General features: G+C 40.5%; 9 protein-coding genes and 1 pseudogene across 12 annotated transcripts; 8 read left to right on the top strand and 2 right to left on the bottom strand.

Moving 5' to 3' along the window:
• Nucleotides 1-1,484: 1,484 nt before the first annotated feature.
• LOC133010690 (mitofusin-1-like) lies at nucleotides 1,485-12,939 on the bottom strand. Its single transcript, XM_061078300.1, has 18 exons — nucleotides 12,798-12,939; nucleotides 12,187-12,345; nucleotides 11,959-12,094; nucleotides 11,310-11,472; nucleotides 9,445-9,569; nucleotides 9,233-9,341; nucleotides 8,430-8,537; nucleotides 8,024-8,177; nucleotides 7,631-7,698; nucleotides 6,312-6,433; nucleotides 5,779-5,905; nucleotides 5,385-5,489; nucleotides 5,178-5,280; nucleotides 3,960-4,186; nucleotides 3,655-3,834; nucleotides 3,329-3,525; nucleotides 2,882-3,016; nucleotides 1,485-2,541 (listed from the first exon to the last, which is right to left on the bottom strand). Exons 2-18 carry the CDS (start codon nucleotides 12,332-12,334, stop codon nucleotides 2,472-2,474), a joined length of 2,277 nt encoding a protein of 758 aa, XP_060934283.1. The 5' UTR covers nucleotides 12,335-12,345; nucleotides 12,798-12,939; the 3' UTR covers nucleotides 1,485-2,471.
• Nucleotides 12,940-15,519: 2,580 nt separating this feature from the next.
• plaat1 (phospholipase A and acyltransferase 1) lies at nucleotides 15,520-18,002 on the top strand. Its single transcript, XM_061078301.1, has 4 exons — nucleotides 15,520-15,546; nucleotides 15,976-16,114; nucleotides 16,708-16,976; nucleotides 17,901-18,002. Exons 1-4 carry the CDS (start codon nucleotides 15,520-15,522, stop codon nucleotides 18,000-18,002), a joined length of 537 nt encoding a protein of 178 aa, XP_060934284.1.
• A 2,567-nt stretch (nucleotides 18,003-20,569) lies between these two features.
• Nucleotides 20,570-31,896, top strand: ftsj3 (FtsJ RNA 2'-O-methyltransferase 3). Its single transcript, XM_061077639.1, has 21 exons — nucleotides 20,570-20,723; nucleotides 20,831-20,936; nucleotides 21,792-21,838; nucleotides 22,217-22,296; nucleotides 22,510-22,609; nucleotides 23,135-23,329; nucleotides 23,419-23,534; nucleotides 23,645-23,749; nucleotides 24,237-24,337; nucleotides 24,546-24,629; nucleotides 24,735-24,881; nucleotides 25,157-25,292; nucleotides 26,117-26,310; nucleotides 26,891-27,002; nucleotides 28,321-28,402; nucleotides 28,491-28,671; nucleotides 28,809-28,900; nucleotides 29,887-29,989; nucleotides 30,716-30,899; nucleotides 31,049-31,143; nucleotides 31,259-31,896. The coding sequence occupies exons 1-21, from the start codon at nucleotides 20,657-20,659 to the stop codon at nucleotides 31,506-31,508; spliced, it is 2,577 nt and encodes an 858-aa protein (XP_060933622.1). The 5' UTR covers nucleotides 20,570-20,656; the 3' UTR covers nucleotides 31,509-31,896.
• Nucleotides 31,897-33,187: 1,291 nt separating this feature from the next.
• On the top strand, nucleotides 33,188-36,305 carry LOC133011172 (chloride channel CLIC-like protein 1; annotated as a pseudogene).
• Nucleotides 36,306-37,267: 962 nt separating this feature from the next.
• On the top strand, nucleotides 37,268-45,413 carry clcc1 (chloride channel CLIC-like 1). 2 transcript variants are annotated; one of them, XR_009680713.1, is made up of 11 exons: nucleotides 37,268-37,431; nucleotides 37,667-37,802; nucleotides 37,909-38,016; nucleotides 39,106-39,216; nucleotides 39,361-39,582; nucleotides 41,257-41,397; nucleotides 41,503-41,602; nucleotides 41,845-41,942; nucleotides 42,512-42,658; nucleotides 42,763-43,713; nucleotides 43,977-45,413. XR_009680713.1 is itself a non-coding variant. In XM_061078717.1 (10 exons), exons 2-10 carry the CDS (start codon nucleotides 37,668-37,670, stop codon nucleotides 43,408-43,410), a joined length of 1,710 nt encoding a protein of 569 aa, XP_060934700.1. In that variant the 5' UTR covers nucleotides 37,268-37,431; nucleotide 37,667; the 3' UTR covers nucleotides 43,411-45,413. The 2 variants fall into 2 exon arrangements, 1 of the variants encoding a protein (XP_060934700.1); XM_061078717.1 differs by having other exon boundaries at nucleotides 42,763-45,413.
• A 704-nt stretch (nucleotides 45,414-46,117) lies between these two features.
• mcoln2 (mucolipin TRP cation channel 2) lies at nucleotides 46,118-63,684 on the top strand. The gene is made up of 14 exons (XM_061078718.1): nucleotides 46,118-46,224; nucleotides 46,957-47,110; nucleotides 47,745-47,918; nucleotides 49,155-49,311; nucleotides 49,523-49,601; nucleotides 49,688-49,784; nucleotides 49,976-50,075; nucleotides 50,736-50,848; nucleotides 51,098-51,247; nucleotides 51,944-52,045; nucleotides 52,548-52,670; nucleotides 56,149-56,355; nucleotides 56,874-57,007; nucleotides 61,210-63,684. Exons 1-14 carry the CDS (start codon nucleotides 46,181-46,183, stop codon nucleotides 61,244-61,246), a joined length of 1,671 nt encoding a protein of 556 aa, XP_060934701.1. The 5' UTR covers nucleotides 46,118-46,180; the 3' UTR covers nucleotides 61,247-63,684.
• A 1,197-nt stretch (nucleotides 63,685-64,881) lies between these two features.
• Nucleotides 64,882-75,950, top strand: lpar3 (lysophosphatidic acid receptor 3). Of its 2 annotated transcripts, none has more exons than XM_061078804.1 (3): nucleotides 64,882-65,013; nucleotides 65,738-66,488; nucleotides 71,565-75,950. In XM_061078804.1, exons 2-3 carry the CDS (start codon nucleotides 65,741-65,743, stop codon nucleotides 71,891-71,893), a joined length of 1,077 nt encoding a protein of 358 aa, XP_060934787.1. In that variant the 5' UTR covers nucleotides 64,882-65,013; nucleotides 65,738-65,740; the 3' UTR covers nucleotides 71,894-75,950. The 2 variants fall into 2 exon arrangements, with proteins under 2 accessions (XP_060934787.1, XP_060934788.1); XM_061078805.1 differs by lacking the exon at nucleotides 64,882-65,013 and having other exon boundaries at nucleotides 65,751-65,997; nucleotides 66,071-66,488.
• A 1,952-nt stretch (nucleotides 75,951-77,902) lies between these two features.
• Nucleotides 77,903-90,234, top strand: LOC133010278 (atrial natriuretic peptide receptor 2-like). Of its 2 annotated transcripts, XM_061077799.1 has the most exons (23): nucleotides 77,903-77,980; nucleotides 78,562-78,652; nucleotides 78,887-79,019; nucleotides 79,460-79,583; nucleotides 80,054-80,158; nucleotides 80,625-80,727; nucleotides 81,563-81,708; nucleotides 81,802-81,874; nucleotides 82,352-82,496; nucleotides 83,243-83,329; nucleotides 83,416-83,559; nucleotides 84,033-84,154; nucleotides 84,507-84,651; nucleotides 84,770-84,818; nucleotides 84,902-85,009; nucleotides 85,132-85,251; nucleotides 85,392-85,485; nucleotides 85,818-85,905; nucleotides 86,051-86,190; nucleotides 86,423-86,575; nucleotides 87,301-87,399; nucleotides 88,018-88,109; nucleotides 88,873-90,234. In XM_061077799.1, the coding sequence occupies exons 1-23, from the start codon at nucleotides 77,936-77,938 to the stop codon at nucleotides 88,981-88,983; spliced, it is 2,517 nt and encodes an 838-aa protein (XP_060933782.1). In that variant the 5' UTR covers nucleotides 77,903-77,935; the 3' UTR covers nucleotides 88,984-90,234. The 2 variants fall into 2 exon arrangements, with proteins under 2 accessions (XP_060933782.1, XP_060933783.1); XM_061077800.1 differs by lacking the exons at nucleotides 87,301-87,399; nucleotides 88,018-88,109; nucleotides 88,873-90,234 and having other exon boundaries at nucleotides 86,365-86,430.
• Nucleotides 90,235-92,147: 1,913 nt separating this feature from the next.
• On the top strand, nucleotides 92,148-99,960 carry LOC133010540 (afadin- and alpha-actinin-binding protein-like). Its single transcript, XM_061078128.1, has 14 exons — nucleotides 92,148-92,216; nucleotides 94,090-94,197; nucleotides 94,522-94,670; nucleotides 94,998-95,201; nucleotides 95,466-95,576; nucleotides 95,696-95,831; nucleotides 95,968-96,043; nucleotides 96,249-96,429; nucleotides 96,887-97,034; nucleotides 97,167-97,303; nucleotides 97,462-97,635; nucleotides 97,752-97,869; nucleotides 98,455-98,605; nucleotides 98,710-99,960. The coding sequence occupies exons 2-14, from the start codon at nucleotides 94,179-94,181 to the stop codon at nucleotides 98,894-98,896; spliced, it is 1,791 nt and encodes a 596-aa protein (XP_060934111.1). The 5' UTR covers nucleotides 92,148-92,216; nucleotides 94,090-94,178; the 3' UTR covers nucleotides 98,897-99,960.
• A 539-nt stretch (nucleotides 99,961-100,499) lies between these two features.
• LOC133010021 (vitellogenin-1-like) lies at nucleotides 100,500-110,216 on the bottom strand. Its single transcript, XM_061077425.1, has 34 exons — nucleotides 110,133-110,216; nucleotides 109,485-109,505; nucleotides 109,096-109,247; nucleotides 108,758-109,009; nucleotides 108,512-108,673; nucleotides 108,276-108,415; nucleotides 107,772-107,922; nucleotides 107,537-107,694; nucleotides 107,294-107,459; nucleotides 107,087-107,212; nucleotides 106,781-106,999; nucleotides 106,481-106,698; nucleotides 106,295-106,392; nucleotides 105,873-105,997; nucleotides 105,687-105,788; nucleotides 105,481-105,600; nucleotides 105,200-105,386; nucleotides 104,957-105,050; nucleotides 104,686-104,871; nucleotides 104,449-104,581; nucleotides 104,149-104,365; nucleotides 103,742-104,067; nucleotides 103,577-103,621; nucleotides 103,387-103,461; nucleotides 103,081-103,287; nucleotides 102,827-102,969; nucleotides 102,603-102,738; nucleotides 102,337-102,457; nucleotides 102,071-102,251; nucleotides 101,606-101,700; nucleotides 101,314-101,408; nucleotides 101,047-101,212; nucleotides 100,761-100,922; nucleotides 100,500-100,666 (listed from the first exon to the last, which is right to left on the bottom strand). Exons 1-34 carry the CDS (start codon nucleotides 110,170-110,172, stop codon nucleotides 100,569-100,571), a joined length of 4,917 nt encoding a protein of 1,638 aa, XP_060933408.1. The 5' UTR covers nucleotides 110,173-110,216; the 3' UTR covers nucleotides 100,500-100,568.
• Between the last annotated feature and the right edge of the window lie 5,414 nt (nucleotides 110,217-115,630).

Raw genomic sequence — 115,630 nt, 5'->3', positions numbered from 1 at the left:
CATAAATTGTCAATATTGTAGGGAAAAAAAATCTTTGGACACCTCACCACTTGAATCGGTTGCACCACATAACCACAGCACCATCACCAAAATAATGCACTGCCCTTTGACTCTACAACCCACTGTTCTGACTTTTTCTTTTTTTGATTTTCTTTTAATTTATTGTTTCATGTTTTAAGCCAGTAAAGACCAGGGACTTGGTGCCATGATACTTCTCTTACAGTGCTATTGTGTGAAATTATAATCACTTGTTATGGAATAATTTTTATAGTCTTTTTCACACCAGACCTTTTTTTTGTATTTGTACAGTGGCTTGGTTATACTGATATGTTGCCATGAGTTATTGTAACCAATAAAAAAAAGCTTTTAACCAAGAGTACAAATGTTGGCTGCCTCTCTATCTAAATGTAGGTAGTAGTGAAAAATGTACATCGGAGACATTTCATTTAAGAAGCTTTTGAGGATGGAATTGACAATATACACACACAGTCCACTTATTTACATATCTGTTGCTTCTTAGAATAGTTCTGGACCAGCAGCTACTTTTATTGTGAACATGTCATTTTGACACTGACGATTCTGTCATTTAAGTCCAAAATTTTTTTTTAAAATAACTCACGTTTTGGGTTTTTAAACCAAAAGCTGATCTGTATTTTATATCCAACAATGGAGCATTTTATGAACCACATTAGAACAAGTGTAAAATGTAATTAATATATGAAAAAGGAAGTGATCTGATAATCTAAATTTGTCATAAAACTAAGTCCTATACAGCCAAATAAGTCCTATACATCATTCTGTGAAAACATTTTCAATTTGTTTTGCAATGTTAAATAAAGTGGGGAAACAAATCCTGGATCCGCCCCTTAATCAGCATCCGCACCAGTATTAAATGGGTAATTCTCAGGCCCGGGCCCCTTTGGTGGAAATCAGTTCAGTAGTTTTTGCGTAATCCTTCTTACAACTGGAAACGGAACTCCTTGGTGGCGGCAATTAAAGCTTTTTGAAAAGTGGAAAAATGTTGCCTACAGATAACACACGTTTTGAAGTTGAAGCAGTCATTACTCTCTTTACCTGTAGGTGGCAACATTGACATGATTACATCCTACCTTCCAGTAGGTGGAGCCGGTTGGCAGGTGAAATAATGTCAGACAACCACAGCGCAGATCCCCCGTTTCAGCCAATCTGCAGCATATCATATTTTTTTCTTCTATTTTAAACAATGCATTGTTTGGATCCATGTTTAATCGCCCTCAGTCCTCTTCCTTCTCTGTGTTCTTGAATCGTTCCTGCCACCAACTCATCAGCGGAACAGTGAAACCCATTGAGAAATATGTTTTTGGGCGGCTGTAGCTTTGTCTGTTCATGCTCCAAACAAACAAAACAGGGACTCATTGTAAAAAAGAAATGCTCCAATCGTGGTAAAAAAAACTCTTGGTTTGTTTAACACAGCTTTGAAAGTTGTTCAATAAACACAAAACATCTTTTCTTTTACATTTTGGCAGATTTAATACAGTCTGGTAAATGTGGAGATATTTCAACACATTCAAGAAAAAAAGAGAACAATTTTTACAAACTGTTGACTTGTGTTATTGTCACTACAAGCCTGATGGATATAAATAAAATAGGATCTTATAAAATGACTTTTTCAAAAGCTTTTTTTTTTTACTGTACATTTTAGTTTGATAGAAAACAGAACATGAACCAACAGCATTTTAGAGACATGCTTTGAATTTACTTGACCAGGATTTATACTTCCCTTCTGATTCAGAAAAATCTGTTCTCTTTCTTTATTAAATATATTTATTTTTCTTGCTACGATACAGTAGATCATGTGCCAGAACAGAAACAATGTACAATTTGACACAGGCTTCATTTGCCCCACTAAGGTAAAAAAAAGGCATATTCACAGTTAGAAGCACGTTAGTGTCAAAATATAGCACCCGATCTGTATTTTCAAGCAGACAGAGATTCTATGACGTCTTTGTGGAGCGTCAACGTGCACATCAGGTTTGTTTTACATTTCTCCAGCACCTGAAGCACCTGCCAGTCAGAGAATGAGGGGAAATACTGTCGTGACTGCGCCCTCACCCTTCTCTCTCCCCAAAGAGGAACCACAGATCATTTTTGTTGTCTATAAATCAGTGTTTTCATTAATCGATTAATCCTTAAAAAACTCTGATCTGAATTAAAATAATATTTTACTAATTAAACAAAAAAAAGGGCCATGTCTTGACTTTTGAAAAACCGGCTCCCGATGAATGATTTATATTTCACTGATTGTGAAAATAGCCACTGGATTAATTTGCTCTTGACTAAACGATTAAATCAAACTTGTCAGCACCACGGCCCAGAGGATAACTTGTGTAGGGGGGCTGATGGGGGACGACCAGGGGCGATGAGGTGGCGCCTGAATGAGGAATGACTGGCTCTTCTCGAAACCAAGTGTGGAGCGATGAAGAGGAGCATCTTCACTGCGGAAGCTGCAGGTACGTGCTCGTGAACACCTCCAGCTGCCTCTCCAGGTCTGTGGCTTTGTGTCTGCAGAGGAAACAAACACGTCAAGTAAATCATGCAGTTTGTTTTATTTATTTTCAGAACTGCTCTTTCTTTGACAGCTGTCGGTCATCCAGTCAGGAGGAAGTCGGGTGGAGTTCTGCTGGACTCCACGTACTATAGAATAATAAATAAGCTTTGGAAGAAACTCCAACTACTGAGGCAGATCCTGTTAGTCTGACCCGAGTGTGGATGGAGAATTTGTTGATTGTTAAATGGAATCATATCTAGTACACACATTTTTCCTGTTTACCAGACAGTCATCCACTCTGTCTCCACTACTCCCCCCCCCCCCCGCCCCAACCAGAGAAGGAGCTGCACAAACCGCAGGCTCTTCGAGTGGCTCTGGACAGTCTCCAGCTGATCTATCTTGACTGTCAGTTGGCGGATTTCTGCCTCCAGCTCTTTTTGCGTTTGCTCCACCTGCTGACAGAGCCGAGCAAAGGTCGAAGTCATCTCCCTGGCAACAAAGAGGGCACAGTGTCGCACTGGTTATTTATTTAGCCCCACAACAGAGGGGAAGGCTGGGTGGAGACATGGCTGTGCAGAGTTAGGCTTTGTCAGTAGCTTATCAACCAGGAAATTGAGGAAGGGTTCAGAAAAAATTTGTATTTGTAATGTAACCTAAAACATTTTTGTGATGCTGTATGCAAAAGGAATAATAGACTGAAAGAATTGTCCAAAAATAATCTTAAATTGGATCAGTGGGATAATTTTACTTATTAAATACAGGACTACCTAAATGAACTGCAGATGCAGCATCAGGACTTACTTTTGGACCTGGTGGCTGCAGCTGCTACTAGTGAAGCTGACAATAAGCTGCAGCTTCTCTGTAGCGTAGTCCACAAACTGGCGCTTCAGCGTGCGCTCCTTTGCCTTTGTCGTCCAGGTGAGTCTCTCGTACAGGTACAACAAGCCGTACAGCGAGGACGAGATGGCAATCAGCCTCCAGCCGACTGTTCTCCATACCTTAGGGAAAACCGACAGACAGAGGCTGAGTTCGCACTCACAGGTTAAAACACGTGGATTAACATGGATGGTTTTCAATGTCAAGTGTTTGCGTCCACCAAGTACAAAACAACTAAAGAAACCACATACCACTCCTCCAACAATGAGAACGCTCATCGAAGTGCGGGAGGTGAGGGAGGCCACATTTGTTGCCACGGCTACCATCAGGTCCTCCTGGGTCATCAGGGCTGTCTCCTGGTTTGCTTGCGATGCTATGGAGGGCGGTCCTGAGGAAGGAGTCAGGGCCACGGGCAGTACTGGTCGAGAGCCCTGGGGGATAAGATGCTGAGTTTAGAAATCTGACACATCTTTTGTGTAGTGTCACCAGGAAGTTTAATTCTTCCTCACCCTCGAAGCCCAAGTAACCAACTCTATTCTGAAGTCACGCTCCGTACCTGTAGGTTCTGATCCACCAGTCTGAGGGCTTTCTGTGCATTGACAGATCCCAGGAAGCGGTGGACCAACGCTGTCCAGCCCAACGTAAACTGAAACTCAATGTTCTCCTGGAAGTCGCTGCAGAGTGTGGCGCAGTTAAGGTCGTAACATAGGTCAAACTTCCTGCTGGGAACCAGCATGTTGATTTGGCTCTGGGCCGTCGAGGGGAGCAGAGGGATCATGCTCTCTGGAGAGAGGAGAAAGAGATTTACACAAACAGGAATCACTGGAACTTCTGTAGCTTAGTTTGTATTTTAAACGTGTAATGATACACAGGTAACAACACACAGAGAAACAATATCACAACATTATCATTGTGGTATCTGCTGTTCCTCATCTCTCCTGAGGGATCAAACAACAACAAAATATCACACCACAATTCACAACAGCAGCTGAAGCCTTTTCATCAGAGGGCACATTAACACCTTTTCAACATCAGTGTCACAGTGACGCATTTGTAGCAGGATGGGGTCTGTGATGATGGCATTCAGTGAGGAGGGTAAATATAACAGTGAGCAGGGTGTTACAGATCATAGCCCGAGAGACCAAAGGGTTCAGGCTAAGTTTTATACAAGAGTCTGAACAAGCGACTGCAATCATTTTCTATGAAAATATAATATATGTCTTAGCTGGGTGCGAAACAAGGGGGATCTGGGGGGGTCAGAGACCCCTTGATTGACACTTGACACCCCATGTCTCAAGACATACTAAGTCTAGTCTTAGACATAAGTCTGCAAGGTTTTGAGTAAAGATACAGTTGTGATAACAAACCACTCAGTTTGTTGATCAGATATTTGCCTTCTGCAGTTTATTTTTGAACCAGTACTTTTAAGCAGGAGGAAGCTCAATTCCTCTACTAGTGGTTTCTGTTCTTTACACTTGGATCATGAAGAGGTGAATGACTATTTTTCCCACACCACTGCAAACCCTCCACTGGAAGCTTAAGCCATTTTCAGATATGCAATCCAGAAAAGGCCTGGAGATTTTCCAGAGTTTGCCTTTCACATATGAGGAACACAGCTGGATTTAACCCATCTGTCAATTCAGCAAAGATAGTTCCCCTCTACTGGCACAGAAGCACTGAGACTAAAGGCTTACCTCAGTAATATGAGCGTGAATTGAACTATCTGACAAAATGACCCAAAGGTGGACTCTTGATTTTGTCGCAGTTAAATTACCCATCATGTATCTCTGAGAAAACTGGACAGATGCATCCACGGCGTCGGAGCAGCGGTAGGCCAGGTTCTTGCCCATCCCCTCCTCCACATGAGCCAGCAGCTCCTGTCAACAGCAACAGGGATCAGAGGTCACATGGAACACAGTCAATGAAAGAGAGCAGAGGATGAACCAGGAAAGGTGACAATTTAACCAGGGCGGCTACTTACAGACTTGTAGATTTTGAGGATTTGAGGTGAGGGGTGGAAGTCGGAGTGGAACTCATCTATGATCACATGGAGACGGCAGATTTCCTCCCCCATTGCGCCAGACACCTGGATAAACCACAGTCAGAGTCATGAGTCTCCCACAGCACAGGAGCAGCCTTCTGAGTATCGCTAGCAGCACTTAGTAGCTCAAACAAGCTGAAGATACACCACAGACTGGTTGTTTCTGATAGAACATCTACTGTGTGTGTAACAACATTGATCACACTCTAGTTGGGATTTGGAAAAAAGGCTTTATAAAAGGCTGCACAACTCTAGAGCCACAAGTTCAAACACAGTAGTGACATGTGCATGTCAGAAGGTTAGAGACTCTCAAACCACTTGTCACCTACGTTACCTTGGTTTCCACTTCTTCACTTATGGCTTTAATCTTTGTCTTGATGTCAGAAATCAGCAGGTTGAGTTGATTCTTGACAAACTCCAGTCGGTCAATCTGATACTCTCGGTCCTCCAGTGCCGCCACCCTGAAGCCCCGCCCCACCAACAGGAAGAAATGTCACAAATACAAACCAGCAGCTGAACAATTAAGAAAAAAATAATAAACACAGTAAGGTAAAGATACACATGGACCACCGTAAGAAAAAGCATTTGAGAGAAATCCACTGACAGTTATAAAATGTAGTATCTGAAATTTATCCTATAGAATCTTATTTTACCACAAAAAGTAAAACTTCATAGTATTGACCAAATTTTTGTTGAATCCATAATTGTACCCCAAATTCATAGTTTACCTCAACAAGCCCTTCATGGCGTTGACAAGAGAAGACAATATCAGTGTGACATTATCATTGAAATCAGATTAGCATTAGCAATTCATCTCTAACAACGCGCTCCCGACAACAACAAAAAAAAATCCAAATGAGTACTCACCTTTTCTCCGCTGCCTCGATGTTGATGTCGTCCATGATGCTCTGGACCTTTTCTGTGATCTGCTTGGCCCTGATAGTGTGCTGCTCAAACTTTGTTTTCACTGCTGACTGCGAGATACACTCCTGCGAGGCCATAACACACAAGTTACTGTGACAGTTACAGGGGCTGCGGCTGGGCCGGGTGCGTGCATCACACGCCACCGGGGACAAACAGGACAAGACAGACACCTGCTACTTTTAACTCAGGAGAAGAAAAGAAAAGGAAACTCAGGAGGGAAAATGAGAGCAGCAGGGTGTGCGTCTTGAGTCCCACAGCCCACAATCTGTTTTTAAGGTCACAGTAATGTGTTGGTGGCGCCACAGTAAAAATCAAAAACATATAAAAAGAATACAACCAAGAAAGTAAATGACAGAAAAAACTTAATGAATAGAAATATTGTATCGCTTTGGGATGAATTTTATCATGCTTTAGGGATCTTGAAGGTTGTTGTTTTATGAAAATTTGAGATTAAATGGCCTTTAAAAAAACATAAATAAACTAACAACTACAAGGTTATAATAATTTCCTTTTCCCAACTCATGGGCTGTCATGACTGTCTGTCATGGTTATGATCCACTTTTTTTTCCTTTAAAAACAGAAGCAACTAAAGTCAATGATCATTTAGGGTCTTAACTCAAATGTCGTAGGGACAAATTCAGTTTCTCCAAGTTAAAAGCAAACAAACACACAAACACAAAGAAGACTCAACAGGTGGTACAGTTCAGACAGAACAAAATCAAAATGGAACAAAAGCAAACGGACGTCTCGCCGAAGTGAATCTAGACTTCAGCAATGAAGACGCAGGTTGATGGAAAAGGCACAGTGACTGGTCTACATGGCCTGTGGGGCGGCCGGCCGGAAACTGTGCGGTTAATGGTGAAACCTCACGAGGAGTTAATGTGCCAGCGGTTGACTGGTCAGGTAAGTGGTCACTGTTAGGAGACTAACTCCTGCAGCTAATGTCTTTGAATGCACAATAACCTCAAACAGAACAGAGCCTGAACTGAATGAATTAAAAATACCATCCTCTACTCTGTCCTGTAGTAACTCACACCAACCAGCATTGACCAGGCATCAACCTGAGTGAACTTCTTTCAGCTGAGCCTGGTCAATTGTGCAACCTGCTGTTTTTGACTCGACTTCACACCTCAGGCTTGAACCCCTGAGACGTCTTTCTGGTACTTTATTAACAGTATCAGTGTTTTTATCAAATCTAATCCATTTACATTGAACAAATTATTGTGTAGTTTTCCTCGAGCTCTGTCTCCTTTCAAACACACCTCAAACCTCCTCTCAAAGCACTGGAACTCCTTCAGTCTCTCCTGGAAGCCCTCAGCCAGAGCGCCACCTGTGGAATGAAGTACTTGCCGTCACTGCAAGCTACAAAATATACATATAATACACATTTCTAATGACTTTTGGCTCAATTTCTATTACTGTAATGACTGTTTTATTATCATTATCTGTTGCAATACAAAAGCATGTGCCACTTTCCATCCATTACACTAATTAAAAATTAAAAAGATTTTTTGGACATAATTTGACAGAATGTGAACGATAGCAGAAAAAACCTGCATCTGAATTTCATATAAACTACATATCCGGTTTATAAATTATATATAAACAAAGATTGAAGCCCTACACATACAGCATCACCTTTCTGTTTCCCTCACCTGATTCAGGCATGCCCTGTGCTCGTTGCATGCGGGAGTTTAGCACCTCTTTTGCGGAGACAAAGAAAATGCGGTCGGGTGCCTGCTCCCGGTCCACAACCTTCAACTCCTCCACAAGGAAGTTGACACACCGGTCTGTGTGCTGCTTCCTCACCTGGAGCAAGAGACTCACTTTCTTAGAGAGGCATTGGTGTTTGTAATTTAACCTCATGGAAATAAAATAATAAAGATAAATATTCATTAATATATATATTAAAATTGAATGTGTTCAGTTCAAACAAAGTATAAAAACAACACATTCCTTTTAAAACCCAAGAAATCTTAAAAATGATGACATGTAAAACACATTCAGTAAAAAATAAAAGGTTTGTTTCTGAAATGAGGTGGACACAAAGGGTTGACTCACATCCTCCATGTACTCCGGTTCATTTGCTGAGGCGTCCCAACGGTTGTTTAGAATGAAGATGTTCGGCTTTGACAAACGTTCATTAACTTTGTGGAAAAAGTGCTTTTCCTAGACGGGGGAAGAGCAAAAATAGACGGAAACAAGATGTCAGGGATGTTACTGATAGCGATAAATTCATTATTTTATACCAACATTTTACCTTTGACAAGTTGAAATATTTGAATTCAATCGAAATATGTTAATTTTACATAATTTATTGTTGCTGTTCATTACCCACACTTAATTAACAGTGTGCAATCACACTCCAGACAGCACTATATATATCTTTGAATCAACCATAAATTGGGTGTTCATCCAGGGATGGTATTATCCAGGAACATTAAATTAATTTGGTGAAGTTGGCATCACAACATGGATACAAATATTAATTGTTTCCACAACCAGACAGAATTCAGGCTATCTTACATTATGCCTGGAGTTTTATTTCTATTAAATCACCCAGAGGGGAAATGTGTGTTTGCCTTTAAGAGAAGCCACCAGGTTAAAGAGCTCTGTGATTGACTTTGCATGAATGCCTCAACAGACAGGAACAAGAGTGGAGCCTGTGAGAGACAGACACAGGCTCCACATTCCCTGCTCTGTAATCAGCTCAGCAGAGAACACGTCCACAATGGTCACATGTAAACGGTTACTTTAGTTCATATAAGTCACAAAACTGAAAACTTACTTCGCTTGCCATGATTAAATAGTATAATTAGTTACAGTATATGAGTGGTCATATTTCAGTACTTCAATCCCATTACCGTGTTCATGAGAGTGGATTCAGAGTTGGCCACCAGCACGAACACATCAGCATCAAGACAGAACTTGTCAATCCAGCTGTCCAGTTGTGTTGTGACATCTGTCCCAGGGCTAAAAAGTGTAAAAGAAGTTCAATAGAGAGTTGGAATGCATGACAGCTTCATATTATATGAGGTAAAATGCAAATCTGGCCACTAACGATGCATTCTGTTACCTGTCTACAAGCACCAGGTCATCTCGAAGCAGAGCACACTTGGTTTTTGGCCAGAAGACGCGTACGAGACATCCTGCGTCCAGACTCTCGTCCATGTGGAGAGCGTGAGCCAGCTGGTTTACTGTCTGCAGAGGGGGTGGACACGGAACGCCGTCACAGAGGTTAATGTAATGACTAACATTATAAACTAGTAGCTTTAGATTACTCTTGAAGTCATGAATTACCAATTGTTACAGCAATAACATGTTTGCCACCATTCAATATTGATTAATCTGTTTCTTTTTGGCACAACATTGATTTTGTTTGTTTTCACAGTAAAATAACAGTTTTGATAGTAAAGATATTTATAGCATTATCCACTAAACTATTTCCTTTTAAACACTAAAAGGAGAATTTGTAAAATAATAAATCAATAATAACAATCATTTTTACAAACATATTACACTACCAGTATCCACTCAGATTTTACAGAAAATGTAATGACGACTTTAGGAGTAGTTGATTTCACAATAAAACAAACATTAATTTCTAACTGTATTGACAGTGAAGCACTGACTGAAAGAAGAAACGCTTGACATCAAAAGCACGATTCAACAGCTTCTACTGAACCCATGTCAACCTCATTCAGTTCAGTGTGCGAGAGAGAGAAGTGAAGAGAGAGCAGCGTCTCCCACATCGGGCTCTCATGTCAGATACCTGACACCGCGGTAAACATCATGCACAGCCGTCACGCATCATATATGACAGCAGGTTCAAGTAGAAGTGGCTAGAGTCATACGTGTTTACTATGTTCTCTCAAAAACAAATAAATACCATTACTAAAGCTTTTAATTCAACATTTTGAGGAATCAGAATTAAGATACGAGCCTGGTGAGTAATAAATAGGGGTGGGAATTGGCAAAAATGTGACGATTCAATAGTATTGCAATATTTGGGCCACGATTCAATAGTATTGCGATTCTGCGATATATATTGCGATTCATGTCACCCATATTATTCAAAGGCATTACAAAAAATGAGGAAAATAAGACTGCTCAACTCACTTCAAATGTCACATTTAATTCTGTGAACAACATTGTCTTCTACACATTAACTGAAGTGCAAAAACTTTGTCCTTGAACATTCAGGACACAGGACCTTTGTAATTATTTTCTGAATAGGAAACCTCTCACATGAACACTGAGCTCCCAGCACATAACTTACAATTATTTAAATACAATACAGTAACATAAAGCAGACATAATAGAGTAACATAAACCTGAGAATAATCATATAAATAAGAGTAACCTAGTGCTTCAATCAAATTGAGAAAAATAAACAAATGTGTACTACTAGAGTCCAGTCCAGTTGGCTGCAAGGTCATGACCCAAAATGTTAAATTCATTTGGGAATATTGGCATTTTTGTTCAGAAAAAGAAGTTGGTCAACATGCTCAGATGTTAAAGTGCTCCTCTGGGCCATTACTATATCTCCTGCAGTGGAGAACATACTTTCCACATACACACTAGGTATCTTTTAAAGTCTGAAACTCTCCTCGTCATGCTTTGCCAGCCAGGGGCTGTTACATATATAATTATATAATTGTAAATAAAGTATTAAAAAAAATATATTATTTTTTAAAATATTGCAATACTTTGTGATACAGTATTGATATAGTCGCGGGTGCAAAATATCGCGATACTGAACAGAATCGATTTTTTCCCCCACCACTAGTGATAAACCTTGTCAGTCTGTATCCTCAGACTTGTGACTATAAGTACAACAACAAGTCCTCAACAAGCCTAAATAAGGGGTCCTGTAGTTTTCAGTGGCTGAGAACATGTTGTACCAGGTATTTACATTTTTAAAATCTAAATAATAGTCACCTTGATGCTCTTCTCCTCATCAGAGCCCTCTGTCTTGAGGTAAGCCTTGTCTTCATCTGTGCCCTCCACACTCAGGAAGCAGTTAGTGGTGTGGCCAATACCGCTGGGCAGCACGCGGTCCCTCAGCATGGCGTTGACCACTGTGCTTTTACCATTACTTGTCCTATGAGCAGACAAAACAGTCAGAGATTATCTTTACTTATAATAATAATCATGAACCATTGATCAGGACTTAGGTATAATGTTCTTGTTTGATAGTAAAAAGAAAACAGACAGTAAAATACCAGTAATATGTTCTTAATGCATTTTACTGCCTGCATAGTCGGCTGTTTCCCTGTGTTAGTTTGTACCTTTCTAGTTATATGTATGAAATCTCTCAGTCTCACCCTCTGACTTTTAGATTTACAACACGGCTCGGTTAACATCAGATTAAACTATGCAGCAGAACGAGTGTTAACAATAGAAAGTGATTAAGTGGAAGAAACCGTCTCACCTCCATTACACTAGTAAAATAATGGAAAATAAAAGTGAAAGCAAAACAGCTACGTTGACGGTTGGAGGGACTGGTTTAACTAACACAAGTGGAGTGTATATTAATGGAATTCCTATTAAAAAGACAGTTTTAGAATTGTATCCGAAAAGCATTTACCTGCCAAAGAAGGCCACTTTCATGTGTCTGCGGGCCAACACCTCCTTAATGATGGCAAGTTTGTCAGCATACGCCTGGATCTCCAACTTCTGATCCTCACTGGCGATGTCCTCCAAAGCTTTGTTCCCACAAGTTTCTGTTGAACAAACACAACAACCTCCACCATCATCATCCAGACAGATGCTGACGGGCCTGGCAAACAAACACCACACAGATCAAACCACTCACCTTCTACAAAGTCTGAGGTCTCTTTCACATAATCGAGTAGCAGTTGAAACACGTCGACGATCTTCTTCTTGGCCACGACAAAGTGCTTGAGGGGAGAAAACTCCCCCCGAGCGGAGTCTGTCCTTCTGAGTGGGGGGGCTGCAGCCATGGTTCCTCAGTCTGGAGACAGGCAGAGAGGCGAGAGGAGTCAAAGAGGTCAAACACGGCTGTGACCCTGCAGGTAAACACTTCAGTCAAAAATGGCGGTCATAACACTGCACTTGTGGGTCGGTTGTGTTGATCTCATGAATGCAGGTGCACAACTTTAAGGGCAACTGGTATATTTAGGGAAAGCGGTGTCCCGTTAGCCGAGTAATCTAACTGTGAGCACAAACACGTGATGCCAACACACAATACACAACCCACACACACAAATAAAGACACACATTTGCATTTCAATGGTTCATATTCATGACTTATATGTGAAATTCCAGGGTTAATGGAGCGGACACAGGCTCCCTACACAAGCTAGCTTTCACATTAAGCTAGCTGACTTGACCCGCGGCGTCGCGGCAGCAAGCTAGCATTAGCAGCCGGATACTGTAATACAGACAAGAACACAGTGTCCTCACCGCGGTCCTCAGACAGCCAGTGCCCTCTTCTCATTACACAGACAGCTAGTGATGAAGCGTGTGTCGAGTATGTGTGTTAATCCAGGTCCTGGAGGATGTTTGTGAAGCGCGTATCCAGGCTTGTGTTGATGACGTATGTGATTACGTTCATAGCCTTGCGAGCCGGCCGAACCACGTGACTGATTCAGAAAGTGGTCCACGGGTTTGGTGTGCGATTCAAAATAAAAGGGGCCGCGAAACGCAACGGATCACCCCCCCACACACACACACACACACACACACACACACACACACACACGTACTTGCCTTGGGAATTTATTGTGCTTTAACTCAACCGATTCCCCATGGCCACCATAATAATTGTATAATTTTACACTTTCTTTACTGCTGAAACCTTCATTTTCCTTTGATTTTATTTTGAAAGTCTCTACCTGCTATTTCCTGGTTGACCACGGTTAGCATGATGCAGTGACAGCATCCGATCAGGACAGAGGGGCGGAGACGAGTAACGACATGATTGGCGGGGAGCAGCCAATCATTGAGCAGAGAATCCATCCAACCCCTGTCATGTCCTTTAATGTCCCTGAGAACTCAACATAGATAGATAGATAGATAGATAGATAGATAGATAGATAGATAGATAGATAGATAGATAGATAGATAGATAGATAGATAGATAGATAGATAGATAGATAGATAGATAGATAGATAGATAGATAGATAGATAGATAGATAGATAGATAGATAGATAGATAGATAGATAGATATAGATAGATAGATAGATAGATAGATAGATAGATAGATAGATAGATAGATAGATAGATAGATAGATAGATAGATAGATAGATAGATAGATAGATAGATAGATAGATAGATAGATAGATAGATAGATATTTAAAGATATAGATAGATAGATAGATAGATAGATAGATAGATAGATAGATAGATAGATAGATAGATAGATAGATAGATAGATAGATAGATAGATAGATAGATAGATAGATAGATAGATAGATAGATAGATAGAAAGATATTTAAAGATATAGATAGATAGATAGATAGATAGATAGATAGATAGATAGATAGATAGATAGATAGATAGATAGATAGATAGATAGATAGATAGATAGATAGATAGATAGATATATAGATAGATAGATAGATAGATAGATAGATAGATAGAAAGATATTTAAAGATATAGATAGATAGATAGATAGATAGATAGATAGATAGATAGATAGATAGATAGATAGATAGATAGATAGATAGATAGATAGATAGATAGATAGATAGATAGATAGATAGATAGATAGATAGATAGATAGATAGATAGATAGATAGAAAAAATATGGTACAGCAGGTAATGATGCGTTTCCTCATTTCCTTTTTTTTAAAGCATGCAGTGATGCTTTACAATTCATGAATAAAGAATTCCGTAATAATATTCGTAATATATTTCTGAACGTCCATCCAAGACTCACTGGTATACATACAGTGATAAACTGCATGACATATTGGTCCAAACAACTACAGCTCAGGGTTTAGGGGTCACTCAGTCTGTATTTCATTTTCTTTTCTCTTGGAAAAGGTCAAGCACTGGTCCAAACCATACTGCAGTAACTAACCATCCATTACCTATAGCCATGCTTACAATGCTCACATGAGCAGTCTGTGAATGGGACAATGCCCGAGAGGTAACGCCTCTGTTTGTGTACACGTGTGTGTGTGTGTGTGTGAGAGAACTCAGCTTCTGTGGCAAACCAGTCAGAGCCGCGGACACTGAAACACCTCCAGCTCCAGCCTATGTTTGGCTTTGAGATATTTGAAAACCACGCATCACCTCAGAAACTCGGAATTTAACTTATCAACTTTCTTTTTTCTCGTTGGATTTTTCTCTTATGGTTTTTTTAAAGACTGTGTGTGGATTTATGATGGAGCATTAAAATGGTGAGGAAGAAAAAGCTGCTAGTGTTTGGGTGAGTATTGCTCCTGCATTCGGAGCGTCAGAGGTTATTTCAATTCTTTGCCTCTTTAAAAATCACCATGATGCTATAACATAATTTTAAAAGTGTCTCTGATGCTTTATTTTTATATGTCATATTGTATTTCTATGTTATAGGTGTCTTTCTTTTTCAGCAGCACGGCCTCAGCATGTTAAATTAGTGATGAGATGGATTTACTAACTGCCCCCCTGGGCAGATATAGATTTCATCTCATTCAAATGTCATTTTCATCCCAATTGAACTCTTGCACTTGAAATTTCAACAGTTTAAATTGTTATTTTGGGTGATTTGGGGCAATACTTTACAGACAATTGTGAACAAAAACCATGGATAGAAAATTTACAATTTCACTAGTGAGTTTTCCTCATGTGAAGTAACCTGGGCTCAAACTATGTTTCTGTCAGCTTCCCCATTGTGTTGATGCCATTGTTGCAGCATAGGTGACACAACAGCTCATGTGTGTATTGTCTAGGTGTGTATGTATGGGTGACCTTTACATTGTGAAAAATCCCATCCAGCATTCTCTTTCTCTGGGAATTTAGTTATTTTGCCACAAACAGGGTACAAAAAATAAAACTTCAAACCAAACGTATGATTTATCTGTCCTCAGATTCCCATGTACTGGTCTGCCAGGGGGTAAAAGACAGTTGTTTGACTGGAAAACATCCTGTGACTTCTTTCTTTCCTTTTTTTAGAATTTGTGGAAGCATGATGTGGGATGGATAAACAACAACAAAACTATACTGTAAGTCTACTTTCTGAATTGTTTTAATGATGAATGAATGTAAATTTGGAACGATGGAGTATGAATGACCCTGGTGACCTTCAAATAGGGACACGTATGAGTCAGTGGTCATTTAAAAAACTGTGTTTACAGTCATAGTTTCCGTAATTTATAACATTTCCTTTGACATTTAATGCTGCAGGTATAGAATTTTGTTTTCATTATTTATTATTTATTATTTTAAAAGTTTTCAAGGCCTCCATCAGATGTTTCTTTGAAAGAGTGTAACTTATAATATCTCCTATATTAACATTTTAATATAATTATTTCACAGCCAAATATCTTGTTTCTAATGACGCATGCCGACCACTTTGCTCTATTAAGCTTTCGTGAAAAGAATGAATCTGTGATATCAAATACATAACTACGTCTCCATGGCTTTCGTCGTAGATGGCTTCCAATGACCCTGACCTTCCTGACCTCTGTGGTGACCCCCAGCCTGGTGACCTCATTGAGATCTTCCGACCAGCCTATCAGCACTGGGCTCTCTACCTGGGAGACGGTTACATCATCAACCTGACTCCTGTTGGTTAGTGGGCACCCCTTATTCAGACTGAATTAAAAAGAAAAACATTTTTAAATGTAACTTGAAATCATGCCACCTTCATCCAGCCATTGTGACAAATTTCACCAGTCAGAGTAAAGCTTGTTAGATAAAATGATATGTTATCTACTCACCCCACTCTTTGGTTATACTTCCCTTCCACAATCTGTAAGGTTTCAACCAAAGGTTTCACTATGCATATTTCACTATGCATATTTACCATATAAAGTGCAGATTCAAACTCAAGATCATCACCAGAATCAATCAATGACACGACTAAATACCCATATACATGTTTTCTTTCTTTCAGCTGTAAAAGTGGTTTAGTTGCACTTTAAGGTGAATTGTAAATGATAAGGTTGATGTTATTTTTCATTCAACAGCTATATTTTGGATTATGGTTACAGTTGTGGCTGAACCCAGCTGTACTTGTTGCAGGCCGCAGGCCGAAAAAACAATTTGTCTTCTTCCAAACTTTGACAACCTCTTTAATTAGATCAACCTATACATCATTTGCTGTTACACCTTGGAGAAAAGAACTGGGTTAAATCCTCTAAGGCCCTTCTCTCCCTGTACAGATGAGAGCCAGGCAGCCCCCATGTCCAGTGTGAAGTCCGTCTTCAGCAGGAAGGCAGTGGTGCGCATGCAGCTGCTGAAGGAGGTGGTGGGAAGCGACTCGTACCGGGTCAACAACAAGTACGACCACAACCACACACCCCTGCCCATCTCCGAAATCATCCAGCGAGCGCAAGTCCTCATTGGCCAGGAAGTGTCCTACGACCTGCTGGGGAGCAACTGCGAGCACTTTGTGACCCTCCTGCGTTACGGGGAGGGGGTGTCCGAGCAGGTCTCTCACTGTCTCTTTACTTTCTGTCTCATGTGTAATTAGGGAAAAAACACTTTTGCTCAGAAGGCCACAGTGTCCAATGAATCCTTAATGTCACCAAGGTCATAATTTCACTTGAAAAATTCATTTTAGAACAAGCAGGACATTTAAAACTGAATTTCTTTCTAAATAAATAAGGTCAAATTTATTTTTAGTGTTAATCTGTTTTTATGAAGACGTGAATTGTATCATTGGGCCGTTGCTTTGGTTTCCTGAATATTTGATTGTGGAACTAAAGGTCAAATATCACCATTTGTCCAAAAACTGCAGTGAGACGCAAAGGTGACCATAAAAAAAACCTTAACTAAAAACATGAATGTGGTTCCAGCTTCCCAAACTACATTTGGTTCTGGTGACAGGAAGTGATGTATTAAAACGTAATGGGACACTTCACCCAAAAACCCAAAGAAGTTTATTCTGCATTGAGATCTATTAACTTGCAATCATTTACACACAGTACTGCAGAGGTTAAAGTTATGCTCTGGGTCGACAATTAAGGGTTGATCTAACCAAAAATCTATGATCTGACCATCAACCCTGCATGACCAAAACTGGGTTTAATGTTTTTGTACTTTCCATCTTCAGAGAACATATCAGCTGTGTTCAGGTGGAATAAATCAGGGTTACCATGGTTTACAACACTGACCAGTTTAACATTGAAATATCCATATAAACTCCTCAGTGGGCAACATATTGAGCAGAAGTGCACTCTTTGTTCTTTGATAGATGCATGTGTTATTATATTTAATATATGTACATCTGTTTAGGAATTGATTCTATTCTGAATTATGCTGTACCATTAAGATTTCTTTGTTCTGATCCCTGCTATCCCTTCGATGTAATACTAAATAACTTCCAAAACTCTGTTCCACTTTGTCTCCGCAGGCTACCCGGGCCATTGGGGCCATCAGTTTGGTGACGGCAGCAGCCAGTGCCTTCTCTGTCCTGGGACTGATCAACACACGATCCAGAAACAGACCCTTCTGACAGAGGTGTCCTCCACAGAAGGGTCTTGTCCCCCAACATTCATGCGGCTGTGAAAAATTGAAATAAAGCATTATTATTAATTCAAAACAGTGTGTTAGTTGTCTAGTGATTTCTTGGGTTAATTAAGCAATCAATTGTTTTTGACAAAAAGTCGACCTTATTGCCCTTTGTGGCATATTTACAGGACACAGACAGAGAGAGAAGGAAATTGCATTTTGGACTTGTTTCTGAAACTGTGAAATTGACCTGCAGTAAATGAGCCTCAGCAAATCACAACCAATTGTGGGAATAATACAATTTTTTTTTTTGACAGTGGTTTTCAAAAACTTGCATCAGCCCAAGGGCAATATTCTTTCTTCTGTTGTCAACCTTTTCAAAATTGGGTAACTTTGTACATTTTGGGAGAGGTATAGTGCGTACGAGTAGACAATAATCGCAGATCAATAGAGAAAAACAAATAAATGAATAAAAACAAGCCGAATGAAAAACAACAACATGTTAGAGGGTGAGAATGGGATAGAGGTCGGTGAGGCTGGCTAAATCAAGGCAACATTACAGGGTCATTCATTCAATACTTCCACAAAGTCTGGCCTTAGGGCAGGGGTGGACTGGCCATCTTGCATACCGGGCAAAGTCCCGGTGGGCCGTTGACCCAATGTGGGGCGGTCTGGTCCTATGTTGTTGGTTTTTTTTTCTCTCTCTTCTTCCTCTCTAAATTCCCTCCAATTGGGCCGGCCAATTGGCTACAGAGGGCTAGCAGTGTGTTGCCAGCATCGACACATATTATTAGTCTATTTTTTGTCATTGTCAATCAATCATGGGCTGACAGGCTCAGAGAGCCCTGACAGTGCTGTCAATCACAACACAAACCAGGGTGGGGCGGGACCTCATGGCATTGGCGGGGGGAGTCGCGGGACGGGCTGCTGCTGAGACAGAAACTTAAAATGGATAATAAGAGTCAAAAACGCATCGGGAGTCTCTGGAGGTGGAGGCTGCTAAATGTGCCAAACTGACGGACCTATGTGGTGCCGGGTTCACCAGCCCAGCAGCAGCAGGTGCGCCGGGAGACGAGCGAGGAGGACTCGACAATGATGAGCGAGTGGAGGCAGACATGTGAGCGCGCATTTTCAATTTTCAATACATTCTCCAAACTGGCTCGTTACTTGAGCAGCGGAGGTTGGCGTCGCACGCCTCTACCCACGGCGCACCTCTCTCTCTCTCTCTCACTCGCTGCCCCCTCCCTCCTGAGATGTGCAGGTCCCGGTGGCGTGTTTGCCGTCGGGGGGGCAGCGCGAGAGGTTGGTCTATCCCTCCGCAGGTTCACCTTCAGAAATCTTGTTACGACTTTTACTTCCTCTAGAATAGGATAAGAGATAGTGTCTTATTTTGTGTGCCTAGATCTGGTTTCCCTTTGCTGAGTTATCATAAGGGGCATTGTGTATCACTCTTGCTACTGATGAGAGGTCCATGTTTAGTGATATTTACAGAATGTTTTAGTGGTTATACTGTGGTTTATTAATGTTCTTGGGCAGACACAAGAGGCACTTGTTTATAGTTAATTAGAAGTTCAGATGCACTGGTCCATTACTATTTGAACCTCAGCATCTAGGGTTCAAAATTGGTAAAATTATACATTATATGCATATTGTTGTTGTCATTTTTCAGTCAGTTGAGATAAATCTTGAGGAGAAACATTTTGGGTTGTTTTGTGTCTGTATAGGCCTACTATAAAAAGCACTTTGCATTTTTAATTTTAGTACTTGTACTTTTACTTTTGATACTTAAGTACATTTCAACACCAGATACTTTTGATACTTAAAAGTAATACTAACTTTTAATATGAGCTACTTTAAGACTTTTACTCAAGTCACCCTGGGCCTGCCCTTTTGGGCTGGGCTTCAGCTGCAGATCTAAAGGCTGCTTCCAGGGGCATGGGGCCCTCAGCCTTTGTTTTCCTTTGCTTCTGCACCTTACAACATACATCACACCTTATTTTCACACATCCAAACACTGTTAACACCACTGACGCGTAACATATTTTACACATCCCACTACGTAGTTAGAGCTATCTTGATTTGGAGTTAAATCAATTTACTTTTGGCTTGAGAGGTTTGTGTGTGGCCTCCCTTCTTGTTGCCATCTTTGAGCTAGGTGGTAATAGTAGTATGCATGAGAGAAGACGCCGCGAGATTTGTGGACTTCTATGTGGTGTCCGCTGATAATGTAGTGGGCTGGTCTTGACAGACAATGCCAGGGCTGAATTTTTGTCCCAGTCCACCCCTGCCTTAGGGGTTTTACATATCTCACCCATTTGTTCCATAATTGGATGAACACAGTTTTCTGAAGACGAAGGTTGAAATTAATCCTTTCCATAACATAATGTAATTTACTATATCTATCCACTCCTCTATCGTGGGGGGCTCAGGAAAGAGTATCTTATTTTATCTTAATTTAAATGCAGTTGGACTTGCAGGCAGCAGGTGGCAGCAGCGTCCTGTGAACAACGGGAACAACTGAGAAGAAGAAGAAAGAGTTCCGGTGGCTCGGTGAACTTCCGCACTGAGGCAGGAACACGTGTTTTGTTTTCGTGCTGCCGCTGTGAGTCCTGACAACGTGTGAGATTCTGTGTTAGCGCGGATCGTCAAACAACAACCATGGGGAAGAAGCTGAAAGTCGGAAAGACTCGAAAAGATAAATTCTACCACTTGGCCAAAGAAACAGGTACAGTGTCACTCAGGAAACACAACCCACGTCTTCAGCTTGATGTTAGCTTTAGCATACTTGCTAGTTAAGTCGAATAACCCGGTGTTGTGTTTTTTTTCCTACAGGTTATCGTTCGCGTTCCTCCTTCAAACTCATCCAGCTCAACCGTAAGTTTCAGTTCCTGCAGAAAGCCCGAGCCCTGGTGGACCTGTGTGCTGCTCCGGGAGGATGGTGAGCAACATCTCTGACAGGAATGCATCCTCACTGGGAACCATGCATGTGTGTGCAAGTCAAACATGTGGGAACTGTTCCATCAGCCCTCCTCTAAGATATCACTCTTTAACCAGATGGAGTTACAGAAGATATGTGACAAGCAGGAAAACATCTTGTGTGATGCTGACATGATGTCAAAACAGATCTTTACTCAGATTCTTTTGATCTAAACCCTGCATATAAAGTCAATGCACTCTCAGTTGGCAGATTGTTAGGTACACAATGGGGAAATGGGTTGTAATAAGTAAACATAGGGAAATATAAAAATAGTGATATTTACAATGTTAATAGGATACATACAATGTAAGAAGAATAAAAGGTAATAGAATTAATAAAATAAAAAGCTGAACATAAAGTGCACCTTTCACTGTAGTGGCACAGGATGATCGCACGAGCAAGTAGAAAAACCCTTTGTACATAAATACAAGGACATAGTGAAGGCCAAAACGTTGTGTTCCATTAGAAATATTGCAAATAGTATGAGTAGAAATGAGATTACACCTGAGTTAATGGAGCAGTTAAGTCAGATTTCTGGAACCCTGCCTTCATGATGTTATTTATATCACTGAGGAACATCTCACTGTACAATGCAACACGGATCAGAAGCTCCACTAACCACAGTAAACTTGTCACATGGTTAAATCAACACATCTGAACTTAATGACCTTCATGAATACAGGATTTATTGCGGTTTTTGCCAGATGCATCTAATTAACTGCCAAGTGCATGTGTAATCTTTGCCTAGAGAGACAAAAGAGCGATGTGTGTTGTGAACCTGACTAAAGACACTGATGATTACCTTTCTCCTTGTAGGTTGCAGGTAGCATCAAACTTCATGCCTGTGTCAAGTCTCATTATTGGTGAGTCTCATATGGTCTTTAAGATCACATTTGCTTTCATCTTCCTTTTTAAAGTGTCAGAAAGTATCGTTGTTTAAGTCGTCAAAGTCAAATGTCTTGCTTTGTTTGACCCATTATCCAGCACCCAAAGATCTTTAGTTTGATATCAAAGAAAATGTAGAAAATCAACAATAGATTACATTTGAGAGGCTGGAAGGGAACATATTCTTTGTAATTGGCAGATCAATGCACTCAATTGAATTTGGAAATAGTTGACGATTTACTCTATGGATTAATTGGTTAATTAAAAAATAGTTTTTGCTGTAGTCTGATTTATTTGTTCAGGAAAACTCTGAAGATGATGCAAGTGAATGTTTTAAAATGGTCTCCTCCTGTCAGGTGTTGACCTGGTGCCCATCAAGCCCATTCCTAATGTGGTGATGCTGCAAGAAGACATCACCACAGAGAAATGCAGACAGGTGAGTTGGTGAAATTCAAACAGTGATCAGTTTAATACAAGAAATTTAAAAAAAAGATATTGGATTTTTCGGTTCTTCACACCACACTACTCCTTAATGCAATGTACGTGTACAGTTTTACAAAATATTATACATTTTTAAAATCACATACTGTATTCTAGTTCTTCTTAAAATAGATTTTTTTAAGTGATATACCATGTGTCTTATACGCAGGCTATAAAAAAGCAGCTGCAGACTTGGAAGGTGGATGTGGTGTTAAACGATGGAGCTCCGAATGTGGGAGCCAACTGGTCACATGACGCCTTCACTCAAGGTACGTACAGCCAAAGAATCAGGACATAAGACGGAAACAAAAAAAACTATAACAGACTCAAACACATATTCTTGATGTCATTGTTAAGTTATTTATTATTATTTATTATTAATATTACTTTAAGTCCCAACAGCCCATGAAATAACGAATTGTTATAAAACATTTAATCCTTTATCAACATTAAGTATTATTAGTTATTCTCAGACATGATCACAGGTTTCATCTAAAGCAGGGACACTGGGACAGTGTCATGTGACCACGTGTCTGGATTACAAGTTCCGACAACGCTAGGAATATTTGGAAAAAGTACAAAATTTCGAATGAAGACCCCAAAAACTTAAGTATCAGTAAAGACACAGCAAACTGGTTTATTACTAATCTGTAAGAAACTACCCTAAGAATTACAGCACCTCTGCAGTTTGCCTGTTTTCGATCCAGGAGTATTTTTATAAAAGTCTCAATAAATTGTCATAATCCAAGGTATTTGAACCTAACACGTCTACATGTTTTTCTCTTCATCTCCAGCTCACCTGACGCTCATGGCTCTGAAACTGGCTTGTGACTATCTGGTCAAAGGTGGCACTTTCGTCACAAAGGTCTTCCGCTCCAAGGATTACCAGCCGCTCCTCTGGATCTTCCAGCAGTTCTTCAAGAAGGTGCAGGCAACCAAGCCGCAGGCATCCAGGAATGAGTCTGCTGAGATCTTTGTCGTCTGTCAGGGTCAGGGACGGTTTATGATGACTGGATTTTAATGTACTCTCTAAAGAGAGAGCCTATGTATTAAAAAAAACTTTTGGTCCCCCTTCCAGGTTACCTTGCCCCGGATAAAATCGACAGCAAGTTCTTTGACGCCAAATATGCGTTTAAGGAGGTGGAGGTGCTGGCCAAAACTGTGAAGGATCTGATGCCTGTCAAGAAGCCAAAGGCAAGTTCACTGCAGGGATGAAGGCGAATTAAATGAGGACCTTTGAACTGCCTAGTTTTGGTTCATTAATTGTCTCCATTACTGACCAAGCAATTCTTCTTCTATTCCAGGCGGAGGGATACACGGACGGAGATCTGACGCTTTACCACAGTTTCACAGTGACCTCTTTTCTCAGAGCTGAGAACCCTATCGACTTCCTGAGCAAAGCCAGTGAGGTGAGATATCTGCATGTTAGAGATTCGCAGTTCAGCTCTGACGACATCCGAATCCACACGGATGCTTGACTCACCTGCCCGTCACCAACCCAAAGGAATTATTCTTGGAAGGCTGATTTTAATTTAATTCACATTTATTTAACTCGTAGCCACATTGGAATTTGGGAGGTGATAAATAAGTTGTGGCCACGAGATATGAATCTGTTCTACTGAGTGCTGTTCAACTGGAGTGAAGAAGTCTTTTGGTTTCACTTAATCACATGATGTAGCCTCAATAATGAGCTTTAGTTGGACATTCGCATAATCCCCAGTTTCTCTGCTCTCATAGGGTTTGAGTAATTTGAGGGAAACAAGATGGGGTTAAGTATCAGGGGAACATAAGCTCAGTCTAACTTGAGTTGAGAATAAATTGTCAATCTATGCATTGAAGAGACAAAAAAGTCAGTCTTATTAATAACTCTCCCATCTTGCTGTCCTCGTCTTTCAGATCAGCTTCGATAACCAAGACCTGGAGTCTCACACAGCCACCAGCATTGAGATAAAGGAGTGTTGTAGTGACATCAAAGTCTTGGGCCGTAAAGAGCTCCGGTAAGCCCCGATCTGTCACCGCTCAGGTTTTTGTTTTTAGAAAACAACAGTTTCTTACACATCAAAAACTTGACGTGCAGTAGGAAGAAATCTCAAATTAAAACACTGTTTAGCATTTGTTCAATGCTGTTACTTCATCCTTATTATTATTATAGAAATAAAGCAGATAAAAATTATTGACTCAAGTATTTCTGTGTGTATTCTGCAGCCTGCTGCTGAGCTGGAGGTCCAAGCTGCGGAAATTCCTGTCCAAGAAACTGAAGGCGGCCAAAGAGCAAGACCCGGAGCTCAAGTAAACAAGTCTTTATAGCATCTTCACAGATATCTACAAAAAATAGTTCTGTCCTTGCAAGGATTTGTCTCAGCTGATCAAACATCCTCTCTGCTTTGTTTTTAGCTTAAGCTCTGATGAAGAGAAGTGTAAGTCCGACGACGACGAGCCCGAACAGAAGAAAGAGGTGCAGGACGAGGATGAAAAAGAGGAGGAGGAATTGGAGAAGAAACTGGCCGAGCTGAAAGCGGAGGAAGTGTCTGACCTCAGACGGTATGAGAAGCGCTTTTTTTAGTCTTTCCTGAACTCTCATCTTGTGGAAAAGTTTAATCGATTGATAAGTTATAGTGTCTATCTAACACCAGAGATCTGTCTCGATTGTCATTTCGAAAAGTGTCTTAACAACAGAACCCTCAAACCAAGAGTAATATTATTGCAGGTGGATTTAGTGAAAATGTCTGAAATCCTCCTCATCACTCTCTAAATTGATATTTCTCAAGAAAACAGATTTGTATAACTGTCTCATCTTTTCCTATCTGCTCCATCAGGAAGAAGAAGAAGCTGCTGAAAGAGCGGAGGAAGGTGAGGGAGAGGGTGGAGCTGAAGATGGACCTGCCGGGCGTATCCATCGCCGACACAGATGACACATGCCTGTTCTCTCTCAGCACCATCAAGAAGCAAAAGGTAACAAACTTCCCACGTTAACTGATGTGATCTCTGAACTAAAGTCACTCGTTTTCTACGTAGACTTTAATCCACCAGGTTTGCGAAGGTGCCGCGTGGATTTTTTCTTTTTTTTATCCCGACGCAGGATTTGTTGTCAGTGTGCTAACATCAGTTTTAACTGTGGGGTTAAACCTGGATAAATCCCCATGGTAGTTTACGCTGATCACCTAACTTGCTTTGCTGCGACATAAATGAGACCCACTTGTGCTGTAATGATGGAGCAGTGGTATAAGCTTGTTGTGGTTCACACCGTAAGAGCGTCACTTATTTTTCAAAGTTCATACTCATACAATAAAGACCTGCTAGAATTCAGATTATACAGAAAGGAGGCGCATCAGACTCTGAGGTAGTTTGCCCTGTGAGCAAGCAGAGGGCGCTCACTATCACTATTTAATACGTTTGAATATATTGAAAACATTAACGTGTCACATCAAAATAGTTTGAACTGCATTTTGCAGCGGTTGCTTTTGGCCTGAAACGTGTGTTAACTTCTTTGTATTTGTCTGATGTAATAGTTTGCTCTTTGTTTGTAGAATATGCTGCTATGACAATGCAGGCTTAATGAAGCCAGATAACTAAATACTCCTTTACGGTAACTTAATCGACTTATTGACATATTGTTTTGAAGAACTTCCTCCCGCCCCCCCCTTTTCCCTGCCGAACCCAAGTCAAACTAACACTGAGAAGACGGAAACGCCACTAAACTTGACTTGCTCCAGTTTTCTCTGTGAAGCAGCAGAACTCCTCCCTGGTACCAACTTATTTTAACTCCTCTCCATCAGGTGTTGACTGATATATCCAAGGGGGACATGCAGCTGGCGGATAATCTACCGGATGAAGATGATGACATGTACCTGTCTGAGGATGAAGAAGACGATGCAGATCAAATGTCCCTGGCCTCTGATTTAGATGACGATGACATGGAGGAGGTGGAGCAGCGACAGAAAGAGCTGGAGATGAAGGCACCAAAGAAGAAGTAAGTAGCTGTTCAGACCAGGAATTTTCCAACTGCTTATAAACACGAGCTGCTGCTGTGGTTTGGATTTGACATCTCAGACACATGGGAGACGATTACTGCATCTTCATTGAGTCTCAAACTGAAAGTTAGTCCCACTCTTGTACATTAAGTCGACCCCTCTGTCAATAGTTTTAGTAATAGCACGGCAACACTGGCCTCAGTGTGAAGCTTCAGTCTGAAACCTAAAATATGCATTTGTAAATATAAGTATTTGTGTAGAAAAATATCCTCAATATTAAAAAGCAATACAAAGTCTATTATATCTAAATATATTCACTCAATAGCCTTTAACTTGTAAATGACCCTAACCCTCAATGTTTTAAAAGGACATGTTAATGATATAAATGACCCAATTCCCAGACTTGTTTCTATTTGTTTTCATCTGTAAACTGTATTAAATTCAACAAACGTTAAAGCAAAGAGGGAATATTTGGCCCATGTTGCCACCATGTTCTGAAGAATATGTCTTAATTTCACATAGTTCATACCCACAACAATTCCTTAACTTAGTTTTTGATTTGTGTATTTGTTTTTGCAGAGTACAGTTTGCTGAGGAAAAGGAGGATGAAGGGAAGGACAGTGGTCTGCTAGTGGAGCTGGAGGGAAAGGATGAGAAGAAAGAGCGAGAGACCAGCCTCTGGTTCAGCAAGGTTTGTTTCCCATAATGCAACACAACATGCACAGCCCTGGGGCCTCATTTATAACTGTTGCGTACGCACAAAACGGGCCTGAAACGTGCGTACGCCACTTCTCACGCCAACGTTGGGATTTATAAAAACAAACTTGACGGGAAAATGTGCGTATTTCTACGCAAACTTAGACCCACCCTTACGAGCGTTTTGGGGAGACGGGAAAACGGCGACACAGACGTGAGGTGGTGAACTGCAGCAGATTATTGATCCAATTCATCATTTACATTAAAACCAACAGTTTTTCTCGCGCGACGTATCTGCTCCACACAAGCCTTTTAATTAAAAAAATATAAAACAACTTTAAGCAATAAGGTTCAGATTCGATTTAACGGCAGAGTTACGGTGCCGAGTCATTAATAGGTTTTAATAATATCTTCTAACACTGTGCGTGTATCATCAGATCGCTGCAGTGAACGGGACTGAGCCACCAGGCGCACAGAGCACAGAGCGCACTGGAGATTACTTATAAGAAATGAGGAAACTTTCCAAATAATATCCCAGAGGGGATGAGGATCCACTGATGTGAGGGAATCGGTCCGATGCTCTAAATAAATAAATACTGCCGTGACACCGGTGCGGGGAATTGCTCGATGTGTGCATGTGACTGGAAAGACGAGGAGGAAGCGAGGGTTCAACGATCTCTGATCTCACTCATTGTGTTATCTGCAGCAGCAGCAGAGTATCAGTGTATTTTCTTTATTAGTGACATCGCTGCTGTCCCATAACGTCGCTCTTTATCTCCACCTCACTAACAGACACCTCGATGTCAGTGTCAGAAAGTTTCACTTCCTCTTCACATCGCTTGATGCGGTGACTCCGTCAGGACTCACGGTGGAAACCCATTGGTCAGCAGCATTATTTAATATTCACGCCGTGCTTTGCATTGACCATTTATGGTGGAACGTGGGCGTGTGGAGGGCGGATTTGGAGGAAGATCCACGTACGAACGTTTCCAAGTGGAATGTGATTTATAAAGGGACATTGCGTTCAGGTGTGCGTGCGAACGGTTTTATAAATCGGAATTATCTTTGGCGTACGCCATTTCCGGATTTTGTACGTACGTACACTTTTAGTATGAATCATACGCACTCTTTTATAAATGAGGCCCCTGGTGTTCTATTGCTGTCGTCAGGGGGATGTTGACAGATCTGCAGATTGATGTTATATTGCGACTGTTCCTCTGCTTCTTCTTGCACATCTTTACTGATCCTTCTCATGGTTTACAACTGCACATTTCTGTGTGATGTCTGACCTTTGACCCCCTCTTTCTCTGCAGGGCATCTTCTCTGAGATTGATCTGGAAGGAGACGCACAGAGTGAGCTCCAACACACTGAGCTGCTCCAGAACAAACAGACAGGTAACTGACACAAGAATGAGGAGAATATTGGTTATCTTACATCTAGGAATCGTTGAAAATTATTTTATTATTATTATTACTTTCTCAGTAAAAGGCCAAAAGAGGAAAGCTGAGGAGGAGGAGGAGGCGGGGGAGGAGGAGGCAGAGGAGGCGGTGTCAGCTGCTGCTCCTGCTGCTCCTGCTGCTCCTCAGCCAGAGGAGGAAAAGGCGGGACCTTCAAAGGAAGCTGAGAAGGAGAGCGACTCAGACGACAGCAGCGATGATGAGAAGTAAAACCTCCTGTCCAACTGTTTTTTTTTTTTCAATGCTATTATTCGATGAGGAGAACTTGAATAGAATGAACAAGCTTAAATTCTATGTTGTCACAAATAACCAATGTACAAACAATTTACCTGCTTTTTCCCAGGGAGATTACCAGGATGAAGCAGGCGAAGGGTGATGCTGGGAAGTCAGGAGAGGCCGATGACGACCTCAAGGTTGTTCCTGTAGAGAGCACCAGTGAGTTAATTCCTATTTGAATAGGGTATATTTCCGATGAAATGTTCTGGAGAAACTACAGTTTAAACTAGGCATGTCAGCATTAGGGATGGGAATCGTTTGGTTTTTATCCGATACCGGTTCCTAACCGATACTTTTAAAACGATACCGGTGCCTAAACGGTGCCTGAACCGATACTTTTTTCAAAAAAGTGCACAAAACGATGCTTGACTAAGAAAGGCTTTTTTTATTGCCAAATATATTAACTGTTTAAAGTAGATTATAAATAAATACAAAACCCTTTTTAACTCAAAACTATGAATAACATACGAACTGTTAACAAAAGTTTACACTATACTTAAATAAATAAAAATAAATACAAAACACACACACTCTGACTCGTGACTCTGCCTTCGGTGCCTGAGCCAAATGAAGACTGAGGGTCGCTTTTCCATCACTCAGAGACCCCCCCCGTGTCTCCGCGGGTGGGGCTGTCGCAGGCAGGCTTCGGCCCGCCTTCGTCCCCCTAAAATGCGGTCGCTTTTATGAAACATTTCTCGGCGTGGTCTTCGTTCCTCCCGGTCCCGGAGCCCGGTCGCGGCGCACCGCCACGGAGGAAATGCGCGGGGGAGAGGTCTCACGAGGAGATCCCCCCCCCCCCACACACCTGCACGGGAGCCCTGACGTAGCGCGGGGACAAGAGTCTGTCCACCGGCAGCCGCGGGGCCCGGCGGGAGCCGCCGCTTCCCGTGAAGGAAGGAGCGGAAGTGTGAGGAGGCGGGACGAGCGGAGACCTCAGTCTTCCATTGGCTCAGGCACCGAAATGAGGCACCGAAATCTCCGTTGCGTTTCGGTCCGGGTAGGTACCGGTTGTATTGGAACCGGTTCCATATTGGAACCGGTTCTCGGTACCCAACCCTAGTCAGCATAAGAAGCTTTTTAACCAAATGAATACATTTCAGTGAGAGTTAAATATCATGGATGTGTGAATGTTTTGTGCCCCTCAGGTAAGAAAGCCAGGATCCTGAATGCTGAAGGCCTGGCCCTCGGCTGTAAGATCGCTACGTCGAAGAAAACCGCCAGAGACCTGATGGACGGCTCCTTTCATAGGTGGGTGGTGCTTCATAGTGTGCGTAGCTTCTGTCTGAGTCAAACTCTCTCACAAAGCAGATTTCTGTATTTTTAACAGTGTCGATAAACCCACAATAAGACTGTGATCAGCAATCAATAATTCCTCTGACAAGTATATAAACTCTTTTTATTGTAGTATTCTGTATCATCAGTCTCTATTGCTGATAAACGTGTAAATAAATTATAGATATGAGTCTCAGGGTTGCTGTGGGTGACATTTTCCTTCATTATGGTGAAAATGGGACCTGTAGTTAATTATGAGTCAATCCTGCATAAACATCCTGCTACAGTAAATACTCACCAGTGTACAAAATGTGTGCAAATACAAGGATCGTGTATGATTGTGTGCCAGTTTTAGATGTCTCAATGTTCAATGTGAGGAATTTGACATTGGGATGAAAGATAATGTGCTTTTCCTAATTACAGATATCTGTGACCAGGTGCTGCACGTATAACATACAACATAATTTTTGAAAGATATTCTTGTGGTTTTTCTTGGTTCATATTTAAAACTTGCCACACAGTCAGTTTCTACAAAATCCTATTAACACTGGTCAATATCTATTGCACATGTTGTCGTCAACACAGCTTGTTTTGTGAGTCAGTGAAAATACTGGATTTAGTTATTGTGTTCTAAGCAGTAAAATAAACACATCAATGCCTACACACTATTGTTTTCACTTATACAACTGTCTGCTTCTCCAGGTTTGCTAGCTCTGACGAGCCATGGGAAGTACCCGAGTGGTTTCTGGACGATGAACGTAAACACCGGAAGAAGCCAATACCCGTCACTAAAGAGATGGTGGACGAATTCAAACAGAAATGGAAGGAGATCGATGCCCGGCCCATCAAACGAGTGGCTGAAGCCAAGGCCAGGAAGAAGAGGAGGGTAAGTTGAGGATGAACCCACAATGATGTGATTTAAAGGTTACAGTTTATTTAAGTCTTTATAGCAGCTAGATCTCTATTAAGATGTACAAAAACACTCAAAGTATTTTTGTGTATCTTAATGTGTTAGTTTCTCTGTGACTTTTCCAGATGCTGAAAAAGATGGAGACTGCAAAGAAGAAGGCGGAGGCAGTTGTCAACACAGTGGACATCACTGAGAGGGAGAAGATGGCTCAGCTAAAGAGGTATGATCTTACACCTGTACACCAAGTCAACTTAAACTCCTTTTAAACTGTTAATTTTAGGAATAATAAAATCTCAATTTTCTTTGCTTTTCTTGTTTTTTCCGCATACTATCAGTATCTACAAGAAAGCAGGCATCGGGAAGGAAAAGAGAGAAGTCACATACGTCGTGACCAAAAAGGGAACCGGCAAAAAGGTGAGCCGGCCCCCCGGCGTCAAGGGAGTCTTCAAAGTAGTAGACGGACGAATGAAGAAAGACCTGCGGGCGACGCAGAGGAAAGCCAAACGCGATAAAGGGAGCAAAGGAAAAGGGGCAAAACCCAAAGGAAGAATACCAAAAGGTGGCAGAAAGAAGGGTGGAAAATAAATTACATCGTCCTTGCAGAACTGCCTTTCTATCTAAGTAGAAGACATCCCCTAGGCTTGTGTTGCTGGTGAGCATTTCTGGAGCTTTGTGTTCCACAGTTCACCTCCTGTATCATGAATAGAGGCCAATTGATCTTTGGCATTTGACGTGATTGCCTTCTTTTCAGGAAATCTTTGTTGAGGTTCCTTAAAAACCCTGCACACTTGATCTATGATGCGAAGTTGTCCCAGTGCTGATGTTTTTAGTGATGTCTTTCTGAAGATGTAAATTATTCGTCCTCAGCTCCTCAAACAGAGCTGAACTGAAGTTTAACTCTACAATAAAAATGCGTTCATTTAATTATGTAAATATTACAGACACATCTTTGCAATAAATGCTTTTCAGTATTTTCATGTGTCATTTGATTATTTTGCCTTTCACCGGTGTGACTCAAATGAAACTGCCAGTGCAAATAGACAAGTTGTATTGGTGACTTCATATTAGATAGAGAAAATAGAATCAGGAATGTTATCCAGTATACAAAGTGTGATTAATACCTCGCTCCCAATGCAGCAGATAGTTTTTGTTTACAGGAAAATAAATGTTCGATTTAAAAATAATTCAATGTCGGTAGGATTAAATGTTCCACCTACTAAATAGTTCATTCAATACAATGAAACTGCAGACAATAAGGAGCAGGACAGCTTTTCCGTCATGTTGCAAAATATATGAATATACAAAGGCATACAGTTTTAAAAACCACTTAATTGCTGAAGCTGTATTTTTAAATGTTTCATTCTAATGCATAGAGATTATGGTTGTTTCTCGTTATTTTAATAAAGTGTTAAACCTGGTCAATATGCCAAAAACGTGATTAGAAACTTGCCATTCAGGCAAAAGTTCTAACAAAAAATATCTCTGGCGCAAACCATGCAGACATTAGAAATGAGGACCAAGATGTCTCAGACCGTCTTTTCTTCAAGAGCAGTCCGACTGGGGCATTATAGTTGTAAAACAATGTCCTGTGGCCAGTAGGTTGCGCCATCAGTATTATTACATACAGACTAATAGATCTGTTCAAGTAGAGGCTCTGATGTAGCTCGAGCTATTTTTTGTCAATTGGACAATGTTATAACAACTTCATTTTCACACTCATCAGTAGGTGGCACTATGACCCTGAGGAAATATTGACACATAGAGCTGTTCAGGCTTGGACTCTGATCATGAGACAGAAGTTTAGGGGTTATAGGACAATGCAAAGTGGAGTTATGACAACATCGTCTCCTTTTGCGAAGGATGATCCTTCGTCGCACCTCAATGTTTACACGGTTTGAGAAAATGTCCCAATTCTGAGAGAGACAAAGAGGGAGAGAAAGAGACGTCACTTTTGCAAGATATAAAGATTCCTTTGACGGTTCAGCATCAAAGGATTCGTGGTCCATGTGTGTCCAAGATACAGAACATCGTTAAAGTGGGGATTAGTTAGATGAGTAATTATGTATAGGGGTACTGGATTAAAGGAGTGTTTAGTTAAAGGGGCAGTGGGTTAAAGGAGTGATTAGTTTAAGGAGGGGTTGGTTAAAGAAATGGTCTGTTAAATAAGCTGTTGGTTAAATGAATGTTTGCTTAAATGAGTGGTTAGTTAAATGAGTGGTTAGTTTAAGCAGACTGTTGGTTAGAGTCCTCTTCTCTCCGTCAGGATGCTGCTCGCTCTCATGGTGGTTAGCCTGGTTCTGGTCTCTGTCGTGTGGCAGCAGGCAAACGATGACTGGGTCAACCCTCATGATATGGTCCACTACGACTCAGCCTCCAAGACCATGAGGAAGCCCACTGAGGTGAGCTGTTGTTTATCTGGCTGCACATTTCTATTGTCCTGAATACCATGACTCAAATACTGTTGCCCAAAATGCAAAAAAATGTAGGTTACTTATTCCCATGTTACCCGCATTGTCTATAAAGATGGATGACATCAGAGCCCCCAAAGTGAAGCTGCCTAAAGTATAACTCATTAATGACACCATAACATTTTGGATGAACCAAACTAACAAGTACACCTCACAGACGATGTTCAGTCATTTCACTGATGTTTGTTCAAGTGCTATTGTGTGTATCGGTGAGACCTTGCTAACACAACTAAGTTACCTCAAAAATAATCACCTGCCCTTCTGACCGTCCTGTAGCAAGAAACTTAATCCCTATGGCAAATGGAAAATCTGTTTTCATTAAATTAGACGGGAATCACAGATATTCTGCTTCGGTTTTATTCAGATTGAAGAACAAAAGAAGAAGATCTCACTCCTCTCAGGTCAGCCAACATGCAACTCAGTCTTCAAGAGATTCCTAACCAGGCTCCTGAAGGAAATGCGTGTTTCTTTTAATGCTCTTTTTTAAGATTAAACAAACCACATTCTGCTTCAGTGATTAGATAGAAAGAAGGAGTAGTTTGCATAAAGTAAACAAACCAGGAAATTGTCATTTTAACTCACCCGTCTCTTTTCTCCCCAGCCCACTGACTCCTCAGAGGCTTTCTATGATGCCAAAGTTGGAGTTTCTAAAGAAGCCTCACAGAGAAGCTGGACACACTATTAAAGGTGAGCTCATTCACTCATCTTTGACATGACAGCTCCCCACAGCTTTGAAAGGCTTCACTTATGTGCTATCTATGGAAAAACCCTGAGCGTCACTACAGCTGTGACAGTTACCGCCTTACCACAATGCCTACTATTGAGCTCATTACCATCATCACCGCAATTCTTTCTCATTTTCTGCTGGTGAAAGTTACAGGAATGCATATGAAGGAAATGTACAACCTTAACTTCTGGTGCACACTAGATAACGTTTAGAAAAACCACCTGAAGCTGAAATACAGATTTTACTTGTAATGTTACATTAAAGCAGATTTCACAGAGTTATCACAGTGATCAAACAAGGTAAATTGACCGCAGTTCTTTCGGCTTTTCTTCCAGATCGAGCTGTTATTTCTGGTCGTGGCCATAGGCAGCAGGCTGCTGTGGGCGATCGTGTGCTGGTCAATGCAGCCATCTCGACTCTTTGCTGTCAGTATTGTCTGGAACTGGTTTTACCTGTATAAGGTGAGGAGCTCCTTTAGTTCCATTGCTGTGGTTGTAGCTGTTACTCATTCGTTTGTTTTTTAAGACTATTGAGGTCTTTTAATGCCGTAACATTGTTTTTGTCCAGATCGCCTTTGCTGAGCACCAAAACAACCTGGCGAAGATGGACAGTCTACATGAAAAGTGCACCGGCCTGAAGAAAATGGACTGGAGCGACAGTTTAAAAGGTAGGTTGATAACAAGAGGAAATTGTTGTGTCATAGATGTTCGTAAAAAACATATTCCCCAAAAATGTTCAGCTTTCTGTGAATGCAAATATTTCTTGTATGTCTTAAAACGTATGTTTAAAATTATAATATCCAAAATCTTCGAGTTTTGGCTGAGCTTTAATGCAGACTGACCTCACTCTCACCTGCTGTAACACACTGACTCACTGGATGGTTTTTCTCGCAGAGTGGTACAGAAGCACCTGGAGTCTTCAGGACGACCCCTGTAAGAAGTACCATGAACACCTCATTGTCGACCCTTTTCTGCTGGTACCTCCAATCAATGTAGGTCAAGATGCTGTGTCAGCTCAGACTTCATTGACTTGACAAAGTTGAGACAATTCCTATTAATTATTATTTTCAAGACATCAATACATAGAAGAACCAAAGTGTTGCATTTCTGCATTAAAAGTCTTATTTTTCAGCTGTAAGGCCTCTAGTGAAGTATGTTGTATACATTTCGTCCCATTTAACACTCCTGCCCTCCCGACATAACTATTTTAAATCTATATTTGTTTTCAATGTTTATATTTGTGTGCAAATGAAACATCCCTTACACTTTCAATCTTCCTCTCTGTGTAGGCGATTATGATGACCATCACAACTTTCATCACAGAGCCAATGAAGCACATTGGCCAGGGGATCAATGAGTTTCTTCGGGCCCTCCTCAAAGATCTACCGTTTACCCTGCAGATCCCTGTTCTTCTCATCATTGTGGTAAAGACTATCTAATAAATTCTCTCTGACACATGAGTAACACAATAAATAAAATCAGATTATATTTCTCTATATATTGGTGTATTCATTTTAATCCTCTGCAGGTATTCGTGTATGTCAGTGTGCCGGCAGCCTTCCTGCATGGCATCAATGCACTCCTATGCCGACGGGGTCCACCTCCTCCTGGGCTCCAACAACCACAACAGCAGCCTCAGGCTCATATCCAGGGGGTCGCAAACCTTGACCCCTTAGCAGGCAGGGATGCACACCAGCAAGGTCCAAGGCAGCAAGCAGGCCATGGCAGGGCACACAGGAATCCGGCTCGTCAGCGGCATTTCAACAGATCCAGGTAGAAGAAGGCCCGGGTGGTTGTGGAGACACTGCAATATGCAGCCCGCAGTGAGGATGAGACAGACAATGAGCAACAGGAGGGAAGACCTGAGGTGGAGCAGAATCTGACCGAGGAGTCAGATGCAGAAAACCAAGTGGAGAACAAAGAGGAGCTCGAAGAAGCAGGTGCCAACAGTGATGCTGCTCACACAGCCCAAGCACAATCCAAAACCACGCTCAAGGCCAAACCTATGACAGTGAGTGAGAATCGTTTCCAGGACCAACACAGTGGAGACGATGTGGCACCCAGATCTCAGCCGGCAGGAAATCCGCCTTCACATACTGATGTCAAGGGGAGTTCTTCCAAAAAAAAAACCAACCCTCTAAATATCACACTTGAAACATATGATAGTGTTTTTCGTGACTGTGATTAAACAACATATTTGTTGTTTTTAATGCATCAGCATCACACATTCACTAAAGGGATGGAGAATATTACATGCTTCATACATCGGTAAAGGAGTATTTATTGACTAGGTCAAGGATTTTTGTCCGGTGGTTTTACTTATTGGTTTGGTGATAGCTGTTCTAGCTTGTGTTGTTCTGTTAGTAAACTGTGAACACTGTGTATAAACTATGGGGTCTGTTACCAGAAATGTTTTTCCTTTCCCTTTTCCTCATCAGTATAGTCGTAACACGTGACAGAATTTGAATTCCAGTGCCTGTGAGTAAATTGAAGTAATCATTTAGTTGTCTGGCCTCTGTATGTGGCTGCACCTTCACAGCAAGTGGAAGTTGTCTATTTGATCTGTTAACTCAGGGGTGTCCAAACATTTTATCCCGAGGGCCACATACAGAAAAAAATACGAAAAAATATGAAATTCCATTCCATTACATTTAGCTGACGCTTTTATCCTAAGCGACTTACATAAGTGCAACAACCCCGAGGGTACAAACCCAGAACAAGAATCAAGAAAGCACAATTTCTCCAAAAATAAAGCAAAACTACAAAGTGCTATAATTAAGTGCCATTTAAATGCTACTAAATATTTTGTTAAACATTTTTTTTTCACTATTTTTTATTTACATTGTTTTTTATGCGGGCCAATTAAAAATGGATAGCAGGCCTCAGATGGCCCGAGGGCCGTAGTTTGGTCACCCCTGTATCTTTGGTTACATTTTGCTTGTAATTTTGTACTTTGTATCTTTTTTTTTCCATTTTTATATAGAATACATGTATATTTCCAACTCATGTATTTTGTTAAGTTTTTGTCTCCGACAAAATAGTTGCTGACCCAGAAAAATAAATCTATAAAGGTAAAAAAGTGTCTCCCTTGACTCACTGCATTTCCCATGAGCCTCTGCGCTGTGCGTTCATTTCCGGCTCAAAGGTTGTCCCTGACGTGTGGCGCTCACTTGTAGTTGTAACGATGAACAGTTGTTGTGAACAGCAGGTGGACAGTTACTTTACAATAACGTGCGTTTGTGAGTCAGTGTTTCATTTTTAGCTTAATTTAATCTTTCTCTCGGAATCTTTCACGCGGATGTAGCGGGAGTCAGGTGAGTGTTTGACTGGTTTCACTTCAGTTCAGCTGAACGTCCGCGTTGGCTAGCTAACTAAAAAACACTGGTTTAGGTGAAGGAGTGTTTAGTTTAAGGAGTGATTATGTATAGGGGTTCCTGGGTTAAACGAGTGGTTAGTTAAAGGAGTGGTTCGTTAAAGAAATGGTGCGGTTGGTTAAATGAGTGTTTAGTTAAAGCAGACTGTTGGTTAGAGTCCTCTTCTCTCGGTCAGGATGCTGCTCCCTCTGCTGGTGGTTAGCCTGGTTCTGGTCTCTGTCGTGGGGCAGCAGGCAAACAATGACTGGGTCGACCCGTATGATATGCTCCACTACGACTCAACCACCAAGACCATGAGGAAGCCCACTGAGGTGAGCTGCTGTTTATCTGGCTGCACCTTTCTATTGTCCATGATACCCTGAAGCTGTACTGATGTTTGACACCAGTAACATGTTGTTGTGTGTCTGTACCCTGCAGCCAGCTCACTATGATAACGTGGCAACCAAGAGAAGAGAGTACACAGAGGACCCCAGCCAGGCCGAGCTGGAGACGTTCACAAGTCAAGTAGTGGATCTACAGAAGAAGGTGGCTGTTTTTTGTCATCTTAACAACATGAATCTAATGCTGTTGCCCAAAATGCCAAAAAATTCTTAAAATTGAGGTTACTTATTCCCATGTTACCCGCATTCTCTATAAAGATGAATGACATCAAAGCCCCCCAAAGTGAAGCTGCCTGCAGTATAGCTCATTAATGACAGCTGAGAAGGACTCACAATTGGACTAGACAAGACACAACACAAACAGCATACAAATTAAAAGTGTTGCTTTAAATCGATCTTTAAAATCACTGAAAATTAAAGTAACTTATTCAGCATATTGCCCCTTTTCGAGCTATTTACTGTTTTCTATATTGTTTAATAGTTAATCATTTGTTTTGTTTCTTCTTTTTGTTTAAAGAGTACAAAAAGCCAGAGTATTGCTTTTAGAATGAGTACTTTAATTATATTTAATTAAATTTGTTAGTTAATGCTTTTGTTTTGAAGGTACTAGGCTCCATGTGATTTTATATGCATGGGTTTGTTGGCATAGGCAGCCGGGCACCAGGATGGGTTTATGGTTTTTCACCAGGACAAGAGAGACAGCAGATGCCTTCTGTTTGCTTGTTTGTTTGCAAAATGGAGAAATGAACCACCCAAACTGTGACGTGTGCCTGAACAATGGACTTATTCAATAAGATAAACTCCTCAGTTGCCTAAGTTTTGCCTTTTTATTCTTTTGCTTTTTCAAATTAAGTTAACAATATAATTCACCACTAGAGGCCCCAAAGAAAGAAAGATGGACGACAAGACAGCTCCCCAAAAGTGAAGCTAAAACATTTTGGTGGCTGTTGGCTGCAGAGTAGTTCATAAATCCCTTGCACCAGATGAACTAAACTAACAAGTACACCTCACAGATAATGTTCAGTCATTTAAGGGCTTATCACACTGATGTTTTTTCAAGTGCTATTGTGTGTATCGGTGAGACCTCGCTAACACAACTGTTAGTTACCTCAAAAATAATCACCTGCCCTTCTGACTGTCCTGTAGCAAGACACTGAATCACTTTGGCAAATTGAAAAGCTGCCTTCATTAAATTAGACGGGAATCACAGATATTCTGCTTCGGTTTTATTCAGATTGAAGAACAAAAGAAGAAGATCGCACTCCTCTCAGGTCAGCCAACATGCAACCCAGTCTTCAAGAGATTCCTAACCAGGCTCCTGAAGGAAATGCAAAAAGTTGGTTTGGTAGGTGTTTCTTCTAATGCTCTTTTTTAACATTAAACAAACCACATTTTGCTTCAGTGATTAAATAGAAAATAGGTGTAGTTTGCATAAAGTAAACAAACCAGGACATTGTCATTTTAACTCACCTGTCCCTTTTCTCCCCAGCCCACTGACTCCTCAGAGGCTTTCTATGATGCGAAAGTTGGAGTTTCTCATCAAGCCATCACAGAAATTCAGAAACTTCTGGATGGTGACGGGAGCTTCACAACTGGTACTCTTGACTCTGCTGTCAGTCAGATACTAGTGGATCTTAGACGACACGACTATGAGGCCTGGAAGTGGCGTTTTGAGGACAGTTTTGGCGTGGAGCTGGAGACACTATTGAAGGTGAGCTCATTCATTCATCTTTGACATTACAGCTCCCCACAGCTTTGAAAGGCTTCACTCATGTGCTATCTATGGAAAAACCCTGAGTGTCACTACAGCTGTGACGGTTACCGCCTTACCACAATCCAACGGTCATGTGATGCCTACGATTAAGCTCATCATCACCGCAATTTTTTCCCATTTTCTGCTGGTGAAAGTTACAGGAATGATTATGCAGAGTTTTTCCTCAACGAAAATTACTCAGGGCTGACACCAGTGTTAATTTCGTTGACGATAACGATAACGAAAAATATTCGTTAACGCCCCTTTTCCCATGACTAAGACGAGACGAAGACGTAACGAAATGGATCTTTGAAAACAAAAACTATGACGAAATCTATTTTAATTTTCGTTAACGAGACGAGACGAAACGAAAATGTTGGCGGTTGACTAAGTCACAACAATTTTTAAAAACATAATCGTATCAGGCCGTCATGAAGTACCCGGAGCGGCGAGTGTGTGTGTCTGTGTGTGTTTGCGTGTGTGTGTGTGTGCTCCGGTCCCGCGGCTCCGCGCACTCGCTCAGAGACACAGTGAGATAAAAGCTCGTTCAGGTGAAGCAGGCCGCTCACTGACTCACCGGTTGCTTCTTAACTATGGAAACAGTGAAAACACAGAGTTCCTCTGGTCTCAGCTGCTCTGAGATCAGCAGCGCAGCTTCTGGATCAGAGCAGAGGCTGCAGCTGGTTTCTACCGAGCTTCAATTTCCTCCTCCGGTCTGATCTGCTTTCACTTTTTGTTTTCACATTTCGCCAACGCCAACTAAAATATATAGGCTGCAGCTATATGTTTTTATTTATTTCAAAATAGGGTACTTCTTATTTCATACATTTCCCACAAATATGGGGATGACTCAAATAAACCTACATAGTTCTGCGTTTAATTTATTTCAAAGTAGGCCTACACTTGCCTGTGTATTTTCTTCTCCTCTTCATAAGCATTTGGTGTTTCCCTTTGTTGTAACAGGTAAAAATAAATAAAATGTCAACAGTTTTCTTTATTGTTGCTCTATAATTTCATAAATGCAATAATCTACAGATTAGTATAGTATAAATTTATATAAAATTTTATCAGCTTTGTTATCAAATATGTTTTGCGGCTCCAGACAAATTTTATTTGGGGGAAGAGGGGGCAAAATGGCTCTTTTGATAGTAAAGGTTGCCGACCCCTGCTATAGACCTATAGGAGGGACATCTAATGGACAACCTAAGTACTGCAAGCTAGACTAGTACGCAGTTGTAGACACAACACAGGGGGTCCCTGGACCTGAGAAGGGAAGATAAGGAGTTTAATGTGGCTATTAAATGTGACTAAAACTAGACAAAAATGTAATTTGTTTTCGTCGACTAAAACTAGACTAAAATGTAATTTGTTTTCGTCGACTAAAACTAGACTAAAATGTAATTTGTTTTCGTCGACTAAAACTAGACTAAAACTAAGAAGGATAAAAATGACTAAAACTAGACAAAAACTAATATGCATTTTCGTCAAAAGACTTAGACTAAGACTAAATCAAAAATAGCTGCCAAAATTAACACTGGCTGACACTGAGCTGTCTGCCGGCCATTTCACAGATGGTTATCACAGTGATCATACAAGATAAATTAACCTCAGTTCCTTCTGCTTTTCTTCCAGATCGGGCTGTGTGTTCTGGTCATGATGGCCATCATCTGCACGCAGCTGTGGTCGACCGTGTCCTGGTTTGTGCAGTTCACTCGACTCTTTGCTGTCTGCTTTGCTGTCAGTATTGTCTGGAACTGGTTTTACCTGTATAAGGTGAGGAGCTCCTTCAGTTCCATTGCTGTGGTTGTAGCTGTTACTCATTGTTTGTTTTTTAAGACTACTGAGGTATTTTAATGCCGTTACATTGTTTTTGTACAGATCGCCTTTGCTGAGCGCCAAAACAACCTGGCGAAGATGGACAGTGTAAATGATAAGTGCACCGGCATGAAGAAAATTTACTGGAGCGATAGTTTGAAAGGTAGGTTGATAACAAGAGGAACATGTTGTGTCATAGGTGTTCGTAAAAACATATTCCCAAAAATGTTCAGCTTTGTGTAAATGCAAACATTTCTTGTATGTTTTACAACATAGGTTGTAAAACATATGTTGAGTAACAAAAGAAATATCAAAAATCTTCGAGTTCTGGCTGAGATATAATGCAGACTGACCTCACTCTCAGCTTCTGTAACACACTGACTCACTGGATGTTTTTTCTGGCAGAGTGGTACAGAAGCACCTGGACTCTTCAGGACGACCCCTGTAAGAGTTACTATGAACACCTCATTGTCGACCCCATTCTGCTGGTACCTCCAACCAAGGTAGGTCAAGATGCTGTGTCAGATCAGACTTCATTGACTTGACGATGCTATTTTTCTGCTTTAAGGCCTCTAGTGAAGTATGTTGTATACATTTCGTCCCATTTAGAGGGGACATATTAGGCCCATTTTACCACAAGTTGATATGGTTCCTTGGATTCTTAATGAAATGTCTGTAACATATTTTGGTCAAGATACCACAAGGATCATTTAAAACGGCACCCTTTTTACCCTGTCTAAAACAGCCCTCGTCATATTTACCTGTTTTGAGTAAACAAAATGTTCCTTTAATAGCTAATGAGCAGCCAGCTCCCCCCCCCCCCCCCCCCCCACCTCCCTCCTCTAAGAGATCATGTGCCCGGATTTTTGGCTATCCATTACCTTTGTAGAAATATGGCTGTAGAAGACATGAAAACATGTGGAAGCACTACAAAGTGGAATTTTCATGATATGTCCCATTTAACATTCCTGTCCTCCTGACTTAACTATTTTAAATGTTTATCTGTTTTCAATGTTTTTATTTGTGTGCAAATGAAACATCCCTTACACTTTCCACCTCCCTCTCTGTGTAGGCGATCTCCATTACCATCACAACTTTCATCACAGAGCCAATGAAGCACATTGGCCAGGGGATCAGTGAGTTTCTTCGGGCCCTCCTCAAAGATCTACCGGTTACCCTGCAGATCCCTGTTCTCCTCACAATTGTTCTAATCATTGTGGTAAAGACAATCTAATAAATTATCTCTGACACATGAGTAACACAATAGATAAAATCAGATTATATTTCTCTATAAATTGGTGTATTCATTTTAATCGTCTGCAGGTATTCGTGTATGTCAGTGTGCAGGCAGCCTTCCTGCATGGCATCACTGCACCTCTACGCAGACGGGGTCCACCTCCTCCTGGGCTCCAACAACCACAACAGCAGCCTCAGGTTCAAATCCAGGGGGTCGCGGACCTTGACCCCTTAGCAGGCAGGGATACACACCAGCAAGGTCCAAGGCAGCAAGCCGATGATGACAGGGCACACAGGAATCCGGTTCGTCAGCGGCATTCCAACAGCACCAGGGAGAAGAAGGCCCGGGTGGTTGTGGAGACACTGCAATATGCTGCCCGCAGTGAGGATGAGACAGACAATGAGCAACAGGAGGGAAGACCTGAGGCGGAGCAGAATCTGACCGAGGAGTCAGATGCAGAAAACCAAGTGGAGAACAAAGAGGAGCTCGAAGAAGCAGGTGCAAACAGTGTTGCTGCTCACACAGCCCAAGCAAAATCCAAAACCACGCCCAAGGCCAAACCTAGGACTGTGAGTGAGAATCGTTCCCAGGACCAACACAGTGGAGACGATGCGGCACCCAGATCTTCGCCGGCAGGAAATCCGCCTTCACATACTGATGTCAAGGGGAGTTCTTCCAAAAAAAACAAAAAACCTCTTAATATCACACTGGAGACATATGATAGTGTTTCTTAACTGTGACTAACGCCATATTTGTTTTTTTTTAATGCTTCAGCATCCCATATTCACTAAAGGGATGGAGTATATTTACATGCTTCATACATTGGTAAATGAGTATTTATTTACTAGATCAAGGATTTTTGTCCGGTGGTTTTACTTGTTGGTTTGGTGATAGCTGTTCTAGCTTGTGTTGTTCTGTTAGTAAACTGTGAACACTGTGTATAAACTATGGGCTCTGTAACCAGAGATGTTTCTCCTTTCCTTTTTCCTCATCAGTATAGTTGTAACAAGTAACAGAGAATTTGAATTCCAGTGCCTGTGAGTAAATTGAAGTTATCATTTAGTTTTTAGAATTCTATCACCATTTATGGACCTGTGGTTGAAGCAAATGATACATAATACGATACTACAATAAAGTTATGTCAGACAGTGTCATACATGTTGGAAATCAAACCAGTAAGATGCTTCATTGCTAAAAACCAATCATTATATTTACTCAGTAAAATGTAAATAACCTAATGTATCTCACTCATACTTCCTGGTCGATAAAAACTTTAACGTTATTTATTTCTCCACTGCAGGACCTTGAGGCCTCAGCAGAAAACGTGACCTCCTCTGTGACACACGTTGAAACTCTGGGAGTTCCAGTTCAGGAGTCGTGCCCAGTGCCTGAGGAGTAGACATTCACATTAGCGGAAGTAGCAAGATGTGTATCATCTGTGTTTAGTGACAGACAGTATTGAAATGTGCAGCAGCAACATTTTGAAGACTAGCCAATGTGGAACCACACCAGTAGTAATCACCTAACTTTACCTTGCTGATGTACAGTCAACGAAATGGGCCTTTCCTTGAGATGGAGCACCAACACGGTTTTGGTGAATCTTCTTTTTATTTAATGATGATTTTGACAAAGTTCCTCAGTCAGGGTGGCGGGCAGATTAGTGTGTGTCTCATCTGTCTCACTGCTAGTTTTTTCTAATTTGAATTTAAAGATAACAAAGGGTCACATGAAACCTGGCGGTGCAATCAGCGCATAATGAGTTTAATCTGAGATATTTTTGTTGTCATTCATTGTTTTGCTGAATTAAGTTTTGCTGAGCAGCCCTGATACCTTTTGTAGTTTTCTGTGACAAACTGCGTGTGCAAAGCTTAGACTGTAGATAAAGATGGAAGACATGATGTCCTTCCACTGAAGAAAAATTAAGCTAAAATACCCTGGATACAGCCGCCGCCATCTTGTGCTTTCGGTGTGCTTTGGAGTTAGTCTGTGTTTTCCAGGTCCCACTGATACACACTCGACCAAATCCTGAGTCAGTCTTAGTTGTCAATCTTGAGGTGTCCTCCTCTTTGTATAGCTTCCATCTTTATACACAGTCAAAGTGTGAGAGGATTGCTTATTGCTCTTTGTTGCATGTTCTGAATTTGTTTTAATAAGGTATAATGCATCGTGTGATGCAACTTGGTGAAAACTGGGAAGAAATTGCACAGATGAGAAGGGAGCTTTGTTTTTTTTTTCTTGTGCTGGAAATATTTGAGTTCTATCTGTGCCATTACAATACAGAACATATCAGTGGTGTTTCCCTTAGTGTTCAGGTTAAAGTCAGTTTACAGCAACTTGTGTGCAACACGTGTTCTTTCAGTTTTTATGTCCTCTGTCACAAAATACACAAAAAAAATAAATGAAAGTCTATGAAAACCATACAGCAGCTGCAAGTGACAGTTCATTTAAATCAGAATATACATATATCAAATTATTCTTTTGGCATGTATGAAGTAAAGGGAAACATCTTGAATGCAGAGTAACATCTGACCAACAGTGCTTCACAACCAACAGTTCAGATCAGTTCATTAAGGTCATTAAGGCACAGAGACAGTTGGACTCTTTTATTGTGTCACTGTTTAGAAGAGAAGAAGCTGAACACTAAAGAGTTTATATTTTTCATGTTGAATTTGCCGTATTTGTCCCTGATTTAGAAATGAAAACTATTTTGCAATATAAAATAATTACTAAAAACAAATGTCTGTGGAGAATTTTTGCTTTGCTTAGCATCACTGCTGTAATTCATGCCCATTCACATACACACGCGTCAATTTGCAAAGAACAGGTTAACATCCATTTTCCACTTTAACGGACACAACCTGAAGTATATCCACATATGTCCCTTATTTTTATTCACTAATATTAAACTCAAGTCATTTTTATGAGATAATCAGCCGGTTCTTCTTTGCAGTTTCTCATGCCGTGTTATTCTGTCCGACTGTGTCAATGGCACAATTCAGTTTGTTCAATATGATCAAAAATTTTGTCGATCAAGTCGATCAAAACAAATATTTTTTGTACAGTCCCGAAGCTATACGAAGTTTGTGTGTTGCACAGTTTTTAAATAACAAAACAATTTAAAAAAACACATTTGATGTTTATTTTTCACCAGGATAATTTAATTGATAAAAGTATTACAATTGAAAATAATAAAATGACTAAAATTTGTCTTAAATTTGTTTTTATAAAAACGTATCTCGGAATACAATACGCTTCCGTAAGTCTCATGTGATCTGATCAATATTAAAAAACAATGCAGTACATAATAGTGGCCGCTGGAGGGCCTCGCACCACATGTTGTGAACCTGTGCTCCTCCCGAGACTCGGGTCCTGATTGGCTGGTTGTAAGTTGCGTGGTGGCGCAGGAGCTCTGAGCTGAACAAGGTCTGACTCATGATCAACTGTCAACCCGAAAGAAAGCGCACACGATCAATTCTAGCGTCCACGTGGATCAATCAATCAGTCATGGAACTGTTGGGTCGATATCTGGAGAGGAGCAACTCAGTCAGGTGAGGGATTAGTTCTCATGTTTAACACTAGATCAGCACCAAGGTGTCATCATTTGTTTGTAAAATGTCACAAAGTAAAGAAAGTATGTAAATGGTAAATGGTAAATGGATTTGTATTTATATAGCGCTTTTCTAGTCTGATGTAACTATGTAACTTAAATATACGTTTCCCTTTACTCACAACAACAACAGGATTATTTAATTACTTTATAAGTTCCTGGTAGAGAACACAGCACACTCTGAAATGAAAAATATGTTTGAAAATGTGGCCTGAAGGGGGGTGGGTGGGTGTGTGTGTCTGTCTGTCTGACTGTGTTTGTGTGTGTCTGACTGTGTGTGTCTCTCTGTGTGTGTGTGTGTGTGTAAGTGTGTGTGTGTGTGTGTAGGACACACGGTTGGGAAAATATTGAAAGTGCCCTCATGGAGCTAACCTTGGACTTAAAGCCGGCAGCCTGATGAATGCAGCCTGTGTACACTAAGTACATGGAGTCCTTCCTGTTAGAGATGATGACCACTGCACTATAAAACACTGCATGTGTTGCTCAACTAAAATGATTCATGCAATAACTGGCCACACTTTCACTTCTGCTTTTTCGACTTCAGCTCTAACTCCTGACATCAGTAAAAGTGTCCTTTTTAAATATTAGGTGACCCCAGGAAAGGGCAGGAACAGTGTGTAGTGTTTCCTACGTCACACAGCTCCTAGGTGACAATTTATTTTGTGTCTTTCAGTTCTGTCATGGCTCAAGATGCCGTGAACGAGGAGAACCTGAGAGATGACCTGAAGTACTACTTCATGAGCCCGTGTGAGAAGTACAGGACCCGACGACACATTCCCTGGAAACTAGGAGTCCAGATCCTGAAGATTGTCATGATCACAACACAAGTATGTGCAGTCGTGTTTATGTCTATTGGCAAAGAGCTGGAGAGCAGAGCCTCCCCGGAAATGTTTCCTCGTGCATTAATCGGTCCAAACCAAGCAGCCAAGTGCAGCAGCACAGATGAACATGGAACTTAATAACAAGCAAGGCACCATGTCATCTAAATGTTTAACTTTCTCTTTCTAATGAAAGATGATGAAATAAACAGACTCCTTCCATGCATCTGAAGTATTTGCTATTGGCTGCTTGTAATTATTATAAAAGATGTTACAGAGGAGAAATACTTAGAAACTAAATAAATGTAAATGTCATTAAATGGTTTCAACAGTCTGTAAGATCAGAGCTGGGTTCAAGACAAGAAATGAATAAAATAAAAGTTGCAGAGGGATTCAGACCCCAGGTCCTGAGAACACACCTTTTAAAATGTGTCTTTGAGAGAAATGTAAAAGAAAAGTTTTGACTTGATTGTTTTGAAGTAAGCACCAACTTTTAATACAAGGACAGAGTGTGAAAAGTTTTGCTTTAAGAGTTTTACCCAAAAAATACAAATACCATTTCCAGAGACAGGAATATAGGTACTGAATAAATTCTTCATTATTCCTGTGACAATGAATGTTTTCTCATCATGTTGTCATGTAGCTCATCCTGTTCGGCCTCAACAACCAGCTGGTGGTGTCTTATAAGGAGGAGAACACCATCACCCTGAAAAACCTCTTCCTGAAGGACTACGCTGGCGTGGATGAGGACGACTACAGTGTCGCCGTCTACACCCAGCAAGGTGTCTACGAGAGCCTGCATTATGTCCTGGATCAGGCAAGTTCACCATCCTCAGCTTACAATTTTTCTTTTAATATCAGAAAAATGAAAAGAGGTGGCTGAAGGGTTAATGATGGAGATGAGGGAAGAGTCCTGAGCTTTCACATCACTGCCCAGTTCAAGGTGTTTGTTGTGGTGAAGTTAAAACCACTGAGTATTGATTATTTATGATGATCTAATCAATTTGAGTTTGGTTACCTTGAACATGAGACATCGGTTCCCTTCAGTCCCAGTTAGGACCTGGATGTTGACATATTTGGGTTTTAGTTGTAAATCAACACTGTAATGACAAGATCAAACCTTTATTGTGAAAGGAAAGTTTGAGAATGAGATGAGCTTTAGTCGTTTATTAGGTGAATAGGGTTGTTCCAACTTTTTGCTATTTTAAGGACATAAAGAAATGAAAATACACCCCTTGGTCAAAAGGTAAATTAAGATACAAAATTTAAAATAGGCAAATGAAGCATTTTATTTTTGTTGTGCAGTAAGTGTCTTATCTGATTATTTGGCAAACAATTAGATGTTGACCTCCATCAAGGAGGTTATGAGTGTTTGAGTTTGTTTGTTAGTTTGTCAGTTTGCAAGATTATGCAAAAACAATCAACCTGATTTCCATGAAATGTTGTGGAGGGGACATGACTCAAGAATGAACCCATTCAATCCAGATCAGGGTGCAGATCCAGGATTTTCTTTTCACTTTCTTCAACATTTTTTTTTAGATTTTCACTGATTTCCCAGAGAGTAATTAATGGATCTTAATGAAAAACAAGTCAGCCATGTTTAGGGGGCAGGTGTTTATGAGTTTGTGTAATTTGGTGCAGATCCAAAATTAAAATACGGACTTTGTGAATTTACCTGTGGTTTCATTAGACTCACAGGCCTAGGCGGAGGTTTACACTTTGTTTGTCTTTAATTTCTTGGAGTAAATATTCAAATGCACAAGAATACCAGTTATGATCCGGGTTTTGAAGTATCCTGTTTTTGTGTAATGTGGAAATAAATCATAGTATGGCCTCAGACAAATGGATAAACCCTTAAAATATTTTTTGACCAGGTTTCTAAATTTCCATGTTAAAAACCCAACTCTGAAGCTCCTTTTAAACTGTTGGAAAACCTGTGAAACAAAGAGGAACTAAGTTGTCTTGTATGCGATCCGACGGGCGACACTCTCTCCAGCGTTGTGCAATCTGCCTTGTGACGGTGTGTTTTACCTGAGGCGTGTGATATTTACAGTACAGCCAGTTGGGCCGGCTCTCTACGGGTCCCATCACCTACCCCGAGGACGACGATGGCAACCTGCTCCCGCTGGACATGTGTAAAGAGCACTACAAGAGAGGCAGCGTGGAGCCGTCTGAAGAGGCCTACGACGTAGACGCGCAGCTGGAGACAGGTGTGAGGGGACGCTCGCAGTTAAACTGAGAATCAGCAGTAACCTTTGTGCTGTGATCATAAACAGTGTGTCGGGGCTTGTGCATTTGGTCAAAGACGACCACAAAAGACTTCTGGATTTATACTGTAACACACCGTATGACCAAGTTAGAGAATCATTATGTTATTTGACTTAAACTGTAAAATCAAGACAATGTTTGTCTGTTTCTCAGTTTGCACGTCACATGATCCAAAGACTGGAAACCTGCAGACGCTCTACAACTCCTCCTTTTTTAATCTGGACTTTTACAGGTACACAGCTCCAGCAATACACCGAGACTGCTGCTAACATTAAAATTACCTTTTATTTATACCCACTTCATCCTCTTCTGTTTCAGGCTCGTCGACATCAAAATCACCTTCCAGCTGAAAGGCATCAATCTGCAGACAGTGCGTTCACGGGAGTTACCTGACTGCTACTCCTTCTGTGTCACGGTACAGTTCAGAAGCTCTCTGTTATTAATATAAACTGACATGAGCTGGTGAAACACTCTCACACCTCCCATCACAGTGAGTGACAGTGTGGAGAACTTGCAGAAACTTAGGTTTTAAACATTGATTGTGCACATTTTTAAATGCAACTGCAATTTTTTACTCACCTACTTTCCTTTTACACTTGTCCTTAGATAACATTTGATAACCAGTGTCACAGCGGGAAGGTGAAAATATTCCTGGACATAGACACTCAGAGGTGCGCCTGCAGGAACTGGAAGATCTCAGGAACAGGTAAGTTAGAGATGCCAAACCAAAGGAGGAAATATAACAACAAACTAGAATGATTGTCTGGTTCTTATAGTAAAAAATATATAAAGGAAGTGATCCGATAACCTAAATGATAATTTTTTTGCAAAACACATTACAAGAAAGTAAAAAAGAATCTGCCCCGTAATCTGTATCCGCTCCAAAAAGTAACTGATTCCTCTCAGGCCCAGGAATCATGCCTCCACCAGGTTAGGTGTTTAGACATTTTTGTATAATTCTGCAAAAAATTTCCACCAACAAACAGACACAGGTGAAGATGTTGTCTCGTCGGTGGAGGTAATCATTGGAACTAAGACAGAAATGTAACCAGATAAACAACTTTTTTCTAGTAAACCCTGCAAAATAAGTTGAGATGAAATGAAGAGAAGGAAATTAATATTTTTTTATTTATCTTATTTAAGCATCCACGGTCATTTAATTATAAAATATCGTAGTAATATATTCTAAAGCACCATTTACTTGAAGTGCAGCTCAGTTGTAGACAAGATATATATAATGTTATCTAAAAATTATATTTTGTTTTTAATAAAATTATGGAAAATAAGATTGAAATATAACCTTATCAGAGACGAGTGAGTTGTGTAGGAGATGAACAGTCCCTCTCACACACTCTGTCTGTTTCAGCTCAGAAGAACACACACTATCTCCTGATATTCGACGGCTTCGTCATCCTAGTCTGCCTCACGTCGGCCGTGCTGTGCAGCCGCTCCATCGTGCTGGCCGTCAGGTTACTCCAGGTCAGGACTCTCACGGCCTCTGCTCACTCTGCGAAACATCACACAGGACATTTGTATTTCTTCTTCTCCTCTTCTTTCTCTTCCTCTTTTTGTCTTTCCTGATTCTACATTCTAACAGTCGCTCTCATTTTCCTCAAACGATAAGCAAACGTCATTAAAATACCCATTGCTACAGCATCTAAACCACTATCCATACCACATTGGTCGTAGATATGTATATTTTCTTTTATTGCATCGTTATGTTTTCAGAGATTCTCCAGATTCTTCCACGAGAGCTACAATCGTAAAGTGTGTGAGGACGATCAGAAGGAGTTCTTGAACGGCTGGTACATCCTTGTCATCGTCAGCGACCTCTTGGCCATAGTTGGAACAATATTGAAGATGGAAATACAAACAAAGGTAAAAAATTGTCCTGAACTGTCTTCTATATTGGTAATGTTTCTCTTATCTTCAGTCCAAAGGTGACTGACCAATATAACTGCAGCGGGTTATGTAAAATAAATGCAAAAGAGAAGAGAGGGTAAAGTCCCTGTGTGTACTTTCTTATTTTCCAGTTAAATTATCATTAACAAGAGAGAAAGCTGGTGTTTCCATCAGATCAGGAAAAAAATTAGGAAACAATCTTAAGTTTTGAGTAGTCAGCGTCCCCTTTGATTTTACATTCTGTTATTTATTAAGCAACTGAGAAATAATACTATTATTTGCTGGGATGAGGGAACAAGGTATTTCCTTATGGAATCTGCTGATGGACAGGAAGTTCAACAGGTTCAAATTACGGGATTTACCAACTGAGACAACTTTCTTTTTGAAAGTAGATCCTCAATGTGAAGGAAAAACTTAAGTAAACCAAGGACGGGAATTTCCTACACTGCATTTCCTCATTGGACTTTGAGCGCTAGCGAAAAAATCCATACCAGTCCGGTCAAACTACAACAAAAAAACAGAGCCCAGTAAAACAATTTTTAGTTTTACATCTGAATCTTTTTCTACAAAGCTTTTATTGTTTCACTGAGGCCAGGTTTCATTATACGACAACAAACGTGAGACTTAAAGCATACTGTCATCTCTGTTATTTTTCTCTTCTCTCTCTCGTAGAATTTGACCAGTTATGACGTGTGCAGTATCTTCCTGGGAACAGCCACCTTAATGGTGTGGGTCAGTGTGATCAGGTACCTGGGATACTTCCAGAAATACAACGTGAGTCTAAGCCTAAAACTTGTCATCATTTCACGAGGCCTTTTCTTATTCTAATATATTTGTTTATTTGATAGGGACAGAGCATATTAAAGAACATTAGTATAAATACCAATTTAAATATGTTGGTGAGTAAGAATGTTAATTTACAACCGTAGGCAGGAGTGACACAGTTCAACAAATACAGACTTCAGTATAGAAATAGGACACAACCTACAGCTGTGGAAAGATGGTTTTAAGAATGTGTTGTTTGTTGGAGTAGAAAATAAGAATCTGGATGAACTACATCACAAACAACCAGCTGTGTGCAGACTGTGTCTTTGTATTGTCAATATGCCGGCAGTTGTTGAGGAGTTAGTTCCATTTTTAGTTGAAACTTGGATCAACCGTGAGATTTAAGATGCTCAATTTTATATCCCAGATTGTTTTTAAGTCCATGTCTAACTTTAACTATTTCTTTCAGGATTTGGTCTTGATTGAACTTCTTCCCGTGTTTCTGCTGCAGGTGCTGATTTTAACTATGAGAGCCGCCTTCCCCAAGGTCCTGCGTTTCTGCTGCTGTGCCGGAATGATCTACCTGGGCTACACCTTCTGCGGGTGGATCGTTCTGGGCCCGTACCACGAGAAGGTAACCAATGAGCTGGTGTGGGGAGAGCAGACACCCAAAGTTCAGATTAGAGAACAGAATTTATCAGTTTATGGGACACTTGCTTTTCTGTAGCCATGGATTCAAGTTCTCTGTTGCTATAACGGTTTTCAGTCAGTTGGACGGAGGCCGTGTATGAGATCAGTGTAGATCACAATGGAACAAGTGAGAGGAGGAGGGGGGCTGTATGAAACTGTGACATGTAGAATTAAGATTAATTAAGATCAAGATACATTTTTATTATCCCACACACAACATGCACAGACATGGGGAAATTTAACTTCTGCTTTTAACCCATCTGATCCACACAGAGCAGTGGGCAGCCGTGTACGGCGCCCGGGGAGCAGATGTTAGGAGCCTTGCTCAGGGGCACTAGACAGGGTAGGGAGAATCCTCTTGAATTTTTGGACAGGTCAATCCAGGTTCGTCTTTTTGTTGTTTCTCCGTGGAGTCGAACCAGAGACGAACCAGAGACCTTTTCTGCCCATAGTCCAAGTTTCTGCCACTAGTCCACCGCCTCTCCTAAACGCAGGCTGCTTGACAGGCAAACACAGCATGAAGAACCCTAATGTAATTGTTCATGTTGGCTAAGGGTGTGCACAGAAATGTATCTTTTCAGTCATTGCTGCCTTTGGTTAGTGACTGCATGGTGGGAAAAAAAGGCAAAAGGACGAACAAACTAACAAACCCCTTAAAAAACAGATGATCCAACTCAAGGAGTTAACAAACTTAACCAGAAAATTATATTTAAAAAGCGATCATAATTATTTAGTGTCTCAGTCATTGTTTATTTACAACTCTAGACTAATGTGAAACAAAGGAAAGCAATGGATTGACAGTGACTATTGATCAAATATTGAATTAAAATATTGATTAGCTGTGTACACTGGGCAACATGGATATGATGAACATTTCCAAGTAAAATAACCAAGTTTTCAGCCGAGTCAGTTGAAATAATTTGTTTTGTTTACATATCGTAAAACTCAACTTAACATACTATATTCTTTTATTAATTCATCGTCGTTTAGGGTGCACATGAGTATGCTACGTGCATGTTCTGGGATTAAACTCATTGACTAATAACAACAAGGTCATTAATACACGTTAACATTCAAGACTAATGCAAGTATCACACAGCGGTGGGAATGTGTTATTAAGTTTCATTCTAGTGAAAGGTCGAGGTGTTCTGTCCCACATAAACATTTTTGAATTATTACAGGTGATTAATATTGGGTCGTTCTCAAAATTGGTTGATACATTTCCCAGTTTCAGTTTTACAGCCTGAAGAAAAGACAGACTTTTCCTTGTCTATGAATACCTTTACGTGGCATTTGGCTTCTGTCTATCAGTCTGCAAATATTCTGTATTGCCACTAGGTGGCAGTATATGTTTTGCAAATAATCCTCTGGCTTCAGTGATGACAGCAGCTCTCTGATTCTAAAATTATCTTTAAGTGTGACACATTCATGCATGTGCAGAAATTAGCATATTTTTACTGCTTCAAATGACCAGAAATGTGTTTTTCTTTTTTGGATAACAAGATTATATGGAAATAAATATATATAAGTTGAGGAAAAGGGCAGAGAGATGTTGTGAGATGACGTCTAACAACATCCAAGGACTCATACAATGAAAACTTCCAAGCCACCAGCCTTGGGGATTTTCTTTTTAAACAGCAGGGATTTAATTTGAACTGCTGAAAATGTTTAATTTCTTAACTTCTTTTAAGTTCAACCACCAGAGAGAGAAATGCACAGGATATAATAAATAACAGAATGTAGGATAAAGAAATAACGAGAAATAACAATATGACAACCCAGAGGCTACATTACAACATGATGTCTTTCTTTGTAGGTCTGGAAAATATAAAACCCCAAGATAATTTAACTACACTTTGGGGGAAATCTGAGCAGGCAAGGACCATGACTTCAGAACAGATGGTAGCCACTCCTCGGACAACAAGTGTCATCCGGAAAAATATGTGTGTGTGGCCGCCCTTGCCTGTTAAGATAAATTATTTACGGAAGTGTGAGCAGCAGTTGGCGTCTAAACAAGTCAGAGCTCATACTGCTGAAGAGACAGATGTGAGATAGACTGAGATCAGCCCGTCTCACTGAGACAATAGAAATGTGTTGATAGTCCCAAACCGAAGCGTAAATAAGTTGTGGGTGGATGCAAAGTGTGTCAAAAGTTAATATCATACAAAAGAATACTTTAATATTAATTTCGTTTTCAGTTCCTCTGGGATCTGTAGAAGTGAAAGTGAGGTGCAGGGCTGCTTCGGCTGCAGGTTGCAGTTCCTTTAGTGTGTCCTCTGAGACTCCATCATGATATTTACATTGTGCTAGAAGGGGGAGTCCCCTGTCGAGTGCTGTCAGCCCTTCCAGGATCCTCAGAGTATTTACCGAGGGAATAAACACTGAATGTTCTCGGGCTGTTCCACACGTCCTCAAGTGCTTTGCCCTGCATCCATACCATCGCAGTGGGATGTTGTTTTTAGATACGATCTCATCCTGGAGCTTCTTTAAACATCTGTCCTGAGTGTTTGCCTTTCTGTCTTCATCAGTCCACCTCTGTCAACTGTCACACACTTTGATGTTTTACAACCCCTGCTCCTTCTTGAGGAAACTGCAGCTTGACATTAAAAAGTAAACAAGAAGTAACTGAACGTGTTTGTTAAGCTGTTTACTGTGGAAACCAGCCATCAACTACCAATGTAAAGTGTGTGTGTGTGTAAGTCCTGAGGAGACATAGACTGAAGTTTGCATCACTGTTTGCACTTCTTTTCAAAACTGACCCCTGCAATTGTCAGTTCAAGACTGACCCATACCTGGAAAACTAGCCTCTCCATAGAGACGCAGGCCCAGCTGTCACATTCGAGAAGGCATGTTTGTAAAGGTCAAAATGACCCATGATAGGAAAAAGGCTCCCCAACCCTTTTAAAACTGTTTTATTATTTAGGTTTAATCAAAGTATTAATAATAATAAACTTTGTTTATAGAGAACTTTTCAAAATACACTTCACAAAGTCCTTTTCCATAGCAGCAAAGTAAAACACACAAGTATTAAAATGGAACATGGCAAAGCCCGTCTAACTATAAACCGAAATGGAGAAATTCAGTATTGCACAGGAGGAGCAAATAATTCTAACTCCCTGTGCTTTTGTTCATTTTTTCTTGGTGTTTCTACAGACTTAATAGTTTAAATAAAGACCTACAGCGTCTTCATCTTCATTGGTTACAAATGTGTTATTTAATCCTCTTCAGTTAGTTTTATTTTGAAACTTCCCTTTAGAAACATCAGAGATATACGTACGTATGTTTTCCTTCTTATGATCTTTAACCTCTCTGTGTGGATTCAGACGTCCAGGTACGCAGCCACTGCTCTGACTGTCTTTGTGATGACTCATTATTGTATGTTTACTGTGTAAATCGAATGTCTCCTGGTCCATGTGTCCTAGTTCGAGGGCCTGAGTCGCGTGGCCGAGTGTCTGTTCTCCCTGGTGAACGGTGACGACATGTTCACGACCTTCGCCCAGCTGAAGGACAAGAACACGCTGGTGTGGCTCTTCAGTCGGGCGTACCTCTACTCCTTCATCTCCCTGTTCATTTACATGGTGCTGTCGCTCTTCATCGCCCTCATCACCGACGCCTACGAGACCATCAAGGTATTCGTTGGTCTATTAACTGAGCCTCAGGGAAATTAATCTGTGACTCTTAAACCTTCTACATCATTAAAGGGAGTTCACCAAGAGAAATTCATGCAATTCATTAGAAATATTTAACAGATTTCTGAGATGACAACTCAAATTTACTATTCTACAGGAAGGAAAATTAGAGCTGGAATGATCTGCAGATTATTGGATAATTGATCAACAGAAAGTTCATCTTTAATAATTTTTGATGTTTTTATGGCTTTCTTTTCCATATTAGGTTTTTGTCTTACATTACAAGTATTAAATAATAAGTAATCAGCATAAAAAGCAAATTGGTAACAAGGTTTGCAGCAAATGTTCATTTAGACATTTGGAAATCCTCCCACGAATATTTACTGTCGACTTTCATTTCTAGTTGTTTACTTAACTGTCCTCTCTAGATTTTACCTCTTTATCATCCACTGTGAAATACGTCTTTACGTCTAAAAGCGGCTGTTGCACTGATGAATGATTTCTGTTGGTGCTCACAGAACTACCAAAAGGAAGGTTTCCCGTTGACGGACCTGCACAAGTTCCTCAGAGAGCAGAAAGATTTCCCTGTGGCGGAGGAGAGCAGTCAGGCAGATGTTCACATCAAGAACTCTGTGCTCTGCTGCTGCCAACGGTATGACAGCGACCCCAGTGATAATGTTTAATTTTCATTCACCCACACTACTCACACACACACACACACACACACAAACATGACTGAAACACAGAGGTGACATTGTTTAAAACCACTTGTCCGCTTCAGCTGAAGAGTTTCTCAGGATTTGTCTGAAAGACGGTTGTGCTTTTTCATTTTGGAGACGTCTTTGTTGCTCCGAGATCATAGTTGTGGTCTTTTTTTTTGCACTGCATCTCCCACAGAATCGTTGATGTCAAACAAACAGCATTGGCAGCGCTGTGTTGACACTCTTTCATTATCAAGGTCACGTTTTCCGCTGTTTGCTCCAAACAAGAGGCGGCTGCTGTCAACGTGGGAAGCATCCATGTCTTTAGCTGCCTTCAGACATGACCTGAATTCTGGATGTTCTCCTGACTTTATCCGGAGGGATTGTGTGTGAGAACACTAATGTCCGAGTCAGTTGCTGCGGACATTCTCCAGGGTTTTTGCCTGCCAGACCCCTACAATGGCAGACGAGCCCATGTGAGAATACATTAGGAAAAAATGTCTGGAAAATGTACAGCCAGTAGTGTACGTGTCTGTGTGACATTTCTAACACGTGACTGACTAAAGTAAACAAAAAGAACACATGTCGAGATCTGAGAGGTTAAGGGGCGACGCCGATACCAAAGGTGTCACCCCTGACCCGAATGTTCGGACATTTTCCTGTTTTAATGTGAAACGTTTGACCCGGAGAATCTCCCGTTGCGTTCCTCATATGTGACAGACAAAACCCGAAACCTTTCGTCTGTTCATTATTCGCGGTTGTCGTCGGAAAAAGGTTTAATTCTTAATTTATTTTGTGTAGGATTGTACTAGGAACTCAAATAAGTCAAATCTACAATACATTTTGATTTCCCTGTTGTGTCATATATCGTCCACAAGTACACAGCAACAAAACTGAGCTCACTTCATGTGGTAATGTGAGCAACAGTCCCTATAGATGCAAGTCGCACAGTACATTTAGAGTCCCTGCATTACACTCCAGCAAGTCATCATATGTATCTATAGGTCCCCCCGGTTTTCTGCTCGTTCCTTCTCCCTGAGCCAACCTCTTTCATAGGCAGGCAGCAGCAGACTGCAGCGGAGTTTCCTCCTCGCTGCGGCTTGGCTCGGCCTGAGAGCAATGAAATTAGTGGTGGGAGCTATGCAGACACACCCAGTGATGGGCTGATTACAGAGAGACAGAGGGAGTACGCTGGGACGCTGCACCCCCCCCCCCCTTCTACTGTGTTACCTCTCAAATAAACCACAGTCGACACTGAGGTTTTTTTTGTCAAATGGAAAAGTTTTTTGCTGCGGCTCAGCGGTTAGTGGGACAGAGTTATGATTTGAGTGGGATGGGTGAAAGTTTAATGTGGTGCTCAGCGAAGTTTAGTGCATGTGGGGTTTTGTTTTATACGGGACTTGATCCGCTATACAACTGGGAAAGTTTCAGATTTAAACCAGAAACCTGCACTTATGGTTTCCTTCTCCCACTTTTGATTATGCTTTATTAAAGATTCATAAAACTCACTCATGTATTATTCAGTTTTCCTGCTAATGATCAATTAAGTGTTTTTCCAGGAAATAGTTTAAGTGTAAATTCAGTTATGATAGAAAAGTTTACTTTTCAGTTTTTAATGGATTTATGTGGCTCCTCACCACTAAGGTTTTACTATGCGGTCTGCTCCTGCTTGTTTGACCCTTCTGCTCTGGACGTCTTTAAGTGTTTGAGGAAGTGCAGTTTCAGTTACAGAACCATTAAGTGATCATTTGTAATAGTGCAGGAGCGGCAGCTGAATGTCCATCGCCTCCGTTGAAATGAACGTAAAAAAACAGTGGCCTTTCAGAGTCGTCTGACTTCCTGTCATTAGGAGTTCTCTCGTCAGGTTACAAATTTGTTTATTCGCAGCCATTTGCAGCCTCCGTCCTGACTAGGATTTCCTCTTTATGAGCATCACTGTCAAAAATTTAATCAGCGCTTTGCCCAAACATTTCAGCTGATTGGATGAAATTTCATCTGCAATTAGCCTCTTCCGACTGTTTATCCTCCTCCGCTGCAGTCGTCTTGTTGGGAAAGTAAGCATGACTCTATTTGGATTTCAAATGCATACCTTAGATAGAACCTGTAAATCAGTTTTGTATTTTAATGAATGAAAGTGAGTGTTGAGTGGACAAGTATAAAGGTCGTACCTGACACTTCAGTTACAGGAGCTCTTCACCTGAGGCTGGAAGGTATTGGTTGCGGCTCATAAATGGTTGGTGATTACATATAGTGTAAATGGATATTGTGTCTGAAAGAGATTTGGCAAAGAGAAGCACTAATCTGTACATAAAGGTGATGTGTCAATCCAGAATCAGTTTTGATTTCAAAGCAAATGAGTCCATCCAACAGATGTTCTCTCTGTGAAACACATTCACATCCTCAATCTGGCTTTAGCAGATTGAGGAACAGAGAGTCTGAGAGATGAAACTGTCTCAACTGCAAACTCCGGCTCTGCAGTGAGATGTGCTGCTTGCACTGATCATAAAGGGGAAATATGCAATAACTTGTAGGCTTAATGTAGAGCGGTTTCTTAGAGATGCAACATTTCAGACACAAGAAGCTGTTTCAAGATGCACGGGGAGATTTTCATTTTCATCCCTTCATTCATTGTCTATGACGTTGTTTACATGGAGAGCAATATTGCGACTATTGATCTCGTACTGACCTAGAGTGGTACTTACCTCCCACAGTCCCCCTATGAAACCACATGTAATCCATTCCATCCAGATTTTTATATGGATCTGCGACAAATTGTAAATATCAGTCGGATTTTTGAATCATTTTCTGAGACGCAAACTAATGAAAACATAACCTCTGTACCTCCTATCACTTCCATTATTATATTTATTGTAGTCTACTGTATAACCATTTCAGTATGTTTTCTATTATTTTGCAGAAGCTTCAACTCCTGTTTTTTTTTACATTTTATTTACACTCCAATCCAGAGACAAACAGGCATTCACACCTATGGACAGTTGAAAGTCTCCAGTTGGACCCTTAGCTGCATGTGTTTGGACTGTGGGAGGAAGTGGGAGTTACTGGATAGAAAACCCGCACAGACACAGGGAAAACATGCACCTTCACACAGAAAGACCCTGGTCAAACAGGGTTCAAAACTCAGAACAATCCTCCTGTGACCCTAACAACTGCACCACTGCCACCATATACCATAATGATTTTATTCCAAGAATTCACCTGAAAACAAGTGAAACCTCAGAAATTCTGACCTCAGCAATCTGCACGTTGTCTGCCTTCGTGTCAGGGCCAAACCCACAGTCAGGAGAAATCCCAGAGAGTCAGGATAGCGCTTGTAATGGTTTGAATTCTACAAAGCATCTGTGATGAGGTCATTTCCACATCAACACTTTGTAGATAGACTTTCAGAGCGACCTCACCAGTCTGAACAAGCAGCCGGGTGTCTTGCTGAATCTTGAATTCCTGTGACCTTTGTTACGAGTTAGATGTGACATTGTAAAACAAAATGACTCAGAAACAGTCTGGGACATTTGATAACGTGAGGAAAAACTCCCAGGACTGTCATCAGATTATTATGTTCAAAGGCATTAAATTGCTCAACAGGAGATTATAACAGCTTCACATGTACTTTAGCTGATCCTCTTTGTCACAGTCAAATAAAACTCAGCAATTACAATACAAAGACTGTGGGAAATTATAGCTGGCTATTTTCTCGATCTTCTTAATTTTTTACAAACAAAGCAGCGAATTGATTAATTGAGGAAATAAAAGAAAGACTCGCTGATGATGCAAATAAGAATTATTCTCTCATTTCATCAAGCTGTGGTTTTTGACATCAGATTCTTTAATTTATTTTATTTCCACTGATTAAACACATACACGGCACAGTACATTTATCTTAATTTGTACTCATTTATTGAGGAATATTTCATGTTGAAGTACAAGTAGGTAAGTAAGTTTTTAAGCGTTTTTACTGTTTTAGAACAAAAGATTTCCCCTGATGTGACTTCAATAAAACAGGTGTTTGCTGATGCATCAGTTAACCATCCCTATTAGTGACCTGAAGCAGAAACCGTGCACATGTTTTTCCATATATGGTGCTTCTGATGAGACATTGAAGATGTCATGTCTATGTTATTTTTTTTCATCATGTCAGAGTTCCAGAAAATGACGACATGGTGCTGATCAGTTGACAACTGTCCCACCTCCAGATGAGAGGGTTCATGGAGGAGGAGGATGCTGGGAACAGGACCTCACACATCTGACGCTGACGACAGAGGCCTCCCTGGGATACGTAGAAATAACCTTTCTGTGAAGGGCAATATTCTGATCAAACTGGAGCTCAGGCTGATGAGTTGGAACTGGGACTAAAAGACCAACCTGTTATTGAACTGTGTCTGTTGGAGTTCAGGATATCGCAGAGGAGTTAACTGGACCTTTTTCAGGCATGCGTATATGTATTAGTTGCCAAAGAGCTGGATTCCCCGTTGTTATGACCTCGACTGTTGTTTCGAACACCAGGTCGAGGCAACGTGATGTTAGATGTATGTTGTTTGTGAAGTGTTGTCAAAGAGATCACATTTAAGCCGATATTTTTATTTGTTCAGTGTTAGAATAAGTTTCCTGTCTTTGCTGAAGATGTCTGAGCCTTGAGTCAAACGGCGAGTAGAAGTAAGAAATCAAAGCTGTACATGAATGTGATTATTTATATGGTCAGTATATTACAAGCAGTGGTGGGAGCCTGAATGGCATGAGGACGGAGATCTATGAATTTCCTCTGCACAAAATAAATGAGCTCCAACGGTTTCTCTGGGTTTCATCATCATAATAGTAAATGATGATAAAACTGTATTTTGTAGCACTTATCTAAACACGGTCACAAAGTAATTGACAAAATATATGAGAATAAACAACACAGAACAAAACAAGTCAAAGAAAAAGAACAACATCCATTAAGACCAGTTAAAAATCAGCCATTCAAATTCTTTCCAATAAAAATGTATACGTTTTTGTGCTGGATTGTCTAATCTCCATGGACTGGAGTACCAGAGCCTCTGGGCCCTGATGGCGAAAGCCTTGTCACCCTTAGTTACCACTAAGTGTTGGTGTTGTTTGGAATATCTTACATTATGGCTTTAAGAATAGGGCGTTAGCTCCGTTATATAACTGGGGGACAGTTCTTCTTCAATTGAATTCCTCAGATGTCTAACATAACGGTGGAATCAATGAGTAAACTTCTGTGTAATCTGCATGGCAATGACAGGAGACTCCATTTGAAATAATGGAAGCTTATAAAGGGAAATCAAAAGTGGACCAAAGGTAGAACCCTGTGGTTCTCCGCACATGAGTTGAGCGGATGAAGACAATTCTGCATCTGTGACATGTGATCTAAACCATTAAGAGCCAGGTTGAGATTGAGAAAGACGGGTGTTTTAAATGACAACACCAGGACCAGAGCATGACTCAACCTTATCGTTAAATCTGCCAGCATGTTAAGATGTTAAAACAAGCTGCAGCACGACTTCACACTCAGAGTGTGACTGCTGTGCCATTAACCTGATAATAATCAAAGTGTTTTGTTAGACCATTGAATTTGAGCTTGAAAGAGTTAATCTGTCAAAAGACCTCTATTGCTCAGTGGGCTGTTTCTCTGCCCTTATGTCATCCGAGAGATTTCTTGGTTGATTCAGTCCGGACGGGATAAAAACAGCCACATAGTGTTTTTCCTACATGTGGCAACACTGCCCTCATATTTGTAAGATCTCCTTGAGTTCATGTTAAAACAGAGCCAGAAAAAAGAATGAAAGACGAGAGCAGGTTACTCACTCTAAGGATCTAACTAATCTGCGGGTTTACTTTGAGTCAACAAACGACAGGGTTACTTTCAAATAACACAATTCAATAACAAATCAGTTTAGATGTGTGGCCTCTGAAACACAACTTACACATCTGTGCAAAATAGGGGTAAACTATACATTGAAGTCCAGATGGCAACAAGAGCAGATTTTAAGAGTGGACAGAGGATCGACTCCAAAAATAATTTGGTGAATTCAGATTATTTTTGTACAGAGGCCCTTTGTTTAGTTGGTGAACTGCTACTACACTTATGTTAAAGACAACACCCATAGAAAACTGTGTGAACTGACTTGACCTGTTCAAAGCTGCTTTGCAAATCAACCAAAGCCGGTATCTGCCCACACGCAGGGCCTCAAACACTGTTGTATACAGGAGCAGAGTTGAGTTTGCTGGGGGTCAATAGACGGACACACCCTGGGGCCCCACAACACATAAACACAGCCATGGTCACACTCTGCTATCAAGGTAATCAGATAATTACTGTGACAGTGGTGAAGAAGTACTCAGATCCCTAACTTGAGTAAAAGTTCCAACGTGTAATGTTCTGTTATTATCAGCTAAACGCTTACATTTGTTTTTTTTATTTATTGTTGTGCCTTAAGTTTTTATTTGACAGGACAAAGTTGATCATTGTGAGGCGGAGAGAAAGAGGGGAAGACATGTAGCAAAGGGCCCGGTCGGAATCTGCAGCCGCTGCAGGAGGACTCAATCCTGTGTACAAAGCTGAAGAGTGTTAAAAGTATCAAAAGTAAAAGTACACATTCTGCACCCTGTACCTGGTGTACTGTCATTTTTTGTCTTTTTATTGTTGATGCTTAGTAGCTTACTGTTGTAGCTGAGGTGGAGTTGTTTTTTTTATTAACTTTTTGTAGTCCTGAGGGGTGGCTCGTTCCAAGATAAGTTTGAGGGGCCATGTATAAATTAATTAAAAGGTTAAAAAATGTAAATTCTTTGCCACAAACAATTACTTTGCAATTATTAAGTAATTACTTTTTGTTAAATATTTGAAATTCTATTGGCCTTGAATACCACGAAACAAGCTGAAAGCTTGAGAGGGGTTAATTATTTGTTATTGAACTACTAAAAACAATATTTGTTTAAAGTATCTTTTGCCTCAACCTGCTGGTTTTAACTTCTCAAATTTCAGGGTTATCTGATTGTCTGAGATCATATGAGATTAAAATTGATATTTTGGAATAAATTTTCTTGAGATCTGAAATGCGATCAGGTAACCCAACTAAACATCACTTTAACAGAAACCACAACATTTTAGGAACCACTGGTTAGATTTGAAAGTGTTATAATTTATTTAATTATCATAGATTATATGTAAATATCTTTACTTTGAAGGGAACAGGGACGAAGAAACACTCCCTATCTCATCTATTTTCTTTAAGATCTACTTTAATTTATTATTATTATATTATATAGAGACAAATAAATCAACTGTTTCACTAGAATTTGATAGATCTTCAATTAATAGCACCCAAACCTCTTATGTACGTAGGAAAAGCAAAACATTGATTCAACTCTTGAATTGTGCTGTAATCCAAAACATTTGAGTGGGAATTATTATACTTTTGAGTCCACTGCAGTAATTTAATTACAGTTGGTCACTGGTCACTTTTTATGATAACGATTAAGAGGTTTAACTAGTGAATGAAATCCTAAAAATATGCAAGACGAGTGCAAGACGAGTTTTAATTCATTTCAATTTGCAAAACAAGTTGTTTGTTTATTATTGCTTTCCACTGAAAATCATACAAAAAAAATGAACTATAAACATTGGTGTAAATAATCACAATTTGTGAGTTCTTCTGGAGCTCTGTGTGAGTGTATGTGTGTGTGCGTGAGACCAGTCCTCGTGCACGCGGCCAACTGGAGGAATTCAGCCGTGAGACCGGGTGGCACGCACGCGCATACACGCCCTGTGCGTCACCGAGTGGAGGAGTCGGGACGCTCTTCTCTCCACTTCTCTTTCTCCCCCTGTCCCGCCAGCTCCACTGTCTCAGCAGCTCAGAGGAAACATGTTGACGAGCTCCACACGAAGCCTCTCGCAACCTCCTCTCTCCTGACGCACAGACTGAGCTCCACTCCACCGCAGGTAAACTCACCTGGACACACTGTGGTCCCTCTCGGCTGTCTGCACCTGGACTCCTCTCGGTGCGTTAGTTTATTGTGTCTGTTGTCGTTGTTCCAAGTTCCACTCACGGTGTGTCCTCTGCGAGTTCCTCTCCTCTTTGCTGTGGTTAATAAGTGGCTCAGGTTGGAGAAAAGGGAGTTGCGTAATAAGAGCAGGCTCATCGACTCATGTAGAAATTTATAAGATTTAAATTCTGTGTTGCATTTTACCTGAAGGAATGTGTTGGTTTGCACAGAGATATCACCATGGCCACTATCGCCTGTAGTAATGGGGCTCATTGTGAATTCATTTCCATTGAATGGGCTGTGGCTTGTGCACTTGGCTTTGGAGACCAGCCAACAAGCCTCTTACCCAGACGTTATTTGTCCTTGAGAAACAAAAAAATTTGATAAACTAGTGTAGTAAAGCTTCTCAGTTCAGACCGAATCTTGTCTAGTTTTATTTCTTTGACAGAATGGCTCAAAACTGGCATTTGGACGTAAAGATGTTAAAGATGTTAGACTAAACATAAATTAATCAGGAAAATAATTGACAGGATAATTGATAATCATAAGTGGCAGCGATATTTAATGTCGGGAAGAGGTAGAAGTCTGCAATGTAAACAAATTTGAGTTAAGGTAACTTAGTATTAAGATGCCATAATAAACGGTTCCACCTCTTATGTTTCCTCCTTCTCTTTCCACAGAAAATGGCCGGGGAGAACCAAAGCTGTCATTACAATGAGACCATGGGGTTCTTCTACAATAAGAGCAGCGAAGAAGCTGGATGGGGCCACAAGCAGCACCAGTTGATTCTGGTGCAGGTGGTGGGCTCACTCTTCTGCTGTTTCATCCTGTTTTCCAACTCCATGGTCATAGCTGCTGTCATCACCAACAAGAAGTTCCACTACCCGTTCTACTATCTCCTCGCCAACCTCGCCGCATCAGACTTCCTGGCAGGCATCGCGTACGTGTACCTCATGTTCAACACCGGGAAGGCGTCGCAGAGTTTGACAGTCAAAGAATACTTTTTCCGCCAGGGTCTGCTGGACGTCAGCCTCTCGGCCTCGCTGTCTAACCTGCTGGTTATAGCTCTGGAGCGCTACATCTCCGTCATGAACTTTAAGGTCCACAGCAACCTGACGAAGAGGAGGGTGACCCTGCTCATCGTGCTCGTGTGGGGCATCTCTATCTTCATGGGGGCCGTGCCGAGTCTGGGCTGGAACTGCATCTGCAACCTGGACAACTGCTCACAGCTGGCGCCGATCTTCAGCCGGAGCTACCTGATCTTCTGGTCCACGTCCAACCTGGTGGTGTTCCTCGTCATGGTGGCCATCTACATGAGGATCTACGGCTACGTCAAGAAGAAGACAACGATGCTCACGCCTCACACCAGCGGCTCCATCAACCGCAAGAGGACGCCGATCAAGCTAATCAAGACGGTCATGGTCGTGCTCGGTGAGTGACACAGGTTCAAATGTTTGATCATGCAACACAGAACATCTCCTGCTTTAGTAAGGAGTCAGCAGCTGTGGGAAACTTTTCTCAGGGTTTATCACAAAGTCATTGAGTCACTGCTGAACACACAGGACTGTAATCTGTGAAGGAAACCCTGAACAGGGTAACAAACAAGTAGAGTGCTTGTATCAGTCATTTTAAAATAGAAGAGAAGAAAAGGAGTCAGCAAGTCGTCTTCTCTTTAAATCATGTTCTTTGTAGCTCGTCTTTGGTTTCTACGCAGAAGCTTAAACTTTTAATTTGAAGTGATGCAGCTAATACATTTTTCGTTATGTTTTAAAAATAGAATTCATGTTTATAAGAGCACATTTTACAACGAATAGATTCATCCTTATCTTTAGCATCTAACAGAAGCTGCTTTCAGACATTTACCTGAAATCTTTTGGAGGGGCTGTACGTGGGAACGCAAATGTCAGTTGTCCAAGTAATAAAAAAGTCTGAGGGAGCCCATGTGAGAATGCAGCGGGAAAATGTCCGTAACACTACCAGCGAGTGAGTGAGCATGCTGATGACGATTCTAACATGTGACAGAGACGCAATTGAGGAAAAATAAGAATACAAATATCTGAATATGAAAATGAAAAGCCACACATACAGAAGGCACAGGCACAGATTTCAACTTGTTTTGAGAGCTTTTGGTGAAAAGAAGTGACGCCGGTGTTGATGTGCTGTAAAAAAAAAAACACCAGGTTACCGCAGCGAAATTTCTTCTTTACGTCCAACCACCTCCAAGTTATACCCAGGGCCACCCCTCACCTAAAGAAGCAAAAACCCAAAGGTGTTCTGTTAATGTGTAAACAGCAGCTGGAACCAGAGTATTGCATCTTTGTGATTACACTGTTAATCCCTGCGGCAGATTCAATGCTTGTTCATCGGTTATCAACTCATTTTTTGCCCCATTACTACTTCTTCTTATCTTCTATTTCCCAGAATTATAAAGCTAAAAAATGTTGAAGCTTCCTTTACTTCTCATGCATTTCCATGAGATGAGGCAGCCAGATATCCCAGGATTCTTCTCCTTTGTTTACGTGTTGCAACAGGATACCCTGCAATAGAGGCACAGTTCCAAACTCCCTCTGCTCCCAGCTAATGTCCTTTAAAGAAAGGAACAATGGGGCTGCTCCAGAATATCCTCGTGGAGCGGCCAAAACCATATTTAACTGCAAACTGTCACGCAAGTGTAACATGTAAGTTGCCCTAATATCAACCTGAGGCAACCAGCTGGCACTGAAGCCTCAGAGAAAACGCTGCAGGTTAGATGAGCACACACACTTATTTGTTTTCATACACTCTACATACAGTCACTGTCGTGCTGTCGAGATTTTGCAGAGTAGCGCTGCAGGATAACCTTTGTGCCATTGTTCTTTGTCTCTCTGGACACTTTCCCGGACGGGTGGCTCATGACTGGTCTATCCGCATGGCAGCGTAGGAGCCGTCTGCCTCTGTACACACTTTATTCTAGACTGCTGTGTAATTATCTCTCCCTGCAAGGACACTGCTCCTCAGCCTGTGTGGCGTACCATCCGCACCGCACCACCCTGGCCTTCAATGAACGTCCCCTCCTCCCTACACCCAAAAAAAAAAGGAAAAGAAAGGGGAACCTATACTTGAGGACCTTGTCAATTGCTTTCAGATGCAGTTATTCGTAGCTTGGGAACACAACTGTTATCTCTTAATCTTTTAAAGTGTCCCTCCACTCCAAAGAAGTGCTTTGCTTATTGTTTCTTCACTTGGTTTTTTGACCTTGTCGTCTTTGGACTTGAAGGTTGTTTTCAAACTCAAGTGGAGGAGGAGGAAAGTTTCTTTGTTTTCCCTTTTATTGTCAGTTTGAGATGTACAAGCAGGATTTTCATCGTGTGCAACTTGCAAATGTGTGATGTGGCAAGCATACATACTTTTCAGTGAAAAGACATCTTTTGTCCAGAGGTTTCGAATAGTTGATTTTCAATGAAGAAGAAGGATAAATCGTTTTTGAATTAGGTTGTTCAACAACATCGAACAGAGGCAGAATATTTGTTTATGTTCAGCAGCTGTGATATGGACTAAAATGCATAATCAGTGTGATGAATATGATGGTGCTGGAGAAAAAGGAGGAAATTGACAAATCTATGAAACGTGTAGTCAGGTCTGAGACATGTAGTGTTTTAGTCCGGAGAATAAAAGAGTCTGAGCTTTTTCTCCAGGTGATCAGCAGTCCACTCAGGCGGAAACGGCAACTGGACAAACCAGTTGAGCGCTGGATGTTTATCGGACCCAGTCTCTGTATCTTACCTGAACTAAAGGACTAACACAAGTGTGTATATTTGCACTTAAAACAATGATATAGTTACTTAAATGTTTAAACAAATACCATTTAAGAAACAGCTTCTCTTTTGATCTCTTGCTTACATTTGAATTTCGCTATTTATTGAACCAGTTCGGTACAATATAATTATTATAGTTTAATAACGTATGATCCTTTATTTGTGGCATATCCAAGAGTGTTGGGATTTGTTGAAGTGACTCATAAAACTGCAGATTTAGCCGACCAGGGGCGGGGAACCTTTTTCCCATTGACATATGTTTACATTTTTTATAACATCCTTTAAGGCCCATATTTCGACAGTAAACCCTCTAACCTCTCTAAGGCAGTGTTTTGTCAATCTTGAGTAAACACATTATTTAAACAGGTGTCAGTTTTAACGGCATTGGGTCGTCCCAGTCAGAGATGTAGACTTTAGCGCACGTTTCCTCAGAATGGAAAAACCCTCAGGACGTACATGCAGATTATGGAGCTCAGGCAGAGCGAGGTTGTTGGACCTTAAGCTCTGAGCATTTTGTGTTGGTGTAAACAGCTTTAAAAGTTCCCTTTGTTTACTTTTCATGCCCTTAAACCTCTCGGCAAACAACTGAAGGAGACTTGCAAACTCACCAACACGTTCATTGACAAATTCTCCTTCGGAATGAGGATTTGGCGTCTCAGATGTTTCACTCGCTCGCCAAAACATGCACATTGTCTCCATCAGAATGTGATATTGTGAGGGTAATTTGTTCGGCACCCAAACACTTAATCCAAGTGCGTTTGTTCGCGCTACTCATTCCAGCTGTAATGATGCTCGAGACTGGACTTGTTCTAGTACCGGCTGTTTGTCTCTGGAAACTTCGCGCACTGGCACGTCTTAAACTTGAACAACAAAAATAATCACCTGTCCTTTGCCTCGGGAAAATATAATATTCTGCATAATCTTTTCTTTCTTTACAGTTGCCATGATTTCTGTTCAGTTCATCTTGATGTGACCTGACAGGCGTTGACATGTTATTCTACTACTTTATGTTGTTTTTGGTCTGTGTGAGCTACTTTTTTTTGTATTTATGAATTGTCTTGCGGGCTCTATACGTTCCCGGAGGCCGGAGGGTCCCTTCCACCGCTGTAAGTGCAGCCACCATCGTCAAATGATTCCCAAATGGAACATGTGCCCGAAATGTGTTCTCAGAACTCCGAGAGTTTGAGATTAAAGAGGAGGAAACTCCACTTTAAACGTGTGGCTTACATGAAAAAAAGTGAAAGTTCTTTAAATGGGGTCTCGCTTAAATTCCATTCAGTTCCTTATTCATGTGCTCCATCAAAAAGAACTGTTCAAAAAAGGAATTCTCTATAAAAATGTGGCAAACTTTTTGATTTTCAAGCAGAGATTAACGTAGATCAACATTTCTACCAGAGTCTCTCTCTGTTTATCTATATTTATCCATCCATGCATGTGTGTGAAACAAAGAAGTGTGTATAATGTGTGTAGGACAGTACTTGTTTTTATTCTGGTGACGTATTGAAGCCGCAGACAAGTCTCAGCATGTGGCTTCCTTTCAGCTCCACTGAATCTCCTTGTAGTTCTGTTTTGTGCCCAAACAAGTTTGAGAGAGTTGCCTAATTAGCTGCCTCAGTATTAAACACAGCCTGACACAGCACAGTGACTATTTAACATAATGACAGTTTGTTCTGTGTTATAGCTTCATTAGTGGAAGTAAATGAAACCACCAAATACAGTCTCATTTCCTTTCAAATTGTCTTCCGCTTTTTATTACCCATCTGAGCTGAGTCAGTTTTTCTCTGACATGAAGCAGGAGCAGGGTAAATACATGGAATCTGTTAAATCTGATGAAGAAACAATGGATAAGTGAATCAGTGAAGCCATTACTCAACGAAAAATGCACAAAGATATCTGGTTCCAGCTTACTAAATGTGAATATTGGCTGCTTTTCGCTGTTTCAGGACATTTTACATTTAATATTTTGGAGTTTTGAAATGTGAACATGGTTTCTGGAAATCTCTCAAAGGGCTTTTTTTTAATTTGAGCTATTTTGGGTTATTTCGTAGACTAAAGCATAGGTCAATGCAGCTCCATCCGCTATTCTGCCTCTTATCCTTTGGTTATTGGGGAGCTGGAGCCAGTCCCAGCAGACATTGGGACAGGTTGCCTGCATATTGCAGGGCGGACATACAGAGAGAAACGACCAAACACACCGCCAATTTACAGTCGGAAGCAGGAGAAGACGAACGCAGATGTGGAGAAAACAAAACCGCTTGTGGTTTTACTGGTTAACAGGAGGTTTTCACCCCTGTACGTTGATTTGTTGTCTGGTTTATTGATAACCACTGAACTTGGTGGAAGGTTGTGCTCAGGGTCAGGGACGAATTTTGGTGCAGATGCATTGCAAGATCAAATCTTTCACTGTTTTCCGACAACAATTCATGGATCTTGAGGGGGAGCTGATATCTATGGGTGTGTGAGTGGTGCAACTTGATTGAATTGGTTGGAGGTGTGCCCACTAGTTTGACTTAAAGGTTGGCACTCTTACTGGCCAGGAGCAGGAGGGGATTGCTGAATTAAGAAATAGTATGACTATAATAAAAATATAAATAAGCCGTTTTGTAAATTGTTACTAACACTTTTGTTCTTAGAACAGTGACACACATGAAGAAAACCTGCTGGAGAAAGTGTTAGAATAATCTGTTTGACCTCTCTGTTATTTTTCCGGCAGGGGCCTTTGTGATTTGCTGGACCCCCGGCCTGATTGTCCTGCTGCTTGACGGCATCAACTGCACAAGCTGTGGAGTCATGAAAATGAAACGCTGGCTGCTGCTGCTGGCCGTACTCAACTCCGTCATGAACCCCTGCATCTACTCCTACAAGGACGAGGAAATGTGGACCACCTTCAAGAACCTCCTGCGCTGCATTGGAAACGGGACCCGGCGGCAGCGCTCGACGAAGGCCAACGCCAGGCCGCTCAGCTCCGCCCAGGACACGGGCAACAGTCAGCCACCGTCAGAGGAGACGAAGAATGAGGATCAGGGAATACTCGAGACCTGAAAAAATGGAACTTGTGAGGAGATTTTCTTCTGGCCAGCGTTAGCTGGACGTACCTTTCACGAAGATTCAGATTGGAGATGACTTGAAAGAGGAACTACACACTTTGTCTCCACTGTTGCCCACAGATTAGAAATACAGATCTTGAGGAGACACTGCAGGTTATCTGTTCTAGATCGGAGGCTGGGGTGAGATGGAGATAAGAGACTTAAATGCACTAAGAATAACTAACAATGGATGCAAGAATGTGCTTTTGTTGTTTTTTCCAGTTTTTTCTTTTTCTTTTTGAACATGACTCCCATTTCCATATAATGAGAGAGTGCTGATGCATTTCCATCCTTTTTTGGAGGCTCCCTCCTCCTCACCCCTGTGGGTTATTAAAACATGGATGATACTGTGTTCCAGTGACTGAAGACAGAAGCCACTATAACGGCACATACATTTATACTTTTACCTCAAAAATAGGGTCAAATGAGTGATATGTAATGTTCTGTAAAAAATAAATGGTGGTCTCTTCAACAGATGAACAATACTCAAATTAGCCCCTTGTTTATAGGCAGGTACTATAACGTTTTAGGTTTTCTTGAATATGGCATGGTTTTGATAATTTTTCTTTTTAAACACCCAATGAGAATTGCGGTAAACGGCTGTGCTGATTTAATTCATTTAATTTCAGCTGTGTGATGGTGAGCGTGCTGATTATTTTTGGCTGTTTAATCCCACATTAGTTTGTGAGGCAGTTTTGCCTTTGGGGAAGAGCAAACAGCGTCACTCTTCTTGAGCTGGGCTCTCCTCTTCTTCCGCTTTTATCAGCTCACCTAAACCAACAGATAAACTCTAACCTGCAGCACTGCGGGCAGGCAAACTTGTTCACCCTGTAGCATTGTCACACATCCGCCTCAGCCAACTAAACTCACTGGTGTTGCTCTGACGAAACAGCTGCTCGCCCCAAGAGTTGACGGATTGTAAAAAATGATGTTGCGTCACACTGGATTCCTGTTGGAAGTTCAGCATATACACTGTGTCCGTACAGGAACTGAAGAGCATAGGACTAAATACTGCTCCTGCTGTGATGCCATTGAAGCCTTTTTTTGGGGGGTGTAGGAAGTGTAGGAAGGCAACATATGAGCGATGTGTGAGGAAAGGTTTACAGCTTCAGTGGTGTTTCTTTTTTGAGGTTTTTCATGATAATTTCCTGTGTGACTGTGTCTGTTATGTGTTTAACTGTTTAAATTCATGAAAGTGACCTTGCTAAACAACTTTAGTTTAGAAACCAGACATAACATGTACGTTGTGTCTGTTTTCGCTTGGTGAAATAACATGATCGAGAAACAGCTGCAGCACAGAGATTAGTTTCACTACATTGCTTATATTGACTTTTACTGTGTAGTTGTCTAATATGAACATCAGGTTGAATGATTCACTCAAAGTTCAGGGTCAAATGATATGTATTTACATATATATAATGTGTTATTATACTGTTTTATATAATAGTGTATAGTAATATCCAGATTGTGACTTTATCCACAACTTTTATTATATTTTCTGTCTTTCACTAAGCTCGACATGTTTAACCTCTGCAGCAGTGGGGCTCATGGTCTGTGTCAGTCAGTTGTTTGACCAGACCACCGCTATGTTCCAAACTGAAATGTCTCCACTACTTTTGGATGGTTGGTCATTTACAGACATTCATGGTCCGCAGAGGATGAATCCTACTGATGGTAGCAAACCCCTAACGTATCATTTAACAACTCCAGCAAGTCAGTTTTTTCACTGGTCTGGTGAAATAGCTCAACTTCTTTTAGAAACTTAGCTAAAGAGAAAATATACTATGGTTGCCAACTCTCAGTATAGCGCCACCATGTGTTTGATATTTGTGGATTTGACCAGAAAAAACTTCGCAAAGACATTCATATACTTCTCAACATGAATTGTAAGAACCTATTGTCATCGTCAGGTTATTTGAATCCGTGTAGTACTTTACTTTATGATCAGTTACCATCAGCCTTGGCTGTGTTTAGCACTAGTTAGCATTCTAATGTGCTAAGATCTTGAACATGGAATCATATGACTGTGTTTGCACAACAATGCAAACACCGTCAATGCCAACGTCTTAGCATGCATACGATTTTCTTGCAGCTTAACGGAGCTGTTAGAGCAGCTGCCACCTTCGAGAATGTAGAACACACCACCCACTTTGCACCTGACGGCAACCAAACCATAATGTTACCTGCAAATCCTGTTTGACACACCGAGTCTCCTCATTTTAAAGAAAGAAACTGTCAGTAACTGATATTTGGTATAAGCCTAAATTCTCAATTGTCGGTGCACTAACAAAAGAAACACTGAAATCATTATCGGACACTACTATTACACGACTTTGTCTGCGGTGATTAAATGATGACGTCTGCCTGAGATTTCCGACGCTCTTGAGGAGCAACTTCAGGTTGATTTACCCTTTTGAGGCCAGTCCTTTACTTTCAAATCAGCCGTCTACGACTGGACAAGCTCCAGAGGAAAAATAATTAACTCTGAAGTGGGAGGATCAAGATTTTCCACTTAATTAGGCTGCAAACCACTTGCATCAGTTCAAGTGCCCCCTCCCCCATCCCACCTGCCAAAAAAAAGCTTTCTCCGATAAACCTGACACTATTTGGTGTAAAGGAAATAAATCAAGGAAGTATTGTTCTGTAAACATAAAAAAAAGCCTTTATAAGTGTTCCTAATGCTCATTGGCCTCTTCAGGGTGAATAACCAGAAGTAATGGAAGGGCAATATATATATATATAGGCATGTATATGTCTCTTTAATTTGTTGTATATACAGTTTTTGTATATTTTAGTGCTGGATCATTTGTTCCATTCATTTGTTTTTCTGCAGTATGCACGTTGTGTAATTGTGGCTTTTTCCTTTAATTGGAGTTACCTGCTCTTCTATCCACTTGTGACTTTGCATGTGAAGTAATATCCATAAGTGGGTCAAGACTTTCAGGCCATAAGCAGAACCTGTGACTTTATTCACCATCACATCTTTTTTAGCGAGGCATCACATGAAAGGGACTAAATCTAAGGGACTAGGACCATGACTCGACTCATTTAGACAACTTCCAAATGTTATTGTGTCTTTGCTGCACAGTAGCTAGCCATGTAAGCACACATCGGCAAAAGACATATTCACTCTTTAATTTTATGAGTAGATGCATTTTTGTACATCATTATCTACAAGCCACAATAATAAATACTCAATTTTCAACGGCTCTGGAAGGATGCTAGCTTTGGTTCAAAATTAACACCCATTTGCAAAAAAGCTTCTCTTTTGAGACACATATTTCCAAACAGACTCACTTATTTTTCTTTATTTTTTTACCTTTCTGACACTATTTGTATTTATCCTGTAAATGTCACTCCTCTTAAATGTTTTATTGGGAATGGAGCAATGTTGTAGTCTGAAGGTGAAACAAAAAAAAGTTGAAACATTAACACGTGCTTTGGGAGTTATAAACAACGTTGTCTCTTTGTAAATGAGTAGGCGCTTTTAAAATTGATGTTAATATATTCTGCACACTGTTTACATGGTTGCTGTGCTTATCCCATAAATCCTTTAAGTCCTGTTAAAGATTCAAACCTCCCCTGTAATTCACTTGAGTTGACGTGCATGAAATGCGAACCTGTCGCTTCATAACTTTCCATCTTCACAGCCATAAACCCACAGATGTTTGCATTTCCCCATCATACTTGAGGTGATAAACGCAGCTACATGACTCGGCATAAATCAAGGAAAGGTCCAACCCTGTACATTTTATCAAAAGAGAAAGACTCCGGGTATAAAGACGTTTGGTTTGACTCGATGAAAAGTCATGTGGTTTCTCTTAACAGCGTGCTGCATGTCCTCGGCAGATCCCTCTGTAGACCTGTCGTGACTGTCGCTGGCCACTCCACTTTGAATTCCCCCAAAAAACATGAACTGTAAACTGTTTGGTGTGGTAACCCTTTTATTTCCACAGCTGTGCTCTAATTACGCATTCCTGAAAAGCCAATTAAATTTCCCAGATGTTCAGAAATGCTGTCTTTTGCTGGTTTGTTCCTAATCTCGGTGGAAAACAGATGTAGGCGGCGATGGAGAAGAGTTTATCAGGATTTGGCGTTTTTCTAAATACCCCTTGCGCTAAAAAGACGAGACCTAATTCAAAGTCTTGTGTTTAGATGGACTTATTCAGCTGCCACAGGCACGGTAATAAAGATCCTCCTGCGTGACGATCCAGTGTGTACGAATGCAAGTAAACACAGCTTGACACTCTGTACGCAGTCTGCCCTGTGTCAACACTCCAGGCTGCTGCTGCTGGTGGAGCAGTTAATGTTGTCATGTCAAACTTGTACACAAATACCAACCAATCATCAGTTGACTGTCAAAACCCATCTGAGTATTGTTTCAGACCCTGTGATTCTCGTTGTGGCCTCAGGTAACCATGTTCTAATGGAGAATGCCACGTAACAAAGAAAACGTCTTCTTAAACTTGTTCGGTGAACATGACAGTGACCTCGAGGAATTCCAATGGCCCGTCGAGTCACGAGATCTGAATTCAATGGACCATATGTGAGATGTGGTAGAGAAGGAGATTCATAGCACGAATGTGCAGCTGACAAATCTGCAATAATCATGTGATGCAATCATGTGGAAGTAGATCATAAACTCGAAGGAATGTTTACTACGTCTTGTGGAATTCATGCAACAAGGAACTGAGGCTTGTTTGAGCAAAGGGAGGAGCTGATCATGTCATGACAACTGAGGTAGATCAATTATAAGAAAAAAACAAACTTGATTAATCTTGTTTTTATTACAAGATATAATATCTTGTTTTTATTACTCAAAGCAAGGAAAGTTTAAGCTATGCTTTTTAGTTTTGGTATAAAAGCATATTTGCTTGTACTGAGAAATAGATGACTGGACAGAACAGGAGTAGATGTTCAAATAAGACGTCAGGTTGACCGGAAAACTGGAATTACCGCCTGCAGTTTGCTAAATCTGACAACTACAGAAGTTACGGTCTGTCCAGACCGACGTGCAGAAGACTTTAAAGAATGTCATAAAAGGTATTTTACCATGAAAATAATATAAATTCCAAACTGTTATTGTCTGATTCTAGAGTGTTCATGTTTAACTTTGCCCCAAATTTGTGGAAATGTCTTCAAGGTGTTGCTGAGTTAGCTCGATCACCAGTGGGTTAGGGTTTGTGTTATCAAAGGAGCAAAGCAAAAAAGACTCATTTAAATGCAAAATACATATTTAAGTGTCCCTCAATCAAAACAATAACAAGTAGCATGGGCTCATGTGAGTTGTTGTCTTCATCACTGCCGTCAAAAGAGTTTGGACTGAAGCAGTTTCATGTCAGAAATCAGTTTAATGTTCAGCAGATGCAGAACCTCTCAAAGGGGAGCGAGCGGAGCTGCCGCCAATATTTGACCAACTTGCTTCTCTGATAACTTAAGATATTCAATGAATAAAATCTTAGTAGTAGTTAAAAACGGATGTAAACAATAAATGTGATTTAAAATTGGACAAAAGTAAGTTTTGAACACTACTTGCAGAAAAGTCACAACACTAACACATTTGTGAAGGGATACGACACCATTAAAAGGTAAAATGATGGATTTCCGACTTATAGATTTAAAATTTGCTGGAAATATTGGTATGATTGAAGTACAGAACTTAACATATCCAACCATAACCCTAACAGAGCAATGGTCAGTTCAGGTGCAGCAGAGACCTCGGGCCGACTCTGACCTGTAGGACAGCGAAGGTGAAACAATCAATCTGTGATTGGAGAGCTTCTTCTACTGATTGGACAATTAGGGACTAGAGTGAAGTGAGAGGGGTCTCGAGGAACATGCACACACACACACACACACACACACACACACCCCACACACGCACACACACACACACACACCCCCCCCCACACACACACACACACTCAGAGGGGGAGATGTGGTCATTCACCTAGTCGGTCAGTTTACAGCAGGTCAGGCCACAGCAGCAAACCTCCTCATGGCTTTTCGGATAGCAGCATCCCTCTACCTGTGTTTCCTGTTGGTAAGTTCTCCATTTATCATGGTTTTATTTGTTTAACACCACAGCAGCTTTTATTTCTAGAGAGGATCCTTAATCTACTCAACCTATTAATACAATGCTCTAATATGTGATTTGAAATTTGACTTAATACAACAGAGGATGGATTATAAACAACTGTTTAAATTGAGCTAATAAAAATCTCATTTTTATTTTTTGCTGTGGAACCCCTCTTGCTTTGTTGCCTTGTCAGAAACACTTGCTGCTGTGGGCATGTGATCTTGTGTTTTTTCAGTGTATTGCCCTTTTGTTGTGGGGCTGATTTCCTAGATTATAAAAGATTGTATATGATCAGTAAAATAATAGTATTGAGATTTTTACTTGTAAGATACATCTACCACAGTGTTTTACTTGTGTTGTTGATGTTGCTGCGGTATTTGACTTTTTCTCATTTTGGCTCCAGACCAACAAAGCTCTGCAGAGTTGTGTGTGTAATTTGGCTTGACCAACCTTGACACGCTGACAAAACACTATGCACAAAAAAGGCTTTTTCATATTTCATGTGCAGACATGAAAAATACAATAAATGCTGCTCTGAACTGCAGGGAGTAAATGGCTGGCACGACCTGGACAACACAGAGTACGACTGCTGGCCGATCAACAGTCCAAATGATTACAACATGATTAACTGTGGTGGTAAGTCTGCTTTGTGCATTGATTTGCTTGTATGTGTGTGTTTTCCTGCTCCGGCTGAAAAGGAAGTGAGACAACATTTGTTCAGAATTAATTACAGTGACTTAAGAGGTGGGGCTCCACATTGTATAGCTGCTTGGGAAAACCATACAATGCATGTGCAAACACTATCCCTTGTTGCGTGCGTGCTCGTTCTGTTTGAGTGCATGCAGGTGATGTGCATGTGCGTGCTCACAGGTCTGGAGATGGCCTGGGTGCAGCGTCCCCCGGAGAAGGTAACCAATGGGGAGGAGTTCAACGTCTCGTACACAGTGACGGCTTCAGATTCCTTCTACCAATACGCAGTCAGGAACAAGATCTTCCAGTTTAGGTGAGTGTGTTACATAAACTCCTGTACGCCTGCCCCTACACACACACACACACACACACACACACACACATATTGTTTTGAACACATCTGTCCTCCTATGGCTCAGTCGTTGCTTCAGTTAAAACTTTAAACGTTTTTTTTTGTGATTGTGTGTATGAATCTGGTTTGTCATGTAAGGTGCATTACCTAGATAAGCACTGAATAAATACTCACCTCAACCATAATTGTTGAAAGTTTGTGTGTAATAATCTGAGAAGAAACGTGAGTGACTAAATTAACTACAAATACAGAAACAAACATTTGTTTCATTATCATTATTCATCATTATTTCATTATTATAACTGGTGGAGCTCCTGGTTATTGTTTGAGCTTCCATTGGTAAATATCACCACGGAGAGATGAATGAATGTGTTTGTCTAACCATCCATCCTCACTTCTAGTGATGCGTCAGAGGCGAAGAGGTTCTGTCATGAACACGAGTGCCCGGCAAACTATAACAACGCCAACGAAATGAACTGCTGCGTGTATCACGCCAACATCCACTCCTGCCCTCTGGGCCTCATGGTTGGTGTCACCCATCAGAGCAGTGAGGCTTCACCTCCACACTCCAACACACCCTGTCATCATCTTCTGCTCTTAGTATAATCACACATCTCAGCCAGCCAATGTGATCATGTTTGAGCTTTACTGTTGAGCTATTGTGTTATCTGTGATTGAACGTTTGTACCACCCCAATCAAGAATGCAACAGGCGGACAAAGGACAGACAGATGAAAACATAATGCCTCCGGCGACTGGCTATTGTTGACACAGAGGCATAAAAACATGAATTTTCTGATTTGCTGAAAAACTTTTTCTTGAAGAGCTGTAAAATATTCTATACTTCTAGTATTCTAGTCCAAACTGCACAATAATTTAGGATTGAATGGTATTCAAATCAAAATAAAAGCATACCAGTGTGTCCAGGTCAGCAGACACTCCTCAGAGCACATTTTGGAACAGACTCTCCTCAGCTGTTGTTCTCCCTCTTTACAGAAACAAGGTGGAATCTGCGGCCCGTGGATTCCTGACGATGGCAAAATAGTGACTCACACTGTTTCACAAGCTGGAAAGATGTCACAGAAATACTGGAATTCAAAGGTGAGCATAATTTTTGAGAGAATTGATCATTTCTGTTCATGTGTTGTGTCGTATTTCTCACAGATCCACATCAAGATAATAACTTAGTAACTTGACTGCATATAGGCAGAGGTAACTACAGAGTACAAGCAAAACTGAATTCATGTTTAATACATATTAGTTTTTGTGCGTGATTTAAATCTGACAGAACAGTCCCTAAAAGGACAATCAGCTCATATAATTACACATATATCTACAGTAGGGATTGTTTTATGATTGTTTCTATTCATTTCTACTTCAGCGTATTTCAGTGTTAATTCTATATTTACTTTGTTTTTTTCAAATATTATCCTCTCGTTTTATCGATCCGATCATTTTTGTTAGCATACTGTTAATCCCCTGTAGCTTTTACTGGCAAGCAAGACTTTAGATTAATATACAACCAGACTCTTTCACAGTTCAAACACACTTTGTATTTGTCATTTAGGTGGTGCTGATCCATGTGGGAGTCACCTCAGTCATTGCTCATGTAAAGATAGGACAGATGCACGCAGCGCTGGAGTCCAAAGTGCTTGTAGTCAGTGCCCAAGGTCAGTGTGCTACTGCTTACACATCCAGTATGACCACAATACAAAGCAAATGTCTGTCTGTGACACATTGTATTACATAGATAAGTCGTTATATCAAGAAACATTATGGGCAAAGTGAACTTGTATTTGACCTTGCAGTATAATAGCTGGTTCAAAACAACCGCTACTATCAACTGATTGGCAATAAGAAACTTAGATCGGTTCTTTCTGGCAAAAACACAGACAACAGTCTGCCTGAAGGAAAGTTACTACATACATACTTTCACATACTTTATGTATCTCTTTAGGCCCCAGTAAATTTGTATCTGTCAGTGGTGGAAAGTAACTAGGTATATTTACTCAAGTGCTGTACTTAACTTATCCTTCTCGGGTTGTCGGGGAGCTGGAGCCATCCGAGCTGACATTGGTTAAGAGGCGGAGCTTAACCTTTGCAGTTCACCTGTGTATCACAGGGCTATACAAAATAAATTCATCACATCCATTACAATGTGTTATTATGGCTAATATAAAACTGTATTGATCCCAGGGGGAATTTTGACTTTCTATAAATCTGCTCCACATTAACTTTTCCACCAATAAGTGTTAAAGCAGATGTCACTGCATCAATAATTATCATACAATTATAGTATATATAATGTTCTGGAATGAGCCATTATGCATAATGTTCTTTGATTCTTGTATATGTGTATTTTAACTTAACTGTAATTGAATGCAGGACTTTTGTGACCAAGTTTTTTTTACTGTGTGATAATACGACTTAAAGATGCGGTTATGTCCTCCACTACTGAGCGCAGTGGGTGGTAAACCTAACATGTAAACTCTCTGACTGTTCAAGTCTGTGGAGATGACGTCTGCGAGCTGGAGGAAACCTGTCTGAACTGTCCTGCAGACTGCGGCATCTGCCCCATGTCCATCGCAATCAAAATAGCCATCGGGCTCCCGGTCGCCCTCTTTAGCAGCGGCTTCATTCTGACCATGGTGGTGAGTCGGTGCAACACATGTTCACAAAGACACACAAACACACACAGGACATGTTTTATATGCTTATGGTTTTCCGAATTGTCTTCCCTGCAGTGGCTTCAGTACCAGAAACAAAAGATGTTTTGGGATGAAAGCTGGATCATCAACTACAAAAACATCATATTTGGTAACATGAAGTTTATAATGACACCATTTCAAGATATATTAACACAGAAAGCCTACATTTGATCCTTCCTTTCAAGACTTCACATTAACTTTACTGAAATGGAAAATAAGAGTGTCTGCCAGAAATCTTCAAGTATTATTGAAACATCCTTTATGTCATGTGTCATATTTGCAGCTGCTTTTAATGTCAGTTTCATTTTTTTATTTCAACATAATTAAGAGTAACTAACGTTTCCAGTATTGGGTTATGGTTAGGCTAAGGGTTAGGGTCCTTCTATGTGGGGCTAGGGTTGTAGGGTTAGGGGTTAGGGTTAGGGTCCTTCGATGAATTAGATTGAATGAATTCTTAACCCTTCAACAAACCGTATTTGGTGAAATGCAAGCACTTTTATATTTCATTAGTAAAATTCCTCCAAGCTGAATTACCAGTGAACTGTGTCCATGTCTAACGTGATACTTGACTGTCTGACCTCTGCAGGTAGAGTGTGCTGGATAGGCAACGGCAGCACCACAAGCCTGCAGCACGTGAAGAGTTACTCCACCATCAGTCAAACTACTGACGTGACTGTGTGCACCGGAGTCAGTAACTCCTTCAAACAAGGCATCATCCAGCTAGGCATATAGTGAGAAATGTTTTTATTTACCTGTTTACAGTAAATGTTTATGATTCTACTTTCGCGATTCAACTGACAGAGGTAAAATGGATTTTTTCTGAATGTCTTGTTTAAACACTCTTAACAATCTGGTGTAAAGATTTGTTTAAAAATCGTTTTTTAAATACCTAGAATCTCCTCACAGTTTCACTTTTATTCATTTATTTGTACAATAACATTAAAGAATATATTACTTGAGGTACTAAACAAACGAAAATAAATAATGTTTCTTTCATATTCTGTATTAACAGCGCATTCTTCAGCATGTTGCAGCCTTTTACTAAAAAACAAAAATCTCATAGACAAGTAAATATTCAGAACCTTTGCTATGACACTGGACATTTAGCTCATGGACCTCCCATTTTCCGACATCAATTTCTACTACTTCTTGAACACAGTCCTGCTGACAATGTATATACTGTAAGAGCAAAAACCAAGGAACTGCCTGTATGCCTCTATAATTCCCAAACTCTTCTAGAGCTGCCTACCCAGCCAAACTGAAAACTTGGAGAAGCAAGAACCTGACGGTCCCTCTGACTGAAGCCCATGAGATCCTGTGTTGAGCTGGGAGAGTGTAGAAGAGAAATGGGAAGCGCCTGAGCTAGGGTTAGGGTTAGGGTTAGAGTATGGAGGATGTGGGTAAAGCGTCTGAATGCTTTCTGAACCCACTGGGAATTTAGGTTTGAGTTGATGACTGTACGCTAACTGTCTTGCAGCGATGGGAGGACGGTGGCGGTGAAAAACCTCCAGAAGAAACACTTCACCCTGTCGAAAACCATCAGGAGGGAGGTGAAAGAGGTCAGGTGAGGAAACTCCTTCACAGAGATTTGAATGAGACAGGTTGTAGGTTTTATTTAAGTTCATACATTTGATTCTTCGTGATCGTTAGACAACTGGACCACCCCAATCTGTGCAAGTTCATCGGGGGTTCCATTGAGGTTCCTTATGTGTGCATCATCACGGAGCACTGCCCCAAAGGAAGCATGTCTGACGTCCTGCTGAATGACGACATTCCCATCAACTGGGGCTTCAGGTCAGAGAACTATAACTAACCCAAAGTCATATTCATTACTATGAGTAGTAACTGTAACAATAAAGCTAACGCCTGAAAGCTGAGGATCATGGTGAAGTCATTGCTTGTGAAACATGAGAGATTTTGTAATGACACACAATGACAATGCTAAATAAAACTTCTCCAGGAAATACTTTTGCATGAGTTCTTTAATTTGGCAATGAGGAAAAGCTCCATCCTAGACTCAATATTAAACACAATATTTATAAAGTCACACAGACTCAATCAGGCTGACCAGTCCGTAATGCAGAGAAATGTAAATGATGAGAAATAGCTATTTTTACCATGGTGTTGTGGATGTGGGATAACCCAAGGGTTTTTATGAATCTATGCACATGTGTATATTTTTTCACAACATGTTCTGATTTTTACCTTTGATTGCAAAAAAACCACTTCACACACACAATTATATATGAGACCGTTTCCCCATACAGGCTGTCGTTTGCCACCGATATCGCCCGCGGGATGTCTTACCTCCACCAGCACAAGGTGTTTCACGGGAGACTTCACTCCAGAAACTGCATCATCGATGATCGCTGGGTGTGCAAAATCTCAGGTATCCAAAACATACGGTATATCAAGGTTGTTATTAAATCACAGTCTGAGTCTGGGGTGCAATAGGTTCAGACGTTCTCAGATCTGTTTTCCAAGTTAGGAAAAAGTGTTTTGCCATTTTTATTCTGTTTAGAGCAGTAACACTTCGATCAGGAGATTAGAGGAAAGTCTTTCTGACTGAACTTTAATTTTGCTTCAATTGTGATTGTGATCAGTCGCTCAACATACACAGTTTACGAACAGAATCATCTCCTCTCAGGTGTCATTGCACCACTCTGTCTCATGTTATTCACATCCTGAATCCTGAACATCCTGCATCACCTTGCTCTATACTTTCCTGTGTTTGGCTCCAGATTATGGGCTCACAGCGTACAGAAAGGAGGACTTTGAGGCCGTCAGTAACGGCTTCAACTGTGGGGATATAAACCGTATCTACTGCGCTCCAGAGGTCCTGCTGGGCAGCAGCTCCAGTATAACACCAGCAGCAGACATCTATAGGTGGGTTTGAATGTGCAAGCAGTTAACGAGAGAGTTATATTTGGACGTAGTTGGATTAAAGATGTAGAGTTGTTTACACACATGGTAACCCTTCTGTACGTTTCCCTCGTCTCCGCAGCTACTCCATGATTCTGGTGGAGATTGCGACTCGCTCTGACCTCATTTCAGTGAGTATGACGGGCCTCTCTCTAGATTACAAGCTTCAGGTCCTTTTGATCTCTACGATGTAACCAGCAGTCCTCTCCAACAGGAGCAGACTGAGGGCATTAAGATGGATATCATGTGGCGCCCCCCTCTGCCTGAACTCAAATCAGGAAAGGCAGATACTGACTGTCCCAGTCAAGGAAATTACTGTGAGGTAATATAATAATTATAGCTATAGATGCGTAGTACTGCGTAGTAATTTTTTAATAAGGCCAAAGAACATGAGAAGTTCATATAGTATGACACAATGATGTCTTTCTGTCTTTTCTGGAGCAGCTTATAAAGAGGTGCTGGTGTCAAAACATCACCCTGAGGCCCACATTCGAGCAGGTGAGGAAGATGCTGGACAAGATGAACCCACACAAAGTCAGCCCAGTGGACATGATGATGAACCTGGTAACAACCCTCTGAATTATGGTCAAATAACATAGAATAACAGGGATGCAAAGTATATATAGTGTTTTTAAAACATGTGAGGAAAAGCTTTGCTGTCATCTGTCATTGTTTCAGACACTGACAGAGTTATTTAACTGCAGATGGAGAAGTACAGCAAACATCTGGAGGCCATAGTGGCAGAGAGAACACAGGACCTTCTTCAAGAGAAGCAGAGGACGGATCAATTGTTATACAGTGAGTCAAGTTTACTGTAAGCAGTGATGTGCAGGAGGCCCAATGATTCATTCCAAGCAGAATAATGTTATTCAGGCTTGACAAATTTGTCTTGCTAATCTGTTACATTGATATATGTATATATTTTATATATATATATATATATATATCACATTACACTGGGTGATTCAAGACAAACTATAAATCACCAGATGAACTCAGCTGTTTCTGCTGCCATCTAGTGGTGCAAAGGATGCTTCTCCTTTCCCATCCACTGCTCTCGAGCGAAACACTTTCGAGGAATGTTTTCGCACAAACACAGCTATACTTTAACAAATTATATATGTGTGCAGGTATGTTACCGAAACCGGTGGCTGATGACCTCCGTCAAGGTCGGACAGCAGAGGCTCAGACCTTCTCCAACGCCACTGTCTACTTCAGGTTTGTGTTCATCTAATGGAGCAGTTAGATTTTTGTAAATGGACATTTATGCAGTTAGACGTTCAGTGTCTTTATTATTTAGTACATAAAAGCTGATAAATTAGAGATGATTGATTAACATTTTGTTGCTTCCACCCTATGACAGCGACATTGTTGGATTCACCCAGCTGTCTGGTTCCAGCACTCCCTACCAGGTCGTGGATTTCCTCAACCAGCTCTACACCACCTTCGACGACATTATTGACAATTACGATGTTTACAAAGTGGAGACAATAGGCGATGCTTGTGAGTATGTTGAGATTTATCTGCAAAATGATAAACAATATACATTGAACAATAAAAAAGTCAAAGATGGAATTAATCAAAAAAGTGAAACATAAGTGAACGAATGGCAACATCAATTACAGTTTTTTATACTAAAGAGAATCTGAATGTTTTGTTTTGCTGTTTCATTATCAGTGAACCTCTCCCTCTTCCTGTATTGTCTCTTATCATGGAATGACGGCTGATTGTACAGACATGGTGGTCTCTGGGGTCCCTCAAGAAAATGGCATCAATCATGCTGGGGAGATAGCCAGCATGGCCTTGGATCTGGTCAGCGTTTGCCACAACTTCAAGATTCCCCACAAGCCCAACACGCAGCTAAAGATCCGTGCCGGCATCCACTCAGGTACTGTGACCATCTCATTGTATCCAGCCTCACTGACATTTGGGACATAACAAATCAGGATATTCTACATCACAATGGAAAGAGGATGACCTGTTGTGCACTATTTTACCAGAGGTTAACTTAATATGGTTTTCTGAGGATAAATTCACAATTTGCAGGATTCAAAGGTTGCAGAGTGAGCGTAAATGCAGCATAAATTGTTATATTTTATTGTCAGGTAGTCAGGTAGAGTGAGAAATGGAACAGAGGAATGTTTACAGCATCATGTGGCTCATTACATCTGACCCAAGTCTTCACATTCAGTATCATTTTACAAGAACATGCCTGTAGCAAAGAAAAGTTTTATGAGGACTGGAACAATCTTTATGGGTCTGGAATCGCTGAGCGGATCAAATTTTTACGACATATATGATTTTTTATTTTGTCACCAGAAAACTCCTCTGAGTTCTCACTCAACTTTATTTTTTCCCTACAGATTCTGCTTGGATCAGCTCCCCATTTAATGTTGCAACAATACAATCTTATTTATCTGGGCCTTGAAGTTTTAAAAATAAATGATCAATGCTCAAAATATTTGATTTGACACGTTTGTGTAGTTGTATTTATATATTTATAATTAACCCCCTTTTAATAACCTCATATCCATATTCATGATTATGTCATACAGTGCACTAAGTGTTATCAGCCAGCTGCTTGTTTACACTTACTGCTGTTTATCCCAACAGGACCTGTGGTGGCCGGAGTGGTCGGCACCAAAATGCCTCGCTACTGCCTCTTCGGGGACACTGTCAACACAGCATCACGCATGGAATCAACTAGTGAAGGTTATGAGGAGTAAAACACACAATCCAAGTCTCAAAGTGGAGCCGATTCCATTTTAGAAAAATATCAGGTTCATGGAAGTATATTTCAATTTTACTGTACAAGGTATAGATCTGTATGAAATAATTCTGCTCTGTTAATGTTTTCTAGTGCTGATTATAGAGTTTAATTGGCTTCAAAGGTGGAGTTATGACATAGGAATACGCTGGTGATACTTTAAAGATAAATGTTCTTATATGGGATAAAGTGTACCCAAAGCCCAGAGAGCTATGTAAGGACAATTAGAGTAATTTGGCCTTGTACCTTTTGCAAACATGCTTTTAAATCGGCATGTATAAGAAATATGAAATGAATGAAGAAGGTGACACAATGTATGATTAGAGAGAGAATTCAGGTTTTCCTTTTATGCTTTACAACATATAGACATTTTCATTAATCTGTTTTGTACTATATAGGTCAACCGTAGATGTTTGGAGTTATATCTAATTTAATGACTTTTCAGCACATTGGCTCAACTATCACTGATTTGATACAGAATGCTTGTTGTGAGTTACATGCACCAAGATACTGTACATTCATATTGCTCGATTTGACTTTACCCTATCACATTATATCCACAGCTCTGAAGATCCAGGTGAGTGGAGCCACAGCTGACCTGCTTCACACGCTCCGAGGTTACGTTCTCACCTGCAGAGGAACACTTGACGTGAAGGTGAGATTATCAAACGCTCTAGTGTGTGTTCGTATAGTCAGTGTGTTAAATGATGTTATAAATAAACACTGACTGGGGTGACAAATCCATGGCCATGCAATGTGCTGCATATTTAGCTTCCTGTTGCTGTTCTGTACTTGGTATTGTCGTGCACCCCGACACAATAAACTGCACAAAGGTTCATGCTCAGCACATTCCTGTCCATGATCACAGGGTTTGTTGCATAGTGACTGGACGTTTTACTGCAATAGAAAACAAATCTCAACAGCGTACATACACATCCACAATGTCTTGAACTGACACTTACTTTTGTTTAAAGAGCTTATATTTGGGGGGGGTTTCAAGCCACTATTATATCAGATAAAAATTGGTGCACCACCCATGAAACAGAAGAAAACAGGAGGATGATGAAACTGAGATTTGAAAAGATCAGAGGAAAATCAAAACTTCCCTCCCAGGTAAAACAGATGGGGTGTGTCTGGTGTTTTCTCTCTCTCTTTTCTAGAGAGGTATTGTTGGATCCAGTTCTACTTGCTTCTATTCACGCTGTAACCTAAGAGCTCTTAATGTTGGGTGGTGCCAATGTGATAATGGGGGAGGGATTTACTCGTCAGTCCCAACAGCCATGGCTCCAAGTGGCCTCAGCTGGCACTAACCCCTAACTCCCTCCCTCATGAAACACTAATGGCTTTATTACTTAAGCATTGATTTGAGTATGACTTTATCTTGCTCCCATTCATCTTGACCCCCCCCCCCCCCACAGGGAAAGGGGGAGATGACAACATGGTGGCTCGAATCAAAGAGAAACGACTTCTCAGACCCGCTGCGCAGAACATCTGAATCCAGCGGCTTCCCGGTACCAGTTAGTGACTAAAGCTGTGGAGCCTAAAATGTGGTTATAGGAAAAGTGGTATGATGTAGATATAATGAGATGTAAGATTAAGAATAATTATAATGTAGATGTCACACTGCATTGTAAATACACCACTTGTTGATAGTGTTAAAGTGTGCCTCATTGTGTTTATATATAGCTTCATGAGCATGGTACAGCGGTCTGAGGCACTTTTCTGTTTTCTGATGAATTACTGCTAAATTAGTTTATTATTCACTGCCTGACACTCAAGACATTGCTCCTACAGTAAGTTTTAAAATGTCATTACTGAAAAATCTACATTTTCACTTACAACTGGAATCTAACAATACACCCAGGTACAATGAACAAACTTAATAATGGGATGTAATGTCAGTGTTGCCTCCCGGAAATGTAAAAGAAAATGTAAAAGTTGTTAGTTGAACCCGTTCGTGTGTGTGCTCTATAACGGTGGATTGTCCTTCAAATGGATTTACAAATAATTTGTAACCAAAATCTTAGTGTTCTTCAAATTCTGTTTTGAATTTTCAAAAGGTTTCATGCAGATTAGATTTGACACATAACACTTACTAGTACATTTTGTAGAATGAGAACATACAGTTTTCTGTAGTTTTATATGTTAAGTATTTCTTATACCTTGCAGTGCTGTTTATGTGTTGTTGTATTGTTCTATATTAGTGATTATATCATTTATATTAAGTTACTTCCAAGTTATAATTTGGCTCATTCTTCTGTTGTAACTATATATTTACAAGTACAGAATAATAGAGAGATACTGTGCAGTCACCTCATTATGTCACGGTGTGGTATTTTGCTGTTGTTCATCCTGACACATGTAACTGACTAATGAAGAATAATAATTAAAATGTCTGCCTCTATATTTGTGAAGCTTTGCAAGCTGGAAAATATCTTAAAGCCTTTCCCCCACCTATGATGCATCTAGCCACTCATGTGTTTCATCACCTGTCATACTTCGCAGATCAATATTTTGTGTGAAGCTACAAATTTCAGATTGACTCACAGAAACATCATATCAAAATACATACAGTGAAACTTGCTTTGCCTTGGACTATTTGGAAAAGTAAGTCAAAATTTGAAGGGATAAAGAATGAAAACTGCAGTGTAAGCATTGTATGGTTTTAAATAAGGATTAGGGATAATATTTTGAATTCATGAAATGATGTTCACAAATATTGTCAATTTATGTACAATTATATATATCTCTCAAATAAATTTTGTGGATGTGTAATACAACTTTGCAGCTTTAGAATAATTTTGCATTTGTGTGAAAACGTTTCGCGCACACATATACTTTGCAAAAGTAAATCACACTAAAAATGTATTTTGAAAATGTGTGTGAAACACTGTTTTATTTCTTTAATCAAATTGCAGTACTATTGTGTCTTTTTTGACATATTTGCCTACATATTAAATAGAACTAGGGCTACGTTGTAGCACTTGCGGGCCCGAGCACCCGCACGTTGAAGCCTTTTGCTGTCGGGGGAGAGAGCGAACGTTGACCAAGCGCACGTCTCCTCGTTGGATGCGTTTTCCTCTCTGTGGCAAGGCTAAACGCTCCACATTCCCAGAAGTTGAAGTTGATCTGATGATTGTCGTCAAAGTACAAATGTGGGAAATGGCCAAAATAGCCATTAAAGTCAAAATAGCGGGCTTCCTGTTTGGTCTAGCATGTCTATCCAGGAGACTTATTTGTTTTTTATGAAAAGACATTTGTCCCTATATATTTTTGTAGATGTCGGGGCGTAGACCAATCGTAGTGCCTGGGCTGCCCTTTCGGGGGCGCTAGTCAGTTATTTTGCCACATCCATTCCTTAAAACCATCTGAATATCTTCGGGGGGGGGGGGCTGGGCTGTTAATACACACATGTAGTTTGAGGGAGATGGACCCATGAACAGGGAAGTTACAGCAATTTTGTGTGTCATGGCGAGCTGATGAACTTTGATGCCACTCCATTAATAATGGGCTTGATGAAAAGTCACAGTAATCTTATGTCTTCATTATCAATGTCTTGAGACCCATTTGATACAGTTTGACATGGCTGAGGTCAGTGGATGAGGAGGAATAAATCCAAGTGTAAGACATGCAAAAAACAAGACATTTCCTGTAGCCACTAGGGGGCGCTGTGATTTTAAGTCATGATTTCTGTGTAGATGTCATCAGGCCGGGACTCTTGTCTTATGTGTCTAGTTTGGACTCGATTGGACCAAATATGTCCGAGATACAGACCCTCGTGTTTTGATGGCGTTTAATCAAACTTTGACGCCACGCCACGGTCACACGGTGTGATGAAAAATCGATCTCTAAATCAGTTTTTATCTCCATCTTGTTGTGATGACACTCATCTAAATTTGACTAGATTAGACTTTTTTTTGTCTGGTCATGATACACGTAGGCGACGATTTTTGTGAAGATCGGTCAAAGGGAAACCTAGGGGCTGCGTTCCAGGGGGCGCTGTTGAGCCATTTTGCCACGCCCATTTCAAATTACTCCAGAATACTAAAATATCCGTAGACCTTGAATTTCCTCCAAAGTTTCATAACTTTTTGAGCATGTCTAGACCCTGAAAAACTCACCCAAAGGGAAATAATACAAATCCTTACAATTTCAATAGGGCCTCTCACCATTCTGTGCTCGGGCCCTAATAAAGTTCATCTAACTTGATTCATATTTTAATAAGCATCTCAAATGATAAGGACACAGCCAAAGATTTCTCATCAATCCCAAATTAAACTTTTTATACTTTGATGATTTAAAGTGCTTAAGGTACTAGTTAGGTCAGCATCCAGGTTTATAACTGATGGCTCCCAGAGGATTTAGTCTCATCATTTGGTGGGTGGGGGCTTTTGTTTTGAAATGTGTAGGGATGATATTTGGAACAGTATACCACACACATGACTAAGACCCTCACCACTAATCTATTCTCACCACTGACCCATGTACCATCTATTCCAACTCCTTTAAAAAAAAAAGCACACACATTGCTAATATTAACACTGACATGTGGACTTTCGCAACACTGGACTCTCGGCCCCTGCAATTAAAGACACACTCGAGAGCAGCCTGCAGACAGCCAATTACAGCGAGCCGTGTTTGGTTGCTAGACAACGAGTGGGCCAATCAGCGCGCTGTTGGGTCTGCGTGCAGTGGCGTGTACTGGAGCTCGATCCGCTTCTCCCAAGTCTGAAGGAAATCCGAGAAGAACCCGCAGCTCCAGGTGAGCGTGTCTCCGTGTTGTGTGTCTGTCCAGGTGTGTGAATGTCCTCTGCAGAAGCTGGATCCCCGGTGTGAGCCGGCGTGTGGAGGCAGGTCACCTTGTTGTGTGAGGTGATCGTGGTTAACGTTCGTGTAACTGCCTGGGGGGGCGATCCTGCTTCACCTTCCTGGTTATTCATGAAGTTCGATTTTTCCTCAGCGATCGGTTGTCGACACATGAGACTAGTTTCACGTCCCTTGTTATAAACAGCGACTACAACACCAGCTACCGTACTGACAGGCTGCTATAAGGTTATAATACACATTTTTTTAATAAAAAGAATTAAGCGACGTTTGACCTGGTATTATACTTTTTTTTAATTTAATTTTATCTTCTTGTGAAGCACTTTGCAACGTTTGTAACTTTGCTAAAAATTAAGCTTATTATTATCATAATTTTGTATTTCAATTCTTTGAAGGTGACGTTGCAGTTTATATTAAGCTAAAATGTTGTGAAACCAGTTAGCTTTTGTTTTATTTCCCGAGGGTTTTAAACGAATTAATTTCTTTCTTTTTTTTCCAATTTACTTATATTGTTCTGTTATGTCCTGTTCACCTCTTTTAAATTTTGTTAACGATAAAGCGTATTATTATTATTATTATTATTATTATTATTATAAGTCATATAATTTGTGAGACAGTCATTCTGTGTTACTGTTTTAAAAAGCATTTTTTTTCTGTTATAATGTTCGGTTTCTGTGGGGAATTCTTTCAGAGGTGTTAATTTTATTATTATCATCATTTTAGAGGCTGTAGTTTAAAGTGCTGTTGTACTTTATTGGGTTAAACTGACAGATGTTATCAGATTTGTTGAACACCCCTCTTACATCTTGCAGTGTCTAAAAACTAGAAACTATTAAATACTACATTTATTAAGGCTGGTCTGTTGTATTTCGACAAACTGAGAGAGAGAGAGAGAGAGAGAGAGAGAGAGAGAGAGAGAGAGAGAGAGAGAGAGAGAGAGAGAGAGAGAGAGAGAGAGTGTATACAGTTTATTCTGAGTTGGCCCAGTGATCCCATCAAGTGCTTTACCTCAGGAACCACAAACCTAAAGATTCCTTCTGCAGACACTTACTCAGATAATTCATCTTTTTTTGAGAATTTATACTATTACTGTAATGAAGTCTGACTAATGAGTTAAAGGTTAACACATGCTCAGTTGTCAGTGTTAGCTGATCCAGGCTTGGTGTAAGCTGTGTGGTTGTAGGTTTGCCATCTGTCTCACTAGACTGATTAAATATCACTGAACCGAAAAGGTACGTCCCCCTAAGGTCTCACCAAAGAAATGTATGAAAAACAAAGTTAACAAATCTTTATCAAAAAATATATATGATAAAAATGCTTGATTTGCTTATGTTTTGACAACTTCAATCCTGTGATGAAGATTTGATGTTGGAAATTATGCTTAAATAACGTTTAAGTTTTGGATGATACCACTTTGCACTGCAGTTTGTCTATTTGTTGATATTTGGCATTTTTTCTACACAAGGAAAAAGTTCTGCGTTGTGTTGCTGATTGTGCGACTAATCAGACAAATTACCATACTGTCTGCCTGGGATTAGTCTGATCTGCTGGATGATAAGAGCATTGAGATAAGACGCTGGCCTGGTCCCAGCATGTAACCTGCAGAAAAAATGGTGTAACACAACACCCACAACAACAGCAAAAGCTTAAAAATGACAACAATAATAAGACTCTATCGGCCCTCTTGTATCAGACGTTCTCACATGCTGTTGTTCAGATTGCTGTGTGTTTACATCCCTCACCACTTCCTTTGCCTTTGTAATCCAGGCTCTGTTCAATGTGGGCTGTGCTAATCTGACCTTCTATTTCAGGAGCAGTCTGCGCAGGTGGATCCTGTGTTGAGCTTTGTTTTATCTGACACATGCAGTAGACGGTCCAGACACATTCAGGCACCGCAACAATGCCAGAGTCCTCATTGGGTGAGTTTTCTCACATCACACAAACACCACTGCACGTTCCGCACCACGGGTGACACATGTTGAACAGTCTTTTTTGTGCTGAGGAAGAGGAGCAATACAACTTTGGGTGCATGTTGGCATCCTCATTAGTCAGATTAACTGAAGCATGGTACTATAGTGTTTTGCCCTCAGTAGCTGTCTTGTGCTCTGAACTAAAATGTATGTGTAAGTGCCAAGAATAACATTTCATACAAAGTGTTTTCTTTTCCTTGTTAAGTATTGCTAAATGATCCCAGGCCTATGTGCTGTATATACAGTATCTGACAGATTTATTTTTCTCTGAAGTCAAGGACATTTGCAGCATCTCTGCTGAATGTGGAACATCCCCCTTGAGGCACTTTAGCCAATCATCGCCACCTCTGCACAGAAACTACGTCCTCAGTAGCTTCTGCACAGAGCACAATGTGCAAGCATGTCTATCGCACATCAATCAGGTTGGTAATATAACATTTGTGTGTTTAGTATTTCTAGTATTGTTAGAGTAAATGGTTTGTAAATGATTTTGCCGAGCACAATATGATGGAACTCTCCTTGGTTTGATTTTTCACCTGGGAAAATTAATCTAGTTTTCAAAATATAATTAAAATAATCTATTAAAACCTAATGAAAAAGCTTGTTTCCTCTTTCCTGTTAATATAATATATTATACTTTATGTAATGGACTGCAGAGTTCAAATCTACACTGTTAATGGTAGCTAACTGTATCAACAACATATCCTTATCTCCACATATTTTTTTTAAATACACTCTCGCATTTACAGGAGATGTCATCCCTTGGCCTCCCTCCACTTTGGAAGGAGTCTGCCGGCAGCTCAGAGCTAAATGTTGTCGCTGTCCTAAATTGCATGTATGACCTGATTCAGCTGCAACGCAGGGGCATGCGAGCCCTGGAAAATTTGGAAGTGGAGCATCTTAGGTCTAGCAGCAATGTGGACTTCCTGCAGCTCACCAACACCCAGCTAAAGGTGAAGTAACATTTACACCCGGAGATTCCCTTCAAATTGTTACTAACTTTAAATACTAAAACCCAGATTAAGTCTTTAATAGACTAACCTTTAATATATTTTTCAGAAAAAGGGATGACTATAAGAAGGTAGCCACAGTAACTTCTAAGAACAGAGTTTGCTTCTTTTCATCTATGATTGTCTTTCTTGAAGTTAAGTAGTATTTGATTTGAGTTGAGTTTATTTCAGCGTTCGTTCACTGTCACTATTATTCTGTTTCTATAGGAGCAGCTTGAACTTTCCAAAAGAGAAAATACTGGACTGCTTGAGAAAGAACGTCAGCTGCAGCTGAAAGTGAAGAGTTTGCAGAACTGCCTGAAAAATGAAAAGGAAGAGGTACTTTCTTTGGAAAAGATGCTTCAGATGATGTTGAGTGAATTGTCCTGACACGTCCTCTGTCTGTCTGTGTAAAAAGCATCCACCAAGAACAACTTGTTTCATTTTGCTCTTGACAGGTGCAAAAACTCCAGAACATCATTGCGAGTCGGGCGACTCAGTACAATCACGAGATGAAAAGGAAGGAAAGAGAGTTTAACAAACTGAAAGAGCGTCTGAACCAACTTCTGGTTGACAAAAAGGACAAGAAGCAAGGTGAAATCTCTTTGGTGTTATTCTTTACATTTTAAAATGAATTAATTATTATGAATTTGTTTTGTAACATTGAACTCCACAGGCTCGTTGTGACTCCCCATGTTCTCGTTTTAATGTTTGTCATTCTTACTTCCAGCCATAGACATGTTAAACAACATTGGAAGAGCTGATGGAAAGAGAAGCCTTTGGAAAACTGAAAAGACAGAAGCAAAGTGAGCTCAATTCTTATGACCTAGTAATTCTATAGTAGCAAAAACATACTTAAAAGAAATAGCATCTCTAGAAAAAGTACTTAAAATTGTTTGTCCTGCTTTCAAATCTCAAGCAAGTTTACTTTTGATTACTTGTCTCAAAAATGTGACTTTGTCAGGTTGCAATAGTTGAATAAAAACACTCCACTGCATCTCTTGTCCTCAGGCATGAAGGGGAGATGTACAAAACTCTGCTGAGCGACTATGACACTCGACAGAGGGAGCTGGTGCTGGAGAATGCGGAGTTGAGGAAAGTGTTGCAGCAGATGAAAAAAGACATGGTGTTCATTTTGAGTTCAAGGGAAAGAAATCAGAAAGAGGATCAACATGAAGCTGGTTGCATACAGGTGAGACAACACTTTTATTCTCTTCTGCCATTCTTGAAGTTATTCAACCTGAGAAATGCCGATTTATTAATTAATTAATTATATATTTAACTCTTGAGCTGTAGAACTGTTGACATACAAGAACTGTGTCTATTGTCATGATTTCGAATGATTTAAATGATTCATGATTTGATAATAGAAAATCAATTTGCATGACATGTAAACTATCAATTTGGCTTTTCTGTACTTTTCAGACCAGTTTGTGCTATGGTATTATGTATTACAGAAAAAGGGTGGTTTGATACACTGCTCCTGACTGTTGACAATTTTATATATATATCTATAAATATCCACAAATATATCACAGTTTGTTTCTCAGCTGATAATCATCCTCATTATTGTTATGTAGTTTGGATTTAGAAGCTTGTTTGGCACGAATGTTGATAACTGAGATGCAGTATTTTCATTATCATGCCAGACTGACTCAGAGGATGAAGAAGAAGTGTTTGATTCCAGTAAGGAAAGCGTAGATCTGGACTGCGCTCATGCTCGGGAGAAGCTGACCAACAGTATTCGCCTCCAGTGGAGACGACTCAAGAGCCATGTGGAAAGACTGGACAGCCAAGGTAGTCATCACACTGCATTTAGAGGCAACTATGTAATTCCTCTCTAATCTATCAAAGTACTTGTACATGATATATTGCAGGATGGATGTAAACATAGTTGTAAAGTTTGAATTCCTGGTTTTGTTTGTGCAGCTTCTTTGGCCCAGATGAGTGAGAGTAAAGACTCTGCTGCTGTTCCACAAGAGACTCACGAGGAGGAGATGGACAGACTGAAGCTGGAGATCCAGCAGTGCAAAGACTTTATTCAAACACAGCAGCAGCTGCTGCAGGTAAGACTGAATTCACACTAGAATCATTGGGATTCGTCCTCATTTGGCACTTGCAAGAGTAAAAGTTACATTGCGGAACCAAAGCAGCATAACTTGTATGTCGTTTTAAATACAATAAATTGTGGCGAACTTCACACCTCTTGTTGCTGTTCTTGCAGCAGCAGCTCAGCTCTCCGTGTGAAGGGGAGACAACTTCCTTGCTGAGTGACTGCTACGTGTCTCAGGGGAAAGAGCGTCTCAGAGAGGAATGGACGACCTTAGAGGAACAGAGACAGATCTTTGAGAGGGAGAGGAGAAACTTTACAGAAGCAGCAATAAGACTGAGCCTCGAGGTGATTCGTGTAATAAATCCAAAAATCTTTCTATGTTTAAATCTCCTGTGTGCTATATCATTCTATTGTGTGTTTTGACTTATTTTGTGGTGACTTGTGTCTGGTTTGATTTGCAGAGGAAGTCCTTTGAGGAGGACCGCGCCACATGGCTCAAACACCAGTTTTTAAACTTGAGTCCATTTGCAGACACAAAGAAACCCCCGATGTCAAAGTCTAAAAGTGCCTTTTTAATATGTGAGTGTTAAGTCTAAAATTGCTGCTCTGTCGGTTTTTCCAGGTGTCCGTGTTTACTGTCAAAAATGAGCTCAGATGAGATTCAGTTCACTTTTAAAAACAGAACCTTTAGGTATTTTTTTCAATAGCTGAGGTCGTTTTAAATGTTTTAAAAGGCTTTTCGTTCCTTTTTGCCAGATGTGACATTTCCAATCATACCATAGACTGCATGTAAAGATGGATTACACGTCTCCAGCTCCTCTAATTGTGCAAAAATTAAGCAAAAATATCCCGGTCATAAATGTTTAATTAAAATCAAACTTGAAAAACCCTCAGTGTGAATAGAACTTCCTAAAATGACAGAAAACAACTTTGAGAAAAAATAACCTTACATGTAACTTGAGTTTTTAGTTTGGTCCGTGTCCCATTCACACACACTTAGGATGTGGGATTTATGGGGCTATCGAGATTATTTGTTTTTAATTTTGGGTTGAGTTAATCCATCCATCAAGTCATCCATCTTGACATGCAGCCTATGACTGTATAAGTATGAGGTATCAATCATTGCCAATTTCAGATACTAATAAAAGTTTCCTATCATTTTAGCAGCTGAATCTGAGGTGAGTCCAGCGTTGTCTCCGGAAAAACTCATCAGATGCCCGTTGGACACAACCTCCCCCACACTTAGATGTTTGTCATTCACATCACCATCCTCAGACGACCTGTGTCACACACTTCGCCTCGTCTCAGAAAACAGGTACAGTGTCTTTATTTGCACATGGACTGAAACAGTAAAAATCATAATGCACTTTCAAATGAATGCAGTTAAATGTTTGTCTCTCTGTGAAATGTGATTTCCAGCTCAACCAGACCAAAGACAAAGACTGAGCGATTGGAAGAATCAAACATCTTTCGCAATGGAAATGATCCAGTTCAGCACGAGTGGTGGAACCACAGCAGAGACCACAGCAGCCACACATTCACACAAGAAATGAACGGCTCTGTGACCAGCCAAAAACTCTTATCATCTGAATCAGGGTTTATGTGAATGTCTATAAATCCTGGATGATGAGCGGTATTGCAGAACTGTACGAGAGCGGTGAACCCCAGTCAACTCCAAGATAGATTGTAAACTGAATCATTTGCTGTGAACAAAGTCAAGGGAGTCACGTTCCAAGTCTGGAGTTCTGTGTGACAAAGACAAAATTGTAGTCTTAATGTTTTTTGTTTACGAGCTCACAGTTTTATCGTTAGAATTTATGATAAATGTATTGATTTATTTACGTTGTACTGCAAAACCTGCTTTGGGAGTCGTACAGCATCTTAGACTGAGGGTAACATGTTTTGAAAATGCTGGGTTTGCAACAAAAGATGTTGCTATTTGTATGTATTAGTTTATGTTGCACCTTTAAATTGGCATTTATATCACTAACTTATTATTAAGGTTATGTAAATCAGCATCAGGTAGAGGTGCCGACATCCTGCCCCGGTCCATGTGGGTACTAACGCTCTTTACCTCAGCCAGTAAGGATTGTTTTTCACACAGCAGTGAAGTGTTATCTCAGTGCCCGTAGTGGAAGAGAAGTATCTATTTCTCCAGATGAAAAGGAACCTTAATGAGCAAAGGAGGGATTACAATCCAACAATTTACAATTAGGTGAAATGGAGCAGTCCTATGGCTTCTGCTCGTTGAAGAGAACTGTTTGTGTAATTGCTCCCATTGCCGGAGGGGGAAGACAAAAGTTCTGCAGGTTTAAACGTGTCGATTGTGACAGAGTAAGAATGTAACGTCAATGCTGCTTGTTTTAAATAGAAATGTTGCTGATTAACAACATTGCTTCCTTGTAGATAATTTAGCTACATTAGTAACCGCTGATGTATCATGTGGGAGTTAAAAGGCTTTAAAATTGAACACAGATTATATAATGTGTTGTAGATATTGAAGGAAGGTAACTCAAATGTGAATATTAATGTGAGTTCCTTCACCACTTTTTAATGAATGTTTTCATCTTTGTGTCAAATACTGGCCGATCAAAATAATTCTTCCAGCAGGAATGTGTCACGATGTATTTTAGACAAACTTATTCTTCTTGTAAATCTTATTACACATTATTATGAGTTTGGTCGTTATTTGTCTCTTTGGGAAACAAGTGACTGATTATGAACAGCACTGCTCCTAGGGGCCTGTATCTGCTATAGATGGTGAAGCATCAAGTCATCATGATGTCTTAAGGAGAGGTGAGTACTGTAATAAATATTTGTATATCTTTAGAACTGCCTAGACATACTGTGTTTACTGTCGTGCAGTATCAGCAAACATTAACGTTGATCAGTAACTACTGCTGTGATCCACGTGTGTTCTGGTCATATTTGCGTAAAAATATGTGGCTGTAGATCAAACGCATGATCAAGAAAAGTTATTTAATGTATACAACCCCTTAAATGTTTTGATCTTTAATTTTGTCACATTGGATTAAAACATATTTATATTTTCTACAATATTGATTTTAATAGCTGCACCAAACAAATATTACGGGTGTAGCAACTCTGGGTGCATTTCGAGTACTAATATTAATCGTGTTGTTTCATGAAGATGGAGAGACATTTATGCTGCAACCAGTTTTACAAATCCACCATACAAAACGTTTTTTTGAGAAGTCAGTTTATTTGAAGTCTTATTGCAAACACACACCATCATTGACTGGCAGAAAAAAGTGTTATTAGACACAGCGAGCAGTACAGCTGCAGGCCAGGTGAGCCTCTGCTGTTTCCCTCAGGTCCACGCTGTTATCAAAGATTTGAGCACTCACGGCAGAATCTGCACAAGTGAAGGGAGAGCGGAGCAAGTTAGGAACTGGGAATTATCTTTCACCTCATTATCACGTTCTATCTCTTAAAGCAGGTGCACTCACCGGCAGGCTGGCAGTGGAAGCCAACAGTAACGGCTGTGGTCTTTACAGGGAAGCAGCCGGGCAGACAGCGCAGCACAGGCTCCACAGAGAAGCATTTGGAATCCTGCCCGTTGATGTTGAGCTGTTTCTGCAGCTGCACCGATTCAAGCTTCATACGACACTCTGTAAGAGAAAGGTTGGCACAAATTAGCTTCTGATGGATTTGAGGAATCCTCACTGGGGTTACAGACTTGCTTTATTTAGTGTTATTCTAAAGAATCATTCTTAGGTGAGCTGTGTATCTCACCAGTGGTGTCCCTGCAGCTCTCGGCTGGCAGAACCCAGGAATGAGCGTAGCTGACAGCATTCTTGGTCAAGCGTCCATTGGGTGTGCGATACTCCTGCTGGACTTCCCCATCAGCCTTTCCACAGAGTCCACAGGTCTGTCCCTTCATCCAGTCCACAACTTTAACCTACATGGGCAAATCCAATCACATATTTCATCCACTCAATGATATACACCTACATGCTTCAATGTGCTATAATAAGTGTCCATGGTTACTGTTGCATTTACCTTCCATGAGCTCTTGTCAAAGTAGACTTCATGAAGACCCAGGCTGGGAGCGAACACAGAGATTCCCTCGTCCACTGGTCTTATCTGGATTTTAGCTGCAAGACAACACTTGTCCATTTTCTTCAAATGATTTAAATATAATATTGACATATTAACAAGGAATTAAATATGGAATAAGTATGAAGTTGCTTTGATAATGAAACATGGACAACTTTAGCTTACTGCTACCATCATTTGGTTTGCAATATTAGAAGTGAGCGACTTTGATTGGATAATGAATATATATAGAAACCTGTGGGATGCTGGTATGGCAGATTGTTGATGGGTATTTCCATTCCATTGACCTTTAAAATCACGTCAGCGTTCTTCGGGTACATGTCAATATCACTACAAGGGCACAAATGAAAATGTTAGGTTGAGACCTTATACTATTACAAAGAGAAACCCAACAGTTCCTGCAATGAGCGCTGGATACAGCTCAGTGATAAAGACTTAAAGTAAGGAAACATATTTTATAACTATTGCAGAGATTGTTAGGCTGAAATAAAATGATGGGAGTACTCAATTAGGCAAAGTTCATGCAAAGGTTCAAAGTTTCTGGGGGAGGTTCCTGAAGTGACAACGCAGCTTATGGTTGCTCCTTTCTTCAGTTCTGGCAAAATGATCATTGCTGGTTGATGTAAAATGCAGAGCTACCAGTGCATCAGTACGGGAACACCACCACGGATACACATATTTAAAACTCTTCAACACTCACATATCAGCAATCTTCACATTGATATGGTTCTGTTCAATGTTATCCTTCTTCAGCAGAACCATGAATTTCAGCTCATCTGTGCAATCCTGGGCCAGAACTTGGTAGCAAGACAAAGGAAACTCAGTCCTGTATGTCCTCTTGTTGAATGTGGTCAGTGTGTCTCTGGCAAAGCTACATTCAGCTGTGAAAAAAATGAAATAGATTTAATCCGATGCACACAGTCAAAGGCAACTAACAACGCATTCGATATCAATAGTGGCCATTACCTGCACCAGCCTTGGCAAGCCAATAGTGGACTCTGTCAGCAACGTCATCGAAGGGGGTGAGGCCCTTGATTGCGTCAAGTGGCAGAGCAATGGGCAGACGCACAGACAGCTTATAGGCACGCTGTGGACAGAATCATTTGTTATTATTAGAAATGGTGACTGGCGAGTGCTGTGCAAAAAGCTGGAGCTGGACCTCTGGTAATGGCCTCATGCATCATCACAAATGGAGGAATCTCGGTCAATTTTCTCAAACTGATGAATCATACCAGTGGTGTTTTCCAAAGGAGGTCAAGTGCCCTGTCAGATGTTGCAATCAGAGTAGCTGAGAGCTGGTTGCTGCTCTTTTCATCCTTTCCTTTAATGAGGCCAGCCAGCGTGGCAGCAGGGATGGCGTTGTACACCCTTTAAAAGAAATTTCCAAATATCTTTTAACATCGTCTGTATTCCATGTCAGTGTTATTAAAAAAAGATGTAGAATGGCTTTTTTTACTTCTCTGCATAGCGTTTAAGGGCAGCAGGTAGGTTGTTCCAGGCCAATCTGATGCGAGCTGCGGGTCTTGCTCCAACGAGACCAGTCTCAGCTGTGACCATTGCGTCGTACTGCTTGCATTGAGCTCCCCAGCCTACTTTCGCCTATCGAGAAACAGTACAAGTGGCTATAAGGCAGCTGCTTTTAAGGGGTGACTTTTACATGTTAAATCGTAGGATTTTCTCCTTGAAAGACAAAGCAATACAATTCCTTACATTGACTTTGAATTTGCTGAGCAGAACTCCATCAGCACATAACTTCCAGTTGTCATCAGCAGCCAAGGCAGCCAGAATGAGCTGAATCCTGGCGGTAGGTTTGTCCAAGTAGACAGACATTTCATATCCCATTATCTTTTTGTCAGCTCTGACAGAACGGAGGATGATAGCAAAGACAGGGGTAGCCTCTTTTCCAAGGTATTTATTCTGCGTGATCAATCAAGGGATAGGAATAAGTACCTCATCAAATCTACTTGTCAAAAACCAGACAAAGGATTTATTTAACCAAAAATGACCATGATTCACCTGTTTGTAGATAGCCTCGAAGCTTGAAGCACTGCTTGCGGAAAGTCGTGCAGAGGTGGCCTGAGAGAGTTGACCCTACAACAGTGTTGTATTGCGGTTAATGGGGGTCATGAACAAGCTGCACCAGTTTACATAATCAAACTGTCACATATATTGTCAAGTGTTTGAAGCACCTAGCATCTAAACTTACCTGTTTCTTGTGGCTCTTCTGGAACTTCTGGTGAGGAATCATTTGCTGATAAGGAGAAATATTTTTTTTCAGATTTCATGCTTACTGTTATATACTGTAGGCCTATGTATCTATTAATTTTCTTAATTGTAAACTCATAGCAGTAATCTTGCCATTTGATCTTACCTTTGAGAGCCGAGCACTGGAACTAGAGGAACTTGAGCTAGCGCTAAAGAGAGAAGCAAGGCTTGATGCAGAGCTGGACTTTGAGGACCTGCTGCTGCTGCTGGCACTAGATGAGGAGGCGGAGGAGGAGGCGGAGGAGGAGGAGGAGGAGGAGGATAAGCTCCCGTTCTTCCTACCAGGCGCAAGGATTTTCCTGAGCTTCATCAAGACTGGTCTTCCCTCAACCATTTCCTCTTCACTCAGATTGATCTGCTTAATGAGCTTCTCTGCAGCCTTTGGTCCAACTTGAATCTCCATCTCCAATTTCACAATCTCTTCACCTTCAACTGAACATATCATTTAATACTGCCATTAATACTTGCTCCATGCATGCTGCTGTTGCAAAAGTGTTCAGTGTCAATACTTACGTGGTGTCACAGAAAGAGCGAGAGAATGCTTTCCAGCCATTTTGTACAGGAGAACGTCACTGATGAAAGCAGCGTTTTCAGTGGCAACCCTTACACAGCCTTTCAGGCCAATGTTAACAGCTTTAGTACAGTACTTCTTTGCAAACTGAGTTGGTTTGGGTTTTACAGAGGACTTGGCAGCGGCCACATCCTCGAAAATGATCTCTGAGGATCTTGACTATAAAAAAAAAAGTTACATTAATTATATTGTAAATGTAGTCACTGTTTTGGTTATATTGAAATCCTTTTTTAAAAACTCACCGAACTGTCTGCTGGAGAGGAACTGAGCCTAGATAGCCTTGAGATGGGCTCCATGAGTTTGGCTGGGATAAGGGGAACGATTTTCTCAGCAGCAAGATCCTCAATATTTCTCGCCACGGCAAAAGTGTCAACTCTGTTGAAATACAGACAATGTCATAAAATGGACTTTAAAAATGTATTTTAAATGTGACATTAGCCCATTTGGAAGAATAGAATAAGTTATAGAGTGTTGCTTACTGTACAGCTGCAAGGTTTTCAGGCGCAGAAACAGGCAGAATTTCAAGCTTGAAGTGACCCTCCTGGATGTTTAGTGATGCAATGATTTTAGCGGGCAAAATGGAGTTGAGCTTGGCTCTTGATAGCAAAGCAGCCTGGAGTATAGCAGTGTTCACCCCCATCACTGCAAATGTGTTCACTGCAATGCTAGAAGGACAAGACATTTTGGGGATTTATAATGTGATCAGTTTCTGTCATCATTTTATGTAATAGCCTCAGATGTTCTACATACCTTGGTCTGATCTCGGTCTCGAGCTGCATATCTGTCTTCAGAAGGTGAGCGAGATGGAAGTTTTCAGGCAGAACTGGTGATGTGATAGCCTTGACTAAGAAAACAAATAAATCCATGTGTCACCTCTTAGCACCATACTCTTAATGCTGTTGGTTCCACTATCGGATGATATTGTGTACCAGTTATCATTAGTGCTCTTTGGAAAAGCAGTTAATCAGCATCTGTTTTATAACTTCTACTTACTCTGAACAGCTACGGCAGCCACAGCAGCAGTGTACAGACTGAGCTCCATTGGAAGACCAGCAGCAGTAGGCATAATGCGGCGCACCTCAGTAGCCAACAGTGGCTTAGCCAAGTTGATTGAAGCACCAGACAGCAGAGCTTGGACAGCTTTCTTACCAAGTGCCTGAGCAGATGGTGCACTGGCGAGCTGAAGGAAAATAATTAATTAAAGCTGTAGTGTCTCACAAAATTATGATGAAGCAATTTCTTATGAAGTTGAGATATCGTCATTTGAATCGTACCGAAATGACCTGATCAATCAAGGCTTTGTCAATGTTGGCGAAGGCAATTTCCTGTCCAAAGATCTTGACATAGACAGAGGCCAAAGGACTTCTGTTTGGCAGGGACCTCCAGTGAGAGAGCTGTGGACAGAGGAAACATACAATTGTTGTGTTCAATCAGGTGACAATTGATGATAGCCATAACTCAATGGAGTTTGATTGCTTACAGCCTGCATGATACGCTTCATCTTAGTGATCCTGTCAGCACTGTCAACGATTGTAGGGTTTTTCAGAAGAGCCTCCTGGAGTCCTTCAGTTCTCATTCCAACCTAGGAAAAAATCCACATGTTCAAACAATCTTCTAATCAGAACATCTTGGTAATGTCTCGAGCTTGGTTTCCTTTTCCTCCTACCTCCACCACATCAGCAGCAGCTCCAGCAAGGAAGGCACCGGCCTTAGCCACAAAAGATCTGGGCAGAAGAGTTGCAGCATCGTTGATGTAGAAAGCACTGGCAGCGGCACCGAGCATCAGAGGGCCTGAAAGAGAGTGTCAGTCAATCAATCATTAAAAGTAGATTTTTACAGAATATGTTGTGCTGGTTAATACAACTGAAAATGCTTTGCAAGTGACAGTTGACAAGTTAATTTTAAGAACAGCTAAAAATATGTGAGACGAATGCACAAACAAAAAAGATATATATAAACAAACAAAACTAATAAAATAAATTAAAATTATACTAAATAAATATAGAGACAAAGAGATACGTTTTTACGATGCTACGGAAAATCGAAAGTTGAGGTACAACATGAGGTAACTTGTAAAACAGGTCTTACTGTTATAGATATCTGCATAGACGGCTTTGCTGAAACGCAAGCTCAGTCTGCCCAGAACTGGATTCAAGATTTTGACAGCTACATTGCAAGCTTTAGAACTGTGAAGAGAACATAAAAGAACTGAGTAAGATGGTGAGTTTTAGCAAAATGACCTTGTGTTGAAAAGGTTTCAGAGAGTGTTCTTACACAGACTCTTGGATACCGCTGTTACTCTTGGTCATAGACTTCATATAGGAGTAAGTGAAGCTTGCTACCTGCAGATTCTTCTCTGCCTTCACAATGCTGGCAAGAGTTGTCACCAAACCCACTGGAGGTCTTGTCTCAAACAGCACGACGCATGCAAGCATACGAAGCTCTGGGTGAAGAGCCTTGTCCATGTAGAGCTGAAGAGCCAAATCCTGGACCTAATTTCCAAGAGAAGGCAAACTCAGTATCGCATCCTCCCAGAAAATGAGTTTAAAAAACACCTTGTTATTGAGAGCTTACTATTCTGGGCTCCTTCTTTCCGATGTTCCTCAGGGCCATGATGGCTTCAGCGTGGACTCTCATGGGCAGAGATGCGGCTGCAGTGCCGTGGATTGGCAGGATCTTTGTAATTGGCTTAATGCTATTAGTATGGCCAGCATTACCCAAAACTTTCAGGAGCAGAATGATGTCCTCGGTCTCAGACCTAGAGACAGCCTCTGTAAGGAGCTCCTGGATGGGCTGTGAGGGTAAATGAGAAGTTAGGAAATCACTTTTCTCATCCAGAAAAATCGAATAAGTAAAATGTGGAAAACAAAGTTATATCACCTTGATGAGTTCAACAGGGCAGACAGTCTTCTCAGCACAGTATTTAGAAATCATGGTACCATAGCCAAGAAGCACAACCTCACGCAGAACTGGTTGCGCCAGTATTTTGGGGTTGATTGCCAGGCCCTACAAAACAGCGAGCGTCAGAAATGCTTATTACCTCCATTTGTACTACAGACAAACAAGCTTGCATTGAAGATTACCCACCTCTATCAGCTTGATAACCTCAGGGCTTGCTGTCACCATGTGAACAGATGCAATTAAAGCCTGGGCCGCTTCAGCAATGGTGAGCTCATCAGCCAGGTATTTCTCCTTGATGAATTTCAGAGCAGCAGGTGTTCCAATGACAGGGATGGCCTCCAAGAGCCACTGTCTGAAAGATGAAAATTAAGTGAGCGAAACTGCGTACATATTTTTTGAATATCTTATTCAAATGTTCAGACAGTCAACCTGTAAGCAGGGCGGTTTTTGAATTGGCTCCAAAGCATTTCCAGATCTTCAAGTTGGGCTACACGAAGGACCTGAATTAGCTCCAAAAACTTCAGAGGGGCATCCTCATGGACCTTCTCCACATTGTGGGTGACCAGATGATTCAGAATTTCCACAATCTAAGAAAGCAGGAATGTAAGAGAAGTCATTTAAGAGTTTCACAAATTTTCAATTGTACATTTTAAAGAGACAATACCTGGGCCTTAGCATTCTTGATCTTGACGAGCTGAAGAGGAGTCTGAAGAAGTTCAGTGGAGAACTCGTACTTGAGGGATCCACGTCGGAGATAGTCTGCCTCGATGGGCACAATAGGTGCATTCTGAATCTCAAGGAAGACCAAGGATTGCCTTGAAAGAAATTTGAAAACGATCAATGCAGTGTTTGCAGAAATCCAAACACTGCTGTTATAACAATCCTCAGAAAGTCAAAACATCCCAATTGCCCCCTGGTGGCTAGCTGCAGTGTAGATCATAAGCATTGCCCCTTAGTAGATGTGACATGGCCAGAGTAAGCAAATCAAATATACATTTTTAGGTAGTTCTCATGATGCTGATGTAAGTGAATCACACAGCGCAAACTCTGGCTAAAGATGATGATCAGTGCAAGATACATCCAATATTCAGAATGTGTTTGTTAAACTCAAAGAAAGTGTAGCTGTATCATCTGTATTTCTATTCAATTCTGAGTATGTTTTACACACTTAGTCTCCATCTGAGCAGCTCCATTCATTTCATCGAAAGGTGAGAACTGGATCAGCTCATTGACGGTTGCCTCCTGGATCAGGAGACCGTTGGCGACTGGCTTCAAGACGTAATTGTAAGCTGCAGCTCCTCTCAGGTTCTTTGAATCAGGTTGAGATGAAATACAGTTACTTGATCGTTCAACATTATCTACTTTCAAAGCTGTATGCATGACACAAAATCTGGTAGAACCTACCTCCTGGCACTTGGTACATTTCTCAGTGTATGCCAACCCTATGTCCTTCATGACCTTCTCCTGACAGTTGTTCAGGTCTCTGCTCTTTGTTAAGAGGACGCGTTCAGCCTTTTCATCTTCAGTGATGGCATAGAGGGTCTTGCACACACCCTGAGCTCCAGCCTAATTCAAAGAGCATGCGTTTACTACAGAGATTCAACTTCCAGTAATGGATTTATAAGCAGAACTGTGTGGCCTTTGACAAACCTCCTGCAATTCGTAGACATTCTGTGTTTTCTTGATGTTGAGCTGAAGGACATTCAGGATTCCTCTCTGGATGTTTAGCACCAGTGTGGAGATTCCCTCAGGAGCCATTACTTTGCCGACAACCCCATTGATATACTCAAACTTGATGGGAGTCAAGAGCTGAGCTGCCAGTGCTGATGTTAGCTTGGTTGCAGGGACTAAAGGATCCTTTGGCCAGACACCGCTGTACTCGAAGAGCTCAGGTTCTACGAGCTACAGTGAAAAAGAAGATTTGTTACAGAGCAGTTAACATTCAAAACATTAAAAGATTGTTACTCGCACTTGATTTTGAGCTTTACCTTCAGCATGTGCATATTCTGCTCTACGGCGCTGATGAGAACTTTGCTGCTGACTTTGAGTCCGGCCCTTGCCAAACCTTCCTCTGGCAGACCACTGAGGAGTAATGCCTCATATTTGTACACGAAAGTCTTACCAGGAGCAAAATCTGGAGCTGTAAGGACAATTTAAAGTCAGTGAGAGCAGTTGTCCATTATAACCAATAATCTGAGTAATTTATAACATCATATGAACCATAAATTGAGAAAAAAAACTTTAACTTGGTTTAATTCACTTTCATATAACATTAGCTGTAGTAAATATTGCACCATGGTGTGTGCAGTCTGTGATAAGATTCCATATATTGTTTGGGAAAAATGGAAACCAGATTATAATCAAGTAGTGAACTTACCAAAGTTCTGAAGGTGACCGGCTAGAAATAGAATTGAAAAGAAATTAATCATCTAGCAATTAAATAAATGTTGCAAACAGTAAATGTGATTTAAAAAAAATTGATCTAAGTACAGTGTGCAGAAAACATACGTAGTCACTCAGATACTGATATTTTTTTAACTTTTAAGAAATAACTTGATATCTCTAATTGTATAAATCCTTGTATTAACGCAGCTACTGTAGAACAGTACATTACAACCTCTCAGGTTATAATGTGGCTTTTAAAAAAAACACTTAAAACTGTTAGTCTGCCCTGAAACATGCATAAACAGCATTTACTTCAGTGGTAACTGCACTTTCAATTAAAGTTAAATAAATTCGAAAACATAAATGCATTGGCACATTTAAATGACAGGAAAGAAAAAAAGTAGAACCAGAAACCCCTGAATATTAAGGCACAACAACAGTAACTGTCACTTTTTCTCAACTGTGTGAGGAATAAAATGGACAGTGATAAACATCATTAAGATTTGATCTTTAAAGATCACCACATTTGCTGGATTATTTGAAGACAATACGAAAAAAAATCTACTGTCATTTTTCAAATCGTGATCAAAAATGCATGATAAAAGGGACAAGGGTTTATAAAATGGGAAATCTTACTTACCCACAAGGGCCAGAGTCAATGCAAGTGCAAGAACTCTCATGGCTGATGAGGATGTGAATGCCTCTGTGATGGCAGCCCTTTTATACAGAGCAATGGTGCTGATTATGTCCAAACTGATTATATCACAAAGGCATGCTTGACCAATACATTCGCTTAGATGAGTTTCACAATTTTAACACAAACAAGCTCGGGCTTGGGTTGGGAGATGGCAGGGTGTGTATCAGTGGATGAAAAGTTAATGTCACCTGACCTTGTTCTCCTCGAATATGCCATGTCAAAGTTATGACTGTATAAACAGTCATAAGAACGCCCCTTAGATGTTGATGCAATGTTTGAAACTTTTTCATCGCAGTTGCTTTTATCTACAAATATGTAGCTTAGACAAAACAGTTATAATGAATAGATCAACAGTACAATATTGTTAAAAATTTTGGGGAAATATTTTTCCTCAAAGAAAACTTTTTGTTATTCTTGCGTGCGAAAGGCAATAACGAAGTTTAATGAGACTAAATATAATTAACTCATTTTGGTTTTATGTGTAGCCATGAATGTCTGTGACATCACTGCATCAGAGTGTTGACATGCAGTTTCAAAGTGCACACAAAGAGGGCACCATGATTATGGCTGTTTGCTCACTTTATTTGTTGTAGTCAGCGTGACCACTAATCAACCGGTCATGACATGTCACAAAGAAATTGTCACAAGTGCTTCCAATATGTGTTCTTGGCCCCACTGATACATAGTTACCAACCAGGATTTATACAATAGTGCATCAGAGATCATCAAACATTTAAAAAATCATATTAATAAAACACAGAATCAGAGGCAGACGGAGGTTTAAGAGCTTTACTGTAAAACCAGGTAACAAAGCAATAAGCCCAGAGCAGACGGGGTTTATATTGATTTTGAACACCTACGGGACGTTATAATTCCTGATGTGGAGTGGAGTTCCTCAGAACGCCGCTTAGTTTAGTTTTACATTACACAATTATTAATAATATGAAGGCACTACATGACTACTCTACAGATTGGATTAAAGTGAATAAATAATTATGAAATACTTTTAACCTAGACAGCTGTTCAAGACTGGGTTGTTCATGGTCACCACTATTGTGCTAACCACTGACTCAATAAATTAGAAAAACATATTTCAGGGGAGTTATTATTAAAGTGACAGAGAGTGTAAATTGGCCTGTTGTGGCAGTATGTGCTTTCAGATGAAGGGCAACCAACACCTTCTTTACACAAGGTGACACAATGTTTGAACAATATGGTCAATTAGCAGGTTACAAATTCAATGTGGGTAAAAGTCATTCAACCATATAATTATCTGCATGACAAAGAATCCCAGTTTGATTAACCTTCCTGTTTGCGAGAAACTTGGAATCAATACATTGACTCTTATTATATCTTTTTCTTTTTGCGCTAATATTGGATTTGGAAGCACAATGCCCTCCAAGACATTTTAAATGTGAACCCCTTGATATATAGCCTATGACATATATACTTCATGAATGGGTGAAACCTAATACTATAGGCATAGGCAATAATGTTGGTGTAAAGTAAAGATAACTCCTTTCCTGATCATGGTTCTTTTTTCAGTTCTCTTTGTGTATCACTTTGTTGTTTATAACGACTTTGAAAATCGAGTCAACCATTAATGAAGAGAACCCTGCGAGCTAGTTCAGGCAGCCAACTCGAGCTGCTCTGCTCCAATCACGTGTCATACATCATGTGACAAACCTCACTCTCCACAACCATCTAAAATACAAACCCAACCTATTAGGTGTTCTATTTAAGCAGAGAGAAATTTCTCACTAAACAGGTTCTTCTGTTGCTATAACCATTTGAATGTGAGTTGTCTGACTTAAATGTATCATATGTCAACTCATTCTGATAAATGCACTCCATACGGGACAAAGGTGATATTGTTAAAGAAAGAAAAATGTTCTTGAAAGTTGAACACATCCATCTTTATTGACAGGGATCTTCTGTGTATTTCATGTATCATTTTGAACACTGGGGAAGCAGGAGCAGAGATAACCAGGCATAAGAGAAATTACACTGATGTACTGCTAAAGCTGCTGTGTATATTATCTAAGTACCTGCTGCTGGATGAAGCAGCTGAATCAGCTAAATCAGCAGCTCAAAGCTAGGCTGATTATTGTCAACGTCTGATTGGTGTGAATAAAGGGAACCGAGTCTTGCTTGTCTGAGAGCCGTTGTTTTTATCAATGTGCCAAAATTGCATCCACTGCCCAAATTAATAAAGTCCACGCCAGTGAGGCTGCTCGCCTTTACGTAAGCAGTGACAACATTCCCCTCGCAAGCCAGTCTCATCAGAAAACAGTTGGTCCACTTGGAAAAACGTAGCAATTTGAGAAGCCAAATTTGTGAGATGGAAAACATGGCGAACATTCCTTGTATTTTCAGATAAAAATGTCATTTTATTATATAGTTTGGCCATTAAAATACATTCTGACACCATTTCTGGCGAGAAATATGCTCTTTGCCTCCACAATCTTCAGCCAGTTCATGCTTATGATCTATATTGTATTAGTTATCAGGAATATTTTTCAGATCTCGCCAGAAAAATCGTAGTAATGTAAATTTTTTATCTTTGCTATGGTGGTTGCTGTGAACGCTGCCATGCTGTAAACCGCGTCGTAGCCTGCTGTTTGAATCATCGTCCGTGCGTTGTGTCGTTCAGTGAGCGTGAATGTTATTCATGTTATGTAATATCAATATTTGATGATAGATTTCACCTCTAATTTGAAGGATCCAAGAATTCCCTGCAACTACATTCATTACGAAGCGGGCCCGGATCTGTCACCTTGGACGACTTAGTATGGCGAGTGCACATTTTTACAGTATATATGCCTATTGTGTATTTGATAAATTTGATATGGACTGATGATGATGAACATTGAGATTATTTTTCCTATAAAATTATTAAATTTTTTATCTTTGCTTTTTTCTTATAACTTTGTATTTGTATTTCCGCTATGTAAAGAGTTGTTTGTACATACTGTTAATCTTCATGTGCGCGGTAAAAGCGATGAATAAAAATATATCTACTGTTTACTTGAATTTACATTTTTTAATTTTGTATAACTGTATAGAGATGATAGACACATTGTATAAGGCAAGGGCTAAATCAATTATATAATTTATATATAAAATTCAGCAAACAATTCCACCAGCAAATGGTTTCAGCAGTTCACACAATCACACAAGACATTGGGGTTTGAAGGGTTTTTAATGTACCATACATACAAAAGAAACTACATGGTTAAAATATAAATTAACAGTAAGCTAAATAAACAGCACGATAGTCTTTTCAATTAAACAAATAAAAATAATAGTTATATTAGTAATATTAGTAATATATAATATATATACAGTATATATATATATATATACACAGTATATATATTGACATGCTGTTGTAATACATCTATCTATCTATATATATATATTTAAATGTGTGTGTGTGTATATATATATAACTTATATATATATATTAACAACAATTTCTTGAAAAATAAACACTACACAATAAACATTGAACCTTTTATGTCACATTTGTATGTGTGTGTATGCGTTTTGTGTATATTCATGTTGTGTGTATGTATGTCAACTCCTGGTGTTCTCCTTTGGCACCCACTGCAAGCGCCACGTCTTCCCAATAATCGAGAATAATTGTTTTTAAATTAGCATTGATGGGGAATTCAAAACCAGAAAAGGTAGAAGGGCAATGAGACACAGTGAGCTATAAATGACATGTTTACCATTAAAAGCAAACCTGTGGTCAGATGACTTTACAGTTTGAAGTTGTGATGATTTTAAATCCAGTTAGTATCTCTGTAGTACAACGTTTTTTTGTATATTACAACTGGATTTTTGGACCTCAAATAACAACAAATCAAACCGTCAGCCCTTTGCTTTTCAGTACCTTCTTCACTGGGTAATACTTCTCTCCTCCAGTGATTGAATGGTTGCTTCTGAAAGAGCAAAACAAGAGTACACTTACTCTCAATCTGACCTCATATATATTAATATAAGCATTGTTGCACAATCAATTGTCAGTGAACATCCAAATACTCCTACCTAAGCTATGCATTTAGCACATGCATCATGGAGATCATGGGAGCCTACTAGAAATGCTGAAAAACTGGTAGTGTCAATCCAGGGCTGCAACAACTAATCGATTAACAGTCGACTTCCAATCCAAAAAAACAATTAGTGTTTTAGGTCCCACAATATTCCCCTTGGCTTTAGCATCAGCACAAAAAACATGATTACGTTGATGACCAGCAACATTTCATCTCATTATCCGCTGATGACTTCAAACCCATTAACTAGTCAGTTGGTTTGAAAAAAATAACCACTAGATGGCAGCAAAACTTATAAAAATTGTTTACAGTGGAAATTGCTAGTAATCACGCTTGTCCCGGGCCAAATTGATGTCTATAAACGGATGATTATATAAAAGAATTGTACAACTTCTTTAATATAGTCCCAGAATCTGAGGTAAAGATTACAGCGCACAAACACCGACTCCACTGCTCACTTCTCTCACTTTTGTCGCCCTAAGACATATATTTGTGAGTCCAAATCCACTAAAAACATGTGAAAAAAAAATCTAAAGAGTAAACATGTATGGTGAGCTCAGTTTTAGGGATCATATCCATTCACACACTCATATATATATGAATATCATACTGCAATTTATTACCACAATATCACAACTCTAGCAAAACAAATTTAAATTTACATAATGTGATGTAATGTCATGACAATTGGAGTAACAAAGTTCACAAACATCAATCATCGTTAGGAAGATTTCCAAGGTTAGTTTCTCTGACCTACATGTATGTATTATTTACTCGTGTAACACCTTAGTAAAAATACATCATTATTGTGTCCGTTTTCTAAAAATGTCACCACAATATACCCGATTCAACATAGCACTGGGAGGCTGCTATAGGGAAACTTTTAAATAACCCCTAAACTGTTTAAATGGCAGAGTTTTCATGAAATGATAACTATTGTGTGTGTGTGCGTGTGTGTGTGTGTGTGTGTGTGTGTGTGTGTGTGTGTGTGTGTGTGTGTGTGTGTGTGTGTCTGTGTGTGTGAGTGTGTGTGTGTGTGAGCCGACCCCACAGTCAAACAGACACTCATGCATTAACTGCATTTCAGTCAGACTCCTCACGGTCAAATGTTTAAACAGTAGAACAGGTTAGTGTTTGGCCTCTAGGCTCCGACTTACTCTCTCCCCCCGATATGATTACATAGATATTATGGGAGCGATGAGCAAATACTTGTAACCCCCCCGTCGAAGCCTACAGGTGGATGCAGGGGTGGTGGAGGGGCTGAAGCAACTGGCAGAAATACTAACGCAAGCAAAGAGAGTGATGGGAATTTTGTCTCTGCTTAAATAGACCATGATGATGATTTGAACCCTGCAGCTCAAGTTGGCCACCGGAAATAGCTCG

The sequence above is a fragment of the Limanda limanda genome, chromosome 9 (genome assembly GCF_963576545.1).
Source record: "Limanda limanda chromosome 9, fLimLim1.1, whole genome shotgun sequence".
Taxonomy (NCBI): Eukaryota; Metazoa; Chordata; class Actinopteri; order Pleuronectiformes; family Pleuronectidae; genus Limanda; species Limanda limanda.
Note: the sequence above shows the minus strand (reverse complement) of the source record. Positions and strands in the feature narration are given on the sequence as shown.

Coding starts and splice junctions, on each gene's coding strand:
- plaat1 (XM_061078301.1), top strand. CDS start 15,520: ATGGATAAACAACAACAAAACTATACT. Junction 16,115..16,707: donor CATCAACCTGACTCCTGTTG/GTTAGTGGGCAC, acceptor CTCCCTGTACAG/ATGAGAGCCAGGCAGCCCCC. Junction 16,977..17,900: donor GGGAGGGGGTGTCCGAGCAG/GTCTCTCACTGT, acceptor TTGTCTCCGCAG/GCTACCCGGGCCATTGGGGC.
- mcoln2 (XM_061078718.1), top strand. CDS start 46,181: ATGGAACTGTTGGGTCGATATCTGGAGAGGAGCAACTCAGTCAG. Junction 49,312..49,522: donor AGACGCGCAGCTGGAGACAG/GTGTGAGGGGAC, acceptor TCTGTTTCTCAG/TTTGCACGTCACATGATCCA. Junction 51,248..51,943: donor AGATGGAAATACAAACAAAG/GTAAAAAATTGT, acceptor TCTCTCTCGTAG/AATTTGACCAGTTATGACGT.
- clcc1 (XM_061078717.1), top strand. CDS start 37,668: ATGCTGCTCCCTCTGCTGGTGGTTAGCCTGGTTCTGGTCTCTGTCGTG. Junction 41,398..41,502: donor ACTGGTTTTACCTGTATAAG/GTGAGGAGCTCC, acceptor GTTTTTGTACAG/ATCGCCTTTGCTGAGCGCCA. Junction 41,603..41,844: donor CTGGAGCGATAGTTTGAAAG/GTAGGTTGATAA, acceptor TTTTTCTGGCAG/AGTGGTACAGAAGCACCTGG.
- ftsj3 (XM_061077639.1), top strand. CDS start 20,657: ATGGGGAAGAAGCTGAAAGTCGGAAAGACTCGAAAAGATAAATTCTAC. Junction 30,900..31,048: donor AGGCCAGGAAGAAGAGGAGG/GTAAGTTGAGGA, acceptor TGACTTTTCCAG/ATGCTGAAAAAGATGGAGAC. Junction 31,144..31,258: donor AAGATGGCTCAGCTAAAGAG/GTATGATCTTAC, acceptor GCATACTATCAG/TATCTACAAGAAAGCAGGCA.
- LOC133010278 (XM_061077799.1), top strand. CDS start 77,936: ATGGCTTTTCGGATAGCAGCATCCCTCTACCTGTGTTTCCTGTTG. Junction 80,728..81,562: donor GCTTGTAGTCAGTGCCCAAG/GTCAGTGTGCTA, acceptor TGACTGTTCAAG/TCTGTGGAGATGACGTCTGC. Junction 85,486..85,817: donor GACGGATCAATTGTTATACA/GTGAGTCAAGTT, acceptor ATATGTGTGCAG/GTATGTTACCGAAACCGGTG.
- LOC133010690 (XM_061078300.1), bottom strand. CDS start 12,334: ATGGCTGCAGCCCCCCCACTCAGAAGGACAGACTCCGCTCGGGGGGAG. Junction 11,473..11,958: donor AAAGTGGCCTTCTTTGGCAG/GTAAATGCTTTT, acceptor GTCTGCTCATAG/GACAAGTAATGGTAAAAGCA. Junction 8,178..8,429: donor AACCGGAGTACATGGAGGAT/GTGAGTCAACCC, acceptor CTCTTGCTCCAG/GTGAGGAAGCAGCACACAGA.
- LOC133010540 (XM_061078128.1), top strand. Junction 95,202..95,465: donor TCACCAACACCCAGCTAAAG/GTGAAGTAACAT, acceptor CTGTTTCTATAG/GAGCAGCTTGAACTTTCCAA. Junction 95,577..95,695: donor TGAAAAATGAAAAGGAAGAG/GTACTTTCTTTG, acceptor TGCTCTTGACAG/GTGCAAAAACTCCAGAACAT.
- LOC133010021 (XM_061077425.1), bottom strand. CDS start 110,172: ATGAGAGTTCTTGCACTTGCATTGACTCTGGCCCTTGTGG. Junction 106,393..106,480: donor AGCGGTATCCAAGAGTCTGT/GTAAGAACACTC, acceptor TTCTCTTCACAG/TTCTAAAGCTTGCAATGTAG. Junction 102,739..102,826: donor CTTAAACGCTATGCAGAGAA/GTAAAAAAAGCC, acceptor TTTCTTTTAAAG/GGTGTACAACGCCATCCCTG.
- lpar3 (XM_061078804.1), top strand. CDS start 65,741: ATGGCCGGGGAGAACCAAAGCTGTCATTACAATGAGACCATGGGGTTC. Junction 66,489..71,564: donor GACGGTCATGGTCGTGCTCG/GTGAGTGACACA, acceptor TTTTTCCGGCAG/GGGCCTTTGTGATTTGCTGG.